Source organism: Xenopus tropicalis, chromosome 2 (assembly GCF_000004195.4).
Source record: "Xenopus tropicalis strain Nigerian chromosome 2, UCB_Xtro_10.0, whole genome shotgun sequence".
Taxonomy (NCBI): domain Eukaryota; kingdom Metazoa; phylum Chordata; class Amphibia; order Anura; family Pipidae; genus Xenopus; species Xenopus tropicalis.
In genome coordinates this window covers 157,404,597-157,548,775 of record NC_030678.2, presented here as the reverse complement: position 1 = coordinate 157,548,775, position 144,179 = coordinate 157,404,597, and the positions used below count along the sequence as shown (strand labels likewise).

The following is a 144,179-nucleotide window of genomic DNA, read 5'->3' as shown; positions in this document are numbered from 1 at the left end:
TACTGCAAGTTATAGCTTCAACTTTCACAGGCAGGATAGACCTTAAAAGAGAACAAAAGCATCCCCTCAGAATTATTTATTATTATAAATAAGTCATAGGAGAAAGAGCTGCCTGGCTAAAACCCCAGGCGCAAGAGATAGAAGGGACATTCACCCACAGAAGTAATGATTGGTTTCAAGAGATATGTGCTGCAGGGCATCCCTAATTTGACATAATATAGACTTAGATAGGTTTAATTTATCGTACCCCTATTTTGTTTGAATAGAACATGTATTATTAAAGGAGAATACTAAACCCCTAGCCCCCCTCCAGAGGCCTCCCATCCCCTCTTGAACTGTACCACTGTGAACTCAAATAAAATATCCATTTTGCCATACCTGTTACGGGGTTGGTGGACTTCATCTCCTTCTCTACAGGTTTTCTTCTGTCTAACAATCACATAGGCATTCACTTTTGAAAACAGATCTGGGTCCCTATGCTCCTGGTGCGAGGGCATCAAGCAATGTGAGATGGCGTTCATCAACTCTGTTGTGCCACTCTGCTTTTTATGAATAGGTACAGTAAACAGTGCAGTATTGGGTGTCTGCAGTGGCGCAGTCCCAGAAGGGGGATGGATGCCTCTATAGAGGGCCTAGAGGTTTAAAAAGTGTTTCATTTTCCCATATGTAATAAAAGGCACTTTGTTTGCCCAGGAGCAGTAACCCATAACAACCTTTAAGATGTGGGCAAATTGGGCAAACTTAGTGCCTTTTATTACATAACCCCAATTATTTTCTTTTAATAATCCCTTTCCCTAAGTAAAATAAAATAGGGATAAAATATAACTAAGGGTTAGATTTTTGTTGTTGTTGAATTGTGGGACCATGGGAAGAATCCCCTTCGGATTTTTAAATTTTTTTTTAATGTTTAACTATGGGGTAATATTGCTTTGGTTGCAACCATTAATTTATGTAAAACTTCCAAACATGGTAAATCGCATAGCTCTTCTCTAATTCTCATGACCCTGTGTAGTGCAGTGCTGTTGTGTGATGCCTGTGCCATTAAGGCTATATGTGCTTTTGTGTATGGCTGCTTTAAGAACATTTGCTTAGTTAAACATACTGTGGGTGCATGGGTGTTTGCAGAAAATATTTGTTGCCTGTGGCTATTTTTAAGTGGGGAGAAAATATATTTGGAACTTAGTCAAGTTGTTGTGTTGATAAGTTGGTTCTGGATGTTTCTATTTTATACTTTTGAGAATTTTTTCTTCTAATAGTCCAGGTTTTTATTGCAGCATGGTTGCTATTAGTTCTGCTGTGTTCAGCCATGATTTATCTGTTGTCAAAACAAACCTCTACCTTGGTTTATTGCATTCAAAAGCACTTTATATAATATATATTCAGGAACTCAAACATCAAATAATAAACAAAAAAATTCTAAAAATTGGGCCACATTCGAAAGTGTGAGGTGTTGACCTCACTGATTACTGTCATATACAAAGTCAGATGAATTGGTGTGTATGAATGTGATAGGGACCTCAGACTGTAAGCTCCACTGGGGGCAGGGACTGAAGTGAATGGGGTATAATCTCTGTAAAACCCATAAAATAAAAATGACCCGAATGTGTGTGAATGTGATAGGGATCTTAGATTGTAAGCTCCACTGGGACAGGGACTGATGGGAAAGTGATAGGACCTTAGATTGTAAGCTCCACTGGGGCAGGGACTGATAGGAAAGTGATAGGACCTTAGATTGTAAGCTCCACTGGGGCAGGGACTGATGGGAATGTGATAGGGACCTTAGATTGTAAGCCCCTCTGGGGCAGAGACTGATGGGAATATGATAGGGACCTTAGATTGTAAGCACCACTGGGGCAGGGACTGATGGGAATGTGATAGGGACCTTAGATTGTAAGCTCCACTGGGGCAGGGACTGATGAGAATGTGATAGGGACCTTAGATTGTAAGCTCCACTGGGGCAGGGACTGATGAGAATGTGATAGGGACCTTAGATAGTAAGCTCCACTGGGGCAGGGACTGATGTAAATGATTCCAATAATTCTTCATTAAAAAATGCCCCTCTGACGTTTTTTTGTGTGTGTGGGGGGCAGCCTAGAGTAGTAACGTTGCTGCACTTCAAAAAGAAGTAAAACTTTTTTTTTTCTATCTTTCAAATTACTCTAAATAACCCCGAGAATAATATACGTTAGTCCCTGCATTCAGTCTTATCTGTTTTCTGATTTATAAGTTGAAATCCTCAGCTCCTTTTCTCTTCTACCTGGTACAGCATGAAGCCCCACCCCTCTTCCTGTTCAGCTCTCCTCATCCCTTCAACTACAGGGTAGCGGAAGAAGAGAGCCTTCTGTGCATGCCTGACAGAGAAGAAGCTTTCTGTGAATGCACAGTCAGCCAGGCGTTGGCTCCTGTTTCTGTACCCTGTAGTTGAAGAGATGAGGAGAGCTGAACAGGAAGAGGGGCGGGGCTTCACACTGTACCAGGAAGAAGAGGAAAAGTGCTGAAGATTTCAACTTATAAATCAGAAACCAGATAAGACTGAATGCAGGGACTAAGGTATATTATTCTCGGGGTTGTTTAGAATAATTTTAAAGATAGAAAAAAAAGTTTTACTTCTACTTGAAGTGCAGCAATGTTATCACTCTGGGCTGGGGCCCCCTCCCACAAAAAATCTTCAGAGGGGCCCAGCACAGAATAGCAAACCCTACCAGCCCCTGGCATCCTTCGCTCCACCCGCTCTCTCCAGCTTCTCGCGTATAGTTCCCTCCCAGCCCTCCTATCTAAGAGTGGGAGGGGAGCAGGGATTTATATGTGAGCAGGCTGGGGGACGCAAGAGAGCAAATACAGAGTTATTATGCTCACTCAAAATTAAATACTAGTCTCAATTTAAGGACCAGACTCTAATCCAGGTAACTGGCTCAAACAAACAGAATTGTAAGTCCGTACCAAACATTAAGTAGAGACCCGGGTGTTCATACCCCAGGTCTATCACTTGAGTACAACAGAAAAGTCTGAAAGGCGATATAAAGGAGCTCACCGTAGTCCCGTAGTGGTCCAGGTGCTCAGGGCCCCGAACCCGTAGCCAAGGCAGAAATCCAGAAATTATAAGGGTGAATCCAAGCGCACCGGACAACAGGATATTCTCTTAAAATTTAATCTTTATTCATCCATTAAAAACATGCCACGCCTAACGCGTTTCGTGCACAGATGCACTTAATCATAGGCAGGATTATGATTAAGTGCATCTGTGCACAAAACGCGTTAGGCGTGGCATGTTTTTAATGGATGAATAAAGATTAAATTTTAAGAGAATATCCTGTTGTCCGGTGCGCTTGGATTCACCCTTATAATTTCTGGACGCAAGAGAGCAGGTGCAAGGAAGGGGGCAGTGCAACAATAGAGGTAGCAGACTTTGCAGTCTGGGCCCCCCCGCGACTGCGGAGTCTGCTTTCTCTATTGTTACGCCACTGATTAAGTGCTACAAAATATGTGCATTACTAGTACCACCCCATTACTGATCACCAATAGACTTCATTATATTTTATGACCCCATGGGCATTTCCCTTTCCCTTATTTAGTGTACAGTGGCACTAATCAGAACTGGGGTTTTTTTTTTTGGCAGTGCAGGGAGATGGAACACACACTTCCATATTCTGAAATCGGAAAATAAGTCTGCATTTATACCCACCCACCCACTGGCTGGTATGTACTTCTGTACATGAAAATGTGCTGTCGCGCCACACCCTAATTCTTGTTTAAAATAAGGTAGAAACAATGTGACCCCTTGCACATGCCATCCTTTCATGTTGTGGGATCTAAGGTTTCCTCATGCTAAATAGAATTGCCTGCGGGAGTCGTTGGGCGGTATTAAAAGTTTAGCTTATAATTAGTTCCATGTACCGCTACATTAATGTTTATTTGTGCATGGAGATCTGGCATATGTTCTACCAGCCTTGTTTGCAGAGCCCTTTATTATTATTATAACGGCAAAGCACAAGTGCAAAGTCTGAATCCAAACATATCGATGTCTGTTCCCAGTAAGCAAACAGATCATTATGTCTATTCACCGGACTCCGTTGAGCTATCACTTGAGACCCATGTTGTTCTGCATAGGATTTTTTAAGTATAAGCTTCCTCTCACTTATTGCAATCAGTGTTGCGTTTAATGGAAGTGCCTGATGAGCTCCTGTAAGAGAAATAAAATTAAATCATTGCTTCCTCTAGTGCAATTGAAAATACTTGCAAGTTTGGGGATAACTGAATCTCTTTCCAATGGGGTAACTAACAGGGTAGCTTTGCACAGAGGGAATATATACATTTTTTTTAAACCTGCAAACCACTAGTTAGTTGTTAACCTAACACTACCAGCATTTCTCCCAGATAAGGGTTGCTTTTGGAATTCAGGACAATTTTATTTCAAAAGAGATTTCCCAAAAAACCCTAAACATACGCAAAATCAAACATAGCAAGTGCCATATTTACCATACAGGGGATGAAAACTGAAAAATACATTTTTCGCTAATGAAAATAATATAATTCTCAGCAATTGTTCAATATACATTCACAAAAAAATCTTCAGTGAGTTTAAGGTTATTTGTAAATGTAATTTCAACTGAAAGCATAATTTGCCTGACCCTTTCAAAAGTTAAAAACACCAGGGCAGAAGATAAGAGATATATATATTTATTATACAGGTATGGGACTTGTTATCCAGAATGCTCGGGACCTGGAGTTTTCCAGATAAGGGATCTTTCTGTACTTTTGATCTTCATAACTTAAGTCTGCTAAAAATCATATAAATATTGAATAAACCCAATAGGATTGTTTTGCCTCCAACAAGGATTAATTGTATCTTAGTTGGGATCAAGTACAAGGTACCTTTTTATTATTACAGAGAAAAGGGAATCATTTAAACATTAAATAAACCCAATAGGGCTGTTCTACCCCCAATAATGGGTAATTATATCTTAGTTGGGATCAAGTACAGGTACTGTTTTATTATTACAGAGAAAAGGTAATCATTTAACCATTAAAGTGGACCTGTCACCCAGACATGAAAATCTGTATAATAAAAGTCCTGTTCAAATTAAACATGAAACCCAAATTCATTTTTATATTAACACATCCAAACCCATTATAAAGGCATTTAAAAATCACAGCTGTCAATCATATATTGCTTGCCCCGCCTCTATGCCTTAGGCATAGAGGCGGGGCAGACAGTAACTTTAGCTTTCCATTCAGCACTTCCTAGATGTCACTGCACATCTCACTTCTCCCCTCCCTCCTCCTTATCTAACTGTGTAGCCAGTGCATGGGCATGGGCATCAGGTCCCCCATTGTGGCACATAATTAAGATTTTGGCATGATACAAAGCTTGCCTTAATAACAGTGTCCACAAAATGGTGCCTGCCTGCTTGCTTTGATTGAGTAATTCCAAGACGGAAGGAAACAAGATTTATATTATTTATATAGCGTAAGTAAAGTTTATTTTGCTCAACTAACAATATAGAAAATAATTTGGACTTATTTCTTAGGGTGACAGGTCCGCTTTAAATAAACCCAATAGGCTGTTCTGCCCCCAATAAGGGGTAATTATATCTTAGTTGGGATCAAGTACAGGTACTGTTTTATTATTACAGAGAAAAGGGAATCATATAACCATGAAATAAACCCAATAGGATTGTTCTGCCCCCAATAAGGGGTAATTATATCTTAGTTGGGATCAAGTACAGGTACTGTTTTATTATTACAGAGAAAAGGGAATCATTTAACCATGAAATAAACCCAATAGGGCTGTTCTGCCCCCAATAAGGGGTAATTATATCTTAGTTGGGATCAAGTACAGGTACTGTTTTATTATTACAGAGAAAATTACATTTTCTTTCATCAGCAGCTCCAAAAAAATACTAATTTTTTATTCTTTATATACAGGTATGGAATCCAGAATGCAGGCTTGATAAAGGGCTGGAGTGAAGCCCGAAACGTTGCCTTTGGCACTTAGTAAAGATTCACATTTTTCAAAACAACCGGAGTGCTGCTGTTTTCTTCATTCTTGAATCCAGAATGCTCAGGACCTGGGTTTTTCTGAATAAGGGATCTTTCCTTAATAACGATCTCCATACTTTGTCTACTAAAAGGTTATTTGAACATTAAATAAACCCAATAGGATTGTTTCGTCCCAGAAGGATTAATAATATCTTAGTTGGGCTTACATATTGCTTTATCATGACAGAGAAAAAGGAATTCAGTTTGAAAAATTTGAATTATTTCAAGAAAATGGAGTGTATGGGAGATGGCTGTCCTGTAATTCAGAGCCTTATCGATAAAGGGTTAACGGATCTAATGGGCTTACTTATTCGTTTTTGAGAAAATTAATTGGAGAGCAATTTTCTAATTCAAATAAATTCGCATTTAAAAAAAAACTTAAATGCTTGCTTATTTATTAATATGAAAAACTCATTCAAATTAAAAAACTCAAATACCCCAAATCTGCAGAGTTACAAACTCAAAAAAGTTGAACTGAAAATATGACTGCATAGGACAACTCCCATTGACTTCTATATAAACTCGCAAGCTTTTAGATGCTGAAGCTTTACATTTGAGATTTTGTTTTTTTTGCCCTTAATAAATATTGGGCATTCGAGTTTTGGACCATAATTGAAATTTTGGGAGTTTTAGTGCAAGAAAACTGCATAACAAAAATGTAATTTGAATGCTGATAAATCAATCCCTAAGCATTGGTTGCTGTTTAATCTAACTATTGTATTACAGTATTAAATGTTCTTAATCATTTTGATTAATCTGACTCACCATGGAAATTAATATTAATATTCAGTAAGGTTGTCAGATAAGTAATGATTAATAAAGCACAGCCAATTTAAAGGGTAGCCACAATAAGCAAATTAACCTTGTGTGTGTGTGTCTGAGAACAAGGTGGTAAACAGAACAGTTAAAATATGTTATTGTGTAATTAAGGTTCCTTTGTTTTTCTAACAAAGCAGCAGTTTTGTCAAGCTTTATGGCTGTGATCCTAACCATCTATTCTTTCTCACTGCTTACAAATCCTGTCTGAACACTGCAGGATTTTGAGCCCTTTACAGGATTAAAGGGCAATTTACAGTTAAAAATTCACCAAACATTACTAGATTTTTACAAGAAGACTTTATTTTTTCAAGTACTTGATATTGTTTGTTTAGTGAGCTACTCTACCTCACAGGTTTTATGCAGCACAATTAATCATACTAATGAGTCTCACACTAATAGTGTAGGGAACTACTTGTACCAGGGAGACATTAGTTTGAGGAATCAGTGTTGATTATTGATTTATCCAAGTCTAATAAATAGATTTCAGCATGATTCAGTGTTTTGGAATGGCCAGCTGATACACAGCAAGAATGAGGTTGAGGGCACACTAATAAACTATTTAATATCTCAAGAACTTCGCTGAGCATTTTTGTGTTCTTTGGACAGATGAGTGACTTATGTAGTAATTGGGATTCTGTTGTTAGCATTTTAATTAAATATGTTCAATAGCTGTATTCTTTAAACTCTATCTAACAAGTGCTTGTGGCCCCATATTTGGATTTTTTTCCAAAGGCAAATATAAAGTAATCATAAACACCTTTTAGTTATGAAAATGCAAGTCGCAATTCAACTTTTTGAGATCCAAAAATAACCAAATTTTGTCATGTATAAACAGTGAACTTGAAACAATTCGAAGTTTCCTATGTTCCTTAGGTTTCAAACAAACCTATTACCGTATAAATGAGTTCTAAATAATAAGGGGCCCATTCATTAAAGAACAATCCAAATGAGAGAAATTCGTATTTTTTCTAATTGGTAGAACTTTTCGTATTGACCACGATAATATTGTTAAAATAGTACGGCTTTTTCATGGTTTTCGTTAAATTCCACAAAAAAGTATTTTTCCATGACCATTTCGGAATTTATTCAAGCTTTGGTATTGTGACTATCTTTTGGCCGGGTTGGAGCTGCAGAGTGCCATTGAGTCCTATGGAAGGCTTTCCTTGGGCCGGGTTGGAGCTGCAGAGTGCCATTGAGCCCTATGGGAGACTTTCCTTGGGCCAGGTTGGAGCTGCAGAGTGCCATTGAGTCCTATGGGAGACTTTCCTTGGGCCAGGTTGGAGCTGCAGAGTGCCATTGAGCCCTATGGGAGACTTTCCTTGGGCCGGGTTGGAGCTGCAGAGTGCCACTGAGCCCTATGGGAGACTTTCCTTGGGCCGGGTTGGAGCTGCAGAGTGCCATTGAGCCCTATGGGAGACTTCCTTGGGCCGGGTTGGAGCTGCAGAGTGCCATTGAGCCCTATGGGAGACTTGCCTTGGGCCGGGTTGGAGCTGCAGAGTGCCATTGAGTCCTATGGGAGACTTTCCTTGGGCCGGGTTGGAGCTGCAGAGTGCCATTGAGCCCTATGGGAGACTTTCCTTGGGACGGGTTGGAGCTGCAGAGTGCCATTGAGCCCTATGGGAGACTTTCCTTGGGACGGGTTGGAGCTGCAGAGTGCCATTGAGCCCTATGGGAGACTTTCCTTGGGCCGGGTTGGAGCTGCAGAGTGCCACTGAGCCCTATGGGAGACTTTCCTTGGGCCGGGTTGGAGCTGCAGAGTGCCATTGAGCCCTATGGGAGGCTTACCTTGGGCCGGGTTGGAGCTGCAGAGTGCCATTGAGCCCTATGGGAGACTTTCCTTGGGCCAGGTTGGAGCTGCAGAGTGCCATTGAGCCCTATGGGAGACTTTCCTTGGGCCGGGTTGGAGCTGCAGAGTGCCATTGAGTCCTATGGGAGACTTTCCTTGGGCCGGGTCGCGGTTACTCTCAATTTTTTTCAATCATGCTTTTAACCATCCGAAATTCGTGCTTTCATGAATGGACCCTCTAAGTCTTTAAATACCCCTGGTACATTTTAAGATATGTCCTCCATACATACAAGGCTCATACAAAGTTACAAATACACACAATTAAACATTGCTATTACAAAGAGCAAATAAGCATTCGGCCAAGAACTTATCCTGGCATTTAGGCTGCTGACCACCCACCAACAGTCCGGCTCAACAGTTCTGGAAACCTCTTCCATAAACCTTACATCTTACCCTGTCAGTCATTGAAGTATAATTGCAATTGGTTTTGAATTTTGAAACTTGACTTTATCATTTCACTCGTAGTTTCTTTCTGTATAGATCATATCTGGCAAGTAGACTGACAAGGCTTCTGTTCTAGAGATGCTTATTCACACAGGAGATTTGCAAGATATGCCACAACACGGTGACATGCTTTAATATACAAACATAGGCACGCTCACCAGAAATCTTCAGGCAAAGTGAAACCATATTTGTCATTTTAATACATATGTATTCCAGCTATACCACAGCTGAACAGTCAGAGACGGCCTTTGCTGGATTCTAAATTTTCCAAGTAATCACAGATCTACTGCCAACAAGAGATGGGGCAGATCAGATGTGGTTTATATAATCAAAAGCTCAGCAAACAGACTTTATAATAAAAAACAACAACATTTTGCTCACAATTTACATATAGAAGTAACTATGCAACAACACGCACTTGAACTTGCAAAAGAGAGACGTAAAATCATTTCCACTGGCATGTTTGCTTTCTAAAGGAATATAAGCAGTGAAGCATATTGCCTGCAAGTTGTAAACTCTGGTCTATATGTTGAGGTGCCTCTAAAGGGCAACTAAAACCTAGGAACAATGAAGTGCTTATAGAGTTAAAGCAACGGCAAAATTTTTTTTGTTTTTTTCCTGCAGTTTATTGAGTTGACTACCCCTATTGCATTCAGCACTGGTGTAGCAGTATTTCTCTGCAGGTATTTGGCTGAGGTTGAGACATGACCTGAACATCATCTTGTACCTGGCTTTTGCATTCAGCCCTGGGAATGAATCTGAGCAGAGGAGGTAGTGGATGTTCATGAATGTTCTGAATTTACAGTATATGCTGAACTCATTGATTCCTGGCATCTGAATTTTATACACCTGAACTTTAACTCCACCCAGATGGTATCATGTCACCTTGACATGGAATATGTGGGATAAAGTAACTGAGTAGAAGTAGGGTATCAGGACAGGGGTGCACAAAAATATTAAAATATTGCTCATATGCAAGGCTTGTTTTTTTACTTTCACTACTCTTAACAGGGTCATATTGGGTGTGCTACCCCAGGGGCCCCCAACTGCCCACTCACCTACCGCCATCCCCTTCCCCACATGTGTGTACCTTATACTTTGCCATGATTGGGGGTGTAAGGGCAGCAGGGAGTGGCAGGTAGGGATCGGGTCTGGGTTGGCAGGGCCCAGTCCGACCCTGACTCTTGACTCCCTAATCAGATCTAGCGGAACATATACAATCTGTAATGTGGGTATTTTCATCCTGGCATGAAAATGTTAACATGTGCAGAGCGATATCTGACAAGACAGAAACAAAGATAGAAAGTCTAAAAGCTGAGTTACAGAGAGACTTATCACTGCAAAAAATATACATTTTAACAATGATTTAATTATCTGGAGCAAATATTCTCTTAAATGCGAGTGGACTTGCATACATATTGAGAACAGGCATTGCTGGTATTATACCAGGTACTTTTAGTGCAAGACAAACGCAGACAATGCTAAACAAGTTATTAATAGCGCCTTCAGACTTTTGTGGTTATTTTCATCCCTGCCCCACATTGAGTTTCATTCCGTGTTGATTATGGACATTAATGAGAGACAGCAGCACAGCTGGAATGTTCCTGGATCACACATGGCTTGCTGGATACTGACAGTCGCAGAAATAAGCTATTTTTCCATACGCAATACACATAGTAAGTGCCTCTGTTGTGGGACACCTGCAGTTCTCAGTTATGCATATATATATATATGTGTATGTGTATATATAGATATAAACTGGCACACTTTCAGGATTTTGTCATTGGAGAGTTGCTGATTCTTGGCTTGCTTCTGGATTTCCCTACTTGATTACTCCAATGACTGCCTTTCGTTTTGACCTTGGTCTATTTTATACTGCATCTATGACTTTTGGTTCTGATACTACTCTCCTGGTTCCAGAGGTTTCATCCAGAGACTCAGTCTAATCCTCTGTCTGAGTACTTGGCACTTTTGCCACCCCTTCACTGACCCAGTTCTAGATTTCACTTCAGGCACTGCTGCTAGTGGGAGGTGCAGTGGAGGCTGATTTCTTCAACTCCTGGTTCCATACTAAGGTTCTGTATATCCTGAAAGTGACATCTAATGACACTCCTTATAGAGGATAATACAGATCCAACCTGTGTATAAATAAAGAAGTGGATCATTTACTAATGGATTTTTTTTTAATTACAATTGTCATCCTATTTATAAAGAACTTCACCAAAAATATCAGTGAAATGACTTTGCCAACTTAGACCAAGTAAAATCCTCTGGAAGGATGAAGAGCTTCTTTTGGGAAAAAAGAGAGAATAATTCACTACCCTCTGATAATGTTTATAAATATAAATAAAATATTAAATAATATTGCCATTTCAATTAAATATTACAGTTTCCACTATGACACCAACAAAATTTTTCTCATTGCTCTGATTTTCCTGACACTTCATAAAAGTTTAAAAAATTGGCGGTTTCAAAAAATTTACTTCTATATCATCAGGAACTCATGATAAAAAAATTTGGGAACCTTGGGCCCCACGAGCAATAATAACTGGACTTGACCTGTCCTATCTATCAGAATAGTTTTATCATAACAATGTATTTACTTTATATACAATAATATCTATTATTTCTTTTTGTTTTAATATTTATGGAAACTTCACCATGATTTCAAAATGTTATACTGTATTGCAGCAATTCTCATCTAGGTTGCTACTTATTGTTTAATAAAAATAAACAGGCATTGTGTTTGGTTAAAATAGTTTATTACCTACTGGCAACAAACTTTATATTTAATACTTTTGTCATTTGAAATCCTTTTTCTGCTTTTATATGAAGAAATTGGCAATGTGCAAAGTACAAAAGTACCAAACACTACAGATCTGCCTTTGAGACCAGGAGCATTTCCCAAAGCAGCTGTTTTGAGAGAGAGAGAGAGAGAGAGAAAAATCTGACACTGGTGGTTTCATAGATTCTGACCCTGCCCATTTAAATGTGCCATGAAGCTTGTATATTGGCTGTGGGTAGTACCAGGACACAACCCACAGCCATATAGCATAATGAACCATACATGTTCATAACAGACACATCCCTAGTGACCTTCATTATATTGTTCTTTTAACCACTCCACTGACTCTTTCTCTTTCTATACATTTGCTCAACTTTTACTTCATCTTCCCCTTATCCTTTCCCTTTATCTGCTCAAACATATGTGCCAAATTGCTATGTGCTAAAGTGCAACCAATTGGAAACAATTAATTAATATTGAACCATCTACCATAAGTTGAGTATGGAAGCAAAGACCTGATTGGCTGCTATTGGAAACTGCACCTCTGCACTTTAACACCTATGTTTGTAAATCAGCCCTTACGTGTACACATTACAGGCCAGATGTTGCCTGACTTTCTGGTTCAAGTCCCTCTTGGAGGTCCCACCTTTTTTCAGGCCATCCTTAGCTCATAACAAGGTTACATACATAGGAAAAAATCCTACTGGTACAAGTCTAGAGGTACCCCATCAGCAAATAAGCCTCACTCCAAATATTTCAGGCTGGCTCCTTAGCTTATCTTTCTGGCTTCCAGACTGGTTTCTTAGCTTATCTTTCTGGCTTCCAGGCTGGGTCTCCATAGCTCAGGGGTCCCCAACCTTTCTTACTCGAGAGCCACAGTCAAATGTAAAACAACTTGGAGAGCAACACAAGCACAATAAAAGTTCATGGAGGTTGAAAATAAGGGCTAATTTTGGCTATTAGGCAGCCTCTATGCACACTATTAGCTTACAGGGGGCTTTATTTCGTAGTAAATATTGTTTATATTCAACCTAAACTTGCCATCAAGTCAGGAATTCAATAGACCTCAGGCTGAGCCCCCCACAACTGCTCCAGGCCAGTTTAGGAACCACTGACAGGGATGTCAGTGGGTTTTCCTTCTCTTAGACACCACACCCAGTGCTAGTGTAGGTTGGGCTACTTTGGGCAATCTATTCATTCTTTTCGCCCAAGTATAACTGCAAATAATGACACATTTACCAGCCTAGTAACCTGTTCAGGGAGTATTCTATCACAAGTCTTTACAGCAAGGATGCTCAGTAGAAAGCACTTATCCAGCTGTGACATCTTTTATAGAACTGACATAATTCTTTCCAGAACCAGCGGTCAGGGAATTCTCAAAACTTCACAGGTCCCCATGTCAGATTTTTGTTGTAAGTGCCATTATGGTTCTCCACAAAAGCATTCTTCCGGGAGAATTAAACTCCTCATGCATGGTGTTAAAATATAAAAAAAAAAAGAAATGATGGAACTCTTGACAAAAGTGCAGTCAACATAAGGCAAACACATCATGTGTATATAAACTGTTTTTATTTCAGTCTCGTTAGATCTGTTACAAAATAAACAAATAATGAGTAAATAAAGAGAACAAAATCTGTTTGGAATTATGCATTTTAAGAATCTGGCGTGCTCGATGCATTTTTTTTCTTTGTCATCATGTTCAGATGTGACAGAATAATTCAGCCAGTTTGCTGCCAAGGTATTTTGTAAGTTGCGGACCACGCCAGATCGCAGATTTTATGATAAATGCTTTATATTTATCAGATTCCTCATAGAAAACATTTTTGTATCAAGCTCACGTTTTCATTTGAAGGAAATTCATGCTTTTTCTAATATGGGGGTGTAATCAGTGATAAACTATGGATTTAAATAGGTTGTTTTACCTTAACTTTTAGCCTGATGTAGAAAATAATATTCTGAGACAATTTACAACTGGTCTTTATTTTTTATTATTTGTAGTTTTTTTTAATTACTTCAAAGTTTTTAGCAGCTCTCCAGTTTGGAGTTTCAGCAGTAATCTGGTTGCTAGGGTCCAAATTATCTTAGCAACCTGAGGGTTGGTTTGAATGACAGAAAAGTATATGAATAGGAGGGGCCTGAATATAAAATTTGTTATAAAAAGTAACAATAACAAAACTGTAGACTCACAGAAAGCAATAGTATGAATTTATTAAAAAATGTTAGTGCTTTAAAAGTTATTTGTAAATGTTATTGCTATTGAAAGCAGCATTTGCTGAACTCCTGGTTGTTACTTTTTAAACAATTTTGCAAAGATCAGTCTCCTCCAGCAATACAGGTCTGTCTGTCGGCTGCCTTGTGTTAAGGTGGCCACACACGTGGCGATCTGACGATGTTTCGTGCGACCATCGGTCGCACGAAACATCGTCAGATCCGCCACACACTGTTCAGGGCTGAAACAGCAGATAAGGAGCTAGAAACAATAGGATTTCTACCTCCTTCTGCTGATTCAGCCCTAACGGCAGATTTTGGTCAGGCGCCATAGAAGGAAACATCGTCAGATCCGCCACACACCATTCAAGGCTGAAACAGCAGATAAGGAGGTAGAAACAATAGGATTTCTACCTCCTTCTGCCGATTCAGCCCTGACGGCAGATTTTGGTCAGGCGCCTTCTATGGCGCCCGATCAAAATTTTCTAACCTGGCCGATCGGCGAGTCGTCTGATATCAGCAGCTTCCTGCGATATTGGTCGACTCGCCGACTTGCCATACAAGCACCGAATATCGTACGAAACGAGGTTTTGTACGATATTATCGGTGCGTGTATGGCCAGCTTTACATTGTTTCAAATGCCAGAGAACTGAGGGCAGAGAATAGAAAGGACAGACAAACACTGCTTTTAACACCAATTATATATACAAATAACCCAAAAACCAATGCAAATTTGTAATAAATGCATATTGCAAAGCTGCTTAGAATTATGTTTTATTTTAGTAGGCAAAAAATTATATTCTGGGTTGACTTGTCCTTTAAAGGTGACCCACCCTTTTAAACATTTTAATAAGAGAAGGGACTAACCTTAGCCTGCAGGGCTTTAGCTGTGCATAAACATTTTGGTGTTGGGTCCCTACCTTCTTAAAGGAAAACTACGCCCCAAACAATGTAGGTCTATATTAAAATATATTGCATAAAACAACTCATGTAAAAACCTGCTTCATTGAAACAAACCATATTTATTAAAATATACTTTTTAGTAGTATCTGACATTGGGTCACCCTAAATAGAAAAATTTAAATCCTAAGGGCTGTCTCCTAGGATTATATGATTCACGATGCACACAAACAAACCAAGGACATACATATATGTTAGGGCACATCAGCCAATGAGTGAGCCAATATTCTGTCTGTTGGTTAAGTATTGATTTTAGGGGGTATAGTTTTTTTTTAAATACACCTCTATGCCTGAGCTCCACATCCGTCCTTCATGCTGGAGGGGGAAGTGTTGTGCTGTGCCCTGTGTCCTGTGCTGTGATAGGACTAAGTACTGTTTACTTCCCCTGCCTATCAAAGCATTGTGCCTCCTCCAACCTACAGTAGGGGGCTGATTTACTAATCCACGAATCCGAATGAGAAAAATTTGGATTGGAAAACGAACATTTTGCGACTTTTTCGTGTTTTTTGCGTTTTTTTCGTCGCCGTTACGACTTTTCCGTAACCATTACGACTTGCGCGAATTGTCGTGACTTTTTCATAGCCATTACGACTTTCGCGAATTGTCGCGACAATTTTCGAAAAAGTCGCAAAATACCAATCATTATGAAAAAAACGCATTCGGATGCTTTTCGGACGTTCGTGTAGTAAATGTGCCCCTAGGTGTTAAGTACTGTCCTAAACCATGGAATGCTGTCAGACTGGGTTACCCAGGTCCCACCAGGTACTCGATTTAAGGGCTCATTGACATTCCCTGCTCCACCCCAAGCCACCACCACTCCATGCTCCAAGCATATGATGTTTTATTCCATAACTGAGGGTTATCTTTCACCAAACAAACAATAAACTATTACCTAAATCACAGAAGTGGAAATAGATAATGAGAGTTGGGGAATCAGTTGTCCACTGGGGAAAAATACTACCTAATAAGGTGGCATAAATAACCAGAAAACCTTCTCACACTTATTGACTGAATACAGTAGGTTTTACTAGTTAGGCCTGCTAATGGGGAAATGTGCTGCTACTGTTGTTGTTGTTATATATCTGATGTACTTTGTACTCTCTCACCGTCACGTGGATCTAGCTGGGCACCCATCCATGGAGTTCCTGAATCCAAGGGCTGCTGGCTGCAGGGTGAACTCATATCAAGGTGCAACAGAAATGACAAGAGCATAATCTGCTGACTGTAATATATTCCGCTTATACACATCCAGTACAAATATACAGATGGCAGAACAAAGACAGAAGATAGGGCACATATTAGTTTCGCAGCAGTAAGTGAGCCTCACCATGAGCTTATTTTAACTCTATAGGGCAATTTCCTTGTAACTGGGGGATATAGTAACATTTCCATTAAATGTGTATAAATGTGCATAGTGCATAGATTCACAGTTTCTGAAAAAAATGTTTCTTTGGGGTTAAGAACTTTGTTGCAAAATAAATTATATTTTCAAATTCATGGTGCCCTTAGGAGAGTCCCCTTTTCATTAGCCACCTGTAACTTGGACACTGGCAACATTTAAGGTTGGATTGAATAGATACTGTAGTGCCCCAGAAGCAAATTAAGGCAGCTCAGCCCCACTAGATTAGCACTATGTTTGTAATAACAGTGTATTTCAGTGTTGACTGGCATTTGATAAAACATTATTTATGTTATTATTGCCTGTTGCTTGGCCACATTAACTGTTCATGCAGGCGTAGGCCATTTTTTTGTAAAGCCCGCCTACTCAAAAGGTGGGCCCCTATAAGCCCAATCAATTATCCTGTCACTAATATTCCTGAATGGAATACGCTCGGGTGCAGGCACATGTAGCCGATATACGCATGAAAACGCGTGAGAATGCAAAGTCTCACGTTTTCATGCGTATATTGGCTACATGTGGCTGCACCTGAGCGTATCCCATTCATTCGGGTGCAGGCACAAGTAGCAGGCGTAGGGCTGAATTTTCGGCAAGCAGTTTTCCGCTTGCCGAAAAAAATCAGCCCTACGCCGCGTGTGGCATCAGCCTAATGACTTTCCTAATTAACTTAATTTCCTTTTATTATTCATTAAAGGCTATTATCAAATATGCCAGTACTGCTGCTGCATGTGGAATTCAGAAGAGCAAGATGGGTCAAATGTTTTATGTAAATAATAAATATTTGAATTAAATAGCATGCAAGAAGCAGGAATTTTAGAATAACAGATTTTTCTTCTTCACTTAGGGGGTTTTTGATGGCAAAACCTGATTTAGTCACCAAAGAAAGATTTTGTCGTGATGTTTTATGTGGCAAAACTGTGACCAATCTGAAAGGAAAAATACGGCCAGCGAAAACCTGTCAAGATCAACTAGAAGTCAATGGCAGATGTCCCTTTTACAGCTGGAAGATCTTCCTTTGCTTCGTGGCTTTAGAAGTTCTCAGGTTGTTTTGATGCAGGCTTTTGTGCAACAACACGAAAAAGTTGTGGTTGTTGTGCAACAAACAGAACAAAGTTGTGTTTTTTTTGTTTTTTACACATTTTTGTGCTTTTTCAGGTTGGATCTTTTACATAAATTATTGATAGTCATTGGAAATGAGTTTAGTAGTGGTTTAAAAAAACTATAAAACCACGCAAATCCGAATATTGATACATTGGCCTCTTACAATTGACTAACTTTAGTAGGGTAAAAATTTGACTAGTAACTTGTGGGAAAGTTCAGCCTGCTTATACAGAATCTACCATTCCTGCCGGTATTTTAGACACTGCAAAAGACACATAACTTTCTTAATCTCTCACTGAGATTCTAGCAGCCTATAAACAGTCTAGGTAAAATACAGTCAAGTGGAGAAACCAAAGAAAAGCAGAAAAATAATTATACAAATTGGGGTACAATCTAAATACAGTTGCTCAGTCACATGCCTACAATTTGCATTCTGTAGTGACATATAAAGCATGCAAGCCTTATAAACCATATGGAGAATCATACTGAGGGAACAAAATGTTCCTTGCATTCTCTACATCCAGATCCAGGAGTGTCTGGTTTGAGCATCACCATCTGCTGCAACTGGCAGAGGATGATGGGAATTCAAGTTTTGTAACAGATGATGTAAGCAGAATTATATATATATATATATATATATATATATATATATATATATATATATATATATACATATAGAATATATAGGTATAGGATCCATTATCTGGAAAGCCATTATCCAGAAATCTCTAATATATAGGACAACTTTTTAATCCAATAATTCAAACTTTTTTTTTTTATAACTTTGTTTTTATTTTCTTGTCATCAAACATTCTTGTTACAATATTTCCTGTCATACAATTCTATTACATCTTTTGTAACAGTATATTGACATTATAATTTGTTTCTTGTTAGTAATAGGTCAGTAAGAGAGAAGTGAAACATTTGAATTCAACTTATTTTACCAAAAAAAAAAAAAGAAAAATCTTTGAACTTTTAGCTCATATCTATTTTGTCCTAGGTTTTGTGGGATTGGTTCTTACTGTGGATATGTTGCCAACATTTTATTTATTTGTTGGCTCCTGGGGGGTTCTTTGTTTTGCCGGTTGGTTTCTTGAGTTTGCAGGTTTTGGAGGTACTGGGATGCTTCAATCAGAAGTGGATGTTCTTTAAGTGTTTCTGTGTCATACCATGTGGTTTGCCTGAATGTATAGACTGTGAGGTTTCTAGTTGTTAGAGGTAGGGAGGATATATATGTAAGCCATGTATCGAAGAATTTTGCTGTTTTTTGTTCTTTCTTGGTTGTTGCCTCCAGCCAGTCCATATAAAAGATGTGGTGCAATTTTTGTTTTACCAGTGTTACGGATGGAGTTTCTGGAGTCAACCATTGACGTAATATTGTTTTCTGAGCTGCCGCCGACAGTCTCCCCGCCAATAGTTTTTCGGGTTTGGTTAAAAGTGTGTAAGATTTGGTTGTGCTAAACAATGCCCATTCCTGCTTTATTGAAAATCTTGCATTTTGGGACATGACCATAGGTTGTGTATTAAGTTGGCTTTTGGAGAGTGACATCTGAGGCATTTGTCCGATTGAAGATTACCTATTTTGTGTCTCCTTTCTGGGGTTAAGTAGGAGTTGTGCAGGATTTGTACTATGCAGGATTTTGTATATTTACTAACTGGGATTAGTTTAATTCAAACTTTTAACAATTCTTTCCATTTTATCTGACCCCTTTGCCTTTTTCACTTTTGTATTACGGTGATCCTGTGCCTTATTTTACCTTGAAATCTGTCTACTGGCAGTTTTATAAGCAGATTGTGTAATTATTGATCTTCTTACTTTGTTCCCCTTGCTTCTTTTAATGCGTTCCTGTCCTAGCCTGTATGGTCGTGCTTCAGTTTCTGTCCAAAACCTCCATTTTGACATCCCATAGCCCTTCTGTAGTCCCATAAAGGCATGTCAAATTGTGCAAGAGTTAAAGGTAGCTGAAAAGAGACGGTAGTTCATTCCATAGGGTTAGCTACAGCAGAAAACCTTTTTTTCCCCAAAGCCACTACAGAGAGACACAGTAGACAAAGCCTGTACTACAAATGTGCATGACAATTACACTGGTCACTTTCCTGTATCAATTACTCTGAAGAAATGATCCATTCAATACCCAATAGAGACTAGACAAATGATTATGCATCCAGTTTGTCACCTGGCTGCCACCAACCTCATGAAGTCTCTTAACAGCCACTGAGAAGATTACAGGTATCTTCAGATGAGCACTTGGCTTCTTTCATACAAACTGACAGCCAGTTACAGTTGACCTTCTTCAGATTCCATTAATAATGTCCCAGGGTGCTTATTTGCTTCCCACAAAGGCTAAACATATAGTAAAATTGTGCAGTTGCCCACGTGACACTAGCCTTAGTCTAATGTCAGGTTTGTTGTGTTAGACTCAGGTCAGGCCTATTGCACTTGTTTATCCCAGCTTTCTGGAAGGCAGCACTATAGCGTAAGCTTTACTAAGAGAGGGAAAATGTGACATATGCAGCTGTGAATGGCACAACATGCTTGATCATGTAATGGAAAGTTTCATTTCAGCATTCCTGACCCTTTAATAATCATTAAGATATAGCAAATAAATCCCAACTCTTTGCCCGGCAGATAAATATATCATCCAATAAATATATCCTCAGGGGAACACAAGTTCTGATGTAAAGCTGGAGTAAAAAAGAGATAAATAACAATCAAAGGAAATAAAGAGAAAGCTAAGCTTAGAAGCGTAGCATGGCTCACTGAAGAATGTAACTATGTCGCCAGGCTCGGTAATGTGATCAGCATAGCTGATAGACTTGGTATGAGCCAACTGGCTTAGTGAAGAAAGCTCCAGAGGCAACAGTTTGGCGGTGAGAGCTGCACGGCCTTCAGGCTTAGTAAGTGCATTACACAAACAGAAAGCTTAGCAAGGAGAGCGTCAGCGTTGACAGGGGTATAAAAGATCACAGTAGCTCAATGGAGAGCTTTGGATCATAACTTTATAGCCACAGTGAGGAACAGCTGCAAAGGAGTAAAGAGCTAAGGGTGTTCTAGAGTCAGACCAGGTTAGGGAGCAATGAAGAGCAGACAATCTGGGAGTGTAACACTAGTGAAAACAGGTAGTCACTAGATGGATAGTGCAGGTAGGGTGGGTGAGGAACCATGAAAAAATAATAAGCAAATACCAAAAAGTAAAGTTGTGCTCACCACTAAACATTTTTTTTTTCAATTTTGGTTTTTATTGAAATTTGTAAAATAACAATTCGGTTCAGCATATGTATGATACATTAACATTAACAGTTATGCATGGTCTGTGGAAGCATTAATCATAATGGAATGACAATGCATATTAACGGTAGCAACTTTTCCAATGTGTGGGATTTCCATCATTGAGGGCCAGCCCTGTTACCCTCAATGCTGGAAGTGTTTCTTAGGTCCACTTTACCATTTTATCAAAGCAGATAAGTAAATGCGGTGTGCTGACCGGTACAGAAGGGTAATAGAGAGGAGGATAACAAGTCATATTAACTTAAAAAAAAAGAACTGAAAGGAAAGTAGGAGAAACTGTGAAAGTGCACTGCTCATTCATTTAGTTGATTGCTCTAGTGTGGTTCCATGGTCCTATTACATTTATACAGATGAGAGCATTCATGCTAATGTCTGTGCCGATTGTCTGGTCCATTTACACATATGAGACCGAGGGAAGTCGGCGGAGGGGAGAATAATGATGTGTTCTTATGTCTGAGGTGCCGCACCACTACAGTATATATAACCAACTTGATCACCAAATACACCCCTAGATGTAACCTTTGCTCTACACATGGCCTCCTCCTCACTCTGGAATGCTCTAGAGAGTTGAGAGACAGAGCAGGGATAGTAGACAGCCTAGTGGAGTTCACTAGGCCTCATTCCTAAAAAAATGCTGCAGCAGATTTAACACCTTGCCTCTAGGTGCCTAGCTCCCTCAGGCTCTTTGGGCTTGGAAGGAACACTCTTCCTCCAAGATTGCCCTCTGTGCTCGCTCTGCCATAATTAGGCCAGGTTCTGTCTGGAAAAAAACTAGAGCATTTGATAGCCAAGGCTTCGGGAAGAAAAGGCTAGTTCCTACCTCAGAAAGGAAATGGAGGTTTCAAGTCAACAGCTAACCTCAACAAGACATATTTCTAAAGGTGGTGGTCCCCAGAGGCCCAGAGTTGAAGGGGAGACTAAACTAATTCAGGGGCATCTGGGAAAGGTCTATGGAGAAGACCATGGCTCTAGATATCATACAAGGGTGTTACAGACTGGATTCCATGTTGTTTCAGAAGGTAGTAAAGCAAGTTCCTTTTCACGAGTGAGGAGAACATAGTTCTTCCTGATCAAGCAACAATCAGGGGTCTGGTGCCCAATTCTGGATCTAAGATGCCTAAGGGTAAATAATTAAGTGGTATAAAAATACCTTTTAATACTTCATAAAATAAATACACAATATACATTTATTATATCTACAAATATACGATATATATATAATATTTCTACACAATTTATCAGTGACTGGCCAGTCTACCAATTCATATAAATAACAGTCAATTACACTGATTACAAATTAATTCTCAATTGCAACAGACCTTAAAATGTAATATTTCAGTACAGAGCTAATCAATAAAGTCTTCTAAATTCATTAGTATTTGCAGATTTCCACAGTTCACTTGCTACAAGGCAGATGCACTAATGCAAAAAGGAAAAGTTCACTTCTAGTAATTACCGAATGTGATAGTACAACAGACTCTTAGAATCTCCTCCAGAGGCTTTGCTGCAATTTGGGCACAATTGCACAAAATATTTTTTAAATTTGCTTGGCGTCATTTCTGTTTGCCGACATCGCTGCAAGTGACATGTGTGCCCTGTTCTTTTGGCTTTACTGTAGTGAATCCAGAAGCGGTGGTAGCTCAAGGGTTCCCCTGCATCAATACGTGCTGCAGTGGTCAGTTTGGAACTGAGTGCGAGAATGACTGAGTGGAGCCTAGTGCAACTATACTGATGTAAATATCTTTAATGAAAGTGATATCATGCACAACTGCCTGCAGGGAAATTGTGGGGACTTCATCTGCACTTGCAGATGTACATGAGCCCTATAGTTAGAAACAAAGTTAAATCGCATGGTCATTAAATACTCATAAACCAGTTCTTAAAACATAGAATTACAATATATTATTAACATATATATCCATAATACTCCCTGCCCATGGTGACCTTACACTGTGATTTACCTATGTACAGATTGCAGTCAGTATCATCAAAAGCCAATAACCCTTCTAGCATGTTTCTGAACTTTGGGAAGGGCTGTATAGAGGATAATAATAAAGTGTCTGGAGGACACCCACGCAAACACAGGGAAAGCAAACATGCTCTTTACACGTGGTGAAATGGACACATGATGCATGGGAATTTAGGGCCTTGCCAGACGGGGTGTTTCTTTGCTGGTCTTTCTTCTTTCATGGACAATGAAGTGCCCAACAATATCTGCCCCTTTACTTTAGTTGAAATCAACGCATGTAAAACACATTGCATGCTGTGATCCTAGGTAATCACCTAAAAAAGCAGAAAGAGGCATTCTTGAGTGATTACCCAGGATTCCTGCATGTATTGTGTTTTACAAGCAGTTATTTCATCTAAAGTAAAGGGGCAGGTTTGTTTGTGGGTGATGAAGCACCCCGTGTCAGCACCCTTAGGTGTAAACTCTAAATAATCAATTACTCTTAAATATAGTATCTCAAGTTCTTAATGTATCACGGAGGTTAGCAATTGTTAGGCCCAGTTCTACTGGATTTCATAGAGAATAACAGGATTTAGTTTTGAGTTCAAATAATGCTGTTTAAAAGACAAATTAACCAATAGATGAGATGAAAGTTTCCTAACTGTCTTCTCCACAACCACAATGCCAGACCTATGTGTTCCCCTGTACAAGTTCCAAAAAGGTAGAGCTGTGACGCAGGGTTGGTTCCACAGTGGCGTGAGGCAGAGAAAAGGCACAGGAGAACATCTATTGGCTGACTTCCAGTGTACATACTCCTGGTTGTCATCCACCAGAAGCCATGTTTGCCAACACCACTGTGTCGCTTTATGCTTGACAAACCAGTACAGAGGAAAATATAAGCTTGGTCTGTGTTCTGTGGGGGTATTGTGGTGGGGCAGTAGGCAGAGTTTGAACAATTAAATATACCTGGGGTGGTTTTGTCCTCCTTTAATACGTGTTGTAAGACTGTTTGCCTCACACTACACCCTGCAGCTAAGAGCTTTAAGTTTATTGCTTTGCTCTATTTTGCTGGGTTTGGGCACTCTGTAAATATAAGATTCCATCACTATTATTGAAGTCATTTTTATTGAGATGATTGGAGTTACAGTCCAAAAACCACTTGAGGGCCATAGGTTGGACAATCCTGCCAGAACCAGTTTTTACACAACAGAATAACAATCCATTTTATTTTCACTGATGGCACTTACAGCTCAAGTGGGGTGCTTTAGTTTAGGTGCCACAGAAAATACCCTCTTTGCTCCCTAACCAAAAACTAACCCATTTCCTATTTCCAGGTGAGCGAATTGGTATTATAATACATTTTTGGGAGCAACCCACTGCAACCAGATGTGTGTTTTCACAGGTTACAAGTCACAAGCAGCTGTAGGTTGCAACACCCGGTGCAATTATTGTCAGTTCTATTACACAGGCAGCCAGTCTGGGTGTCCAACAGCAGTAAGTACTGTACTTTTACAACTCAGCAGGCCAGAAATGCCAAAAAGTCAACGTGTGGATGAAATAAACCACATCTCCTTTTTATCTCACCTAATTCAGTCAAGCCTCATGATGTTTATAGCTTTTCACCTTTCAGTAGTGTTATCAAAGGCATTTGTTTGTGAGTGGACTTAGCACTTTGCTTTACTAATGAACAAACCCAGTAAAGGAATGATGGATTGGAGATCTCAGGGTTACAAGCATCTGCCCAGAAGTTTAAGGTTGTTGACTCTAGGCTTCTGTGTGCCCATAAATCAGTAAAGACGCTGATTCAGACATGCCACCGATCAGAGCAGAAACCTTTGCTTTTGGTTAAATCTCTGGTGGAAGATGAGGTATTTTATTGTGGCTGGCTTCAGCTGAAATATAGGAACTAATAAAAGTCATGTATAAAAATATGAACAAATAAAATCCATATATTTACCATTCCCTTTAGAGTAAGGAAATGACTGCAGTTAAAGTATTTATTTTGTAATTTCCCCCTTTTGCTACAACCCTTTTTTATGCTTCCACCACCATACTGTTGATTATATACGGGAAATCAGACATCTGTCTCTCCAACTGCTGTGAACTATAACTTGGTGCTGCCCCCACCCCCCTCCGGCTGACAACCACTTTTGGTTAAAATAGAAAATATCTAAATTCTATATATTTTTGTTTTTAAACAAAATAAAAGTTGGAAGATTTCTACTTCCAAGAGGAAATGGCTTTGGCTGGAGCAATGTCAGTGGGGGCTCAAAGTAAATTTGATAAGATATACACTAAACACCAGCCTGAAGGTCATTTTGGGTGAGATTTGGGGTGAAAATGTATTTGCTGTTTAAGATAATATAGGAGCTTTGACTGAATGACTGATTCCCCTGTATTTATAAGGGAGTCCTAAACGAAGGTTGGACTAAAGGGAAGCTTGAACTGAAAAGGCCTGGCAACTATTGAGCAAAGGGCTCACAAGGCTCACAAAAAGCATAATTTCTCTGTGCAAATTAGAGAGGTACTGCTGCGCCTGTTAACACAGGGGAACTATGGAGATATGACCACCTACTGACGAGGTCAAACCGGGGTGGCCAGCCCCCCGCCAACCCAGACCCAATCCCTGCCTGCCCTCCCCCATCGCCCTTCCTCCCTTGATCGTGGCAAAAGTTTAGGTGGCCATACACATTCTCCCGATATCCCCACCTACGGGTGGGCGATATCAGGGAAATGTAGGCTAATTCGATCATTTGGCCCTATTCGAATTATAACGGGGGCAACGGGCATAGTCGGTTCAGGGACCGCATCTTTTAACCTGCCCGATCGATATCTGCCCAATTTCAGGCCAGATATTGGTCGGGCATGCACGCAGCTATAATCGGCCCATGTATGGCCACCTTAAGTGTATGGGGGGGAAGGGGCTGGCAGTGGATAACTGGGTAGGTGGCGGAAGGGCCCTGTGGTAGCAGCACCGCTGGGCCTTGCACACCCCATTCTGAGCCTTACTCCTGACCAGAAGGCAGCTCCACAGTTCCCTTTGCTCCCAGTGTTAGTAGGCCCAGCACACTTGCATCTAAAGCATCTGGTGCAGACACTCACACTCAGACATCTGTGCAATTGGGTCCAATTTTGGATGAAAAACAGGTGCAGATATGTTCATTTTGACAAATCAGATTCAATTGTGGTAGTTGCAGCACAATTGCTCAAATGCATAGCCCCCTTGTGACCTCAATGCAGCTGAAATTCTGCAAAAAAAATGCTGAATTGTGATATAGAGATCCAAATTACGGAAAGATCCCTTATCCGGGAACCCTGGGTCCCGAGCATTCTGGATAACAGGTTCCATACCTGTAAATGATCCCAGGAGACCGCCCTTATTTCTTAATACGTCAATTTTCTATTTAGGATTACTCAATGGCACATCCTACAAAAAAAGTATATTTTTATGAAAATGGTGTGGCCAGACTTTTTTTTCAGTCGCGATCGACGGATGACTGGGGAAGTGTGACGTGAATGCGGAAGTACGCGACGCAGTGTACGTACGCATTCACGCAGCACTTCTGCATCCCCGGCTTCATCGTGGTCCACCAGAAATCCACATGGGAACGACTGGTGGACCGTGATCGACGTATTGGCCACCCCTGGTTTAGATGAAGCAGGATTTTACATATGAGCTGTTTTATGCTGTATATTTTTATAGAGACCTACATTGTTGGGGGGTATAGTTTTCCTTTAACACAAGCAGGAGGGCCACAGACTAGACATACCTGAAGGGTATACTGCAAACAACTCACAATGCAATATGTCCTTTGAACTTTTATCCACCTTTTATCCCTCAAGGGGTCCCTTTAGTTTTATACACTCAGGGCAAATGCCCTTTATGCCCTCCCCTAAAAATGGCCCTGAGATGTAGACAATAAGCAGCATTCAGTAGCCTTGCTGCAGGAAGGATTGTGTATGTATGTTTATTTTTAATAGACTTCAGGCCAGTGTGGGCAGTTGTGTATGACAGCACCTCTTGGGCAGTGGCTATCAATCAGCTCCATGACGCGGAACAGGGATTAACACGTGTGCATGGGGCATGGTTCCACAGCGGCCAAAGGATTTCCTGTAATGGTCCCTCTGGCTGACAATTGACCTTCCATGTTGGTTACAATGAGTGGAGTCAGAGCAGCCCCTGGGCAATCCTGCCGCTGCACAGATGAGCAGTATTAGATGGATAGTATTTGCACTACCCTTAGGGGCCCTTTTCATTTGCTCTCTAAGATTAGGTTTCTCAGCTCTAAGTGTTCACAAGAGAGGTTTAGTGAAGCGGGGGCTAATCTATTGTGACAGGGGTTTTAGGAAAACAAACACGAGAACCACCTTTGCAGCTCCTGTGTTCTTCTTGGGTTTGTAGAACTGAGGTGTGACAGTTTATCTAACGACATGTACAAGTTATCAGGGTCACACTAACTGCCAGCCCTTGGGAGCATTCAGACACTTGGCAATCATTATAGTACAGGAACCAGAGTACAGGGAAATTAAGGTTTGGGTGATGTGGGTAAAAAATAGAACCCACTACAGTAAATGAAGGTAGTAAAAGGCTTTCCAGCACAGAATGTATTCACCTGACTCCAGTTATACATAGAATTTCAACACAAAGCCACAAATAAAGAGAATAATGCTGACTTTAGGAATTATGGGTTGGAATATACAAATCAAATCTTACATGTCAGCCAAATCTTCAGCATGGATACCGTCATAAAGTTAGACCCATATAACTTAATGTGGCGATAAACTAGTTCGATTTTGGTAAACCTCATCTACTGTTACCGTCAAAATCAGAAATGTATTAAATTTATATCAGGGCTCAGTAGCTTTAAAGGGGTTGTTGAACTTAAAATTAACTTCTAGCATCATGTAGAGAGTGAAAGTCAAAGACAGTGTGCAGTTAGTTTTTATCATTTGTAGCTTTTCAGTTTTTTAGCTTTTTGATCAGTAGCTCTCCAGTATAGAATTTTAGCACCTCTCTGGTTGCTAGGGTCTAAATTATAGTGATGTGGGAATCTGTGCTGTTTCGGTGCGCAGAAAAATTCCTGAAACCGTAAAAAATTTGTGAAATGGCGAAAAATTTGTGAAATGCAAAAAATGATGCATGTGACAGTTATATGTGCATATTTTTTTTGACGTGCAACTAATATTTCCTGCTGCAAATTTTTGCAGCGTTTTCACAAAAAAATCCACCAATGCTCAAATGAAATAGGCCGCAAATCCATGCCTGGCGAAAAATTTCACTCATCACTAATAAATTACCCCAGCAACCAGGCAATAGTATGAATAAGACACTGGAAGGTGAATCGAAGAGGCCCAAATAGAAAGATAAGTAATGAAAAATAACAATAAAATTGTAACCTGGGTCAGTGACCCCCAATTTAAAAGCTGGAAAGAAGACTAATTGAAAAGTTGCTAAGAAGTGGCCTTTGTATCACATACTAAAAATTAAATTAAAGGTGAACTATACTTTTATTTACTTTCAGTATGTACTGCTGTTTTGATAATTAGCCGTTCAGCTGTAGATTTTAGTATTAAATGTAAATAAACACGTGGAATTCCGGGAAGTAATCCCAAAGAACTTATAGGAAATCCCCTTTACATGGGTTTATCCTATTGGCTAAAGCTCACCCACTGGGTTTTTAAAGCAGAAGGCAGGATAATAGCTGATCAGATGCCCTACTACGAACCCGTTTCGCCTTTTTGGGGCTCATCAGTGTAAGGCTTGGAGTTTCCAGAATTCCTTGTGTATAAAATGTAGATTTTATAGGTGTTTTGCAAGGATAGGGTCCTGCCATAAGATGCACACCTTACCTTAGGTGGTTCTTTTGTAAGGATGGTCAGCTCTTACGGCGTAGGAGAAACAGCAGTGCCCCATACAGAATCGTCCAGGTAGAAGAAAAGGTATTGGGGAGGATAGAAAAGGTAAGTCATCCCCCTGCCTCATACAGTTTACCTTTCCACATTCCCTTTACCACAACTGGTGTGAAAACCCTAATACAGGCAGAGGTCTACTGAGATGCAGGACTAAATATACAACAAGCAAAACCAGTACAGGTATAAGACCTGTTATCCAGAATGCTCGGGACCAAGGGTATTCCGGATAAGGGGTCTTTCTGTAATTTAGATCTCCATACCTTAAGTCTACTAAAAAAACAATAAAGCATTAATTAAACCCAATAGGAGTTTTGCCTCCAATAAGGATTATTTATATCTTGGTTGGGATCAAGTACAGGTACTGTTTTATTACTACAGAAAAAAAGGAAATCAGTTTTAAAATTCTGAATTATTTGATTAAAATGGAGTCTATGGGAGACGGTCTTTCCGTAATTCGGAGCTTTCTGGATAGCGGGTTTTCGGATAAGGGATCCCATACCTGTACCAGTTTAAAGGCAGCGCAGACCTGCAATGTATTTTTTATATGTGTAACGCTGTCGAGGTGTCTGTGATTTGTAGTTGAACAACAGCTGCAGGGTGGCAGAATTTGCCTGCCTGTTTTCTGCCTTTTTCCCTCTCATTTTCAGCATCCCTGGGTTCCTACACAGCTTGGGGCCAGAGTAGCCTTATGTTTGCTGTTTGTATTCGTTCTCCTACCAGTTGTAGTTCACCCCCAGCCTGGGAAGGTTGCTGCTGACAGCAGACAGATTAGTTGTGTACATCCCTGCTTGGGCTGTGGGCTGCCTGACCCCTGATGCCTGACACTGCTCTGCCCTCTATAGTCAGCCACCGGACAGCTAAATAAACACTGGGACAAATCATTTCTGCCGCAGATCTAAAACAGGTTGCAGGTTAACCCTGCTGGCTCCATAAAAAGCCCCTGTGTCTCCATTTCGCTGGCCTTTCATGTGGATTTTATGTACACTTCACCTCAAGCGACTCCTCCTCAGCATCTGCTAATCTTACACATTTCGCAACACTGTCTTCCCAGAGCCGTCACCGCCTCATCCCACTGCTATGTTTATATTGGACTATAAATTATTCCACCTATTTCATATAAGGCCCAAGCACAATTAAAATACAACATTTAGGCCTTCCCTTTAAAAATATGAGGTATGGTTTTTTTAGGAATTAAAATGAAAACTATACCTCCTATATAGGTCTTTATATGGTGAATAAAGTACCCCTGTTGTAAAATATAGCGATATTATACACGTAAGGCTGCCACCTGGCTGGTATATTACCGGCCTGGCTGGTAAAAATGATGCTTAGTGCAAATGTTATTGATATGAAAGAAAATAAAAATATAGGAAGGCCAATATTTTTGTTCAGAAAAGGTGGCAACGCTCATATTTTACAACAGGGGGTTCATTCTTTATTATAATATACAAGTTTCAGTGAGTTACTGTATGTGACAGAAATGACATCTCTAATGACATTGTTCATCTACTACCCTGAAATTAACACCTGCCTTGCATTTATTCCAGGGACCCTTGTTCTTTCATATAGACTCACAACAGACTTGCGTCAGGTTAAGCCTGCTCTGATTAACTGCACAAGCACAAAATACAGGGTGTCATGGACACAAGGGAACCCTGATATTAACACTTGCCTTGAGCTGTCCATAGGGATACCCTTACTGTAGTGGTTGTCAGGGCTGAAACTAGGGGTAGGCAAAAATGTACGAGCCTATGGTACGACGGTGGGGGGGGGGCGCTGGGCATGTACTTCTTTTGCCTGCCATTCCCTAGTTCGGCCCGTCTGTAAGTCCAGGGAATTCAGTGTGTGAGTTACGCACGGAGGTGTCTCCAGCCAACGGGTGGGGGTTGGTATTAGGGTGGGGGCTTGCCTTGGGTGCCTGCAACCTGGCACTGGTGGTTGCTGCCCTGTTTTTTAGTTCAAGGCCCACCTCGAAGTTTCAACCTTTGGCAGCTGATTTTGTCCACCTAATCACCCCAGGCTCATTCTCCTTTTCACTAAAGAAAAAAAAAATCATCAGCCTGGGCTACTTCTTGAATTAAAGGGATAATAATATCACACAATTACACATTTTTTAAAACACTATTTAATATTTCCTGTAAACTTTCTCTTTCACCTTATTATCTAGTGATTATAAAATGCTAACGTATTCGGCCTCACCTTTCCTACATTACCAGTCGCCAATCACCTTGTCGTAGCCCCGCCTCTGTGACCTCACTGTCCCACCCCCTGACATCAATGTCTCTGCCCCCTGATGTATTGTATTATCAATGTCAGTATCCTATTACCTTACTTAGAATTTGGGTCCTGCCAGCCCTAACCTTGGCCTGTCTTGGCCTGCCCTTGACACCATCCTTTTAAAGGGATATCTCCCTGCCTAGCCCTGCCCTGTTATACTGACCTGATCCTCATTCATCTGACATAGACCAAATCCCGCCACAGCAATCTAGTCCCTCCTTCTTGGCTACATCTTTTACAAATCATTGAGGTACCGCAATGCACACTGGATCTCGGAAGGGATTAAAGGTTTGTTGATTGGTTTATGTAATATAATATATGGTTATATGGGATATTCAGAAGTAAGAGAATAGTGACAGTTTGGCACAACTTATAGCAACTTATAACTCTGAACAGGGTCGGACTGGGGGTGCAGGGCCCGCTGGGGTTACTGCCCCATGGCCTTCACTCCCTCCCACCACCCATCTGACCCTCTCCCCCGAGTGCGGATAAATTAAACTTACCTTTAGCGCATTGGGGGAGGAAGACTGGCGGCTTGGAGGAGTGCCCTGCGGGGGATCGGTTCCAGTCCAACCCTGGTTCCAAACCCCAGTAAGAAACAATAGAGCACACTGGATTTTTTGCTCATTAAAGAAAAACTATACCCTGATGGATACTTTTGTCTCCCAAGAAGTAGGTATCCCACATAATATATAAGGAATAATGGACCACCTGTAGCATTACCAAGTAGTGCCCTGATTATATTAAAGCACAGCTAAGTGCTTATATTCAGGTCATGGGACTACAAGGGGACCACTAATGGCTTCTTATTGTTTTTCTGTCATTCTCAAGTATCGGTGAGGCATGTAACACATTATTAAGCACCATTTATAAGAATACATTTTTACCAGTTATTCATGGTTCTTGTGCATAATAGTTAAGGGGTGGTTCACCTTCAGGTTAAGCTTTAGTATATTATAGAACGGCCTGTTGTTAGACACTTTTTAATGGGTCTTCATATTTTATTTTTGATAGTATTTGAATTATTTGCCTTATCTGCTTCTTTCTCGCTTTCAAATTGGGGTCACTGACCCCAGCAGCCAAAAAACTATTTTGGCTGCTTTTGTTACCTTTTATTATTTATCATTCTATTAAAGACTTCGTCTACAAATATTTCTGTCTTTCTTTCATACCACTGCCTGGTTGCTTGGTTAAATTGCACCCTAGCAACCAGGTAGCTGCTGAAATTCCTAACTGTAAATCTTCTAAAAAAAGCATAATAATTAAAAAACCATAAAGAATGAAAAATGAAACAACATTATCTACATCATACTAAAAGCTAATTTCAAGGTGAACAACCCCTTTAAAGCTGTACAGTTATGTTTACTACTAAACATTTTGCTGGTTTCCATTGATGTTGAAATTGCCTATTTATGAATGTTATATTGGATTCAGCTATGGTAACTTAAGTTGAAATGGTAAATTGTTACTAAATTACTATAATTGCAATTGCCTTTCCGTGGCCTGAGTGGGCCATTGAGTGTTAGCTGGTGTAAAATATTAAAGGAGAAGGAAAGGCTAATAAAGAGTTAATCTCAAGCTGCAGGCATACCTTCAGTTCTCTCAATAGTGCCCTTAAGTCTCCCCATATTTCTCCCGTTCAGATGATCAGAAACCTCATAGGAAAAAAAAAACCGCTGAGCTCTGTAAAGAAAATTCCCATAATGCCTCGCTCCTGCACCAAGACCAGTGTACATGCTCAGTTTGTACGATTTTGAGTCAGCTTCCTGCTGATTGGCTCAGATACACATTCCTAAGGGGGGGAGTAAGTTTTTAGCACTCTTGTGGGAGGGGGGAGCAGGAGAGAGGAGAGAGCTGCGTGTCTCTGGCATAGGAAAACAGACACAACAAATCTTTTTTCAGAGAAGTCAGTGCAGCATTTCTGTGAATGCTTATGGCTGTATTTACATAGACCTTTCTGATAAAGCTTACTTAGTTTTTACCTTTCTTTCTCCTTTAATGATTATGTCTCTGATTTTGCTCAGAAGATGTTCTTCATTAGTGATGGGCGAAATATTTTGCCAGGCATGGATTCGTGGCGAATTTCCGCGTTTTGCCATTGGCGGATTGTTTTGCGAAACGGATGAAAAAATTTGCCGCGGAAAAATTCGCCGCACGTCAAAAAATTGTCGCGGCCGCCAAAAAAGAATAGTTGCAGGCGTCAAAATAATAGCCGCAGGCGACGAAACAATAGCCGCGTGACAAAACAATAGCCGCGGGCGACGAAACAATAGCCGCGCGACAAAACAATAGCCGCGGGCGACGAAACAATAGCCGCGGGCGACGAAACAATAGCCGCGCGACAAAACAATAGCCGCGGGCGACGAAACAATAGCCGCGCGACAAAACAATAGCCGTGGGTGATGAAACAATAGCCACGCGACAAAACAATAGCCACGCGACAAAACAATAGCCGCGGGCGCCAAAACAATAGCCGCGAGACAAAACAATAGCTGCGGGCGACGAAACAATAGCCGCGCAACAAAACAATAGCCGCGGGCGACGAAACAATAGCCGCGCGCGACAAAATAATAGCCGCAGGCGACAAATTTTTTTGTTGCACGACATTTTCGCCGTTTCGCGAATTTTTTGCCGTTTCGGGGATCTTTTGAAAGATTCGCGAATTTTTCGGCGAAGCGAAACGGAACAGATTCGCTCATCACTATTCTTCATCCTTCCATAGCAAATAATAGGGTTTTGCCAGGTCTGAGCTGGAGTAGTACTTTCAGTGTTGGGACAGATATTCTAAATAAAGAGGTCAAAGTGTCAAAAAAACAGTTTTATCAAAATTGTACAAAAACATTTTTTCCAAAGTTGAAGAGTTGAATATGTGAACTCTTTGACCATTTTCGATTCTAACGTAAGGCCCTAAAGCCCTTAAAGAAATATTATACCAGTAAATCGCCTTGGAACATTTTCTTGCAATCAGTAACTGGCCTTCCTAGCTCTTTCCGAACGCTGTTTATGACAAAGTATGCCACCTAAAAGCAAACTATTTATAGTTTCTACTTAACAACATGTGCAATTACGTTAAGTGTATGTAAAGCCCAACGACAAACATGTTGTAAACAGAACCAGGGTAGCATGTGAAGTGCAAAACACAATAATCTATGTCACTAACCCCATTCAGCGTGGCATTTTCTATTAATCATGTACTGCAGTGCTGTCCAACTGGCGGCCCGCGACCCCCCTCTGTGTGGCCCCCCACCTGTCTGGCTGCTTTGATGGCTTACTCTTGTGTAAGCCTTAAATGGTATCAGTACTGTGATTAACTGCCCCCCCTGCATGGTTCTCACCTCAGATTCAGGCTGTAATCCCCCTGTATTGTTTAAATATGTGTTGTTCACACCTTTTAATCTATGCATTGTTCTACCCCTGCAGTGTTCACACCTCAGGCTCAGGCTCAGGCTGTAATCATTCACATTGTTCCCCTGTTCACACCTCAGGAGCAATAGAAACCCACAAATAATCCCTGCATACTACAAAAAGAACATATACTGAGGTGGTACTGCAATTAAAAAGTTTTTTAATATATAGTTATTGTGCAGACTGTAGGAGCAGTGCCAGCATTGTGTCACTGTATGCTGCCTGTGTGTGCCATACACACACAGGCAGGGTAGGGCAGGCAGAGTATGGCACACACAGGCCAAGTATGGCACAAACCAGCCAAGAATGGCAAACACAGTGAAAGTATGGCACACGCAGGCAGGGTAGGGAAGGCAGAGTATGGCACACAGGCAGGGTAGGGAAGGCAGAGTATGGCACACACAGGCAGGGTAGGGAAGGCAGAGTATGGTACACACAGGCAGGGTAGGGCAGGCAGAGTATGGCAGGTTTTTGCTGTACTACAACTATTAATATGGGTATGGTCATGTGATAACATGGGTGTGGTTTCAAGTGGGTGCGGTTTCAAAAAGGGGAGTGGTCAAAACTGGCTTCCATTATCGGCCCTCCACCGCGTAGGTTGGAAAAATTCCGGCCCTCGGTACAACAGAAGTTGGACAGCACTGATCTACTGAATCGAACAGTTAAAATGGGAATAATATTTAGATGTAGGATGTATCCTCCAGTTCTTTTCTCTTAGAGGAACATTATAGGGTGAGGGCATTGCTTATTGACATATATTACAGTTATGGACTGTGGGGCTTTATACAGCACAAAGCAGCTGCTAAGGATCCTTCTCCTGCGCCCAGGGCAGGGAATTATGTGCAGTTGCACTCTCCTATTAGAATTTCCAGCTGTTATATTTTCAAGAGAGGCCTTCACTAGTAAAGTAGTGCAGTCTGAGACAACTTTGAGCCTGCTATTGACCAGAATGGCTAGTGACATCCTAGAACTTGGCTGTTAGAAGACTATTAGCACAAGGTAAACTATGGGGCTGATTTACTAATCCACGAATCCGAATCCGAAAAATTCGGATTGGAAAACGTACATTTTGCGACTTTTTCGTAGCCGTTACGACTTGCATGAGTTGTCGTGACTTTTTCATAGCCATTATGACTTTCGTGAATTGTCGCGACTTTTTCATAGCCATTACAAATTTCGTGAATTGTCGCGACTTTTTCATAGCCATTTTGACTTTCGTGAATTGTCGCGACTTTTTCATAGCCATTATGACTTTCGTGAATTGTCGCGACTTTTTCATAGCCATTATGACATTCGTGAATTGTCGCGACTTTTTCGTATTGAGCGCTCGAAAAAGTCGCAAAATACCGATCATTACGAAAAAAACGCATTGTGACGCTTTTTGGGCATTCGTGGATTAGTAAATGTGCCCCTATATATTTCTGCAATGGAAGCCTAAGATCCAGTTACCTTATGCACAGTGCAAGAAGACTTGGAATCCAGCCTCTTACCAGTCATTGGTCTACAGTGCTAGGAATTCCTAAGGCAGTGGGAAACAATTCACACCTGATATAAAAGGACTGTCCTGCAGATTAAAGGGGTGGTTCACCTTTAAAGAAGAAGAAAAGTCATTTTGGCATTTTACTGCCAATAGATTCACCACATTAGTGCCACCTAGAACACTATATTTATTCTGCAGAAAGCTTTAGGAGAGAGCTGTGTAGACTCTGGCCCCGGGAATGAAGGATTTTTCTGAGAAAGGAAGTCAGATTCCAAAGAACATGTTACAAAAAAGGAGACAAAAAATCTTCTGTTTCTTTTGATAGAGTACTCAGTGCTTATGGCTGTATATACATAGACCTTTCTAATAAAGCTTACTTAGTTTTTACCTTTCCTTCTCCTTAAGTGAATTTTTAGAATGTTCTACTCCTACTAACTTTGCAATTGGTCTTCATTATTTATTTCTTATAGTTTTTAAATTATTTACCCTCTTCTCCATTGACCCCAGCAGCTAAATAACAATTGCTCTGTGAAGCTACAATTTTATTTCTATTGTTTCTTTTTATTACTTACTATCTTTCTATTAAAGGAGAAGGAAAGGAAAAAACTAAGTAAGCTTTATCAGAAAGGTCTATGTAAATACAGCCATATGCACTCACAGAAATGCTGCACTGACTTCTCTGTCAAAAGATTTGCTGTGTCTGTTTTCCTCTGCCAGAGACACGCAGCTCTCTCCTCTCTCCAGCTCCCCCCTCCCTCAAGAATGCTAAGAACTCACTCCCCCCCCTTAGGAATGTGGATCTGAGCCAATTAGCAGAAAGCTTCCTAATAGTCTTACAAACTGAGCATGTACACGGGTCTTGGTCCTGGTGCAGGAGTGAGGCATTATGGGAACTGTCTTTACACAGCTCAGCGTTTTTTCCTCCTGTTTGGCTTCTGATCATCTGAACAGGTGGAATATAGGGAGACTTAAGGGCACTATTGAGAGAACTGAAGGTATGCCTGCAGCTTGAGATTAACTCTTTACTAGCCTTTCCTTCTCCTTTAAATCTTTCTCCTATTAATGTCCCAGTCTCTTGTTTACACTACTTACTGGTTGAAGGGGTAAATAGGGCCCTAGCAACCAGACAGCCTCTAAAATTCTAGACTGAAGAGCTGCTAAACAAAAAGCTAAATAACTGAAAAACTCTGAAAATTAAAATGAAAAATTGTCTCAAAATATCAATGTCTACATGACACTAAAAGTTAAGGTGACCAACCCTTTAGGAACCCCTGACATAGAGGGACAGTGGGAAATTATGGAAAATTAAGCTTGTTTCTGGTGCCCATATAAAATGTAAAGAGTCTGAATAGCTCCTTGTTCAACATGAGGACAGCGAATAGGGCTTGTGTTGAACATACTTTTAGCTCAACAAATAACATAAAACACAGATTTTTCATGATTTAAACAACAGACAAAAAGTATATTCGGCACAAGCCCTATTCATTGAATGCATGTCCCTTTAAAAGTAATACTTTGTACAGGGGATGGGAATGTGACTTTCCAACCAACCTAATGCTAAGGGTACAAATGAATGTCCTTCTAGCGCTATTAGCAGAGTTGGCTCTGTACCAGCCTGATGGTGAGTGTTCCTACAACAATCTGCACTTACTGTACAACAGACAATACCATAATAAATGTTTTGGTTCACTTGTCACCCGATGATCTATACCTTCCAACTTGATATTTGAGCCTTCTGGTAAGATGTCAGTCTGAAATTCTGGTCTACGGCTGCCACAAGACCATCATGCTTTCTCAACTTTAAATTTCTGTGCAAGTCCATGGGACCGAGGCAGCAGTGAATGTTTGAAAATTGGACAAATGACATCCAAAAAGCACAACAAATGTGTCAATGGATTATTAATGTTATTAATCAAGTCTATAGCTTGGTGGCACTGTATAACTGTACATGTTACTTTGTTTATGTGATACTATAACACAAGTTGTTTGGATTATGAGCTGTTGTATATATATGGATGCACATGTACAATGAATGCGAGCAATGAAATAACAATGATCAGAGCCCCTGCCATTCTTACCCAACCATCTTAGAAATATTTCCCAGAGGAGTCACTGCCTTTCATGCCCTCAGAACAGCACAGCTGACAGCAGGTAGCAGCAGACTTCTATTCTGCTAATGGGGTTTACATGTACAGACAGGCACTGCTAGGGAAATAAAGAAATGTAGTGTATGTGTACAGCCCAATTTAGATAGCCCTGTAAGTGCTGTAAATAGGAGAATGAGCAGCTGAAAGTAACCTCTAGGCTGGCTTTCTCAAATGGAGGCCCATTGGAATTCTGATAAGGCTCAAGTTGATTCCATGCTCCATGTATTTCTAAATAATATTCTATATACAGTGCTGAAAATCCCTTTATAGCCAAGATTTTGAGCTCCCTTCTCGCTCCTTATGAATCACTGGAAACGCAGGCAGCAAAGTATTTATGGAGGAGGTGCAGGTCCTTGACTTCATTCTGATGCTTAAGGACCTGTGGCTAGAGGTGCTGACAGCAGGGCAGGTTGTAAAGTGCAAACAGTGCCTGTTTTTTTGCATTTTCCACCCTGAGCACCAATGTTTGGGGTACACTGAAATTACTGCTATTCCAGAGAAATGGGAATAATGCAATGAGCTATGGTTTCAATTGACTTGCCATTTATGAAAAGTTCACCTGGCTGTATATGTCGGCAGTTTTTAGTTTCATGTGTGGCTGAGGTCCTCAACCCTTTTTACCCAAATGCAACATACAGATGAGCCACATTCAGGTAAAAAAAAAAGGGTAGCAACACAAGCATACAAAAAAGTTCCTGGGGTGCCAAACAAGGGCTGTGATTGGTTATTTGGTAACCTATATGAGAACTGGCAGCCTACAGGAGGTTCTGTTTGGAACTACACCTGGTTTTTATGCAACCAAAACGTGTCTCCAAGCCAGGAATTTAAAAATAAGCACCTACTTTCAGACCACTCAAAGTAGGGCAACATCCAAGGGGCTGTTTGCTCACGAGCCAATGGTTAGGGATCATTGATCAAAACGAACTTCCCTGACACCAGGCTTGTAAAAAGTGTATTCAGTAAAACACATAAACCATTCTGGCTGACACATTCAAAAGGCATACAGAGCAACAATAAAATACAATTTATTTATACTTTTGTGCAAAGCCTTACATTTAGCTAATAATATAAAATGATTAATAATAGTATACATTAAATTTACTATTCAGGCCACTCAGTATTCTAGTAAATAAAAAATTCATGACTCATTGAATCACCCCTTGGGTAACCTCAGGTCAGTGCCCGTAACGCCAAACCCTGATTGCATCCTTGGAAATGCCTAAACACATTAGTCTCAATTTTAGTTCTAACAGTAGAAATGTGTGTACGTATGTATTCTTAAAAAGACCTACTTATCTGACCTACATTTTCTCCTTGAATTGGTCTAAAGATCTAATTGTTAGCCCAGGGCCTAACAGATCAGGCTAATTTGCCCCACCGCTTGGTTAGCCAAACCATAGAAAAATCTGCTTTTTTGGAGACCTTGCCCAAAACGTGTCCAGTTCTAGTGTTTAGATGATCAGAGATTGGTGTATGAATCTGTGTAGTAATGGTAGCTGTAGATCAGGGATCCCCAACCTTTCTTACTTGTGAGCCACAGTCAAATGTAAAAAGACTTGGAGAGCAACACAAGCATCATAAACGCTTATGGGGGTGCCAAATAAGGGCTCTGGTTGGCTATTAGGTAGTCTCCATACAAACTATCAGCTTACAGGAGGCTTTGTTTGGTAGTACATCATATTTTTATTTTACCAAATCTTGCCACCAAGCCAGCAATTCATAAATAACTATCTGCTTCGGGAACACCGAGAGCAACATCCAAGAGTCTGGTGAGCAACATGTTGCTCACGAGCCACTGGTTGGGGATCACTGCTGTAGATAAACAGATAAAGCTTTAATCTGCATGTAGATAAGGAAAGCTCCTTTGTAAGAAATAGAGTTCAGACCGAAAACTGCACTGTAATAGTGCAACAGGCAGAGAAACCAATGTACAGCAGGTAGAGACCCAAGGAATACAAAAAACGGGGTAACAGGAAGGAATAAATCCTGCACTAGGGTTTGGTACTAGGGTAGGAGAGCAGGCCGGGGAGGAGGATTTTCTTTTCTATAGAGGAAGCAGACCCCACGGTCCAGTCACCCCCTGGCCCCTGGGCCGCCCTATAGTTTTGCCTCTACAGTGGATTGCATTATAATACAGGTATGGGATCTGTTATCTGAAAGTTATTTCCTTTTTTTTTAATAAAACAGAACCTTGTACTTGATCCCAACTAAGATATAATTACCCCTTATTGGGGGCAGAACAGCCCTATTGGGTTTATTTCATGGTTAAATGATTCCCTTTTCTCTGTAATAATAAAACAGAACCTTGTACTTGATATACTGAATCCTTATTACAGGCAAAACAATTCTATCGCGTTTATTTAGTGTTTAAATATTTTTTATCACACTAAAGTACGGTGATCCATATTACAGAAAGACTGCCCCCCTGGAAAACCCTAGGTCCCAGGCATTCTGGTTAACAGATCACACACCTATATTGATTCTGGTTCATGGGGAAGCATTCAGCCAATACATATTTACACACACACATGTATGTCATAGGGCAACAACTACTACAGGATCTTCCATGGAAGGAAATTCCAATCCTGAATGTTTGGAGCTCCACAGACTGGATATTGCAGTTATAAACATTCAATTACTCCCATACAGTTTAACATATAGTTTAACAACCAAGGACTTTAACAAGGGTGACTTTAGGTGATTCCCTAGAAAAATATTTCTTTTTTGGAAATTTATAGAATTTTCACTGAGATTCATATACCTACATTTCGGATTTTCTTTTCTTTATCTGTTAAGCGAGAAGGGAGATGAAAGGGGTTAAAACCATTTGAGAACTTCCCTGTCACCTTGAGTTATCAGTGTTACATCTTCTCATTTGATAAGGAGCAATTTACCTTGAAAGCTGAGATTTTCAATGGATAATAAATCATGGTTTCTCTTTGTGGACAGCACTAACGAGCTGCAGAAATTGCAATCAATGTCAACAAAAATGCCAGAAATCTTTGAAAACAAACGGTATTAAATTTGCTATTTACATGGCTAGAGACTAAATAAAAGCTGGGGGGGTTATATATCAGGGTGAGGCTTGGCTAAGGCTGGATATGGAGTACATACACCTAGCTTTGTCCTGGTAGAGTCTGTGCAGGCAGAGTTATAGAATATTGTGGCAGTTAGGCTCCTATCAGTTATGGCACAAAAGGTGTCAAAGGTATTCATTCTTAAGGTTAACATGCCCTGTATTAACCCCTTTATTACCCAAAGAATACTTTAACAAGCAAGCCATTGCTGCAAAGAACACCTACCTGCATACAGGAGAGAGTGTATTTATTTTCTACTATTGTGACCCCGTTCCATAAATCCCTAGTGTTTATCGCACAGAATAACCATGTAGCTAGTGTAACACAGACTAAAGTAGATACCTCCGCAGCAACGATCAGTAACTGTATCATTGCAAAACCCACTTTGCTGGACGCTGGATATGACCTTTTTTTTCAATGAAACAAGTTATATTAAATGATCAGATCTCCCCTTAAGGCTATTGTTAAGCAAGTGCTAAATTAACTTTTAGTATGGTGTAGAGGGTAATATTTGCTATTGGTCTTTATTTTTTTGTTATTATTATTTATTATTTGTGGTTTTTGAATGCTTTAGCTTTTTGTTCAGCTGCTCTTCAGTTTGGAATTGCGTCAGCTATCTTCATGCTAGGGTCCAAATAAACCTAGCTACGAGGCAGTGGTTTGAGTTTGAGACTAGAATGTGAATAGGTGAGGGTTTGAATAAAAAGATAGGCAATAAAAATGACAATAACAATAAAATTGTAGCCTTGCAGAGCAATTGTTTTTGGGCTGCCGGGGTCAGTGACCCCCATTATTAAAGTTGGAAGAAGGCAAATAATGCACAAATTGTAACAATTATAACAAATGAAGACCAGTTGAAAAGTGGCTAAAATTGGCCATTCTAGAACACACAAAATGATTTGCAAAATATTCTTTGTTACAATGCCCCGCGTCCACCTTTTGATGTCAGTATTTATAGATTTGTGCCCACATGTCCTGCCCCATTTGTGAGAGGAGCAGGGTGGACGCGGGTCTATAAATACCTAATCTCGGTGGGTTAGGGCGACGTCTTGCCAACCCACACATCTCTACTAGCCAGTCCAGGTCTTAAGGACAGCCGGCCAAATTCACGCACAAACTTTTTTAGCTGATAGGAAGAAATGTGACAATAGCCTAATACCCTAATACCCCATAAAATCCTGATTGTTCAAATGTGGAATCACTTTAGTTAATGGAGTGAGGCTGTGTCTGCCACTGTGGCATCTATGTCCATATTATTCCATTTTAGACATTTTGCAACCATTCCTGCGCAAAGTGCAGTCACATCATTCCACCTTGGCCATTAGGCCACACACCCTGATCCCTAAAATGAATAAACCAGCCCTTTAGAGTTAATTAGTCCCTCTCACTGATTTGCATACTATGATTGAGCTAAACTTCAAATTACAGTGCAGTAACCGTAAAACAATGACTGTGAGATAAGCAGCGAGTAGTGACGTACGCTCACGGCGTCTCCTTGTTACTCTAAGGGCAGGGCTACACAGGGAGATTAGTTGCCCCACGACAAATCTTCATTGTCGCGGGCGACTAATCTCCCCGCAATGCCATCCCACCGGCTATAATGTAAATCGCCTGTGAGATGGCATACGTGTCGCTGCCTCTCAAGTCAACTTCGGGACAACTGCAGGACATCGCAGCGATGCGTATGCCATTCAACCGATTTACATTCTAGGGGTGAAGACACCCTGTTGTCAGCATTGTCTTTTTTAGTAGCCACGACAAGTAGCTGCTACTAGTAGCTCCATGGCTACTAGTAGCAGCTACTTGTCATGGCTACTAAAAAAGACAATGCTGATCATTTACTGATAATTGTCTCTACGTGTGTTTTAGCAGAGGCAATTCTCCGTATTGTCTATGGCAGGGGATTTTCTGGTGTTTAGTAACCTTGAAAAAGTAGCTGCTACTAGTAGCCCAGTGTGTCTTCACCCTAAATGACACAAGCACCTTAGCTGCATTCCCCCAGCAGTCTGACTCTCCTCCCTGAACTTTCATTGGCACAGAGCTCGAACACACATCCATACGCACTGCCCTAAAGGAAGGCAGAAGTTGTACAACAGCTAAAATTGATTGCAATTCATTTTCGCTACAATCCCTACCTGCACTAAATAACAATCGGGGTTGGGGGAGGAGTGGGAGCAATGACAAGTTACAGAAGGGCAGGAACTGGTGCCCCCCCCTACTGTTGCACCCTAGCCACGTGCTTCTACTGCCTACTGCCTTGTGTGGCAGAGCCAAAACATTCACATGCATTCAATGGTCATTTTAGATGAATTGCTTTTAAAAGCAGTGACAGGAGGACAGGGGCATCTTGATCTCATTCAAAGGGGAAATTCACCCCCACATTTATTTTGTGCACAGAGAAAGAAAATATCATTCTTAGCAACTTTTAAATTGACATCAGTTACAATGCTGCAATCATTTTAAAGTTATTTTTAATGTACAGGTATGGGATCTGTTATGCGGAAACCTGTTATCCAGAAAGTTCTGAATTGCGGGAAGGCCATCTCCCATAGACTTTATTATAAACAAATAATTCTAATTTTTAAAAGTGATTCCTTTTTTTTCTCTGGAATAATGAAGCATCAGCTCGTACTCGATCCTACCTAAGCTGAATGAATCCACATTGGTGGCAAATCAATCATATTGGGTTTATTGAATGTTTAAATGCATTTTAGCGCGCTTAAGGTATGGAGATCCAAATTACAGAAAGATCCCTTATCCAAAAAAACACAGGTCCCAAGCATTCTGGATAACAGATCCTAAACTTGTAATTTTTAAAAATTTTAATAGAAGGGGCACGAGTTTTTATGTACTGACCACTAAACTCCACTTAAACTTTTGATAAATCTGCCCCTAAGTGTCCCAACTTTGAGGGATGGGGGAAAAATAGGTCAGGGTACCCAGTCTGCAGCCCTCAGGCTATTACTGAACTACAAATACAGCTTCTCCTGGGAACTGTAGTTTAACAACAGGTAAAGGGCTCACAAAATGCCCTCTCTACCCCAGGGGCAAAACTAAAGCTGGCCATACACACACCGATGAAATCGTAGGAAACCTCGTTTTGTCTGATTTTCAGACTGTGTGTGAATTATTGTCCTGATCATTTCCGTACCTTGGCAATCGGTTGTTTAGGTGATCAGCCAGCTTATAAAATTTTGGTGGGATAATGATAAAATCTGTGAATGTATTGTATATCGACGATATCCTTGGGGGGCCTACAATGGAATTCACTTTCGTACGATGGGTGTCTGCCAACTATTTCATGTTAAGAACATCCTCTGATTTGTAGTTTAAGGGCTTTATACTACAATATCAGTTTAAATGATAGTTTCAGATTGTTGCATTTAAACGTACAACCAATATCTGAACATTTGTCGGATAAAGACTAGAATCAGAGCTTGTATGGCCACCTTAAGGAGAGGCGGCTACCTAGGGCAAAGCTTGAGAGGAAGGAGAAAAATGTCAGAATTCCTGCAGTTTCCTCTGCACCCTCTCTTCACAGAGCACTGGGATGGGGGACTGGCACAAGCGGCGGCTGTGGGGACCATTTAGGAGGGGTTGCTAAGTCTGGGGGTAGGTGAGTAGAAGGGTAGGGGCAGAAATTTACTTTGGGCAAGATTGGGCACCCATATGTTTCAGCCTGGCACTGCTGTACCCTAACCTAGAACTGTCCCCTTAGTGGTGTAACTAGAAATTCCTGAACCCCACAGCAAATTCACTTTATACACCGCTCAATTAAAGAGTGGGTTTTCCTTGACATATATAGAAGGGGCCCCTCATATCTCCTGTAGCCATGCCCTTGTATCTTCTTGTTCAGTGGCCCATTAATAAACCTGGGGCACTTATCTGGATAACAAAGCAGCCATGCAGCTTGTCTCTTCGGTAAGTGCCCGGTTAAAAGAAGAAGTCATTAGGCAGCTCCTCAATATTATTCATATCCAGGAAAAAAAAAAACAAGAAACCACACTAATCTTGCAAGGACTTTAGACTGCACCTCCGTACGAGCCACAGACAGGGATGAGAAGCAGAGGCAGCAGTCGCTTGTGGCGTTCAGCGAGTTCTCCCAGCGCCGCAGCCGGCGGGCAGTAGGACCCAGAGGCAGAGAGCGCCTAACTTAAACCCAGCCCAATGCCTGGCTGCTGCGCCACTCTGCGAGCTGGATGGAGAGGCTCAGTCAGGAGCCGCAGCCTGAGAGCTGGAGACTTCCCAGGGAGCCCGCCTGCACAGCAGCAGCAGCAGCAGCACTAACACCTGTTCCCAGGCAGCAGCAGCCCATGCTCCTTCCTGATCCCCCCTGCAGCAGCAGCAGCACCACTGCAAGCCAGACCCCTGCAGCAGCAGCACCTGAAAAGTTTCCTTTCTATTTATTGTGCTGCTTCCTCTCGCTGTTATTATTCCATGCCCTCTCTAGCTGGGGCTTCATGCTGATCTATGCAGTCTGGGATAGACTAATAACAGCGCATGCCTTCCTCTTGTGTCAGGAGCCACAAATCTGACGTAGCCTATGGTTGTGCATCTTCCACCAAAAAAAAGAGAGAGAGAGAGAAATCTCCACTGATCGCCTGGCTAATTAAGTTGCTATGAGCATTGTGATCCTAGAGCAAATGGAGCAACTAGGGATTTTACCCCTGCCTGCCATTGGATGGACTGCAGAGCTGCCAGACTGCTGAGGGGATAATCATGTGGAAGGGGAGAGATGTCAGTGTGTGAGCTCCTCAGACTAGCACAGGCTTGACCTTGAACCTGCCAGCAGAACCTTTACTTTTATTGATGCACTGAATGGATTGATCTCCCTCCTCTCTGCTTCCCCAGGAAGAGTGGATACAGTATATATATTTTATACATATATATATATATATATATATACACACACACCTGAGCTGGGCTATTCCAAGCTCATTATCTGCTTATTCATCATCAGGGCGAGAGAGGAGAGAGCTGCTTCTGATGGCTCCCCTGGGTGAAGTTGGCAACTATTTTGGTGTGCAGGATGCAGTGTCTTTTGGGAATGTACCCGTCTTGCAAGTGGATACCCCTGTGTTGTTAAGTGACCACATGAGCCATTCTGAAGCAGGGGGGCTCCCCAGGGGCTCTGCGGTCACTGACCTGGAACATTTAAAAGGGATTCTCCGAAGGAGGCAGCTCTATTGCAGAACTGGGTTTCATTTGGAAATCTTCCCTAATGGGACTATCCAAGGGACCAGGCAGGATCACAACCGATTTGGTAGGTATTGTCTTCTGCCGCCCCCTTCCCGGGGATAGCAATTCCATAGGCTGCAGCTCTCCCAATGCAGGTACTCGCTCAGCAGCTGAGATGCAGCAGCCGGCTAAAAAGGCAGCATTTGGCCATGCAGCAGCGGCGGCTGTGAGAGCTACTTAATAAGAGCATGCTGTAAAGTTTCATTTATTGCACTGTATGTGGGCATGGACCAAAGCAGCGTTATATGGACTTTATAGAATTCTGCCAGTTGTTTCAGCAGATACTGGGGCAGGGCAATATCCCATCCCATTCATTTAGAGATGTCTGCAGTCTTACAGTTGTTATTTTACTATAATTCCCAGCATCCTCTGATAGTGAAACAGATGAAAATCCCTACCTTATTGCCTGTCTGCAATGCTGTATTTAGGAATAAACACCAGGGGTTGTTGGCACCCAAGTGTCAGCTCACCTTTGCTTCTAACTGCCAGCTGATATATGATTTTATTATATTTAAGTGGTGCAATTTATTGATTTGGGTCAACACTATATTATTACGATTCCCCAAGTTTATCAGATTTAAACTCTGGATTTTATTTGCCCTTAGGAATACTCTGGTTGCTTGGCGTGATATTTATAGTCTGGGATTTTCTTGTTCGGTGTACCTTAGCGCTTGGGGGCTATCGAACACAACAGTCCAATTTTAGAAAGGTGTGGCCCCTGGGGGGTTATAGCATGAGCAGCACAAATGGTTTGCCATTTGCTTTTCCCAAATTCCTGTGTGATTGCAGTTATACCATCAAGGACCCATCTGCTGTATGGATGGATAAAGACACAGGACTAATTTTAAAGAGCATGCCTTGGATTTCATTCTATAGGGTGCTATTTGTGACTCAGCATTAGGAGCTGGAGACTGGAGGGCGCAACCCCCCCACCCATATGCTTTTAACTCCTTCCCAAGCTGAAGAAGAGAGAGAGAAATTTTGTTCTGCATTGCTGCATTCAGGCAGGGGCCAGACCCAAATGAGATCCCTGCAAAGCAGTGCTGGGGAAAATGTATTTAATATTCCCCTGCAGAGGGGTGGGGGCATCAATATCTAACTGTGCCAGGGTCAAAACCCACCTGAAAACTGTATTTTCATTTTTAACACTTTCCAAGCTGTATAGAGTAAAGTGCAGATAAGATTCATGTTCCATGTCAGGGGGCTGGGGGGGCATAATGATTACACACAGTGAGTGGCCCCCAGGATTCAGGAATTAGTTTGCTAAATGTGGACCCCAGTCCTACTGTATGGTGTTTCTTATAGAGATGATGATGATGAGGGACCAAGGGCACAGGAATGAGCAGGCATCTCTCCATCATTCAGGGAAGTTGGACTTTTTCCATTCAAGCAGGTCCAACCTTTGGTCAGAGCCCCCTTTAATTTATAAGAAGATTAGAGAGTCAGGGTTTTAGCCATAGTTCCAAGAATATGTAGAACAAAAAAATTAGTTTTTACTCCAAATTACTAACAGACATTGAAGCTGGACTTTAAGGTATATGTATAAACAACCCCCCCCCCCCAAGTTTTCACCCTAACTGGCCTTAAGGCTGAGACCCCCCTGCCGCTGCTGCAGGGCCAACCCCACAGTGTAGGGAAGCTCTGCCTTAGGGAAAGCCACAGGGGCAGGGGAGCTGACTTCCAGCTAACGGGGGGCTATAAGTCTGGGATAGGTGGGGTCCTCAGCTTTGCGACTGAACCAGTTTCCCGCACTTTGAATGAACTGCAGCTGTTCATGCAGTGCGACAAAGTATCAGGGAGTTTTCATAAGATCAGTAAGGTGAGTTTGCCGGAAAGCGCAGCCGGGGTTTTAGGGAGAGAAGCTGTGAGTGATTGGGGTTACGGGCGCAGGACAGACACATTACCGGCTGCGACGCTGCCCACTGGGCAAGGAGCAGGGATCCGGCGTGTGTGTGTATATATCGGCCGGCTACACGCCCCCAGCAGGTGTCTCGGCCTCTCCGCCCTTCTCCCTCCCTCCGCCGGCACAGCGGCACTCAATCCCGCAGGTCCTAAAGCGCTCCGGATTGGCCTCCCTGCCTGCCGGCCGGATGGGACAGCTCCAGGCAGCGATCGGCGATTGTTAGAGAGGGCATCCCCAGGGAGGGCCCCGGGTGGGGGCAACGCTAGATACGGGACACAGCGGATATCATGGAGCTTGGCAGCTGTTCTGTGTGTTTAAGTTAAAGCCAGACTTGTCCAACCTGCAGCCTTCCAGGTGGTCTAGAACTGGAAATCCCCTGCACCTTAGTGGCATGTGTCTGCCGGCAGGGGAACAGTTAATTCAGAGATTAAAGGTCGCATGTTCATTGTATGGTAGAAGGTGGCATGTGTCTGCTGGCAGGGGAAGGCTTAATTAATAGAAGGTGGCATGGATCCGCTGGCAGCGGAACTGTTCATTTTATGGGAGAAGGTGGCATGTGAATGCTGGCAGGGGAAGAAAGTGGCATAGTATTGCTGGCATTGGAACAGTTCATGTAATAGGAGAAAGTGGCATGCTATTGCTGGCAGGGAAACAGTTAATTGAATAGGGGAAAGTGGCATATGTCAGATGGCAGGCAACATTTAATTAATGTTGAAAGGTGGCATATGCTGGCGGGCAGAAGAAGAGTTAAAACTGTTGGTGGCATGTGCCTCTGAGAGTTGATGGAACAATAAATTCAATAGTGAAAGCTGGCACTAGTCAAATTGGTATAACTGGCTCTGGCAAGTGAGTAGTTAATCTGGTGGAAACTGGCACGGGCCAGATTGTTATCCGTGTCTCTGGCAAGTGAGAGGTTAAGTTGGTGGTGAAAGCTGGTATTTATTAAAAAAATCAGTTTATCTCATGGAGGGAAATGGTTGGTGCGCAAAGCTAGGAGATGCTGAATGCTGGGGGGTGGCACTTGGGCAAAGTGGCAGTGCTGGCAGATTGTTGCAGGCTCTTTGGTAGGAAAGCTGTTAATCTGGTGGTGCAAGAGTGTATGCCTCCTGGCAATAAGCTCTCCTAGCAGGGAAGAGGTTAAACTGGCATGTCCTTGGTAACAGAGTGTGATGTGAGCAAGGAACTGGTTAATGGCAGTGTTAATAAAATGGAATGTGTCCCTAAGGAAAGCAGCACGGCTGGCACGGTTATCCTTACTGTGTGCCCTCCAGCGCAGTGTTTAGGTGCCCAGCCCTTTCCCTCCCTCTGCATTCTGTCTGCATACCTCCCCTCCAGCACCTGCACCCTCCCATGTTGGGCAACTGGAGAAAATAACGTTTTCCTCTCTGCCTAAGCCAGCAGTGAATGTGTTAAATGTGCTGAACGCAAGACCATAAAATTCTAAAGGCCGCCTCCGTAATATTGGAATGTCACAGTATTATGACCGGCGCTGCTGATTTCCTTGTTCTGCTGGCATGCTTTTTATACCAGGAAACCTTTAACCTGTGTCTCCCAAGCTTTTACTGAACTACATCACTCTGCACCAGCGTTGCATACTGGGAGCTGTAGTTCAAGTCCAGATGTAGAGCCAGGAGTTTGTGACATGTATCCTGTACAGGCAGACCAGGCTGTGCCAGAGGCAGCGATTTATTGGAGGGGTTTCTCTTACCTGCAGCCCTGCAGCACTGGGGGGAGAAAATAAAAAAATAAAAATTCTGTGCTTCAGGCTATAATGGCTCCTCTCTGCATTTTACATCTGTATTTTTGGTAATTGGTTTAAGTAATTGCCACTGTGAAAATATCCTTAATCCTACATGTCACAAATAATTAATAACCCAGATAACATCAGTGGCTGGGGGGTGCATAATGGTAGCTACAAACTTGTCTTTGATAAATGACAAATTGCCTGTGTTTACACTGCATGGGGGGATTGGGGGCCAAAAGACCATCAGGCAACTGGGAAACTGGAATAAATATTTAGTTATTTTGTATAACATTTACCCCGAGGCGCATTGCCCCCTCCCCCCATATAGGAAATTACAAATCCTTTTACACTGCTTTGATCTGTTTCATCTTATCCCCGCAGGGTATATAGTGTATGTGTGTGCCAGGAAGGCAAGCTGGCAGCGGAATAGCTGTGCCAACCACATGTGCCGAATTTGCTTGGTTATTTAATACACTTCAGTCTAATCTTCAGGACTAGAACTAAAAGCTGCACCAACAAATGACTGTTGGCTGTGAGTATCAGGGTAGCCTGGCTATTTGTGTGTATGGGTAGATTAGAGTGTAAGCTCATCTGAGCAGGGCCCGTTCTGTTCCTACCCTTGTTTTTTAAATTGTTGTAAGTGATTTTGCTCATATCTGATGCACTGACCTTGATCATGAAGTTTAACTCCATGAAATGTAATTACACATAGATAAGTCCTGCAAACTCTTGATTCAGATGGAATTCAGTACCTGCCCTGAAGAGTTAACAGTCTATAATAGCAATAAGACACTAGAGGAGCCCTCTACAATACTGAGCTAATGGCTGAGCAGTGGTGCAGTATGGCAGTGGCCCTAGTTTATGAAATGCTCACATTGCCCCCTTGGCACACTGCAGTGCTAAAATATTGCAAATATTGCACCAAAGTTAGTGTCTCCTTGATAAACAGTCATGGGTGGGCCTTCCAGGTGCCATGTAGAGCTCTGTAGCATGATCCCTGCAATAATATAAATATAGTGACTATCATAATGGCATTTATTGTAAGGCATAGGTGGCAGCCAGTATCTCCTGGCTGCCTTTTGGGACAGTCTCCTTGAAAGAAGAGTCATTCTCTCTCTGCCAGAGGCGGGCCCCTTGCATCAGCAAAACTACTGCATGCACAGCATTAAAAAAAGGCAGGTCCCTGCAGAAAGACACAGCCAAATGGAGAGGTGACCTCGGCTGCCTGGTGTGTGGCATGGGCGCTGGTTTGATGCAGCATTTCTTGCCCAGGGGATTAAATAAGGCTTGGCGTGCCGCGCTGATTTTTGGTACTCGCTCTGCTTTTCATAGCTCCCTCTCTCTGCTGCAGTGTATTGCAGTATAGCTTGGAGCGTCTCAGCACACAGAAACCTGGGACAGTTTCCGTTTTATTGCCCCTGCCCTATAGCACGCACGTGTTCTGAGCTGTCGTATTACCACCAAGGGTGAGGGCACAGGGTCCAATAACTGTTTATTCTTTCTTCATTTAAAGCGATACTGTAAATTTTAAATAGTTTTTTTTATATTGGAGCTGTATGTACAGATTCCCTAGTACATTATTGTAACATGAAGATTTGAATGGCCAGACCTCTAGGAAATGCTGTTCAACTTCTCGCAGATGGTGCCCTAATTGGAATCAAACCCAGGACCCCAGCTAGAGGTTCCCAGGTTTGATCCCAGCCAGGACTCGATCTGTAACTATCTGTATCAGTAACTAAAAGTGGGCTTCTCATTTATTGGGATATAAAAGAGTCAAATTTGTCTCTCTGTTGGCAGATCCGCCCAGATGTGATGTCACTTCCCTTATATATTGATGTAACTTCCTGGGATCTCTAGAGTTTGGTGCATGCTGGGGGGGGGGGGGGTGAAGTTGCATACTTTTGTATTGGGATTTGGGACGATCAGGTAGAAGGCAAAGATACCGAAGTGTGAGTTAATGGGTTCAGGTTGAAATGCTGCTTGCCAGGTCCAGTTTAGAATCCTGCATGGGTCCAACTAGGCCTGTGCAGAACTCTAACTGGGCCACACACCTTTTAGGACCCAACTAAACCTTGTGAAAGAGAAACCCCCTATAACTTTCTATACCTTGGGGGGCCCTCCAGCAGTCACAGAGCTTGTTTCCTCTATAGCTACCCTGCTGCTGTAGCAATTCTATTTAATCACAAAAGAAATTTAAATTTCAGCAGGTTCAGTTTCAACAGCAACACCATGAGTGAAATTCCTACATTTGCTTGTTCCATTAAGTTCTATACTCTGTAGAAATGCGCAAGCTGGGGCGTAATTCATTTTTTTTTTTTTGTCCAAGGGGGATATAAAATAGCATTTAATGTTAATTTGCGCTTTTAGTTCCCCACTCAGAAACTTGGTCCAAAACACACAATGTCCCCACCTGCAATATGTTGTTGTGTTGTTGGAATGCCGAGCGCTACTTACTTTTCCTGTTTGTTGCTGGAGATTGGCAGCTTCTTTCTTTAGAACTGAATGCTGGATTAGCGGCACTTTTATTAGCGAGGCGAAATACTGACACTTCAGAGGTGTAAATATGTTCTGCCTATCACCTGCCTGGCACCTCGGATTAATCACGCAGCCTCGGGTTCTTCATGATTATTGCTGTGCCCCTTAATACGCTGTATGTGCCGCACTCAACACAGTAACCAGTGTTAGCCAAAGGCTTGAAGGGCAGAGCTAGGAGGATGACAAGCTGGACGGTTGCTATAGGCACCCCACATCAGGCCCAGACTGGCAATCTGTGGATTCTGGCAAATGCCAGAGGGGCTGCTGTAAGATGCCATAGACACTTGCTATGTATTTGGCCTATGGGGGGCTGTTTGGGCCTCTGTGTACTTGAAATGCCAGGGCCTATTTTGAATCTCTAGGACTGACCCACATTGTAGGGAATACCTGAAAGAAATTTTTACCATGTGTAAGTTTGAATGCCTGACGCGCTTCATGCAGGTCATGTCAGGTGATGTGTCAAAAGAAAAAAAAAGTGGGGCCAGGGTGACTGTGCCCCCCTATAAAATTTTAGGGTAAGGGTAGATGGGGTAGTTCCCAAACTGTGGGTCTGGCCCCTGGCGGAGGGCTTAGAGCAGTGGCAAGGTGGCCTGAATGTCAAGATTAGCTTTGTTAGCCACATATTTTCTGGTTGATTTACTAAACTTTTATCTGTGGCCCAAGGTCTGTGAGATTTTCTAGTGGCTGTCCCTAGTTGCACAGCAAACCCAAAATTGTCCTTATGTCACATTACATGCATTTATCCCTCTTAACTGGAGAATCGGAAGTATGGGTTTGTGGCATTATCTTCTGTGTAGCAGCGTATAGTGCAGCTCTGTCCCCTGTGGCCGATTCGACCAGCTTACTGCTGCGTGTAGTACAAGTGACTCACAGGATGCTGCGGCGGCAATATTTGCTTAATATTATTTCCCATGCAGGTATGCTGAGATTGCAGTAATACTGTATGTAACACACACTCTTAAGGGGACAATGATTACATTTTTACATTTCCTTAGCCACAAACTCTTTTGAAACAAGGAAGATTTACTGCAAAGTGTACATAATTGCCACAGTTTAATTCACAGCACATTGTGTTGTATGTAGAAAGAGTGCTGAAAAGTTCAATATGCACCACGTATTCAGGTGTGCCTATAGTTACAATGGTGTTAAAAGCCTCTGAGAAGGGACTGTGGCTGTGGGATAGCAGGTATAGTAGGGAGAGATGGTGCCTATAGTAGCAGTGGGGGGATAATAGCCTCTGGGAAGGGACTGTGGCTGTGGGATAGCAGGTATAGTAGGGAGAGATGGTGCCTATAGTAGCAGTGGGGGGATAATAGCCTCTGGGAATGGACTGGGGCTGTGGGATAGCAGGTATAGTAGGGAGAGATGGTGCCTATAGTAGCAGTGGGGGGATAATAGCCTCTGGGAAGGGACTGGGGCTGTGGGATAGCAGGTATAGTAGGGAGAGATGGTGCCTGTAGTAGCAGTGGGGGGATAATAGCCTCTGGGAAGGGACTGTTGGATAGCAGGTATAGTAGGGAGAGATGGTGCCTGTAGTAGCAGTGGGGGGATAATAGCCTCTGGGAAGGGACTGTTGGATAGCAGGTATAGTAGGGAGAGATGGTGCCTATAGTAGCAGTGGGGGGATAATAGCCTCTGGGAATGGACTGGGGCTGTGGGATAGCAGGTATAGTAGGGAGAGATGGTGCCTATAGTAGCAGTGGGGGGATAATAGCCTCTGGGAAGGGACTGTGGCTGTGGGATAGCAGGTATAGTAGGGAGAGATGGTGCCTATAGTAGCAGTGGGGGGATAATAGCCTCTGGGAAGGGACTGGGGCTGTGGGATAGCAGGTATAGTAGGGAGAGATGGTGCCTATATTAGCAGTGGGGGGATAATAGCCTCTGGGAAGGGACTGTGGGATAGCAGGTATAGTAGGGAGAGATGGTGCCTATAGTAGCAGTGGGGGGATAATAGCCTCTGGGAAGGGACTGGGGCTGTGGGATAGCAGGTATAGTAGGGAGAGATGGTGCCTATAGTAGCAGTGGGGGGATAATAGCCTCTGGGAAGGGACTGTGGGATAGCAGGTATAGTAGGGAGAGATGGTGCCTATAGTAGCAGTGGGGGATAATAGCCTCTGGGAAGGGACTGGGGCTGTGGGATAGCAGGTATAGTAGGGAGAGATGGTGCCTATAGTAGCAGTGGGGGGATAATAGCCTCTGGGAAGGGACTGTGGGATAGCAGGTATAGTAGGGAGAGATGGTGCCTATAGTAGCAGTGGGGGGATAATAGCCTCTGGGAAGGGACTGGGGCTGTGGGATAGCAGGTATAGTAGGGAGAGATGGTGCCTATAGTAGCAGTGGGGGTTAATAGCCTCTGGGAAGGGACTGGCTGTGGGATAGCAGGTATAGTAGGGAGAGATGGTGCCTATAGTAGCAGTGGGGGGATAATAGCCTCTGGGAAGAGACTGTGGCTGTGGGATAGCAGGTATAGTAGGGAGAGATGGTGCCTATAGTAGCAGTGGGGGATAATAGCCTCTGGGAAGAGACTGTGGCTGTGGGATAGCAGGTATAGTAGGGAGAGATGGTGCCTATAGTAGCAGTGGGGGGATAATAGCCTCTGGGAAGGGACTGTGGCTGTGGGATAGCAGGTATAGTAGGGAGAGATGGTGCCTATAGTAGCAGTGGGGGGGATAATAGCCTCTGGGAAGGGACTGTGGCTGTGGGATAGCAGGTATAGTAGGGAGAGATGGTGCCTATAGTAGCAGTGGGGGGATAATATCCTCTGGGAAGAGACTGTGGCTGTGGGATAGCAGGTATAGTAGGGAGAGATGGTGCCTATAGTAGCAGTGGGGGGGATAATAGCCTCTGGGAAGGGACTGTGGCTGTGGGATAGCAGGTATAGTATGGAGAGATGGTGCCTATAGTAGCAGTGGGATAATAGCCTCTGGGAAGGGACTGGGGCTGTGGGATAGCAGGGTTTAGTAAGAAGAGATGGTGCCTATAGTAGCAGTGGGATAATAGGTCTTATCTAGAGTTGATCCATGAACTGATCTAATTGCCATGTTGGAATCAGGAAGGATTTTTTCCCACCCAGGTTATATTCTATACACATGTCTTTTTTCAAGCAAAGTTACTAGTAATGTGGCATGAGGGACAACTGGCGACCATTCAGATTAAAGTCTCAGCAATGTGTAGATACTCAAATATGGGAATATCTGACTGTTCTGCTTATAGGGAGCTTCAGCTTTAGTCTTCCATCTTGTTTTGTAACCATAGCTGGAAAATAAGATCCCGAAGGACAGCTTAAGCTCACTATCCAAGAGATATTGTAAATGCTTAGTATATTTTTTTTAAAGCTTAAATAAAGGGCATAGTCAATGGCAACGATCACATAATGGAAGGAATAGGATTGTAATATATATCATGAGTTTGAAACAGACATTTTTGCCAGATTATTGGCTTTATTGCGCTGATCGCGCATTTGTCCTGTATGCGCGATATCTTTGTGCCCATCAGATGGGGCTTTGGTTAGGCACAGGGGGATCTTGAGAGATTCACAGAGACTTGTATGGACCTGCTTTTGTTTTTAAGTGTCTCTTTTTGGCTCAGCATTCCTAACTTTGTTGATCTCAGACTGTCTTAGCAATTGTGCGCCATTAAAAGAAAAACAAAAAACTGTGTTTTCAGAAGAAAGAAAAGAGAAGAGACAACGTATGAATGTCAAACTATAATGGAAAAGTAGACTGGATTACCTCAATATAATCTTTACCCAGAGGGCTGACATTCCATTCTCATTAGGCCCATAGGGTACGAATTATTTGATAGTCTATTCCCTGTACCTTAGATGAGCTATATGTAAAACATAAATCAAGCCTTGCATTGTTCCTGTCTGACACCTAATTAAAATGACAACATTGTTATTCTTTCATCTTTGGCTGTAGTATAAGAAGCAAAACCGTTTCCTAATTCTTCCCTGGTGCTGGGATTTATGATATCAACTATGAAATGGAGATTGACTTTTGTTATTGGTAAAGTTCATTGTTACACTTTCGGGAACCCTCCCCTCTCCTTAAAGTAAGTTTCGGCCTGTTTATACAACAAATGGGTTAATGTAGATCTGACTGCAGATTACTCCCTGTGTCTGTATGAGGTCAATACTGCAGTGTCCATTTTTTTTTTCCAACTCTGATCAAAAAACCCTGACCTAGGAGATAGCAATCTCCGCTCCCCTGGCAGAATGTGTTTTTTGGCTCTGAGGAATAGTGAACTGCATTGCAGTGCAGCCAGAAAGGTAGGGCTCTGTAGCCAGGCTTTGGGCTTTTTGATGTTTAATTTTTTCCACGTGAATACGTTGAGTAGAGACATTGATGTATGAAACATGGCTGAAAGTGCACTCAGGTCACAAAAGACTTTTCTGTCTCGGCACTGATGGAACCTTGCGACTTTGCTTAGTATTTAATTAAAGAGACCGCTATTCGATATATAGGTAATATAGTGTATATAGGTAACATAGGAAAGGGTGAACTGCCTGAACCTGTCATAATTACTCTGCTGAGAATGTCTATGTGTCCTCCAACTGTCAATCAAATAAGGGGGGGTGCTTCCATTATACCAGCAATTAAACATCATGGACACAGTCCATACATTGACCTGGCTGCTGTTAGCATGTGTATTCTCAGCTGAATGTCTGGCCATGCCTCGGAGCAGCCCAAAATCCACTTTGATCCACTCCCATTATTTCGGGCCAATTTTGAATCAGTGCCCTCCAAACTATACCATGCAGCCACCCAGCTCAGGCCTATGCCCTTAATTGTTTGCAGCAATTTAAACCAGGCTATGAGTGGATAGGCTATATAAGTCTCTATTATATAAAATATATATATAGAATACATACAATCCTTTCTTCCCAGTAGCCCAGCAGTGGCAGTATAACATTATCTGTGCAGATCCCAGGGGTACTTTTATGAATACCATATCATATAGGCATATAGTGACTCTATTAAAATGGGTCCAGAGCAGTCAAAACATTTATTAATGCTCTCCCTCAAATGTATAGGCGACAGAGGTATCCTCCATAACTGTGTTGCTAATACAAATGAAAAGAAGATTGCTACCTCTGAACTGATGTAGTCTATTTCTAGACTCAGGCTGAATACTGTATTTGTGGCTATTTCCTTAAATCCGCAAAGGGGATACCTGGTAAGCTTAAGGACTGGCGCTGCCACCAAGCAAGCCCAGATTGGTTTAACAAAGGAAATTCCTAACAAGGTGTGACAAGCAAATGAAATTACAAATCTTTAGCAAGTCAAATTTAAGAAAAAAAATTATTTTTTTTAATGTCTTCTTCTGTAGGGCAACCAATTGATAGTTCTTATTGGTCAAAATCTGTTGAAATTATTTAAATGGGAAAAGCACAGATGACCCACAGTGGTATATCTAGGCCTCTTGGAGGTTGGTCAGCAATTAGATGAATTTGAAGCCAAGCAGAATGACAGGATTGCTTCAATTGCCCTATTTACGGGGGTCGCAAAATTACATCTGTGCCTAAGCTTTGTGTGTTGACAACAAAAGACTCACAAAGAGATGAACGTAACAGTGCTGCAGTTAAAATGTACGTGCTAAGACTATATATGGCGCTCCTGTTACTTGATCTGATTTCTTATATGATTATGTGTGATCTAGCGATGGAGCACTCCACATGGCACACAAGATACACCATTGACTTTACAGGAGATAGTGTAGTGTATTCTTCAATAAAGTCTTCCCCATTTGTGCATTTGTCATCCATGCATGTTTGTGGACATGTAGAACTGTATAGGAAGAGAAAGAATAGGGTGCTGACGCCTCTGCTTTATGAATGGATGGGGCATTTAGATTTGCAGAAATAAGAGGAGCCTAACGAATCTTCTCTTCCTCTCTGATCCTCTTGCTTGGGGCCCGACACGTGCTACAGCGCTGACTGACCATTTGTGTGAATGGCCGCTTTACACAAAATGTCATTATTTGGGCCCCAGACTGATCAGTTTAATAAATGCCCATGACTTTATAGTATGCATCTTTATAGTAGATGGAATCGCTGGAATGGATCATAATCACATTTATTGGGTTATAGATAAGAATTAATAGTAGCACTTTTTATCACTATGAGGCCGTTCCTTTATGTTCCACTCATCTTTCAAATAGCTTTCTTATGAGCCTATCTTTACTGGAAATGTAGAATCCTATAGTAGACTATGGATATGCCAGAGCCATTAAATCCCATTTCTACTGACTTAGCTCAACCTCTTAATGCAAAGCTCTGACGCCACTGAAATTCAGACTTGAGTGCAGTCAGTTTAACTCCTAGGATTCAATTATTCTATGAAACAAGCACAATGGGGGGAATAGGACTCACAAGTGTGTATGTGAATGTGATCATATTTCTCCCCCCCAACGCAACTTAAGCTTTATGAAAAGAAAACATAATTTTAAATATTATAATTATTATTATTTTATAATATTAAATTGCAGTATATATCAGTTATAGATATGCTATTTTTAATGTAATTAAACAATTGTACCTATAGCCTGCCCCCTGTTCCCCTGCTGATCTGGCTGGCTACTTTGAGACAGTAGTCACCTGTCCTCAGCCTGCATCCTCCCAATCCCACAATTCCCTGCACACGTGATGTCAATAAGGAAAGAAACATCACACTGCAGTGCATTGTGGGTGATGTAGTTCCTGCATTCTGTTTGTAAGCTGTGGAGACGTTGTTACAATTTGTAACATCAGTGTTTTAGTCCCTCCTCCCCTGCCAGGATTTCATATGATGCAGAAAGAGAACAACTGTTTTAATGCTGGATTTCAGCATTTAAAAATATTTATTCATCCTTTTTGAAGGAACAGATTGTAGCGATAGGTATATTAGGAGTTTCTTTAACAATTTTTTGGTTTGGAAGCCAGAATTCCCTTTTAAATATCCTTTTATTCTAATTGATATTTTATGCTATATAATAATGCAGGGTATTAAAGCAGAGAATTTGAAGTGTGTACAGCACCATGTTAAAGGTCTAAACAGTGTACTGCTTGGGAATATTACCTTTGATAAGCCTTATGTGGTCTTCTGTGTAATACTTTCTATCAGCTGAGCATTAATAAAGCCAGGGTGAAGGCAAACTGCACGGTAATTTACACCTGATGCAAATTCATCCTGAAATTGCACGGTTCTGCTTTGCTGCCATCAAGTGCAGGTTCTAAGCTCATAGCACCCATCCAATAAGCTACCTGCAGATACTGATATCTGCCACGGAAACTTCCATGCTGAACCAGGGCCTGCAATTGGACGGCAGCGGGGTGACTGGAGGAGGACACTTGCGCTTTGGATCATGTAGATGGGAATGTTGCTGAATCATGTTAGGTAGCTGTGTCGGACAGAAGTAACCTCTGTCAGTGCAGAAGAAGGCATGGTTCATATATTCTATACATAAATGATTCTGAGAGTGACAAGCACAAGAGAAAGTGAAAGAGGCTATGGGTGAGCACAGTGTATAGACATATTTTCTATCGAGGTCAGAGGATACTGTAGTTATTAGTGTGTTATAGGAGCTTGCGTCTTTAATGGAAAGATTAATCAAAAGATAAAAGAAAAATTCTATTCATTGCTATGGGTGCCTTGGACAATGTGCCGTGGTCACCGAAATGACATTAAAAACCTCTTTGTGGTATGTAATAAAATTATTATATTATTATAGAATAAAGTATATCTGGACTACCCTTGGCATTTGAAGGTCTGGAACAATAGACAGTTTACAACAGGTTTGTGAGCAGCCAATGGCGTGCATCTCTTTAAAGCCTTGTCAACACCTACTTTTATCTAGTCCCGCCTTCCTCAAAGATGCTTCTGAGGAAGGCGGGACTGTAGCTTTAAACAAAACAAGTAACATAGAGAGAAGAAAAACCTCTCTATTGAAGACAACTGATGGCCCTTGTAGCCATTTTTTTATTACCCATTAATGCTGGGGTTTCATTTTAAGATTACAATTTATAGAATTGGGTAAAACATATATTTTGCTGTTAATCAGAATCCAACTTTTATAGGATCTGATTATATATTTCCTTTTTATTTCTCTGTGGATTTGGATGCTTGAATCTTATTTGGCCTCTCGCTTTGATCCAGGCTTTGCCATTATAAAACAAATTCCCTCAAAATCACTTTATTTTATGTATGTTGGAAATGCTATGAAACAGAACTAATAAAACCACTGAGCTCTTAATATGCTGGCTTTGGTATGCGGGCATGGCTTTGGTTTGTTGGAGCTCTGATCTTGCAGAATTAAATATTCATGTAAGTTTAACCAATCAGGAATTGATGTGTACCTTCTCTGATCTATCCAGGCATAAAAGGTGCTTGGCACAATGTATTGGAAAGGCCTTATGTCAACTGTGCAACCTGGAGGAAAGAATGGAGCTATCAATGTTATTGCCCTTCCGCAGTTTATGAGAACTACCATTCATTAGCACGAGGCACAGACAGTTGCTGTGTACCTTTAGGTTACTAGATAATTTAAAAACATTCAGGGGCACATCTATTTAAAGCAAGTTGTTGGGGTGCACTGTTTCAGTGGCATAAAATTCAGGATATATGTCCTAGGGCAGTGATCCCCAACCAGTGGCTCCGGGGCAACATGTTGCTCCCCAACCCCTTGAATGTTGCTCTCAGTGCCCCCAAACCAGGGAGTTATTTTTGAATTCCTGACTTGGGGGCAAGTTTTGGTTGAATAAAAACAAGATTTCCTACCAAATAAAGCCCCTGTAAGCTGATAGGGTGCATAGAGGCTACCTAATAGCCAATCACAGCCCTTATTTGGCACCTCCATGAACTTTTATGGTGCTTGTGTTGCTCCCCAAGTCTTTTTACTTTTGACTGTGGCTCACAAGTAAGAAAGGTTGGGGACTCCTGTCCTAGGGACACCCTTAAACATGCAGAACGTCTTGATAACAATAGCCAAAAAACCCTGTCAAGCTCTCAGATCTGTTGCTGTTGTACAACTGCATATCTCAGATTAGCTGACACTTGGCTTTTGGCTATGGGATGCAGGGATTTGTCTTTAGCAAAAGCAGAAAACCCACAGGTTCTCTGCCGCTTAGGTCATTAATTAGGGAGACACACAATGCATCATTGTTTGCCAGTTAATGGGAATCATTCTCCGCACTGTAGCACTAGGCAGTTGTTTGATATAATAAATGTGCAGGTCCTTGGATGGCTTTTGTTTGTGAAACTGGCATCCCATCAAAAGCTGAATAAATGAAACCAGCAACCCATAAAAGCTAAGGAAAATGTTTGCTGCTCATCATTTAACTTGCATCTTCTGATACTGAATAAATTGATAGTAATAAAAAAATGGAATGACGCCATATTGAAAGGGAAAGTATACCCATTTTACTTTTTCTTGTATAGACCGTAACATAGAGGATACAGTCACTTTGTGCGCACTTTGTTGCCTCATTCCATGACCTGGCTGCGGTACGGGTTCAGGATTTAGCTAAACCCCACCAATTTTTGCAGGATCTGGTTTCAGTTGAACCTTTAGGGTTTGGATTTGGTTTGGCTGAACATTTGACGATGTGACTTTATAACTCTGGAAGACTGAATGTGATTTTTGTTTGCAGTTTTTTAAAGCTGAGTTTTCAAATTAGGGTTTGGACACAGTTTGGTAGTTGGCTGAACCCAAACTGGATTTGGTGCATCAGTACACGAGAGCCAGTGATGTTGGACAGCTTTGTAATATTTAACCAACCAGACTGACAGTAGTTTCATGCAGGCCCAGACTAGCAATTGGTGATCCTCTTAATCCTGGGAAATGCCAGAGGGGCTGCTATAAGATGCCATATAGTCATTATTGGGCTGGTGGGGACTGTTTGGGCCTCTGTCTGCTTGAAATGCCAGGGCCTATTTTGAATCCCAGTCTGGGCCTGGTTTCATGTGTGATACCTCCATTCAAAATGTATCTGATCCTTAATTGATCTGATTTCTAAAACTGGACATTTGGTCAGCTGACAAGACAGGCATGCATAGGTCAATACTGGTAGTTCAGTGATTTGTTGGCTGGCCCAGTTTACCAGTGGATTTTGGCTGAAGCCCTTGCATCTAGATAGGACTTGGATCAAGTGCGGGCTTTTATGGGCTCTGGATCCTCTTCCAAACCCACCCACATCTGACATAAGCAGGAGCAGATCCATGGAAGGTGGGGCATCTTAGAAAAGTCCCTTCTCAACCTCAGGGCTGGTTGGGTAGTAATAAGAGCTTTTTGTAGTTCATTTATATTTGGGCCAACAGAGCTCTCAGTGGGGATAATCTGAGCAGTACACACTTACCAAATCTGTGAAACTTCGCACATACGTGTGCTCACCTGCATGCTAAATGTTCATATCGGGGATTCAGCTAGCTACACGTGTAGGGGCAGATCTCATGCAATCCAACCAATCAAGTACAGGGGGTTAGTATGGGAAAGTCTTGTGTGTTCAGTTGTTTACATTACTCCTGCACGATAAGATTGCACTTGGCGGTTTAGCGGAGTGGAATTGATAACCACAGTCAACAAAGGCAAATCAGCCAAACAAGAATGAAATCCATAAAAATGTAATAAATATTGACAAGTTATGAAATGGAGGGCATGCCACATGACTGGCGGCAGAAAGAAATATTGCCAAATCACGGTTACCCTTTGGCAGCTTTTCACAGGGTGAAATAGTGGAGGGAATGCAGACCAAACAGCTGACATTGCACCAGAGCAGATAACAGAGGTATGTAGATGCACTTTTACTGCTCACAAACAATCACTATTTACTTATAGGAATGTAACAAAGGGAAAAGCCTATTATCTGCTGTAATGAATATCTTTCTGTGTAATCAGTTATCCAGAGTAGTTTATTGTAAAGCTTGTGCTCCTATGATCTGGGAGGGGCCCTAGAATGAGAATGCTAAAGGTGGCCATACACGCACCGATAATATCGTACGAAACCTCGCAGGAAGCTGCTGATATCGGCCGACTCGCCGATCGGACCAGTTGGACAATTTTGATCGGGCGCCATAGAAGGCGCCTGATCAAAATCTCCCTTCAGTGCTGAATCGGCAGAAGGAGGTAGAAATCCTATTGTTTCTACCTCCTTACCTGCCAATTCAGCCCTGAATGGTGTGTGGCACATCTGACGATCACCACGTGTATGGCCAGCTTAAGGGTAGGAATGATTGGATGACAGATTGTTCCATGCAGTGTTTACGTCACTTATACAGGGAATAATGCACCTAATTACTTTTATACAGACCATGGAACTCTTATAATATAATTTTTCAGTGACCTTGATGCTTGGGAACATTTATCACAATCTTGTCCCTTTTGTCCGTATGATATTCTGTTGTCATTTTTTTGTTGGTGGCTTGCAGGGGTGGTTTACCTTACGGGTGTGGTTCACTTTTAATTTAACTTTTACTATGTTATAGAATGTCCTATTACTGCCAAGTTTTTTAATTATTTGCCATCGTCATCGTAAGTTGGTGTTTCTGCCAATTTTATCCTCTTTGTCTGCCCCTAAAGGTGGCTATACACATTAAGAGCCACTTGCTTGGTGAGGTCGCCAAGCGAGCGGATCTTCTCCCGTTATCCCCACCTACGGGTGGGCGATATCAGGTGAATTTAGGCTAATTTGGTCCTTTGGCCCCAGGACGCCCGGTAATAGGTGCAGTTGGTTCGGGCACTGCATCATTGAGCCGATGCGGTCCCCAATCTAACTAAATTTTTTAACATGCCCGATCAATATCTGCCCGATTTCAGGCCAGATATCGGTCGAGCAGGCCCGTCATTTGTGCCCCTACACGGGCCAATAAGCTGCCGAATTGGTCTAAGGGACCGATATCGGCAGCTACAATCAGCCCGTGTATGGCCACCTTTACTCCGGCTATGATGTTCTTCATGTGACCCCCTCCTGTCAGTGGCAGATCACATCCCACTCCATGATGTCCCCTGTGTGTTTTGTTTAGGAAAAGTGGAGGTAAATGGGCTTAGTGGGTGTCCTAAGCACATTTCTTAAGGAAGGGTTAGTGTCTAATCAAATAAGTATAGGTACAGATATGCAACCTGTCCTCTTGAACGATCAAGCCCAGCTTTAAATCTCGGCACCCTTTGGACGCTCAAATCCTATACCTGTATAGCTTGTGCCTGTGCTATTTCTATGGCCTTACTTGCCAGAAAGAGAGCATAATCCTATGCCAATTCCATAGTAATTTCTTCTAGCATCAATGAAATTGAGGAAGGGGCTCTCATTGCTTCAAAAGTCACAATATGCCAGCAGCATTACAAAGGCAGGTTGGATATCATTAATTGTCATGATGATGCCATATAATAACGTTTCTCTGGTTCAGGTTTGTGTGAGAATCACAGCCCAGGGCAAATGCTCAGCCCTGTCCCAATAGAAAACCACAGTTCTCTTATAGGAAAAACAATCCCTGTGGTTGTTAAGTGAGCAGCACCCAGAGGGAATTAACATGTATGCCCTGGAATGGCATGCTGCAGTGATCAATGTAAATAATCCATTTCATCTCGGGCCTGCGTGAGCTACGCATGCTTGTCTCTTGGGATACAGCCCATCGTTTATTAGATTTATGCACTTCATGGCTGTTATTGGTGAGAGCATGGAGTATTTTGTAAGAGATTCAAAATTAATTGTGTAAAAATCCATGTAAGTGCTTTTTTATGAGGCTCGAGAGAGGCCGCACCATGTAATATTAGAGTGAGTTGTTTTACTGTAATATGCACATACATTCTCCACCAATTACTGGACACATATTTTGCTTCTACAAACAAAGGAATAAAAATTGATAAATCCTCCGAAATCTGTTTTCACCTCCCCCCCCCAAATAGGGAATCTCTCATTTTCCTGCAGAACAAAGCTTTGCATTAAAGGCGTCTATGGAGTGAATAACAGAGCTCTTTGGAAACATAAAGGGCTCAGCAGATATTTGGTCTACTAATTACTGTTGTTATTTCCTCTGATAATAACTCTGCGTGCATATGGAAGTCATAGCATGTGCTACTCATGGGAGGGAGGGGTGCTTTAAAGAGAAAGTAAATCATTCTCTATATTGTGTTATAGGAACACTGAGTATCCAAAGAGATGAAGCCACCCCAAAATGAAATGCCCACTCTATATAGATACAGAGCATGCGAGTGCTATTTGTGGCCCCATTATGCTGGCACCATACCTCAGTGATATCCCAACATGCTCCCATACTGCTTGCCCCAACCATCAATCTGATTTATTGCAATAAGTCACAATGGGAGGTGATAAAGACATTTGAGACCAACCACCCTGAAAGACTGAACCAATTAAAAAAACCATTCAGCTACTGAATTTATCATGACTGAATTTTATCTTAAAAAGTTCATGTGTACTAACCCTGTAACAACCAGGATTGTCGTTGAGCAAATGGGTCCTGATTATTATGGTGACCTGGGGCCCATAATTTGAAGTGGTGTGGACAGGCTGAGAAGGTTTAGGGAAAGCTATACCAGATAAGTATCTTAAAGTAATATGGTTTGCTTATCTCCAAATGATTCCGATTTAGCCATAAATCACAGATCCAAATTGAAGTTCATGGGGTTTGGAGGCCATCAGGGTCATGTATAGGCATAGCTGGGTGTGGTCTTGGGGGATCTGGGACATGTTTGGATGTAGGTATTTTTGGATAACTCTGGAAATCTGTAATTCTGATTTCTGAATGCTGTAGTCAGTTTCAAAACCCAGAGGATTTGTGAGGCATAACCTAAAACATACTTTGTAATCGGTGACACCAGCACGAGATACCATTTCCTTACAATCACCCCCCCCCATATGCTAAGAGTCTGTTTGAATAGATTAATGTGGGTCAGTTAACTTATGTGGCGCTTGTCACTCACTGCAACCATGTAAGTTAAGTATCTAAGAAGAGAGGGAACTTGTAGAGCACTTTTAAAAACTGCACATTGATGTTTCTCTTCATTGGTTTTCAGTTAAATCACCCTGAAAGTTTAAGGTCAGGGCTTACTGTGCTGGTTAACGTTGGATCTTAGTCTTCCTCTGCCAAAAGTCTAGGGAGATGCCTATACAGAGGAACTATGAGAAAACCGATTTTGAATCTTAGAAAATGTGAAATTATGGCATTGCATATGTATGTATATGTCTGTATGTATAGAAATGGGAATCATCCTGCGGGGATCTACAGTGCACTTGCCAGTTCAGATGATGTTGATCCTTAGGCTGTTGCTTGGATGCTGCTGTAGTCTGACAACATCTGCAACTGTAAATCTAAAGGGTGGGCTCCTTTCTTACTATTGTAATAAGAAGGGAAGGGCATTGTAATTACTACATTACCAAAAGAGGTTGAATGAAAAAAATCAGCACCAATTCCCCCAGCATTAAAGGGGGAACTCTGGGTTCCGAACCAAAAGAATCCCACACAGAAACCCCTAATATACCTATCTCTGTAATCTGTTCCTTCAAAATGTATGAATAAATACCATTTTTATATGCTGAAATCCAGCTGCAAAACAGTTCTTCTCTTTCTGCATCATTTGGAATCCTGGCAGGGGAGGAGGGACTAAAACACTGATGTTACAAGTTGTAACAACTTCTCCCCAGCTTACAGACAGCATGCAGGAACTACATAACCCACAATGCATTGCACTATGATGTTCCTTTCCTTATTGACATCACGTGTGCAGGGAATTGTGGGATTGGGAGGAGGCAGGCTGAAGGCAGGTTGAGGACAGTTGACTACTGTTACATTAAAGTAGCCAGCCAGATCAGCAGGGGAACAGGGGGTGGGGCTTAGGGAAATGTTCCAAACCATATTATTACATTACAAATCATGAAAAGGCTGCTTATTTTTTAATTGATATATATTGCAAAGTTGCTTGAAATTATGTTTACTTTTCAAAATGCTTCAAAAAGTTGTGCTTGGGTGGAGTTCCCCTTTAAGCATAATTATGCCTGCTTAATATTGCACAAAATGTGGTATCAAACAATATGGCTTGGTTTATCTCCCGCAAAAAATGTTAATGCTCGAGGTACAGCTCTGTGGAGGGCTGCAAGGGGTCCATTTCTGATCCTCGCCATCAGACCTTCTCGCCGTAGAACGCCACGTTGCTACTGTATGCGATAGAGACGTTCTTGGAAGTTATCTGAAGTGGTACTGAGGTTCAGGCACACTGTTTCTTTTCTCATTTCTTGGATCCGGATCACATCTTGCTCTGATCAAAGTCGTGACACATATATTATCATCACAAGCGTGATAAAGTCTTGCTCTCTGTAGTGCCAGGAAACCTTTAAACCCATAGCTTTTATTCAATGACTAATGTACAGGCCGCGCGCTCCCAGCGTTCCTCGGGTGAAATCACAGAGTAGGTGCACAGATGTGTCTCAGGCGCTTAGATAAAACGTGCAAAGTGCATGAATCATTTATGAGAAGACAGAAAGGCAAGAAGAAGTGGTGACAGTGAGGAATTATAAAGTGTTTCCCAGCAGGATATCAAAGTGTTGTTTAAAGGGCGCATTATTTGTCTAGTCAACAGCCAAAAAATCTGATGTCATACCGAGGGCTATAGGAGTGTTTTTTCCAAGGGAGCGATCACTGGTTTTCAGGTAAAACAGAAACTTCTTTCTTCATTTTACAAGTTATTGTGCATTCTTTGTTGTTGTGTTTTTATCCCACAATTCCTGCTATGCCAAAGGCAAGGTTTAATAAAGGCTTTGCCACTGCAAGCTGCCTTGCACGGAAACTGGGATTTGCTGTGATGGAGGTGGGGGGGTTAGAGCATAGATAGAGCATAGATAGAAGACCCTGTGGCTGCTGGGTATAATGGGGCTGATGTGCAGACTTAGTGTATGAGTGAGAAACAAATGATCTATCTCAGGGGTTGAGGGATGTGGGGCCAACGATATCTGGTTACACCTCTGCTTACAGCCAAAACGTTAGATATTACCGATTATCAGTGCAAGGTACTAGCTATATAAGACATGATTCACACTGCTGATCCCCTTAAAAATCATAGTCACAGATTCTGAGAGATATAATAACCTGAGAAAATCAAAACTTTCAGCTCGTTGATGCGGTCTCCGGACCAACTTTGCCTATACCCGCCATAATAATTCGATCATTTGGCCCCAGGGTCAAACGATCAAATTATGCTGGATTCTCCCGATATCGCCCACCCGTAGGTGGGGATATTGGGAGAAGATCCGCTCGCTTGGCAACATCGCCAAGCGAGTGGATCTTAAGGTGTATGGGGACCTTTAGTGATGAATAGAACCTATTGCTTAGCCAAGTTTATATCTGAAGCTAATCACACACAAGAACAACTGAGCATTCTATTTGGTCGTCTGTTTACTTTGTGATCTGGTTATCTGTGGTCAGCCAGTTTGGTCAACTTTGCAGTTTGCGATGTGGTCAGCCAGTTGAGTAACCTTCGCACTGTGATATGGTCAGCCAGGTGGGTGATCTTTACCTGATCTGGTCAGCCAGGTGGGTGATCTTTACCTGATCTGGTCAGCCAGTAAGGTCATCTTTACATTGTGAGCTGGTCAGTCAATTGAGTGGTCATCACATGGTCATCTGGCCAGACAGTTTTGGTTATCTTCATTGGGTTTCTGGATATTTTTTTTGATTTAGATTCACCTGGGTTCGATATTTTAATTGGCTACAGTGTTCTCCCCAGGCCCTTTTTTGCTGGATGTATTGCCGGTATTTTCTCCACACCACCTAGCTCCCCTCTGGCCCCGCCATTGGCTCCATGTTGGAATTTTTCAGAAGCTGTTGGGCCCGCTGACTTTGTTTGCAGATGCTCCTTGCCCATCGGCTTCTGCAAAAACTGCTCTTAATAGGACAGGAGAGGAGGGGGAGGCACATTATTTATTAATGCCCGCCCCCCTCCACTTTTCAGAACACTGAACTTGGAAAGCCTTTCAATAGTCATTCAAAGCCATTCGGTAACTGACACATGATGTTGTCTACTTGTGGTCAATTATGCACGTTCAGGGTTTTACTGATCATGTTCTGTGGGTCAGTATTAGTCTAGGGTTTATATTGGTAACTATTAGGAATGCACTGAATCCAGGAATTGGTTGGGGATTGGGCCAAGATTCTGCCTTTTTCAGCATGATTCGGATTTGCCCAAATTCACGTGCCTTGCCACCCCAAATCCTTAAAATCACGTTACAAAAACTGAAACTTTTTAACCACATGTACAGTGTGCAGTTCTGTTTAGGCCCCTCGCCTAATCTTTCATGAATGATTTGGGGTTTGGCCAAATCCCAAATAGTGGATTTCTAGTAGCTGTATCCATGTGTCAAGACATATATGAATGTGTGACCAGGAGCCCTCTAATTGTTGTGGGATTTTGGGGTACAGTGGCCCTTTAAAGAGTAGAACTCATTAACATCTCCATCCTGTGAAGGCAGAGACACTGTGCAACGTGGCGCATTGTGCCTTGAGCGCTACCGCTAAGCTCATTAACACAGAGAATTGTCACACCTCTTTGCAGATCTATTCTGCTTCCATTTGTTCCCTTCTCATTGCACGATGGATATATAGGACATTGCACTGTATTAATGTATTACGTGCTAATTCAGCTGGAACGGGAATTAAAAATAGAACACATTTTACTGCACAGTCACACCACTATATTAGGCAGGAAAGGCAATGTGGGATTTTCTTCCCTTTGCTGTGACACTTTTCTCTTATCTGCAATGCATCATTTCTACCATGAGGAAATTTAACCACTCACTGGATTGGGAACATGTGGCTGGTAATAAATAATAACTTATAGAATTGCTACCTATTAAATTCCAGTTATTCTTATCCAGGACTTGCTAAACACTTTAGTTGCTTTTATTTTTATTTGATTTCTAGGTTCTGATTCTAATTTCTAGGTTCTGATTTCTAGGTTCTGGTTCTATGGATTCTGTTTGACGTCTTGATGAAAATAACTTTTCACTGGGTGTTCTCCGGTATTTTTCATTGGCTGAGCTAGAACGCCACATATAAATTGTTTTATGTATGGCCAACTGTCAATTTACCCTTTTACCTGTTACATTTTTGAATTTGGGGACCACGAAATGGGGAAAGGTTACCCGTAAAGATTTGTTGTTTGGGTAAATAGAGACTTTACTAGGTAGATAGGGAGAGATAAGTAAAATGGTTAATGATGCAAAGGAAGAACGACCCATGACTAAAGGCTACTATACGTGGACCAATAAAAGCTGACAGTTTGGTCCTGCTACACCAGGGAGCTTGTTGGGCCATATATGGGGCCCTTTATACGGGACTGTCTGACCTGCATCTGTACAAAATAATTGCCCTGATAGTGATTGGGTTTGTTTAGAAATCCCACTGGGGCAAGGACTTTGTTGATGAGGTCCTCGCCCCGATGGCCTTCATTTTGATCCAACTGTTTTGTGACATCAAGTTGGCATATTAGAGAAAGATCTGACCGGATTTGGTTGCCATTTAACTATACCATTTAACTTTTAATGGTTAAGTACTGTGTCCCATTGGGTCCTAACTACACTTCTCATGATTAGGTTCTATACTAATTAGCCTCTTTGTTTGCTGAGTTTGAGAGGCATTGATTGGTTCCCAGTCCAATATATGCTAACCTATTGCTTTTTGTTTTGTTTTTAGGGATTCTAGAATTTATCAGTATAGCTGTGGGCCTGGTCAGCATCCGAGGTGTGGACAGTGGACTGTACCTTGGGATGAATGAAAAGGGGGAGCTGTATGGGTCGGTAAGTTCTTACATTTATAACTTGTTAAACATAAAACTATTGTTAGGCTACTTTGTAGGTGATGCTAGCTACATGTTGCTCACCAACCCTTTGGATGTTGCTCCAAGTATCCCCAAAGCAGGTGCTTAATTTGGAATTTCTGGCTTGGAGGCCAGTTTTGGTTGCATAAAATCCAGGTGTTTGCCAAACAGAGCCTCCTGTAAACTGTCAGTCTACATAGGGACTACCAGTAGTCAATCACAGACCATAATTGGAGCCCTCAGGAACTTTTTGCATGTTTGTGTTGCTCCTCCCTCGACATCTTTTACCTTAGAAAGAAAGCTCATGGGTAAAAAGGTTGTGGACCCCTGGTCTAGTCTATGGGCCATCAGCCTACTACCTGCACACATCTACAACTTCATCAACAACTACAGGCCTGGGCAACCATCTATATGTTGTTATTACCATCTTACCTATTATCCCCTACTCCTTCTACACTCCGCTACTGTTCTATTGGTCCCTGCTGCTGCTAAAGGATAGTAGTTGACTTGTGAGTCTATAGAGGTCTACAAGCTGACATTTGAATGTATATTTATAGCACAGAAAAGTTGTTGCTCAGAAAGTCAGTGTGTACTACCCCATTTGATATTATAAACATAATCTTTTTGTTAATTAGAAAATGAGCTAAATAATATTTACAGAGTAATCTCTCAAGCACAGAGCTCATTAAAGGGAAGAGTGAGATGTGTGGCCTGTTGGTGCTGTATTGTCCATTGTCCATATCCAGTCGACTGCCCGTGAAAACTGATTACATTGTGAAATATTGATGGGCTAGGAAAGGTTGGTGAGTTAATGGCTGATAGATGCACAAAAGTGAGATGAGTGTAGAGAACATATTTTAACACACAAGAATACACAGCATTGTAAGGGTCCAACCATAAATCAAAGCTGTCAGTCCCCTGCTGGTATCTTCCCCCTATACAAATTCTCATTCATATGTCCTAAGGGTTAGAGCCATTAAGGCCTGGTCAGAAAGGGATGTGGCACTTGCATAATAACGTAACCTGAGGGCTTTGGCGACAAAGGAAAGAAGGGCATCTCCAAAAGACACAGCACTGGCCACATAAGGCACAAAAATCTGTTTGTCACTGCCCACACCAAGAGACCACGTGAGAAAGAGATTGCAAACATAGCAATTGTCTCTGATGAGTCGGCTGAATGGAGGTCAGATAGAGTCAATACCTTCTAGAGATGATGCTTAGATCCAACTCTACAAGAAATAAAGGGCTGTGTTGGAACCTGGGCTTGGGAGTGTCCATATTAGTTAGAGCGTGTTCTACCCCCCATATGTAATAAAAGGCACTAAGTTTGCCCAGGAGTAGTAACCCATAGCAACCAATAAGATGTTTACTTTTAAACAGTTGACCTGTAAATTCTACCTGTTGATTGGTTTCTCTGAGTTACTGTTCTGGCAAACGTAGTGCCTTTTTTTACATAGCCCCATAAGTCTGGCAGAAAATAGGCCGCATATCAATAGGGCAGGTTTGATTTTCCTATCTGACGAGGACCAAAATAGGCCTAGATCCACTCGTTTGGTGACCTTGCCAAATTTGTGGATCTGGTAGATCAAGACTATTGACTAAAAGCCATAAATAAGCCTATTTCCCTCTAGGCTTCTGTCACATGTAGTGAGCGGAGACAGGCCCAGACTGGCTAGATTTATGTGTATGCTGCAGACTATACTGATTTCAGAGTAGTTATACAGATTTCTAAACTGCAGATCTAAACTGATCACTAAATAGCCGTTTGCCATGTAGAATGCGTCCAGTCAATAAAAGGTCAGGTGGCAGTTTGGGTCCCAATGTAGACCCGTATGGGTTCTGATCCTGTATTAAGGGTGTGGCCAAAGCCAGTTTTAAACTGTCCCAGCATTTTTTCCTATTTTTATTAAATAATAACAGTCGTCAAATTATACAAGGAAACAATAACAATGAGAGTCATTTCTCTTCTCTGGTGTGAATAATTTGAGCGAAGTGTTGAGCCTAACAATTTCAAGCATCTCCTCGATGTTCCAAAATATTAACAATGGTCATATTGTGCCGTAGCCATTGCAATTCAAAGTTCCATTGTGTTAGCCAGCAACGTTTTAACTTGTCAAGAAAGAATGACAAAAAGAAAAAAATATATCCACTCTTGATTTTCTGTTATTTGTGAACCCTTAAAGAGAAAATGGACGAAAAACTTGCTGTTATCAATGCCACGTCCCAACATACTCAGCCAGCAAGAACAGGAAGGGTTAACTCTGTGGTAAAACTTCACAACATCTGCCTTGTCCCAGTAGAAGCAATTTGGGCAACTACAACATGCAATGAAATATTATCTTTTATTTATGCAGCAAAAAACATATTTTGTAGCACGTTACAGAGATTACACATCATTCCCATCAGTCCCTGCCCCCAGTGAAACTTACAATCTAAGGTCCCTATCACATTCCCATCAGTCCCTGCCGCAGTGGAGCTTACAATCTAAGGTCCCTATCACATTCCCATCAGTCCCTGCCCCCAGTGGAGCTTACAATCTAAGGCCCCTATCACATTCCCATCAGCCCCTGCCCCAGTGAGCTTACAATCTAAGGTCCCTATCACTTTCCCATCAGTCCCTGCCCCAGTGGAGCTTACAATCTAAGGTCCCTATCACATTCCCATCAGCCCCTGCCCCAGTGGAGCTTACAATCTAAAGTCCCTATCACATTCCCATCAGTCCCTGGGAGCTTACAATCTAAGGTCCCTATCCCATTCCCATCAGTCCCTGCCCCAGTGAGCTTACAATCTAAGGTCCCTATCACATTCCCATCAGTCCCGGCCCCAGTGGAGCTTACAATCTAAGGTCCCTATCACATTCCCATCAGTCCCTGCCCCAGTGGAGCTTACAATCTAAGGTCCCTATCACATTCCCATCAGTCCCTGCCCCAGTGGAGCTTACAATCTAAGGTCCCTATCACATTCCCATCAGTCCCTGCCCCAGTGGAGCTTACAATCTAAGGTCCCTATCACATTCCCATCAGTCCCTGCCCCAGTGGAGCTTACAATCTAAGGTCCCTATCACATTCCCATCAGTCCCTGCCCCAGTGGAGCTTACAATCTAAGGTCCCTATCACATTCCCATCAGTCCCTGCCCCAGTGGAGCTTACAATCTAAGGTCCCTATCCCATTCCCATCAGTCCCTGCCCCAGTGGAGCTTACAATCTAAGGTCCCTATCCCATTCCCATCAGTCCCTGCCCCAGTGGAGCTTACAATCTAAGGCCCCTATCACATTCCCATCAGTCCCTGCCCCAGTGGAGCTTACAATCTAAGGTCCCTATCACATTCCCATCAGTCCCTGCCCCAGTGGAGCTTACAATCTAAGGCCCCTATCACATTCCCATCAGTCCCTGCCCCAGTGGAGCTTACAATCTAAGGTCCCTATCACATTCCCATCAGTCCCTGCCCCAGTGGAGCTTACAATCTAAGGTCCCTGTCACATTCCCATCAGTCCCTGCCCCAGTGGAGCTTACAATCTAAGGTCCCTATTACATTCCCATCAGTCCCTGCAGATAATGCTCTGGCTGGAATAAAATGATTATATAAAGATTATAGAGGTACAAGGTAGCAATGTTTGTAAAAATATAAAAAAAACAGGGTTTTTTAGCCCCTAAGTTTTTAGTACACCTATTCATTCATTCATTCCTATGAGTTCACCAGTTGATTAATACGCTTCTTAAAGCCCATAGGAATGATTAGAACGTGGGTGAGTTTTTATGTATGAAGCTCTAAACTAACGTTTAGACAAATCTGCCCCTAAAGAGATACTGACACTAGAAATTAAACCTTTTTTTACATCTATCATAACATTGTCTTTGCATGGTGTCTTCAGAGCGGGTACTAAAGCCCCATCTCAGCCTTGGGCTTGGTTGGACACAGGCTGAGCAGGATTAGGTTAGCGGTAGGTTACAAGACATCACTAGTTAAAACAATCGGTTGAACCATGAGAAAATTGTTGGAAGTTCCAACTAGCAGTTTAGCTGGTTGTACTAATTCCTGAGCAACTACTATTTAAAGCTTCAAAACGTTGGTGAAAAATAATGGCTTTTTGTGGAATTCTTTGTTAAACAATTAAATAATAGAATACAGGTTTGACACGGGTCCCTGGTAACATGGCTGTAGTCACGCTGCAGTATAAACTCTTCCATCCAAAGAACAAATCTTCATGCTGTCAATGTAAATGCATTTTATATAATGAACATGAATCTGTAAGAAAAGGAAACATCTTTGCCTCCCTTTATAGCGGCGTGCAAGCTATTGTAAGGCTAAGGGATTCCTCTGGCGATGGTAAATAATTCATTTTACCATAATGCAGATAAATTATTGACATTGTCAAATATCCCGGCGATCACTATGGATAAAAAAAAAATAAAAATAAAAAAGTAAACCCGTGAGGAGGCAGCATTGTATGTAACCTGGCGGAATGTGTCAGCTCTGGGTGATCATTTATATTCATTATTTATTTATTGCAGAAGACAGCGCGTGCATGATTTTCATAATTGCAGTGTCAGCTGGGGATGCCTGGCACATTCCACTTGATAGGAAAATTGCAGTCTTAAATAAATGCTCGCTGTCAGGGGCGGTTAAATCAAACGCTATTTCTGGCCCTGTATATTTAATATTCTGATGAATAAAAAAATGCCACCGATGATAATATTTAAGGTTTTGACATGTGCTGGGGGTTGAATTGAAATGTGGGATTAAACATGCTAATGCAGCCAATGGTTTCCTTTGAGGGAGGTAAAATAGGTTCAATAAGGAAACACTAGATTTCTGTGCCATGCCAGGGGTGGGTATAGGCCACACAGGGCTGGAACTAGGAGTAGGCAGGAGAGATATGTGCCTAAGGCACAACCATGGGGGAGCTTAAGGCATATACCTCTGCTGCCTAACTATCTCTAGATCTTGCCTCTCTGTATCTCTAGCTTAGGGGGAACTGTAGGCTTTGGTCACTACCTCCCACACTTGCTCAACCCGTCACAGTGGGGGTCAAATGGAGACAGGGGCTTACCATTTAGCCGGCACTGACTGACCCTGATACAACAATAGTGAAACTACAAACAAACATGGGTGCAAGGGATGCTGGCCATTCCCATGGTGGGAGGCTCCAGTGAACTACCTGGGAGTAAATTATATATTTTTTAAAAAAAAAGTAATAATAATAAGGGACTGTCTAAATGGGTTCCTGGGTTCTATACATACTATCCAACTGGAGGTCTATGGGCCAGTTGTACCTCCCCCACGAGATTTTATGGCACCCAGACATGCATTGACCTATTTTTAAATGATTACATTTAAATCTTCAGGTGCCTATGTATAAAATGATCCCCCCACTGACCCAATACTGGACACTTGCTGCTAAATCCAGAGGCAGAACTGAGAGGGAGGGGGTACCGCTCTCTTCATTGAAAACTTATTGCATATAGTTCCCAGGTCAGAATCAAGCCCACGATAGGGTGGTAAAGAGCCCTGGTGAAAATTACACTTTCAACCGCAGTGACTTGAGGCAGCAGCACTGGCAACAATTGTGCTACTGTATATACACTGTATTATACACTGTATTAACTGGACTCAATGGCTGATATTCAAGGAGGGGAGGCAATAAATTCTAGTTAATAGGGCTCATTAATGCAGTGCAGCATGATTCCTTTGGGTAGAAGATATGATAGCAGTTTGATATACTGTTGGTAACAAGAAAAACTCAAGGCTTGTTCTGGCCCCATTTCCTAAGTTATAGGGAGCACCCCCCCCCCCCCCCCCCCCCCGTGCAAACTCAATAAATACAGATTGGTAAGATGCTGCCTAGTATTCCCTGGAACAGGTTGCTAGAAATAAAAGCATTTGTGTACTTAACCCACCCCCTTGTAGGTTAAGTACACAGATGACTGTATGTTGTGCATTTAGCCCCATAAAGAAGTGTGGATCATCTTACCAAGTTACTGCAACTAATATGTACTTGTGTAGTGTCACCCTCTTAATAAAAAGGTCAGACGTATTCCATAACAGTTGTTGCCACCTCCAGTCTTTAATCACAGTGCAGGATATTCCCAGAGATGACAACTAACCCCATGTTATTAGGGTAAAAATGATCCACTCTGGGCATTTTTCGAGATTTTATTTCACAGAGGTGAGAAACACGACTGGATCATGATATAGAGTTGACTGACATCTCTCTATTACCAAACAGATTTATTTACAACATTGAACTTAAATTAACCATAATGGCACATCTACTGCTACTAATGAGCTATGGCTTTTTGTGGTGCAGAGATATCCTACACTGGGGGAGGCTCCTAGATGACTCTGTGCTTAGAAAGATAATTCCTTTACAATAAGACGTGCACCTGGGATAGTTATTAGACTTGACTCAAGGCAGTGTCAAAGGGTAAGTTAATATAACCTTGCGTGGAATGTCAAAATAACCATTTTTGTGCAAAAGCCTCCTTTCATTTTTCTCCCTGGTAGACAACGTCTAATTTACTGGAGGGATGGAAAATTGATTATCTGACGACTTAAAAGGGCTTGCAGAAAGCCATGACCCACCTTAAACACTTTCTCTGATTTCATTGCAGGGTGGGAATGGTTCACTTATCAGTTGGAGAATACAAAATGCATCATCAGTGCACTGTGGTCAGATTTAGCAACCACAATCTGGGGGCATATTCCCTTCACTTAAGTAAAGTGTGTTGTAGGCCAAGATGATATGGGTCAGTTGTGAATCGGTTATAAAGGCTTTTTTCTTATCTTTAACTTTCTTCTTCATATTCCTATTGGGAGCCCCGTAATGCAAAGCCTTATGTAATAACCATAATGTATTAGTGTTAAATGACCAGACAAGGAGTGGGGCTAACTGGAAAGTGGATAGGCCAGGATCATAGGCCCATCTAGGCATGGTCAGCCATGTTTGGGCCGTGGCCTTAATTGTCCCCCTTTTTATATACGTTAAATGTTAGTTGATATGGTAATGTTGGCAGTCCCCAGGAACCCCAACTCCAGTCTTGTATGGGGTGTTTCACATAGTTGAGGCCTGCCTTGATAAGCAGGTGAAACATGTGAAAAAGAGAATTCTGCCATTAAAGCAGGTGTGGGATCTGTTATCTATAGTGATTGGAACCTGGGTTTTTCAGATAAGAGGTCTTTGTAATATTGAACCCTAAAGCTGGCCATACACGGGCAGATCCGCTCGCTTGGCGATGTCGCCAAGCGAGCGGATCTTCACCCGATATCCCCACCTACGGGTGGGGATATCGGGGAGGCATGTAGGCGAATTCGATCGTTTGGCCCTGGGGCCAAACGATCGAATTCTGCACGCTGCAATGGGGCAGTCGGTTCGGGGACCGCATCAACGAGCCGATGCGGTCCCCGATCCGACTGGATTTTCTAACCTGGCTGATCGATATCTGCCCAATTTCAGGCCAGATATCGGTCGGCCAGGCCCCTCGTTCCTGCCCCTACACGGGCCGATAAGCTGCCGAGTCGGCCCAAGGGACCCATATCGGCAGCTTCTATCGGCCCGTGTATTGGGACCTTAAGCCTTGGGGGCTATGAAGAACTATGTAAATGACTCCTGTTTTACAGAATAGAAAAAAAATTCAAAAATGAACATTTCCATATAAAAATGGCATCGACATATAGTCATAAATGAGAGCTTTGTGGATAATAAGTTTCCAGACAATAGATCCCATACCTCTAATAAATTTGCTGCAATATATATATATATATAGAAAGAGCTAAAGCGCCAGTGCGTAATCCTTACATTTAATGTGTTGCTCTTCCTGTTGCAATATGTCTCCTGACTCTGTATAAATAAAACATTTGCAGACGAGCACATTTTGAGCAACTGGTCACCATGGCAAGCGGCCATACAAATAAACAATGTACTTAGTGGTTGGATGATTCGCCTGGAATTGCAGTTTTTTTTTTTGTCTTTTACAGTGTCGATAAAACAGTAAATCTTTTTTTTTTTCTTCATTTTTCTGAAATTTGAGGCGTAAGCTATAACTTGGCAAATTCCTTCAAAATTCACGCAGAGAACATTTATCATTCGTAAGTCCCCATGTGATTAATTAAATGAACATTATGCACGGGGAATGATAGAATTGCATAAGAGTCACAGAACAACACCAAGATGGATCAGCTTCTGTTAAAGCACAAGTGAGGCGGAGAAAGAAATCTGGCACGGACCCATCCATATCTATCTAACTCTTCCCTTTACATGTTCTTAAAGTCACGCCATATTGAAGCAGACGAAGTGGCAGGTTTATCACTGGTCATGACTTAAAAAAGCATTTTTCCCCATAGATAAGGATTTTTTTGTGATTTATCTATTATCTTGCAGCAAGAAAAGGGGGGCAACAAGGCACTCAGGGACTCCAAATAAAGTGTTTATTGAAAATGACTTTAAAAGGTCCACAATTCCAAAAGCCCTATGAGTTTCATACCCTCAATGGGCCCTTGATTTAGAGCCCTTGGGGGGCATGAAACACATAGGGCCATTGGATATGTAGACCTTTTCATGTCATTTTTAAAAAAAGTAATAGTATGCAGTAGGGATGCACCAAATCCACTATTCTGGATTCGGCCGAACCCCCAAATCCTTCATAAAGGATTTGGCCAAATACTGAACCCGAATCCTAATATTTTCATATTTAAAAAGGCTAATGTCAGAAAATTTGGGAAAAGTTTTCAACTTCTGTGTTTACGTGACAAAAAGTCACGTGATTTTTAGAATTAGGATTCAATTCGTCCGCATCCGAATCCTGCCAAAAAATGGCCAAATCTTGGCTGAATCCCGAACCGAATCCTGGATTGGTGCATCCCTGGGATGCAGAAAGTGTATTTAGGAAACTCACAAAAAATCCCTATGCGTTTCGTGCCTAAATGTGGGCACCTAATCATAGGTTGTTATAGTGGTTCCTAAGCTGTAGGGTCTGGGACAAGTGCACCTGGACCTGTACGTCTGTTTTGCTGAGTTCTACCCTAATTCCTGTATTAAATGGTGCAAATGAAGAATAATTGTCCACTGTGGACTTTTCAGACCCTCTGTGGGTGGGAATAAAGAAAAGTATTTACCTTGTGATGCACCAGCACATCTGAAGTTCCCAGACTACATTACTATGTGTTGGGGGGGCAGGGGGGCGGAGGGGCACTGACAACAAACTCGTCTAGATATTAGGCTAAAATAGTAGTGGTATGTCACGAGTCCACACTCGCACGAAAAGCATGGGGCAGACAAGAGTTTAGCTGACAGATCTAAAGCAGAGGGTGATAGAATTAGAAGCAGCAAATTCTACGCATGGTTGTCCTCTCATTGCAATGCTGGCAAATTCAGAGATCAATCAAAAGATGAAAATATAGAAATTGTATATGGCTGGTCTGTGTTGCACAAAGGATTCTTCGTAAGCTTCACTGAAGAGCCCCAAGGACAGTCCAACGCTGCTCCATGAGAAACACTATAGGCTTTGTGTGGAAACAAGTCTAAACTGTTCTTCTATTGAAAATAGCTTCTTCCTAGAAATTATTTTAAAGGAGAATGCAAGTTAAAATGTAAAAAGCATACTGCCCAATAGTCCTCCTATTGTTTAGTAAAAACGCCACACTTTTGGCTCACCTAATCAAATATTTACTCAGTCACACTTACTTCACATTTTCTAGAACAGGCAGCCATCTCTAAAAAGGTATTCTCCCTTCCTTTCCCTCCTTGCTTCATACTGCACATGTGTGTCATTCCCTCCCCACCTCCCCTCTGCCAGATCCGCTTCTGATTGGCTGGTGGGCATGTGTAGCTCAGAACAGGAGACAGGATCAAGTTACACACATGCTCAGAGAATAGGAAGGCTGCCGCTGGCACCTACAGGAAGGGGAGAGAGATTTCAGTGATGTCACTGTAGGCTTCACACTGCTGTAGGCTGCCAGCACCATATCTCAGAGAAGCAAGCAGGGATCTGGGAATTTAGATATGCAGTAAGTACTTAAAAAGAATGCCTTTAGACTTACTTTTAATTTATATTAACCTTTCATTGTCCTTTAAAAAGTTCATTAAGAAAAAATAAATGATAGCGTCAGAAGTGTCTGTAAAGCATTTTTCTTTCTAAAACAATTAAGGTCTGAGGCACAATTAGGAGTTTTGGACATTTTGCCCAGTACAAAAAACAGCTTAGGAACGTACCATTGCAGGCAGCAGAACTGCGGGCCAAGATCTGGAGGGGAATGGTGGGAGACCTTGTGAAAGTGGATTCACTGGCCAAAACTTTAGGCACCCCTCGCTCATTCCAGTCGTTACCTTTTTCCCTGGGCCACAGCTTCTTTTAGAGGAGAAACTACCGCCCTGGGATAAAACAAATGCATCACTGCCATCTTTCCAAGGTGTCCCTAGCAAAGCATTACCTTGTGCTTGGGGAAATCTGGAAATTTTACTCTACTGGGCATAGGCTAACCCAAACCAAGATGGCTGCAGTCTAGTGTTGTTTTTTTTACCCAGGCTGGTGCAGTATTTTCTACCCCTAAAACAAACTCACTGGCCAAAGGAAAAACTAAGTGAGAATATTTACTGGTGGTACATATCCTAACATCAGGATTTCATTGTCCTTTAATGCTGTGTTTCCCATAAAATTGCCATATGCCTAAGGGTTTTTAACACTTTTATTGTCACTTGTACCAAGTTTTCTTGTTCAATAAAGCCATGAATAATAGACGTCCCTGTACTCTGGGCAGCATTGAGACCCAGTGGTAAATATTTCTTACTTTCCTTATGGGGGTCCTGGGTTCGATTCTCCCTCTATGGTTGGAATTACCCACATAAACCTAGCGGTAGATTACAGGACTTATGATAAAATTGGCAGTAGTGTGTGTATATGAGGATGATATAGGGAAACTATTCCCCCAAACAATGTGGGTCTCTATAAAAATATATTGCATAAACAAGCGCATATGTAAAACCCTGCTTCATCTAAATAAACCATTTTCATAGAAATATACTTTTATAGTAGTATGTGCCATTGGGTAATCCTAAATAGAAAATTGCCATTTTAGTACTAAGGGCCGCCCCCTGGGATCATAAGATTCACAGTGCACACAAACAAGCCAAGGGCACACATACATGCTAGGCCCCATCAGCCAATTAATGGGCAGAGTTCTCTTTTTTGCTCCCACCCTACTTCCTGTTACAGTCAGAGCTGCATTATTTCCTGTCAGCTGATCTCTGAGGGAACACCCAGCCCATTACTAAATGGCGGCTCAAGGGAAAGAATGTAAAAGGGCAATAGTTACTGATATATATATTCCAGTTTGGCAAGATTCTTTAATAGACCACTTACTATGATATAAACTATCTGTTGGTTAAATATTCATCCTTTTGGTATAGTTTCCCTTCATGCAACCTCTGTGCAATGTGTTTGAGCTGTAGAAATAAAAGATATCGGATATTAGTGTTAGAAATCTAATTTTTTTCCCCTTTATTTTCTCTGCAGGAAAAGCTAACGCAAGAGTGCGTGTTCCGAGAGCAGTTCGAAGAAAACTGGTACAACACCTACTCCTCTAACCTTTACAAACACGCGGACACTGGACGGAGATATTACGTAGCGTTGAATAAAGATGGGACTCCACGTGACGGGACTAGGACTAAACGGCACCAGAAATTTACCCATTTTTTACCAAGACCCGTGGACCCTGAAAAAGTCCCCGAACTTTATAAAGATATTTTAAGCCAAAGTTGACAAAGACAATTCCTTCACTCGAGCCCTTAAAAAAAAACAAAGGTTACCACTATAAAAGGTTTCACGCGGTGGGTTCTTATTGATTAGCCGCTCATCACATCAGCTACACTGTTGCCAAACTTTTGTCGCATGCATAATGTATGGAGGCTTGGATGGAACACGCTGATTCCGTTCTGCACTTAAAGGTTTGTCCTCCTGGAAGGAAGGCTGTGCCCACTCGCTTGACTTATTACAAGGCTGAGAGATATATAAATCACCCTGCCAAGCAAGGAGGAATGAGGCCTGATGCATGCTGGGAAATAGACATGCTTATACATTTTTGATCAGTTTTACTTCATCCCGTATCAGCGTAGCTGCCATACTTCAATCCATCGGGATTTCTGGCTGAAGGCCTGCCCAAGTGTACGCGCATTTACAAAGGCATGGATGGGTGCAGTCTTAACAAAATAGACTTTTCAGTTAATTGCTCGTCGGGCTGTTATCCCTAACGAGCATCAATCAAAGACCTCTTAGTAAAGAAAATAGAGAGAGAGAAAAAAAAAAAGCAAAAAAAAAAACAAAAACAAAAACAAAAAAGTTAAATTTATTTATAGAAATTCCAAAGGCAACATTATATTTATTTTATATATTTATTTATTATATAGAGTTTATTTTTAATGAAATATGTACAGGCCATATAGGCATTTTCGAAGCTTTAGGCTCTGTAAACATTAAATGTTAAAGGCCATTATAAACCTGTGGTAATAAATTCATGCAAGTCTATTATTATGGTGCATGGATTAATGTAATAAAAATAGGAAAATGACCTCTGTGACCCTGAAGGTGACAATCTACTTTGTGCCCATTACTTTGTAAACGTAGGAACACCATTCATGAGATTTAGCGGTTTATTCTTAAAGCTCCAAAGTGCCTGGCTGTCCTGTGAGAATCTGGGGCCGCCAAATCCGTTTCAGCCGACCTGGAGGGCAATGTGGCCTTTGGTGCTTACAGAATATACTGAAGTTCCGCCATTAGATAGCAGCTTGTTTCCATCAAAGAACAGATCTGGGTTGTTTACAAACCCCACACCTTGCAATCCACCGCTGTTCTGCAATAATCTGCCAGCTCCCAGCTTATGAGAACTGTCTTTAGGAAGGTTCAAGCAGGATTGCACCGAGGCTGTACTTACTGTGGCCCCCCCAGCAAAGAAAGAATTGAAGATAGAAAGCGTGTAGAGAACCTTAACAATGTTCCACATATTTAACTATTAACTGTGCACATAGCACTTATAATAACAGTCAGTAGATAATATCCACTGGGAACAGACTATGGGATAGTAGGTATAGGTAGGGAGAGATGGTGCCTATAGTAGCAGTGGGATAATAGCCTCTGGGAAGGGACTGGGGCTGTGGGATAGCAGGTATAGTAGGGAGAGATGGTGCCTATAGTAGCAGTGGGATAATAGCCTCTGGGAAGGGACTGTGGCTGTGGGATAGCAGGTATAGTAGGGAGAGATGGTGCCTATAGTAGCAGTGGGATAATAGCCTCTGGGAAGGGACTGGGGCTGTGGGATAGCAGGTATAGTAGGGAGAGATGGTGCCTATAGTAGCAGTGGGGGGATAATAGCCTCTGGGAAGGGACTGTGGCTGTGGGATAGCAGGTATAGTAGGGAGAGATGGTGCCTATAGTAGCAGTGGGGGGATAATAGCCTCTTGGAAAGGGACTGTGGCTGTGGGATAGCAGGTATAGTAGGGAGAGATGGTGCCTATAGTAGCAGTGGGGGGATAATAGCCTCTGGGAAGGGACTGGGGCTGTGGGATAGCAGGTATAGTAGGGAGAGATGGTGCCTATAGTAACAGTGGGATAATAGCCTCTGGGAAGGGACTGTGGCTGTGGGATAGCAGGTATAGTAGGTAGAGATGGTACCTATAGTAGCAGTGGGGGGATAATAGCCTCTGGGAAGGGACTGTGGCTGTGGGATAGTAGGGAGAGATGGTGCCTATAGTAGCAGTGGGATAATAGCCTCTGGGAAGGGACTGGGCCTGTGGGATAGCAGGTATAGTAGGGAGAGATGGTGCCTATAGTAGCAGTGGGGGGGATAATAGCCTCTGGGAAGGGACTGGGGCTGTGGGATAGCAGGTATAGTAGGGAGAGATGGTGCCTATAGTAGCAGTGGGGGGATAATAGCCTCTGGGAAGGGACTGTGGCTGTGGGATAGCAGGTATAGTAGGGAGAGATGGTGCCTATAGTAGCAGTGGGGATAAAAACCCTGTGTCCCAGTCAAGCATTTTTAATTTCCTAAGCAACAACTGAAGAGCTATTGGCTCGGCAGTCCTAAGTTCCTGCCCCATATCCCGCCACCACTAAATACAGCCCTGTCGCTTCCCAAACTTCTACTCTGCTTTGAGTCAGCCATGAGCTGGGGGTTGTTAGTGAAAACCTTCATATGTTCACATTTTATTTTATTCTGCTCCGGACCATCTTGACCTCATACTATAGCTCAACCCACAAAAGTCTGTCAACATCTGTGCTGTGGTCTTCAAAATGTCCTCTCCAGCGAGGGGCTTGTGGAACACTAAACACCCTACTATCTCCCTGGCTGTTCAGGTACCTAAGGTTTGCTATATACGCTTATATATCCTACCAGTTACACATATAACAGACAAGACGGTTACTTATTCTCTTTAGTGGTGAACCTCAAATGAGCACCATATCCTACTCACTATTGTCATAGTTAAAGGCTCTGTGCAGTAACATTGTAGGTGCCTTTCCCACAATGCAGAAGATATTAATGGGGCTGGCTGATATAAATTCCCGCTAAAGCTCATCGGATACGGAAAGGCTGGCCCCGCGTTTACAGGTTAATTCTTGTACGTACATTTGTGCGCTATCTCACACCGGCACATACAGTTCTTCCTAGGGGGTCGCTGTAACATCTGTTATTGAAATTGCTTTCAGCGTGAACTGTCATAATACATTAGCATCCTTTTCTAAATGAACCTAATAAATCTTTATGAATAACTACGAGGGGAAATAGTATTATATTTTATTTTTTCTGTTTTTTTTTTTTTTTATTTCTTTTGCATTAACAGAATAACATGCACCTCACGGACTCTGGGTCATTAGGCAAAAAGGCTGAAATGTATGGGACATTTACAAAACGAAATGTAATATTTTTACAGCTAAAAAATATATATATATATAAATAAATATTTATTTAAAAGAGTTCTGAAATGTGTAATTGGGCATGAGCTGAATAGTACAAATGTCGCGGTGCGATTTCATCTTTTGCAAATATTAAGGCATTGTGTGCAAGTTTAAAAGAAAGAATGTAATTATATTAAAGGGGAACTCCGGCTAAAATTTGTTACACAACACAGAAACCCCTAATATACCTTCACTGGCAGATACATCCATGTCAGAAACAGCAGGTTGAGTATAACTGGGTTGATGCCCTTATATTGGGTAACATTGGTAAATGCTATCTTAAACAGCCTGCTGAAGCAGCAAGTAATAGTATTCACATAGAGTTGCCACTGAGTTGGTGTTTGACTGACATAGCCAGCAAATCGCCAGCTATAGGGCTGGTGCCAACAATATAAATGTTGGTAAATTTGTAAGGGTGGCAACCTTACCTATAATGCCTCCTTTCCCTGACTCTTTCTGCAGCAGATCACCCCCTTTTATAAGGAAGGCAGCCTCTGCCACACCCATTATCCCCCCCTGCCCATCCCATGCCAATTCACCCATTTCTATGTGTAGCCCGCCCATTTCCCCGCCTCCAAGTGACAGCACTAAAGGCCAACAAACCTAAAGGCTGGTATAAATAGCAAAAAAAGGTGGCAACCCTATATCCACAGGCCCAGAAGTCAGGGCAAGTGGCAGGCAGAAACAAAGTACAATATAGAGGTGGGGGTCAGGGCAGGCGGAAGGCAAATGAAAGGTCCAATATACAAGTCAGGGCAAGTGGCAGGCAGAAACAAAGTACAATAAAGAGGTGGGGGGTCAGGGCAGGCGGAAGGCAAATGAAGGGTCCAATATACAAGTCAGGGCAAGTGGCAGGCAAATACAATTAGGTCAGAGATAAGAACAAGGAAATCCACAGGAACTGGGCATGGAAGAGAGGAGAGCACAGACAGGAAGAAGGCAGGGACACAGAAGCCAAGCAGGAAGTCAGGGACAAGGCAGGAGCCAGCCAGGGACTCAGGAACAAGGCAGGATCTCAGGAACCAGATGGGATCTCTGCAGGCCTTGAACTATCGGTAGGCAGATGATGCATGTGCCTAGGGTTCAATGCTTGGCTGTACTAGGCATGTACCGTTGTCTGCCTACCCCTTGTCCAAGCGCAACAGTCCTTCATGATCCCCCTCATGACTGCATCCCTCGCTCCCCCAATCCCTGCTTGTCCTACACCCCCACCCTGATGTCTTCATGGTGTGAGCACATGCAAGCTTGGCCAGCCGGATGTCTAGGGTGCCCGGCCAGCCTGGCCTGGGACTGGGACTCGATGGGGACTCAGGATCCAGGCAGGGAATCGGGAAAAATGGACAAGTTCCTGAAACATGTGGTGATATGCACCAATAAAAGGTGAATTGCAGACTGAAATACTGCGGTTTCTGCGTTGTTTCTAAACCTCATTGTGCAATCAGGAAAGGCGGAGTCTCATAAACATGGCAGAGAAACCCAGTAGCATCAGATAAAACCACTGGTTGGATCAAGCAGGGGAGCTTAATCATCAAGCAACTAGGTGTTGCAGGGGGAAGGGTTATATATATATATATATATATATATATATATACAGTAGCCCTTGTTAGATAACACCTTGGCTTTATTGAGGAAGGAGGAGAAGAGTGCAAACATAATGAAGATGGAAAGAATCCCTGTAAGGCTCCATAAGTCTCCAGAGCCTCAGCAGGACAATGCACCTCCACATTGTCACTCAGACCAACAGCTGAATCCAGACAGATGGTGACATTTGCGTTGTATTAAAAAAAGGGTTGGATGGATGTTGTGACATTTAATCAGATAATATTTGTAAGAGCTAATAAACTTTCTCTCTGTTCATGGACATGTAATCCCCACAGAAAAACTGCAATCAGTAAACAGCCTCTGAAATCTTTCAATACCTGCCACTACTGTTGTTCAAATGGTAATAATAAGGCTGCAGCATCCCCTTAATCACTTGGGATTCCTTCTTCTCTAATCCACTAAACCCCCTCCCCTAGCTATCAACTTTGGCTCTTGGCTACTGAGCATGCTCAGTTCTTCTCAACTCAGGTTACCAAACACACCCACCAGTCTAGCAGCCAATGAAGAGATGGCACTGCTGGTTCCTATACAAACTCTGCTCTAGCTGTGCACTCTGCTGGAGAAAGTTTTTTTCTTCTAACCTTCTCTCCTGAACTCAGTTTAACAATTACACAATCCAAGCAGGACTTTTTATCAAAGTAAGTTCTGCCTGTGTAAGCCTGCATTCTTGGGTGCATGAATTGTACAGCACACATGTGCTGTTTGCAGATATAAATGACACTGAAGATATGTGAATGGCTGCCGGATGAAAGCTGCTATTTGTTTTAAGAAATGGGATGGTGCTGGCAAACAGAGGGGATATATGCAGTACAAATGGTGTGGTTTGGATGAGGGAAATGTGCCCAACTTACTGTATATACATGGTAGGAAAATGTAGTTTTTACATGTCCTTTAAGGTAATCTTGGGACCCCAATGAAAAAGTATTTTCACTGGTCAAGTCGTAGACCTGACATCTCAAGTAGCTTTTACAGCCTCTGAATTCCTATGGATGCTGTTTAGTCTTCAATGGATGCTGTTTAGTCTGATTGTATTGTAATGGAGGTGAGCACATTATAGTGCCCCATAATTCTTTTTACAGAAGGAATGGCTACATGGATTATAGCTCTCTCTACATTTAATAGTGGAGAGAATTGACCCAAGCCTTCTTGAGTGTCTTGCTTAGTCATTTGGTAGTTATATCCACAAGCCATTACGGAGCTTGGTTTATCTGGTTGTGGAATACACTTTCCCTGCAAAGCAAGTTCAGGGGACTTTGCACCATGGTCACACCAGTGATATCTAATACATACATGACATCATATTTTCAAGATTTCAGCAATATCTCACTAGAGATCTGCAATAAGCAGAGCCTTCCTTGCAGACTTTTCCCCCAAACACCCAGGCCTCGCCCATTTAAAACTACTCTATCGAAGGTCATTACCATTACAGATGGCTGCAGATTTAGTGTTATATAAACCCTTTAATGCCTCATCTGCAGAATGAAAGTCTTCACTTTTGGAATGCAATTTTTATTAAACAATGTTTTGGACTCATTACAGAACTGTATGTGGAACAAGGAGACCACTTGGACCCCAACAGAGTTGCAAGTAGTGAATGCACTGATAGGTGGATGCAGTTGTAGTCAATGGCGTTGGTGGTCACAGGCGGTAGTGGTGCTTTCTTCACTGGCACAAAAACTATGTGCGACATTATCCTTAGCGCTGTGCTTTGCTACATAGTACTGGGAACATACAATAGATAACCATGTGTACTACCAGGGTTTCCCCTGTGGGCTAGGTCAATAGGTGCTACAGACTTGCACCCAAAGAACCACACGCTAATGCTGTTTAAACCTCTGCCAAATGGCAGAGGTGACATCTTCACCACTACGGAAAAGTTTAGCCACAATTATGTGCCCAAATAACTTGTGCCATAGAGGTTTTGTTTTTTTTTTTGATTCAGACAAAATTGCTGTGAACACAATACTGTACTTGGTCTCAATGACACTGGATGATTGGGGAAAATGTTGCATTGTGGGTAAAAATTGCACTTTGCACACTGAGCTTGTGTAAGTAAATGACACATAAAGAATTAGACAGTTTGGCCAAATTGTATCTGATTCTAATATTTAAATATGTAACTTTCTAGAATCATGTGGAGCAAACAATTATTGACAGTGATACTGTATATATTATTACATCCAATCTCATTAGGTTGATGGCTATTGCTATGGGTTACTACGCCTGGGCAAATTTAGTGCCTTTTATTACATATGGGGGTTAGAGAAAGCCAGGGTGGAGTCTACTACACCATCATTGTTCTGTGCCCTGGGCAACTGTCTATTCTTTCTACCCCTAGTTCCAGCCCTGGTGATGGCAGACACCTTGCCCTGTCGCCCACTGGAAATCAGCCCTTTGTGGGTGCAAAGCAGCCAGAAATAGCCAGTAATTACATGAAAATGCCTTCTTTGCCACTTTTGCACAATTACCCTGGATCACTGCATGTTAAGTGTTTTACGTGTAGGGATTTCAGTTCAAGTGGAAGCCAATGCCTATATGATTGAGATTTGCTATGGGTGACAAAGCACCCTATCTGTAATTACCCTTACTCTGTTCTATTCTTAGTAGACTACAATAGTTCAGGAGAACAAAAAATATCATTAATAATAATTATTTTATTATTCTGTTAAATTACAAGCACTTGAATTATATATTTTTAGATTGGTTTAGAATCTGGCTATGAAGAAACAAACACTATTTGGTCGACCTAGTTAGACTTTTAGATTATGTCACTCGGGTTCAATGAAACAAAAGACCAATGTCACCCTACAAAGATCGTCCAACTTCTCAGCAGTGTATGAACCAGAGCATGATGAGATGTAGAGCCTGGAAGAGTTAGTATAACCAACTGGAAGAGAACACAAAATAATTGTCCTCGCTTGGCTGCTGTTCCTTTCTCATTATGCTCAATCACTTCCATGCTCACTAATAATGGACTGACTGCCAACTGAGACATATGTTATTCACAAAGGACAAGGACAAACTGTGCTGCAATAACAATGTTGGGGCCAATATAAAAGGGACCTTTTGTGTATGTATACAGTCTTTTTCTAGTTTATTCAGCCCATCTATGAACTTGATGAGCTCTAGTAAATAGATTTAATTTGATGAGTGACAAAAACTGAAAAGGGGCACTAGAGAGGACGGTAGATAGGAATTAGGGTCTTGTTAAATGTAATGGAGTTAGGGTTGCCGTACGAGCGGATCTTACTCCCAATATGCACACCTAAGGTAACGGATATCGGGCTAATTTGATTGTTTGGCTTCCTGGTGGAGGCACAACTATCACATTTTTAAAGCGTTCGGGCTGATTCTCAGCACTTATCAGCAGGCCAAGAATCTGCCCCATGTACCTTAGAAAGGGGAATCCGAGGTAAAGGGAATTACCATTCATTGTCTCTCAGACATGAAAATAGAGGAGAATTTTCAATCACAAAGAGAGAGTGAAATTTCAAGTTCTGAAGATTGGGCCATGAATTAATATGTCCTTTTACAACTCTTGATGAAAACTGCACAGGGGTACCTTCTTTCCTACATTAAACAATAGTTGTGAATTTATGATTCCATAGCATTTATGAATACAGGTGCTAAAGTGTCTCCATTGTGGAGTTACCCATAGTAACCATCAGGTTTAATATTTACTTTTCTAACTTGAATTAGACTAAAGGCATGCTTTGTAATATTTCTATATAATTAGCCATTAATAGGCATTACATGTATGGAATTATTATCCTAAAACCCTAATAACTAATTATAAATCCAAGTTGAGTGTGGCTGCTACAAACTTTTAGTGCACTCTACTGCTTTGCCTTGGACAACCAATTGAGGTCACTATTAGGTACACGATGAACACAAATTAGGGAAGCACTGAATCTGTAATTTTTAATTTGACCAATTGCAGACATAAAAAGTTTAGATGAATACCTAGACTAAACCCTAATTTGTATTTTGTTGGCCAGCAGCTTCTGTAGGAAGAAATACCTAATCATGGAAGGTGGGTAGAGGTTACAACAGAACGTATATTTCCACTATAAATGTATTCTGACAGTATAGCTAGCAGTCTGAATCTATATCCCATCTGACAAATCTTTGACGATCACTTGAAAAAACTATTGTAAGCTCCACCAATTCTGATTGGCTTTGCGCATATGTGTGATGAGTCTGATAGGATAAGGTCCCCATACACGCTGAGATCCGCACGCTTGGAAAGATCACCAAGCAAGCGGATCTGCACCTGATATCCCCACCTACGGGTGGCCGATATCGGGGAGCGTTAAGGTAAAAAAAAAAAATTCGATCGTTTGGCCCTGGGGCCAAACGATCGGATTATGTGGGTGGCAATGGGGCAGTCGGTTCGGGGACTGTGTCAACGAGCCGATGCGGTCCCTGATCTGACTGGATTTTCTAACCTGGCTGATTGATATCTGGCCAATTTCAGGCCAGATATCGGTAGGCCAGGCCCCTCGTTCCTGCCCCTACACGGGCCGATAAGCTGCCGAATCGGTCCCAGGGACCAATATCGGCAGCTATAAATGGCCCGTGTATGGGGACCTTTACTTCTGCCTCTACAGCCTGGTGCTCTTGAGAGCAGGAGGCATCCTGGGTGGGTTGATTGGTATCTTCTTTGTAAGAGATTTATCTATATGGAGGATGAGTTTTTCAGGCAAGGACAGATAAATGTGACCAACAGACTAGACAGGTGAGAAAAGGAGAGGCCAAAGGTCAGGAGTAAGTTGGATAAGCGGGAGTGGGGTGGAGTGGGTGACGAGTCTGGGACAGGCAGGAAAGGGACACAGAGGCCAAAGAGTCAGGAACAGAATGAGCTGGAGCAGGCATAGAACCAGGGACAGAAGGAGTGAGAGTTGGGTGTAGAGTGCGGAACAGGACTGGAATAGTACTAGAACAGACAAAGCTTGTGAGGGGAGCTGGGCTTATATAGGGAAGAGCCAGCCCTGATTAACTGACCCAATGAGACCAATAAGACTGCTGGGACAGAATGAAAAAATCAGATGAAAGCAAGAGTGATAGTGAAAGAAAAAGAGATTGTCACTAAGCTTGAGAGTAGGAGGCAGCAACCAGTGGGATACCTGCAGCTGAAGAAGACCTCCTTCCTCCTCCCTCCTTCTACGCCCCCCGCTGGCCCATTTGCACTGCCCCTCCCAGCCTTTCCTTTCAAACTTTAGAGGTTTTTCGATTTTGAATTGCAACAATTCAAAAAAGTAGAGGTTTCAGAACATTAAAAAAATGTTTTGCAACTTTTCTGCGACTTTCCTATAGATACTTTTTCAGTTCAGACTTTTTAAGAAATGTCAGACATTCATGGAAATCAGTTTATTCGAATTTTTAAAAAAAAAAAATGAGAAAAATGAGAGTTTTAGTAAATCTGCACCTATGTATCTGAAATAAAGCTGCTTGAGGCTGTTTTGGTTGTGTTATATCTCATGTTCCATCTGGGCTACTAATGTGGCTGTACCACAAGGGGAGCACCATGAGCACTGATATCACTGCAAAAGAACTTCTTCAATTAGTGTGATGGCAGCAGTAACTCTAGAATCACGGGAAAATGCTGCATTATGGGTAAAAACATGGACAAACGGTAATTTCTTTTTTAACCCATAATGCAGAATATCTTTGCATTTCAAATTTTACTTTGCACGCTGCGCTTTTGTTTGCAAATACAGGCGAAACAGAGTATAAATCATACCTACAACTTCCCCTTTAAATGAATACGTGACCAGTAAATGCAGCCTGAATGGTGATGTTGATGGATTACTCTGTGCAACTCAATATTTTTCTCATTTATCAACACTTTTCTGACTGTCGGGAACATTTCTTGACAGTTTGGAAAGCTTTTAACTAATTGACTCATTTATTAAAGAAGATACCTGTGCTGGTTCATCAGATGTGTCTGACTGTATTGGTGCTGGCCTAGGCAACAGATCTCCCCAATAGGTACATGGGCAGGGCAGATTTTGGGAATGCGCCAGTAGTGGAAGAAGGTACCTACCTTTAGCTCCTCCACCGGATTTTGGCTAAAGTAGCCATCATTGCTACTAGGTAACTCAGCCCCTTGGAAGCTGGAGCTTCTATGATTTTATCAGGCTGTTGCTTTCTCCTCATAGATCTCAAACAAACATCATCCTCACCAACTCTAACAAAAATCACCCATAATTCAAACAGCACACGTTACCATCTAGATTGTTCCATGGGCTGTGTCACGGATCCTGTGGTAAGTGTTGCTGGAAGAATACATAGAGGAAGGACCTCTCCTACACCTCCCACTGGGGTACGCAGCCACTGGAGATGGGACAGGACCAGGCCCGGATTTGTGGCGAGGCCACAAAGGCCCGGGCCTAGGACGGCACATACACAGGGGCGGCATGCTGCCCCGCCGCAAGCAAATTTTAACACTTTGCTCCCATACGGAGCAATGGGGACATCTCCCCACTGCTCCATATGGGAGATCTAAGTTAGGCGCTTGCGCATGCGCATTAGCGGTCACGGGGGGGGGCTTGTTCGCGCAAGGGCAAGTTAGGCGCTTGCGCATGCGCATTCGCGTTTTCGTGGCGGGGGTGGGCGCCGAATGGGGGCGGCCTTGGGGCGCGCGCGGATGTCCAGAGGTGCGTGGGCGACAAGACTTGCGCCGGCGTCTGGGCGCACGCTTACCTTGGGCCCTGGTGGACGGCCACGCCGCAGGCGACCCGGGACCTTACAGGCAGTTACTATGTTCACCCATGTACTGCAGCCAAAGCGATTGGTTTGTTAACCTGCCAATGAAGTTTTTAGTGTAAAAGTCCAATCAAAGAGCTTGTCCATTACCAGATAGCAGCATACAGTAAAAATAGCTTACATTGGCAGACAAAAACAAGGGCAGTGGCACAACATGCAAACAAGTAACCTGCAGTTCTTGGCTTGTGTGGAATGGTATTTGTTAGGAGCATCCTCAGGACATCAACCATAGCACTCATTAGCCACAGATGTAGTGCCTCTTTGCATCTCCAATTGTGCTGACTTATCTGATGGTTGATGTCAGCTAGGGAAGGGGGTTGGTCCCATTTGGCTCCAAGAATAAGCTATCAGCAGCCTCTAGGTCAGTGATCCCCAACCAGTGGCTCAGGGGCAACATGTTGCTCCCCAACCCCTTGGATGTTGCTCTCAGTGCCCCCAAACCAGGGAGTTATTTTTGAATTCCTGACTTGGGGGCAAGTTTTGGGGGAGTTTTGGTTGAATAAAAACAAGATTTCCTACCAAATAAAGCCCCCTGTAAGCTGATAGTGTGCATAGAGGCTGCCTAATAGCCAATCACAGCCCTTATTTGGCTCCTCCATGAACTTTTATGGTGATTGTGTTGCTCTCCAAGTCTTTTTACATTTGACTGTGGCTCACGAGAAAGAAAGGTTGGGGATCCCTGGTCTAGGTAGATCTAGAGTAAGCTAGGAATATGTGGGCATACAGATCTTTTACCAAGGTTGCTGCAAGTGGATTTTTGGCTCATTACCCACTTGTGTTCCTGCAGGCCTATACAGCATTGTTGGCTGCATGAATAAAACAGATCAGTCCTTGCCCAACAGAATTTTCTAACCTGTCTGATAAACATCTGGTTTATGAGCAGGTCCCATACAAAGGCCACTAAGCTGCTAAATGAGTCTGTAATGACCAAGCTGACAGCTTATATTGGCTCTTGCACCAACCAGCTTATGCTCCAAGCCTTACCTGACTGTTCACTGTATCTACTGATTCTGAGCCTTGGGGCTGCTCTCATTTACCTGTGTTTAAGTAGCAATTTTGATGACTTCTGACAACTCCTAACCTTAGCTTCTCAGCAGCAACCCTGAACACACTGAGCATGTGCAATGCCATTGACTTGGCTTATGAAGATTAGAAGACGAGGAGCTGCTGAGGATACATTTTAAGGCATTGATCATTACTGTTTCTGAACATTGGGGCTGGTAAAAAGTACATTCACTATATAAATTACAGCCATGTTCTTTTTTATTCTAATTTATTTCTCCTTTAAAACACTGTTTGACCTGGTCACTGGGGTTATGTTTGTGCTCTGGCAGTTCTAGTCTGGCATTGCTTTGGCATGAAACAATCTTATCAATTTTTATGTAGTGCTGTATTATTTCACCTACTTGAAAAGCGGCTTGACCTTATGCCTGAACTTGGAGAGATTGTTTCCTCCACAACCTTTGGACTCAGCTTTTATTTCATTTACCCAACAAAATACTTGCAAAAATGTCCTATAACAAAGTGCAGATAGGGCGGTATTGTATAAATCATGTGAATATCGACAAATCCCTTGAGACTTTATATATCGCAATCACAGTGGATTACAAAATGGCCACAAGGTTAAAGCCTGTGTTTATTTTTCTTTTTTCTCTTTGTGCTGTTATATATTGCCATACTGTACATTGGAATTTACGTTCTTGTGAAGAATGTGATTGCGTTTGGGCAAGATGCACATACATATCTAAATACAAAGTGCGTGCTTGATAAGCGGATTACTTACAAAGTGCAACGAATGATACTGGCGTTTTTCTCACACATTGTTAGTAAAGCCAATACTGCAAGTTATAATGATAGGAAAAGCAACAAGAAAAATAGAAAGGTCATTTAAAAAGGAAAATATTTTTTTTCTTCCATACGCATCCTGGTAGGAAAAATAGGACATATTCAATCTGGGTCACAAGCGCAGTGTCTGCAGAAGAGCATTGTTGGCAAAGAGCTTATTCAGCAGAAGCTTAATAAGGCCAAGGCCCATTCACATGGCTGTTCCATGGTAGAGCGCATTAAAATGAGTGGAATTCTCATATTGTTGCTGAAAATAAACATCGCATTGAGGCCCCATGTACAACTGACCGGCCAATCTACTTCTAGTGGATAATAAACTGGTGAGAAATGACATTGAGGCTGATGTGAGATTGTGGAATTTACAAAGAGAAGGTTATCCAACTCATCCTCTCCATATTTGCTCATTTAAATTCCACTACACTCAGTGATTCCATCATAATGGGAGCTTGATGGCCATACTTTTGTCTTCTATGATCTTGAACAGCAGTTCTTTCTCATAATTAACATGCAGGCCACCCCTGTTTGAGCAATGTTGCGTGTAGTTATATTGCCTTGATGATAGAGTCACTTAATTGCAAGTTTCCAATATCCAGTGTAATAGACAACCACGCATTTTGGGGAATACGGTGCAGGGTAGTTGCATCCAAACATGCCCCTGCACTTCTACATGGTTGTGTCCATCCCACATCTTCTGATGAATGTTGCACATCTGCGCCTATTGATGTTGCAGATCCCTGGAGCTACTACCACCCTGGAACTGGCAGTAGCTCCCGGGTTCCTACAGCATGGTGCATCAGTAGGTGCACACATGTGCCCAGGGAATTGGATTTAAATGCAATTTTGAATGTGTGATCCAAAAGTGATGCAACATAACACAATGGTGGGGTTATCTATCAAAAATGAAGTTCGAGTTTTTTCTTGATTCAAGAAAAAATGTGATGAAAAATGTTTTCTGAAACATTGAATAGTCGGCAAGTTTCTATTGAAATCATCAGGAACATTTTCTAACACCTTTAGGTCTCACATATAAATGTAAGCAATGTACAACAAGTGCGTTTTTTATGCATTGTACAAATAGCCGCCACCCTCTGCACTCCGTTTTGGAGTTCAGAAACCTTTGGAATACACCTTGAATCGAGCACTGCCTGCGTTATCTCCATTCAAGAGAGGTGGGCAACACTAGATTTAAGAGAAGTGGGCAGGGGTAGGCACCTAGGCACCCCCTGCCTCCTAACTGCCCCCTTACCTGGATTTTTATTCCAGGTCTCCTTGAAAAAAGCATTACCCTAGGGGCACAAGTGCTGTGTAAATAAGCACTATGGGTCACACTCTTGCACTTGTACCCCTGGAGGTTGTATATTACCTCTTTTATTTATTTTTCCACCTTATTAAAAGATTTAAGATTTTCAGCTTCATCTGCATATATTCTGCAATTATTCTACCTAAATCCACACTCAATTATTGCACCCAGCACTGTGTGACTATGTGCCAGCCTATGGACTAGAACTGTCCAATAAAGACTTGCTCTAAATATAAATACTACGTAATTAAGAAGACAAAAGCCTTTGAAAATATGGGTTCCCCACTGGCAGCATCACATTTTTATTCATTTGATTTTGTCTGACCCCACACTGGTGATTGATTGTGGCTTTCCTTGTAACTATCTCAATTTATTGTACAGGTATCGGACCCCTTATCCGGAAACCCGGTATCCAGAAAGCTCCGAATTACGGAAAGCCCGTCTCCCATAGACTCTGTTTTAATCAAATAATTCTGAATTTTAAAACTGATTTCCGGGTCCTATACCGGTAGTAGATTCCAATGAACTATTTTTCTATACAGGTATACAGGACCCATTATCCAGAATGCTCGGGACCAAGGGTATTCCGGATAAGGGGTCTTTCCATAATTTGGATCTCAATACCTTGAGTCTACTAAAAAATCTACTGTATAAAATGTTAATTAAACCCAACAGGATTGTTTTGTTTCCAATAATGACCATTTATATCTTAGTTGGGATCAAGTACAGGTACTGTTTTATTATTACAGAGAAAAGGGAATCATTTAACCATTAAATAAACCCAATAGGATTGTTCTGCCCCTAATAAGGGGTAATTATATCTTAGTTGGGATCAAGTACAGGTACTGTTTTATTATTACAGAGAAAAGGGAATCATTTAACCATTAAATAAACCCAATAGGGCTGTTCTGCCCCCAATAAGGGGTAATTATATCTTAGTTGGGATCAAGTACAGGTACTGTTTTATTATTACAGAGAAAAGGGAATCATTTAACCATTAAATAAACCCAATAGGATTGTTCTGCCCCTAATAAGGGGTAATTATATCTTAGTTGGGATCAAGTACAGGTACTGTTTTATTATTACAGAGAAAAGGGAATCATTTAACCATTAAATAAACCCAATAGGGCTGTTCTGCCCCCAATAAGGGGTAATTATATCTTAGTTGGGATCAAGTACAGGTACTGTTTTATTATTACAGAGAAAAGGGAATCATTTAACCATTAAATAAACCCAATAGGGCTGTTCTTCCCCCAATAAGGGGTAATTATATCTTAGTTGGGATCAAATACAGGTACTGTTTTATTATTACAGAGAAAAGGGAATCATTTAACCATTAAATAAACCCAATAGGGCTGTTCTTCCCCCAATAAGGGGTAATTATATCTTAGTTGGGATCAAGTACTGGTACTGTTTTATTATTACAGAGAAAAGGGAATCATTTAACCATTAAATAAACCCAATAGGGCTGTTCTGCCCCAATAAGGGGTAATTATATCTTAGTTGGGATCAAGTACAGGTACTGTTTTATTATTACAGAGAAAAGGGAATCATTTAACCATTAAATAAACCCAATAGGGCTGTTCTGCCCCCAATAAGGGGTAATTATATCTTAGTTGGGATCAATTACAAGGTTCTGTTTTATTATTACAGAGAAAAAGGAAATCAGTTTTAACATTTTGAATTATTTGATTAAAATGGAGTCTATGGGAGACAGGCTTTTCGTAATTAGGAGCTTTTTGGATAACGGGTTTCTGGATAAGGGATCCCACACCTGTACTAGGTATCTTTCTTTATTGCAGATTATAATGCTGCTCTTGTTTCTAAATAAACTGGTTACAATTATGCAGTGTGATGTGTGATATATCTGCTCTCCCCACCTCTCACAACTGCTAACAAGCTGTTGCCTATCCTGCACTTACTATGTGAAAGTCCACATTAAGCAGCATAAGAATATCTTTCAAATTACAAAGCTGTTCATTGCTTGTGGCATTTAATTTAACACACCACAACGTCATCTTTTACGTCTAACATCCTTATATTACCCTTTCAAGGGTCAAAGTGATCTAAGTAAAGTTTGCTTTTCCTTAATCCTGATGTAAATGGCTTTTGAAGAATAATGGAAACACAGAATAATACATGAGTCAGCCAATAAAGAATTAGACTGCCATTTGAGCTTAGATCAGCTTCAGTCCTTTTCATTATATATTTATATATTAGACCATCCTGCGAGAATTAAGACCTCCAATGTGTAGATCTGTAAGCAATTGAAGGTTTTGTCTTCATTATAGTGTTTTATAAACTACCATTACATTTGTTTAGCAGTGTGTATAGAGGTATTATCATCCTGGCATCTCCCTGAGGGCCCAAAGGCTGTATTTCAATGGGCACCTTGATGGCTTTGTGTTTGGGAGCAATTCAAACTTGCAGATAAATGAATATACAGTAGAACGCTTTTTCAGGGGACCATGGAAAAAAAATGTAAAATCAGGGAAATGTGTTAAAGACACATAAATATAAGCTGTTTAAATGAAATAACTACAGGAACCATTTTTTATTTGCAACTGACACCCCATTGCTACATGACACTGACATAGAGGCACCCCTTCCCCCCTTCTACCCAAAGAGCATTCAGCACTGACTCCCCATTGCTACATAACACTGACACAGAGACACCCCATAACATTGACTTCAAATGTACATCCATAACTCAGCACTGTATTGTTCCTAAAACAAAAATCTGTACCATTTTAAAGAAAATCCGCACCTTGTAACTTGTACCTTTAATGAAGGACTGCTGTTTCTGTTTCCCCCATGCTTTTGCAAATCTCGCGATATTTTGTAAGCTCCCGGATAGGTGCGCATGCGCAGTGTGTATTATGAGGCGATAGTAGTGACGCTGACCTTCCCAAGATGGCGCCTGCGATCGCAAGACATGGGGGAAACTTTGCTTCCTAAAGTAAGCACCTTTTTCAGATAAAAAAGAAGCGATTTTCTAGGGAGAGTCATGTTAAAAACAGTGTAAAATGCGGGAAATACAAATGTAAAATCCGGGAAGAGAGCCCATAGGAATGCATACAAATTGGTGGGACCACAACAAAATGGTGTAAATGGCAGGAAAACGTTAAATCCAGGGACGTAAATTCGGGGTTCTATGTACATAATGTTGGGATATTACACACCTGACCAGTAAATCTCCTCCGACACTTGATGCCCATGTTTCGTTTTTGCTATGGATTATTTGGGCCAGTTTGGAGCTACTGGTGGCAAATACTGTCATTCTCATATACCTCTAATTGGGGCTATAAATGAGCACAACCATGTGTGCATTTTGTTTGCACATGTGCATCTTTTGGTTCTTTGCTGTTTTTCAATATCATTATGTGTGCTTTTGGTTTGCTGGCAGATATGCCTTGAAAAATGAATGATTGTGGCTACATTACTGTTGCAATCACATAAATATCTGATGTCCTGCCTGATTATTTGCTTGATTATAAGTCTTGCATTCTGAGGATTCAAGTTTCTTGTGTTTTCTGACCCAGTCAGTTTAACTACATCTCTGGATTCCTCTCTTCTGTTACTGATCTTTGTAGGCCTGGACTGGGATTCAAAATAGGCCCTGGGATTTCAACTACACAGAGACCCAAACAGTCCCCCCACCAGCCCAATAAAGAGTGACTGTATATGGCATCTTACAGCAGCCCCTCTGGCATTTGCCTGAATCCACAGATTACCAGTACCTTTGCTTGTTATTGATTACCCCTGTATGCCCCCTGCCCAGACCTTTGCCTGTTGTTAACTATCCTTTGCCAGCTGACTGCCCAGATCTATTCCTATTATTGACTATCCTTTGCCAGCTGACTGCCCAGACCTATTCCTATTATTGACTATCCTTTGCCAGCTGATTGCCCAGACCTATTCCTGTTATTGACTATCCTTTGCCAGCTGATTGCCCAAACCTATTCCTATTATTGACTATCCTTTGCCAGCTGTCTGCCCAGACCTCTGTTGTTGCTTGGCCTCATCACCTTTGCTGCCTATACTAACTATGAACCATCTGCTGACTTCTGCATTAGATTTTCTACCTCGCTCACATCAATTTTGGCTTTATGTCCAACTTCATTTTCTTGTACTGAAAGATGGGTGTAGAAAGGGCTGTGCCTCTTTAGCAGTTCTGGGTGTGTCATTTCTGTTCTAGGTAACTGTCAGTAAGCAAGAAGGTGCTTAAGGCTGAGGCAAATTATGCCCTGCGGGGTATCTGTATCACAACCCCCTGGAACACTTTGACATTGTTTCTATTGCCTTTGTTAAATGTCTTCAATTCAACATCCTCCAATCTGCAATGGAGAGCACCCATTATTATCTGCCTCTCTTTGGGTGGCTTTTGGGGTACTTTTTTGACCATCCTACATTTTTGTTGATTACTCTTGGTCAAGATATACACTGTTTGTAGGCTCTAATCCTTATTTATTTATTTATCTCCAATAATTCACCCAGGGCATGCCAATAATGTGACACTTGGGAGACTTTGGGCCCATTTATCAACATTCTCTTTTTTTGTGGTTTTAGAGGTTTTTAAAACCACCACTAAACTAATTTTCTCTAAAACCATGAATGTCTGAAGGACTTCTCTGGGACACATGCAAGTGTAAAACCCCCCAAAACCTCTAAAATCACAAATTAAAGAAAGATCTTTAAGTTGTAAAAAGGACACCTGCCATTGGCTTCTACATGATCTCGACAGCTTTTAGATTATGTATTTTTTGTTGCAAAATAAATGCTGAAAAAATACTTTTTCCCATGACAAAATTGAAAAAAAAATAGAACCTTACAATTAAAAAGGAATGGAGTAAGTGTAGAAACCCCTGTCATTGACTGATTTCTCAACATAACCAGTTTTTCCCCCTCCGTCCAATCCGCCATTGTGAAGAATAAGCATCTGTTCTTGCCACATAGTAGTGTAAAAGCTTACAGGCACCTAGGCAAATGCTGATGTCAATAACAAATGATTATTTTGCTTTCATGTACATCAGGAACATTCTTGAATGTGCACATTACGGCAAGACCCCAGAGACAGTAGTTAATCAATACATTTAATCATGGTGTCTATCAAAGTCTAAACTCGAGTCCAATCAGACAGACTGCAAAAAAAAAGAATTCCCAAGGGAATAAACTGTTGCAGGCAGATGTTATACCTGATATTCTGTTGTACCAACTTTATTGAACAGGCTTTAGCCTCAGATCAGAATCTCCTATGTATTGGGGCTACATAACTCTCTATCATCAACCAATAATAGAGCTTTTCCAAGCAATATGATCCAAGGTAACCTAGAACTTTTCCCACGAGTAATTCAGCATCTCCAGCTATGGTTGAGCCTTCCCTTTCTGCAAGTGGATCTCCCAGCTGTTCCTACATGGAGCCATAGAGAGCCTTCATTCTAGATGTTCTTCTTTTAAAGCCTGGAGGAGGGTTTTGATTTGCTCCTTTGGCATTAGAAACAAAGTAGTTTTTCTGTGAGACGAGTAAAGAAGCGTTTTGGATTTGATTTTGTAGCCTACAATATTTGTTTTTTGCAAATTGTTTGACATCCGTCCACATAAGGCCAAATGATATCTTTTGGTGGTGTTTGTCAGGGGTCAGGGGATGAGCGGTGACATTTTTGAAGGGGTGGTTCACTTTCAGATTAACTTTATATGTTATAAAATGGCCTATTCTAACTTTTCAGTTGGTCTGCCTTTTTTAAATTTTTTTTTTTATAGTTGTTAAATCATTTGCCTTCCTTTTCTGACTCCTTCCAGCTTTCAAATGGGGGTCACTGAGCCCAGCAGCCGAAAAAATACTTTGTGAAGATACAATTTTATTGTTATTATTTATTATTTGTATCACTTATCTATTTATTTAGGCCCTCCTCTTTTCATATTCCAGTCTCTCTTTCAAACCATTGCCTGGTTGCTAGGTTAAATTGGGCCCTAGCAACCAGATAACTGCTGAAATTCCAACCTGGAGAGCTGCTTAACAAAAAGCTAAATAATTAAAAAAACCACAATAAAATAAAGACCAATTGCAAATTGTCTCGGAGTAGCACTCTCTACATCATGCTGAAAGTTAACTTAAAGCTGAACAACCCCCTTAATTTATTACACATTTTTAACAGACCAGTTGCACTTCTGTTGCCCATAATAATGTGACATACAGGCTTTATAGGGTTATTCAAAGGTATTCAAGGAGTTTTTTTATAAATTGTAAGAATGGACGGTGTATACACTGCTCAAAAATAAACAAAAATAGGAGATGCAGTTAAAAAAGTAAATAAAGAGTGGTAAAGTTTGTATGAAACCCTCAGTCAGGGTTAATAAATGCAATTTTAAATAATTGATATGAATAGATGACCATCAATAATTAAGATAGTAGTGTAAAGTAAAATTCAAAAAGTAATTTATTAGGACAGCAAAAAAGCAGCCTAATGCATTTCGTGCCTTGTAGGGCACTTACTCATAGGATAATAGGCACTGCCTGTTACACGCTGTTTAAGCAGGAAGTGTCCAATCAGAATAAGTTAAACAGAGACCAATCAAAATAATGCATACAAAAACCAAGGAAAAAAATGGTGCAAGTAAGGAGAGAAAATAATGCATATAAACAGATATGCATATGAACAGATCCTGTGAATAAGTGAATCATTCAGAAAAGTAATTACGATACAGTATATACCTATATACATGTGTGTGTGTACAATACAAATATATATATATGTATGTACACCTTTGAACATTAAGTCAAGGACACTTGACCTTTATGTAAAAGATAAATAAAATAAAAAATGAAAAACGATAAGAAAGTAAAATTATTGCAGCCCCACAAAAAATCTAGTGGTGGATAAATACCAATCACATGGACCAGCACTCAAACAAGGTGCAGGTCTAATTTTAAGATTAATTACAGAGATACTAGTAAATAATACCTAGTATGTATGTATGTATAACTTAATTTATAAAGCGCCACAAGGGTACGCAGCGCTGTACAATCTTACAATATACACAATTACACACAGGGAGGACAAGTGATATAATAAATAAATACAATAAATACATATATGTAAACATATATATATATAAGTGCCATGTGGTATGAGACACAGTAGGAAGGAGGTCCCTGCCCCGTAGAGCTTACAATCTAGTATTAGGTCTTATAATTATAGGTGTAATTCAGTTACCGAAAAAAGCAGGTCCCATCATATTCACTATTAAGACTGATATTCGGGTGTATAGATAGAATATCCATTTAGTTTCAAGTTGTAATGATCTAGGAATGGGATCTCCACCTCTCCTACTATTTGTTTCTTGTTTTTCATAACAATTGTGTATTCTTCACAAAAAGCAGTCCTGATAATTATGTTATTATCTGAAAGAAAGCAGCAGTTTGTGTGGCACTGCAGGCAGAAGAGCTTGATCTGGTGGGAAGGGAGCATTGCTCAGTGAAATATGGCAAAGACCATTCATGAACTGTTCAAACATGAACTGGCCATACATGAACTGTTCAAATCCCTCATTTTAGCTATAGGCCTATTTCACACCACAAACACTTAAGCGTATCTAATTGTTGTGAAAGTTGGCCTTGGATGTCAGCTTCTCTCTTGCCGGTCCGGGCCTGTCCACAATCTGTGCAAGCTGCACAGAACCATTTAATCTACATTACCCCTCAAACTCTTCTCATGAGCTCAATAAAGGGGTTCGAGGGGCTCAGTAGCTACTAAAGAATGACAAAAGAAATTAACATCAAGGGAAAGTGCTACTCAGTGCAGACATAATCTGAATTCTGAACCATCTGCTGGGCGTAGATGAATTTAGTTCATGGGTCCAGGTCTCACAGACAACGTTTCAGTAGATGAGCAGCATAGTAGTGCAAATGCTTACAAACAGATATCAGTGCAAATACAAATCAATAACAAGTCATTATTCTGCTTTCATGGACATCAGGAACATTCCTGAACACACACATTTCCACAAGACCACAGAGGCAGTAAATAATCCATACATTTAATGATGATGTCAATCAAACTCTAAATTGGTGTCCAGTCCAAAAGTCCCCAAGGGAAACAAATCTCTAAAGGGCAGATGAGCAGATTGTTGCCAATGTGATACTTGATATTCTGTTGTATCAGCTTTTCTGCACAGGTTTTATCAACGGATCTAAAATTTCCTAAGCAATTTAACACAAGGTGACGTTGCACCTTTTTTTCCTGATGCTACAGGTAAGTAGTGATGAGCAAATTTTTTCGCCAGGCATGGATTCGCAGTGAATTTCCGCATTTCACCATTGGCGAATTGTTTTGCGAAACATCCCTGAAAATTCGCACTGAATTTTTTCTGTCATGTGTCTAATTGGACATGGGCACGTCAACATTTGGGCGCGATCGCCGTTTTGCAAATCTTCTTGCCGTTTTGAGAATTTTATGGCGAAGTGAAACAGCACAGATTCGCTCATCACTGATGCAAAGGCATCTTCCAGTATTAGTCCCACTCCAATTCAGCACTGTATATAGGTCCAACTTAAACTGTGCCCTTCAGTCTGTGGAAATGACCCCTCACCCCCCCCCCAGCTCTGCCACTGGATTTACGCAGGAGTGTCTGGAGGCGGTTCAGGAGGGGTTTTAAATTTTTCTTGAAAAAAAAAAAAAATAGCTATTATATAGGCACCCAAGGACTGCCCCCCTAAGACTTCCTGGGCCAGTGCCGGGTTGAGATCCATGTGTGCCCAAGGCAAGGTGTCTGCAATTGGAGCCACTGACCACCCCTCACCGAACCCAGCCACCCCCGGGGGGCGTCCACCCACGAGCGAGATTACATCATGAGCAGAGGGTGCACAGCTATGTTGGCCCTGCTACTGACACTTCCGCTCCCCAAAGGCCAGAAAAGGGCATGTAACCTAGGCACAGGCCCTTGGGTACCTATATATCAATAAAGCCCAGCTTTCACTGCTAGTTCATGAAGCACTAGACAGTGGACGTACTGGAATAAGAGTATGTATGTTGTTCAGAATACGTATTAATCATGTAAGTGTGTATAGATTTGTGGATAGCCCACAAGGTCACCAAGTGTACGGCTGTCTCAAGGGAGGTCACAAATGGTACCAAGCCTTCTAGGCGTGCTTATATCCAGTACAGAGCGATACCGTAAAATCATGGTTGATGATTGAATTTAATTCATAGCTGATTTGCTTATCCCTTGGCATCAGAAACCAGTGATATCCCAGCTGAATAATGGAAGCCGGCTTTAACAAGATTAAAATAGGAACAGTAAGTACCATACGAAATTGCATTGGGAAGCAAAGTGAAAATAAGCATTTTAACTGCAGGAGAACTTCAAACATTATTTTTAGTTAACTTCAGCTGCAGTCAATAACTGCAATGCGGAGGAAGAAATAACAGCATCATCCATGCGTGATCCCACAAATGAGAAGCAATAAAGTCACAATAAAGTCCCACATATCTTTTTTAAATTGAAGCTGCCTATGAGTTTTGTGGTCATTAGAATATGGAAGGGTCCATGGTACCACACATGTTAACAAGGGCACAAAACATTGTAACACTGGTTAAGGATCCGGGTACGAGGCATGTTATGATAATGTACTGACATTCAGGTATCTATGTGATTGGTGCCATACATTGAGGAGATATGAATTAGAAGAAAAAAACATGAAATGGAAATTTGGAATTTCTCTTGTCCAATACTGATTATAACTATAACATGTTTTGAATCCAAAATGAAAACAAAACATATACCAGCAGAATAAAGCTGTTTTTATTTAATTTTTAGGTTGAGGCCCCACTACAAGGTCCAAAATGTGGTTGGGACTCCCTATCTCAGGGGTCCCATAACCTTTCTTACTCGCGAGCAACAGTCAATGTAAAAAGACTTGGGGAGCAACACAAGCACCATAAAAGTTCATGGAGGAGCCAAATAAGGGCTAAGGGGCCCAGACCTGTTCTTGGAAACCTCAAGCTACAAATATTATTTTATTATATAAATATTAAAGATATCATAAAATGACTGTGTGTTTGATTTTTTGTTTTTTAAATTTTGAAAACTGTGGTTTCACTTTCTGGGTTTCTTCAACCCAAGGGACTTTGCCTGGAGGGCTCTGAGACACTTCTTTAAGGAGAGTGGTACCAAAATGTACAGCCTGTCACTGGCCTTACCTCTGTGCTATAGATGCTGGCTATATGCACCAGGATTTTCCATTCAATACCTACCACTTCATTACATTATCCACCAGGTGCAACTCAGTGCCAGAGACCTCTCTGTACCTTCCCTTTAAACCCCCCAGTCCTGCTCCCTACCCTCACCTGCAATATGTCTCAGTTCCCAGCCTCACCCTTCTACTTGTTTATTGGTCCCAGGCCCTTGAAGGTGCTCTGGGAACCTTGTGCAGTAAGACATGGCAATCAAGTAACCATCCGCCCCCCTTGGTCAAAGGAAGCCACTATAAACTAAAGAGTACTCTGTGCCTTTATGAGTTTGAAGAGTTAAAAGTTCTTGAAGGAGAACTAAACCCTAAAAATGAATACGGCTAAAAATGCCATAGTTTATATTCTGTACCTACTGCACCAGCCTACAGTTTCAGCATCTCAATAGCAGCAATGATCCAGGACTACAAAGCTCCCCATCTTGGAAAGTGTCTGTGACACTGCACATGCTCAGTGCGCTCTGGGCAGCTGTTGAGAAGCTAAACTTAGGGGTTGTTGCAAATCATCAATCAGAAAATGAGGCTGAACTGTCATAGAAGCTGATGCTACAGGTCTGATTATTGAATTCAGAATGCACTGGTTTCAGAGCTGCCATGTACTAATAATCTAAATTAATTACTAATCAGCCTCAGCCATGTATATTCTATATATACAGTATAGTGTGCCATTTATACTCTCTATATATATACAGTATAGTGTGCCATTTATATTCTATATATACAGTATAGTGTGCCATTTATATTCTATATATACAGTATAGTGTGCCATTTATATTCTATATATACAGTATAGTGTGCCATTTATATTCTATATATACAGTATAGTGTGCCATTTATATTCTATATATACAGTATAGTGTGCCATTTATACTCTATATATACAGTATAGTGTGCCATTTATATTCTATATATACAGTATAGTGTGCCATTTATATTCTATATATACAGTATAGTGTGCCATTTATACTCTATATATACAGTATAGTGTGCCATTTATATTCTATATATACAGTATAGTGTGACATTTATACTCTATATATACAGTATAGTGGGACATTTATATTCTATATATACAGTATAGTGTGACATTTATATTCTATATATACAGTATAGTGTGCCATTTATATTCTATATATACAGTATATTGTGACATTTATATTCCATATATACAGTATATTGTGTGTCGGTCCCTAAGCTCAGGCACAGAGCATGGGCAGTTTGCCAGACAGTAACAACCTCTGTAAATGTCATTATGTGCTGTTTTGCTTTTATATGTCTGTATCAGGCCATGACTTTGTCACTATCTGCCAGCCTAAATAAATAATCTTATAATAAATTCTGACTGAAATGTCATTTTTATAAACACATGAAGGAAGTGAAAAACAGATTGGCAATAAAAAACTGTTTATACAGGGACAAGCAAACGCAGATGTACAGGGTAGTTTTTAAAGCAAAATGCATAACTTACCTGCCAATGCCAAATACTTGGCTTTTATCTAAGTGCATGTCTCCTGTAAAGTGTCAGAAGAGCAAGCATTTTATAGGTCTTATTTACTATTGCTCTGATTCCTTTGGGTCATTTGCAAAACAAGTACAAAATAGCGCCCATTGGGACTCATGCGCAGAACCACATGTATCTGGGGCTCAGTTGGGTTTGACACGTGCCCAGTAATTCACCAGCAGCTGGTAAAATACCAGCCAGGACCAGTGCCAGTATTACAAATTTACCAGCAATGTAACTGCTGCTAAATTTTGAATCCCCATTGTTTCTGCCCCCAGTCTGCCCCAAGTCCCTCCCAGTCTAAAGGTGGCCATACACGTTAAGTCGAGAGGTTGCCAAGCGAGTGGATCTTCTCCCGATATCCCCACCTACGGGTGGGCGATATCGGGTGAATTTAGGCTAATTAGAACGTAGGCAAAGTCGGTTCGGAGACCGCATTCAGGAGCCGATGCGGCCCCCGATTCCAACTAAATTTTTTTAACCTGCCTGATCAATATCTGTCCGATTTCAGACCAGATGTCAGTCAGGCAGGCACGTTATTTGTGCCTCTACACGGGCCGATAAGCTGCCGAACTGATCTAAGGGACTGATATTGGCAGCTACAATCGGCCCATGTATGGGGACCTTAACTCTCCCTGCTCTTCTTGAAACCCCCAACAGCTTTATAAGCCTTCCTACTCATCTAATCTCCACCTGAACAACCCCACCCCTTATAGACCCGCCCTTCCTCATTTGTCGACTCCCAGATCCTTTACTGTAAAGATCATTATTGCTACCGGCAAAATCCTACCAGCCCTGCACCTTGCAATCTCTTGTGCTCACAAGCCTGATGGCCCATAAAGCTGATAATAAAATTTTTTTTTTGACAAATTCATATTGGCAGTATTGAAATTCTAGTGGACACTTGGATTCGGGAAATTTATTTCTAATGGCTTTGAATTTCTGTTCTGTAAGTTAAGTTATCATAATTTTAAGGTATTTCCTTTTGTGGCAGACATTTTTTTATTTTTTATGATGGCTCTGTTGTCCATTTGGTCCATTGTCTCCAGAATGCCGGAGGCGCTTATCTTTTCCAGCTTCTTTGTGTTGTAGTCACTGGGGAAATGGTAAAATTGAATCCTCTCATGGCGGAAATTATGTTGGCATCAGGGGAAAAAATGCTGCATTGTGGGTAAAAACCATGGCAAATTGGTTCCAGAATTGTACTGTGCACTTGCAGTTGCAGTCGTAAAGGACCCTTAATGTGACCAAGTTAGGAAATGCACAAGAAACATCTTTTGCTATGGTTCGTAGCTATGTTTGGAAGTATTATTCATAGATAAAGTGCGTCTCCCCTCCTTTTAAAATGGAATTCAACTTTATAGACCCCCAGAAGTGACTGAAAGATATTTACATACATTTTACAATTTTTTATTTTGAACCAGGAGATATGAGAGTCTGATAATTCCTTAACAATTACTGTATATTGTGTTCAAAGAGTCCTAGTTTTTGCCCTATTGTAGTTTCCATGCTTGTCACAGTGTTGTTACAGATTTTGGGATTCTACCATTAAGACACAAAAAAAGGCAAAAGGGTTTTAAAGCAGAGGCCAGGATAATAGCTGATCAGATTCCCAACTACAGACTGGTTTTGCCCTTCTTGGGGCTCATCAGTGTAGTGAAGGGTTTTCTGATCAGCTTAGGTAGAAACCCTGCACTACACTGATGAGCCCCAAGAAGGGCAAAACCAGTCTGTAGTTGGGAATCTGATCAGCTATTATCCTGGCTTCTGCTTTAAAACCCAGTGGGTGAGCTTAAGCCTATAGGATAAACCCATGTAAATGGGATTTTTCTAAGAGCCTTAAGGAATTAGTTCCCAGAATCCCTTTTTACCATTAAGACAAAAGTCATGCTCCATGTAGCTCCAGTTAACCCAGTCTGCCGGATACAGTGCCCAACTTGGTCGTTGTTTAATAAAGTTGAGAGTGCTTCACTGAATGTCATTGCTAGTAGAGTACACATCTGTACTGAATCCTTTCCTGTACATTATATTATGAATATAAATTGAGGAAATAAGGAAATAAGATTGGTTAGAACATTTTATAGCAGTTATTCAAGGAAGTCATCAGGTTGCGGGGATTCCCTTGCTTTTATGTTGTGACTTGCCGCTTCTATTTCCTTTAGGGAAATTGGCTTATTATATAAGTTCCAGTTGTGGAGGGGAAGGTTGTGTGAGTTTTTATCTTTTCTGCATATTTAACAATCAGTTTTCTCACATTCGGTTCTTTTGGATTCTCTTTTAGGCTATAGTTGTAGTAATATGTTGTAAATGATATTTTTCTATTTTCCTAGGATCTATAGGAGTAGATAAATGGCATATCCTGCTTTGGGCATGTTTATGTTTGAATATTGCAGCTAATAAAAGTAATAGTTATCCATGGTCTTAACTCTGCAGGTCTGGGCTGGGCTAGTGATAGGCGAAAAAAATCAGCAGGCATGGATTCGTGGCGGAAATTTGCCACCTGTGTTAAGAGAATTATTGCACGCATCAAATTTGTTTTGACATGCAACATTTTCGCCGTTTCGGTGAAGCGAAATGGGACAGATTCGCTCATCACTAGCCCTGGGCATTCCAAGTACACAGAGGCCCAAACAGCCCCCCCACCAGCCCAATAAATAGTGACTGTCTATGGCATCTTACAGCAGCACCTCTGGCATTTGCCAGTCTGGGCCTCTATGTCTGTGATTTTTAATTGCGTATGTAGTTCTGTGCCTATAGTTAGTGATGAGTGAATTTTTTCGCCAGGCATAGATTTGTAGCAAATTTCCGCATTTCGCCATTGCTAAATTGTTTCACGAAACTTCAGTGAAAATTCGCTGCGGAAAAATTCGTCACGCGGAATTTTTTTATGTCGCGTGGCAAAAGGGGCGTGTCAAATTGTGAGGTCTGAGGTGGTATATTTGTCTCCTGCCACTATGCAGGTAAATTAATTAAATTAATTACCATTATTTATACAAAGGGCGCTTATTGGTATTATGCAGAATTAAAAATACATAAATGACTAAATATGCCAAATAGTTTGATGGTTCCAATGAATATTTAGTTTGAGGTGCTGCCTCTTTAATCTGCTGCTCCCAAGCAGGCAAAGATCTACAAACAAATTGTACCTGCATCTTTATTCAAATAATAGTCTTGCACTTACAATGTAGCAGGAAATCAATCAGAAAAATGTGTTCCCAACACATTTTGTTGGGGTTCCGACTTTCTTAAGGGTTTTATTAACAACATTTTATATCTTCCATGTCATCCACAGCCACTATTTGTATCAGATTAAGAGGCCCATCTATCAATATTCTCATTTTGTGGTTTTTGAGGTTATTGAAGTGGAAAATTCTTGAATGGCCAAGGCAGTCACCTGATCTTAACCCAACTGAGCATGCATTTCACTTGTTGAAGACTAAACTTCGGACAGAAAGGCCCATAAACAAACAGCACCTGAAAGCCGCTGCAGTATAGGCCCGGCAGAACACTAAAAAGGAGGAAACCCAGTATCTAATGATGTCCATGAGTTCCAGACTTCAGGCTGTCATTGCCAGTAAAGGATTTTCAACCAAGTATTAGAAACGAACATTTTATTTCCAGTTATTTAATTCGTCCAATTACTTTTGAGCTCCTGAAATGAAGGCATTGTGTTAAAAAAACAATGCTTTAGTTGCCATTTTTATGCAATCGTTTTGTCCACCCCACTGAATTAAAGCTGAAAGTCTGCACTTCAACTGCATCTGAGTTGTTTCATTTAAAATTCATTGTGGTAATGTACAGAACCAAAATTAGAAAAAAAGTTGACTCTGTCCAAATATTAATGGACCTAACTGTAGATGACGTATTTCCGCTTTCATATTGCCCCACCAAAAATGTTGATATTATGAAGATTGAAACCCCCCTATTGTTTTGTTGTTTGAAAGCTGTGTGGGAAATTCTTGTTAAGAAATGTATTTTTTTGATAACAAAATACATCAGCCTTAGCTTGGCTACTTCATTTAAACTTTGCTTTCTTTTATAGAGGGAATTTATCCCCTTTGCTTTTATGTAATAGAATCTACCAACTTAGTGGTTGTTTTATATAAACCCCCCCCCCCCCCATTGGTCACATTGACCAACCACATTTAGACTTGTGGTTCTCGCTGTTGGATATATTTTGGGGGTCAGCTGCAGTGACTGGGGGATGAGGATAACGTCGTTGAATAAAGTCTGATGGGACTGACAATTCAACTGTAACATAAAGAGAAAGCGACATCTGTAATCTGGGATCATAAATCAGACTGCAGGGAGTAGGTAGAGAGGGCAGCAGAACATGGGGTGCTGGTTAATACTGTTGCTCCAAGACCAAGAGAGGATACACCAATGTTCCTTTCTAATTTGCCATGTACACTAAGGGGCTGATTTACTAATCCACGAATCCGAATCCCGAATGGGAAAAAATCGGATTGGAAACGAACATTTTGTGACTTTTTCGTATTTTTTGCGATTTTTTCGTCACCGTCGCGACTTTTTCGTAGCCGTTACGACTTGCGCGAATTGTCGCGACTTTTTCATAGCCATTATGACTTTCGTGAATTGTCGTGACTTTTGCATAGCCATTATGACTTTCGTGAATTGTCGTGACTTTTGCATAGCCATTATGACTTTTGTGAATTGTCGTGACTTTTGCATAGCCATTATGACTTTTGTGAATTGTCGTGACTTTTGCATAGCCATTATGACTTTCGTGAATTGTCATGACTTTTGCATAGCCATTATGACTTTTGTGAATTGTCGTGACTTTTGCATAGCCATTATGACTTTCGTGAATTGTCACGATTTTTGCATAGCCATTACGACTTTTGTGAATTGTCGTGACTTTTGCATAGCCATTATGACTTTTGTGAATTGTCACGACTTTTGCATAGCCATTACGACAATTCGCGAAAAAGTCGCAAAATACCGACCATTATGAAAAAACGCATTCGGATGCTTTTCGGATGTTCGTGGATTAGTAAATGTGCCCCTAATTGTATCTTTCCTGTGCATTTTTACAAAGCTGTGTGGGTAGAGATGTGGGTCGGACCCAATAACTATTAATTTCTTATGTGTTTTCACATAAATGCAGTTCTTTGCCCTACCTTCTGTGTTACTCTGTGATTACAATTCATCACTGCCCTTTGGTTCTTCATCTCCCTCTTGTTGTGTCACAATCATCCAGCTTTGATCTTTGTTAATCAACTGCCCGCTGCCTGCACTGGGGTAACAAAGCCGGTAATAAGGATGACGTTTAGGATAAATGACCTGACTTTGATCAGGGTTTTGTTGCCCTTGACAGTACAAACCCATAGTCTCCTGACTCATTGCAATTGTTTGGAAAGTGCAAGGTAATCAAGGTTTTTCAGTATAATAAACATTCCCTGGATGTTCTTGTCAAAGGTGATTAAAATCAATAATCAAGTGTTTCTGTATCACAAATAATCATTTATGGCACAGGTAGCCTTGAAGAATGTGTTTACGTCACCTTTGGCACAAATCATGTGAAAAAATAGTTGTAAGCTGACTAGTTGGGTTGGTAGGCCCATGTTATTTTCAAGAGGTATCAAGATTGTAAAACATATTTTTTAAGAAAAACATTTGCACTTTTATATATACAGTACATATATATATATATATATATATATTGTCAGTGCTTAGATCTCATTAGAGAGATGACAGATGATTTCTGTGCGGAATGTGCTTTCTGCTCTGTAGTGTGCCAGGCATTGGCCTTCCTCTGTTGCACAGCTATAGTCTATCCTCAACTCTTACTCACAGGGGCATCCTCCTGTCTGTCAAATTGCCTGGGCACCAATGGATGTCCAATCCCTGGCAAGAAACAGATGGGAGAGCAAAGTATGTAAGAAGAAGTCTAAGGTGTCTAGGGGTGTATTATAAAGGGAAACTCCACCCAAACAGTTCTGAAGGCAGGCAAACACAACTTTAGCTTTTGAAAAGTAAATATAACTTCAAGCAACTTTGCAATATACATCAATTCAAAAATATGCAGCCTTTTCCTGACTTTTAATGTAATAATATGGTTTGGAACAGTTCCCTAAGGATATTCATGAGTATTTGTATTGCTACTTTTTACATGGTATAGTCATTTTATATAATATTTTCCTTTGAAGAAGACTTTAGAATGTTTAACCAAGGCAGGTGTAGGCAACAGTAATATCATGCGTGAGTGGCCAATGAAATTAATCTTCCCATTGCAAAGTATCACTAGGGGAGTCATTTGGATCAACAATTAAGTACAATAATATCACATTTTATGGTTGCCCATTATAGATTACAGTTATTGTATTTTGTATGATTTATGTGAAATCTTTATTTGAGAGTAATTAAAATATACCTCAGACAGTTATGGGCCCCTGTGATTATGAGCCACTGGGGACGCACATAGATTTGTAATGGTATTCAGTTTTCTTTCCTGTTTCACCCCTTGTAGCCTTCACATGTAGAACATCTTTTATGTATTAGTCTAGGGCATTCACACTGGGCATAGCCTTTGGGTTGAAGTGTGCTCTTTTGGGCATTCCGCTACAGAGTTTCTGTCATGATTTTTATGGGGTACTTTTTATTTCTAAATGACACTGTTTACATAGCAAAGAATTCACACTACCATTTACAATTTTATTCTTGAACCAACAAATGTATTGTTTTTAGCTGTAATATTGGTGTGTAGGCGCCATCTGTGCATTGCGCCTGAGTCTGAGCTTTCAGACAGAGCCAGCGCTACACATTAGAACTGCTTTCAGGTAACCTATTGTTTCTCCTACTCCCATGTAACTGGAGGAGTCCCAAGCCGGACTTGGATTTCTTACTATTGAGTGCTATTCTGATACCTACTGGGAGCTGCTATCTTGCTCCCTTCCCATTGTTCTGCTGATCGGCTGCTGGGAGGGAAGGGTGGGGGGAATAGCACTCCAACTTGCAGCTCAGCAGTAAAGTGAGACTGAAGTTTAGCAGAGTCACATGATTGAGGGCACCTGGGAAATGAAGAATATGGCTAGCCCCATGTGAAATTTCCAAATTAAATATGAAAAACGTGTTTGTGCCTTTTAAAACAGATTACAATGCAGGATTCTGCTGGAGAAGCTCTATTGACTGATGGGTTTTGAAAAAAACATGTTTTCCCATGACAGTATTACTTTAATGGCTGCGTTGGAATATTAACTCTGTCTTTGCTATGGCCCATGGGAAGGGCTATGTGCTGCAGGCACATACCAAGGCCAAATGCCTGATTCATTTTAGTATATGATTTAGGGCACAAGCCCCTGATGCGCAGCAGCCTTGCTGTTTGTGGTTGATGTTAATGATATACTCAAATACAATTTTTGTTTAATGGAAGATCTCTGGAGATGCAGCATTTCTTCCCTGTATTGTGTTGCTGAACTGTAGTGGAAACAACAACGAGCTCACACCTTAAGTGGGAGAATTGTGGGAAAGTGGGAGAATTGTGGGGGTAAGTGACACTTGGTGTGACTATTTCCCTAACTCCCAGCAGATAACCAGTGACTTGCTGATTGCTTGTTATGGGTTACTAAACCTGGTGCAAACATTGTTTCTTTAAGAACATCACCACCTTTGTTTGTTGAGGGATGGAAAACTTGTTGAAGGATGGAAAAGACCCAATCAATATTCTACTGACCGTCAATAATGTGGTCAAAGGCATTGATATGCTGTGGAAATAATGGAATTTCAATGAAACTGTTCTACTTTGATCACATTTCCATCACTACGTCATCAACTGCTTCACCCCTCATACTCACAGAATTTCTAACTGCCTGCTCTATAGCTAAAGCCCAGTATTACTCTGCTGAATTTACTAATGTCAGTATGAACAATAATTAACACCATTATTTGGCTAAACCTACCCTCTTAAGCTGGCCATACACGGAGCAATTACGATCTTTCCTGTGACCACTGGTCGCAGGAAAGATCGTTTGTTTCCCCCATTGACGCTCAGGGCAGAATTGTCAAATATGGTGGTAGAAACGATAGGGATTCTGCCTCCACCTGGCGATTCAGCCCTAAAGGCAGATTTTGCTTAACTCGCCCGATCGATGAGGCGACCAATATCCACAGCCTTTGCGATAGCGGTCTTCTTGTTGATCCGCCATACACGCACCGAATATCCTACGGAACGAGGTTTTGTACAATAATATCGGTGCGTGTATGGCCGGCTTTACACTCGGAGAATCACTCCCAAGGGTGTCAGCTGTCTCCCTAAGTGAATAAATATTAAAAATACATTTCACATGTTAATTGAAAGAAGCCCAAGCACCTCTAAAATACACCATGGCGCTGTGTTCCAATCAGTAATCTTTATACACTAGAGATATTCAAAGTCATTTTTAAGTTTTATGAACCAATACAACACTTAATCAATTTGCATCTATAAATCAATGAACATGGAGGTAACTAATATCTTTATAATGCACAAGAGCCATGAATAACCTGTAACATATATACTTATGAACCACGCTCAGTGTGGGATCAGTTATATTATTCGTGCTTAGTGATATTGCTAGTGTCACAGTGCATTGAAGCGTGGAATAATGCGCCCTTCAAATGAAGGGAATACAGGTATGAGATCTCTTATCTAAAAACCTGTTATCCAGAAAATACCAAATTAAGGAAAGGCCATCTCCCATAGAGTCCATTTTAAGCAAATAATTTTATCTTTATAATTTCTCTTTAAAAATAAAACAGTAGTTTGTATTTGATGGTAACTAAACTGCATGAATCCATATTGGTGGCAAAACAACGCCAGGTCCCAAGCTTTCCGGATAATAGATTCTATACCTGTATTAAAAGTCCCTTGGAGTTCTATGAACTGTGTAAAAGACTTCTAATATCCATCTGATTTTACAACAGGGGGCACATTTTCCCTATAATAAACTGAAAGAACATATCAACCCAGTGTTGGGGCCCACCAGAAAACATGAGACCTTAGGCCCACTCTCCCCTTCTCTGTTTAATCACTTTCTTAATTACTTCTTTTTACATACTATTATCTATCCTTTCCTCCATTTCTTCAGTTTCTTCTCATATAGAACTGAGTAATGGCCATGATATAGGCATACAAGGCAAATGGCTGGGTGAGCAGGAGGGCCCACTGACACCTGGGCCCAGCGGGAGTTTTCCTGGTATCCTGATTGGCCAGTCCGACACTGTATCAACCAATCAGATGCTTTGCTTTTCTAATGAGATTGCCGTTCAATTTGTACTTGCCATTGTTATTTTGTAATCCAGTTTCAGCAGAGGGACATAGACATTTTTCTCATTCTAGCCACTCATCTTAGACAGAGAAAATGTTGTTTCACTTGGTGTTACTTTACGACTAGTGATGGGCGAAATGTTTCGCCAGGCATGGATTCGTGGCGAATTTCTGCTTTTCGCCATTGGCAGATTGTTTCGCGAAACAGATGACAAAAATTTGCCGCAGAAAAATTCGCCGCACGTCCAAACATTGTCGCTGGTGTCAAAAGAATAGCCGCGCAATGAAATAATAGCCGCGGACGACAAAAGAATAGCTGTGCAACAAAATAATAGCTGCGGGCGACGAAATAATAGCCGCGGGTGACAAAATAATAGCCGCGGGTGACAAAATAATAGCCGCGGGCGACAAAATAATAGCCGTGGCTGACAAAAGAATAGTCACGGGTGACATTTTTTTTTGCCGCACGACATTTTCGCCGTTTGGCAAATTTTTCGCTGTTTTGCGGATCTTTTGAAAGATCCGCAAATTTTTCGGCGGAGCGAAACAGAACAGATTCGCTCATCACTATTTACGACTTTAACCCCTAATAGTGCAAAGCTACAGCTCCCAGCTTAACCCTTGATAATATTTTAGAAGAATCCTGGGGCAAAACTCCAGGTTGGCTCCCTAAATTTCCATTTTCATGGAACAACCTATAAAGCTCACCCATACCTCTTCCTGTTACTGCATTATTTCCTGTCAGGTGATCAGTGAGTGAACATAACAAAATGGCAGCTCAAAGCAAATGATGTGAAATATTTCAATATGTTTAGGACAATTTGATAAATCACATATTTGTAAATAAATGAGTTGTTCGAGTCTATCAGAATGTATCGATGCCTTTTAAATAATTTTAAAAAAAATCTTTCCTAAAATGGAGTGAATAAGAAGATCTGAAAGTTTCATGGATACTGCTGTGCCCTAAATGAACATTGCGGAATGAACCTTTTTCCTGGCAGTAAATGTGCTGTAATTCAGCCGCTGATAGTACAGCCTGAAATCATTTTCTGTTCCTTCGGCTCCATGGAGAGAACCCAGTGTGTCGAACGCTTCTGTTACATTGTGCCGCCCCGACCGCGGACAACAGTATATTTTTAAAAATGAACTAATAGGCAGGATTTATGCAATACTCATTTAAATGAAATATATCTATACTCTGACACAGCAGTGGGGAATATTTAGCCTGTTACTCAGGTGCTATCCCAGCAGGCTAAGAATAGAGGCAGCGTCGAATGGCTATTTGTGCCAAAGGTCATTTCAGGACTCTTGTTTGCCAGCCTGGACTCTCACATTTATCAATCTATATTATAAAAGGCATAGGGTATAACATAATAAAAATTGGAAAGTATGTGCCAGATCTAGTAACCCTTAACCCAATGTTTGCTTTCTAACAATGCTAGCTTTCTAAATGCTACCTGGTGATTGGTTGCTATGGGTTGCTATGGGTTACAAAGACCTGCTGCAGGTTTTGCACCTTCAGTTATAAAGTATTACCACCAAGTCTTAGGCTGATGCCACACGTGGCGTTTTTACGCTGCGTATTTTCTAATTCTCTCAGTGGCTGAAAAACGCCCGATATCATCATCCATAGAAATAACTTGAAAAGACTCGAAGCAAACCACACAATGCGGAAATACGCTAGAAAACGCCTTAGCATGGATTTTTCAGGCGTAGTCCGAAATACACCAGTATTTGCACAGCAAGCTATTCCTATGTATACACAAAGGCAGATGCCAGACCTAGCGGAAATACGCAGCGTTTTTAACTATTTCGCACTATTAGCTCCATGGAAATGGGATTTGCTTATGTCAACAGTACTAGGCTGAAATACGCCATAGTCGGGCTGTGTGGCTTGTGCGGCGTTTTTAGGCTGAGAAAAAGCACAGCGTAAAAACGCCACGTGTGGCATCAGCCTAAGGGGACTACCAACACAAGTAATTAAAAGCACTAAGTTTGTCCAGGTGCAGTAATCCATAGCAACCAATAAATGCTGCATGCTGATTGGTTGCTATGAGTTACTGGGCAAACTTATCAGAGGTAATTTTTGTCTGAACGTTCAGTGAACAAAGTGCAATTTTGTGCACAATCCCACATCTTTTTCCCATAATGCAGCTTTTTTCCCAGAATTCCAGCATCATCGTGGCATTTGTGTCCAATGCGTCAAAATGAATGCAAATGTGCTTTACCATAAATTGGGCACAATAACGTAGAAAGTTTTCCAAGTACGGTTGGCATAATTTGCAGTGCTTGGCTCGAGAGCATACGCCCGATTCTATAGACACAAGTACTCTGTGGTGGAAGCTCCAGGGCTCCTCTGTGCTGATAGGTGCAACTACACTTGATTTGGAATGGAAGGCAGGAAGGACTGGGCTGAGCTCAGTGCAACTATACAGAATTGCAAAGAGTACATTTTGAGGCAAATACCTGTAATACATAAATACATAACCCCATTATCCTTAGAAATGTACATGTTGTACTATTTTGTTCAAATGGCAGAGGTGGCAATACGTTTCTGAAGGAAAAGACAGCAACTCCCAGGTTATTTCAAGCAGGTATTTGCCTGTGTTTTATTCACAGCAGCCCCCACCCCCCAATTACACATAACATAACAGGAATCCTGCTCTTTTATGGTGCCTCAGCAGCTCACCCTTTTTTACATAGATGATCACTCATTAATCCCAGCACCTGTCCTTACTTTTCCACTCTCAGGGAACAGAGCTCCTGTAATTCTGCACAATTGCTCTGCATGTTGCTCTTCCCAGCTACTGTGCCACAATATAAACTATAAATATATGAACGAATGCTCCTCTAAAGAAAGCAGGCCGTTATCATGATTCTCCCTTTCTTAAGAAGCAGATCCTGAGAATATTAGCCCACATACAGATATTGGAACCGAGGAGAAAACACACTGATGTCGTCTTTGTCTCATTTATAAAACCGCCAAATATTTGTCAGCCGGGCAGGCAATCTTAATTTTTTCCCAGCAGATTAAGTTCAGTCATTTTGTTTTTAAATTATACTTTCAACTAGGAATCTATTTTCAGCAGAAGCCTATTGTGTATAGAATCTATGATGCAGAAAAAGTTATAGTAGTTGTGCGGCGTAACTTCATGAGCTTATTTATGTACTTCCCTCTCTGTTAATAAATAAAAAACCCCGCAATCCTCAAATAAACAGTTGAAAGTGCACAGCTCATTTTATATCACCCGTGTCTGAAGCATGCACGCCAGGTTTACAGAAGGCAGATTAATATGTAATAGCGACAAGATACCCACGTGGGAACTGGAGTAAAACCCAGCTGTTTTATTGGACATAATAATATCCCACATTGCACAGAGGGTATTTATCAACTAGGTTTCTGCCCCAAAGAACAGCCTCATGTTTTTCCTGAGAGAGCAATTCTCAGTAGTTAAATACAATTAGTTTCGTGGCCAGTATTTATTTATATGTTTGGTGAGCATAGCAAGCCGTACCTATTTTGCGGTGCTTTGAACCAGCAGCAAGGTGTGCCAGGAATGTGTTCCCCAGAAACCTTGGCACCTGTGTGCATAGAATTTTACAATCAGTATGTGCTTTAAGTGTGCAGTGCTCAGGGCTGCCATCAGAAATCACGGGGCCCATCACAAGAAAATTTTCTGGGCCCCCCTCCACCCATGTCCTGCCCCCCAATGGCCCCTCCCATCAGTAAAAAGGACACACAGACATTGGTAGCCAGGGCCCCCTAAAACAGTGGTAGCCCGGGGCCCCCTAAAACATTAGTAGCCAGCATCTCCCCAGCATCCTCCAGTTAACCCCCCTCCCTTGTCCTCCAGCTCCTCCCCCTCAGCATCCTCCAGCTCCCCCCCCAGCGTGCTTCCCACTATCCTCCAGCTCCCATCTGCCCAAGCATCCTCCGGCTCCCCCCCTGCTCCCACCAGCATCCTCCAGCTCCCCCCCAGTGACTTCCTGCGGTTCCCCCCTCTTGATATGTGCCCCAACATCTGCACAGCTCCCCCAGCATCCTCAAGCCCCCCCACCAGCGACTTCCTTCAGCTCCCTCCCCACCAGCGACTGCCTCCAGCCCCCCCAGCAACTTCCTTGAGCTTCCCCCCCAACAGCGGCTTCCTCCAGCCCCCTCCAGAAACTTCCTCGAGCTCCCCCCCAGCAACTTCCTCGAGCTCCCCCCCAACAGCGGCTTCCTCCAGCCCCCCCAGCTACTTCCTCCAGCTCCCCCCCAACAGCGGCTTCCTCGAGCCCCCCCCAGCAACTTCCTCGAGCCCCCCCCAACAGCTACTTCCTCCAGCTCCCCCCCAACAGCGGCTTCCTCCAGCCCCCCCAGCAAATTCCTCGAGCCCCCCCCAACAGCTACTTCCTCCAGCTCCCCCCCCCAACAGCGGCTTCCTCCAGCCCCCCCCCAGCAACTTCCTCGAGCTCCCCCCCAACAGCGACTTCCTCCAGCCCCACCCCCAACACCCAGTGACTCTCTCCAGCTCCCTCCCAGCGGCTTCCTCCAGCTCCCCCACAGCGACTTCGTCCAGCCCCCCCACACCCAGGGACTCCCTCCAGCTCCCATACGGCTTCCTTCAGCTCACCGTCCTCTTCCGCGTCTTCACGATCTGTGCCGGCTCCCTGCTGATCTGCACCTTTCATATGGTTGCGCCCCGTGCGTACGGACGCACGGGGCGCAACCAATCAAATTTCCCACTGGCCACCAATGACAGGGCCGGGAGTTCTTTAAAGGGGGCCCGAGCTAAAAAAAAACTGTATCACGGCCGGGCCCCCTTTAAAGCGAGGATATTGTCCGGGCCCGGCACAACAGTACCCCCTGTGCCCCCCTGATGGCGGCCCTGGCAGTGCTCAAACGGGACATTGAATTAGAGAGGGTACAGAGAAGGGCAACTAAGCTGGTAAAGGGTATGGAAAGTCTCAGTTATGAAGAAAGACTGGCCAAGTTGGGTCTATTTATTTACCAGTAGGTCCTTCCAACGGACACGAAGGCACCCACTCCGATTAGAAGAAAGGAGGTTCTGTCTGAATATTCGGAAAGGATTTTTTACAGTGAGAGCTGTGAGGTTGTGGGATTCCCTCCCCGAATCAGTCATACTGGCTGATACATTAGATAGCAAGTGGTTGGATGACTTTTTAGCAAGTGAGGAAAATGGGAGATATCTCTTAGTACAAGTTGATACAGGGACTGGTCCGATTGCCATCTTGGAGTCAGGAAGGAATTTTTTCCCCTCTGCGGCAAATTAGAGAGGCTTCAGATGGGGTTTTTGCCTTCCTCTGGATCAACTGGCAGTTAGGCAGGTTTCACACACACTTAAGGTTGAAAATGATGGACATTTTTTAACCTAACTTAATATGCTACTATCTTACTAAATAATACGATAAATTACCACAGTATTGGGCTGGGATGCCTGGGGTCCACCATAAAACCTTAGACCAAAGGCCCATTCTTTACATTATTTTCCCTCTTCTCCTCGTTCAGCTTCATACAGAACAAAGAGATACAACTTGAAATTGATGGATAAGCTGGAGGGTCCACTAACACCTGGGCCCACTGGGATTTTCCCATGTATCCTGGTGGGCCAGTCTGACGTGAATTACCAAGGTGTAGAACAATAGACAACAGCAAATGTTACTACATATTATCATATGTTATATGAAATATAATGTAGTACGCCACATCAGCAAACAATGTAACGGGTAGTTTTACTTCATAAAACACAAAAGAAGTAATATAAGCAAATATATCATCAATTTCTCAAAAATGTTCTCATTTTAAATGCATTGCTGTCAATAGGCATTTTTTCAAATTTTTTTCTCACTTCTAATGCATTGAAGTCAATGGATATTTTTTCTCAAGAATTTTCTTACTCCAAATTAATTGGACATGTCAATAGATATTCTTTATTAAGAATTTTTGAAGTCAATGGGAGTTTTTTCTTACTCCAAGTGCATTAAAGTCTATGGGCATTTATTCTTAAGAAATTACTCACTGTGTATTGGGTACACTGAGTTTGCTAAAGAGTGGCCCTGATGTAGGTACAGTTTTCACTTTAAGCATCCAATCTAGAATAATCAGTTACAGCATGGATGACCAATACAAATATGGCAGTTGTGATAAATATGGGAATTAATGTCAGTGAACCAGATAAACTGGGCCATTGGCTTACAGAGAGCCGTGAGTTACTGAACAATAAAGAACTCATGAAACGTGAGTGGTGAACACTATACATTGACTGAGACACACAAGCTGCACATTAACAGGGAGCACTTCTGCCAAATAGCATGATGTAGGTTAGATGGGATGGGAGTTTAAGAGGTGTCTGCATCTACTAAAGGTGTCAATCCTTCCAAACTAGAGCAAGAACAGCAAGTACAGATGTGCCAAAACTTATCATCCAAACAGTAGATGGAGCAATCCTAATGGAAGCATCTGGAATAGCCTCACTGTTTTTGCCATTGAAGGTACATTTGTACATGTGCATCATCTTCGCCAAATACATCAATGACAGTTTGCTCTATATAGAAATACTTGGAGCTAATCTGTTGCTGTTGTGGCTTTGCACATAAATAAGAACTTTACTGTCCAGTTAATAATGAATATTTGTCAGTTACAGATTATTTTCTTTGAATTGCGAACACAATTCTGTTATAAAGCATAATTAGGAGAACATTGGACAATATGAAAAATGTTGTTGCCTGATCATCAGAGTGAAGATTTGCCAGCACAACAGATGGTGCCTGTGGAAACATATCAGCAACTAGTGAAAAGCACATTCTCATCAAAATAGATCTTTAGCAAATATAGAAAGAGAAATAAGGTTAAATTACCGTGTAACACATAATAGAGGTGTCTGACACCTGGCCGTACAGCGCTTGTGCTCTCAGCCAGTCATCGGGGTAACCTTTCCTGTAGCTGCATTGGCAGCAAGTATTGATAATATTTTTCTTTTATAGCCTAGTGTTCAAAAAGCTCAGAGTAATGCCTGATTTTGTTCTCTAGTAGCATGATAACATTCCATTAATAAGGATTTGTGTTTAACATCAAGCAAGAATGATGCTTTCCTAAGAACTAGAAAATTAGGAAAAAACACAAAAGGTCCTATTTTTAAACCAACATACGTTGACTACTTTGGTACCGTTTGCCAGTGTTGGCTTGACCTATTTATGAAGTTTCTGTCAAAGGTGAATGGCATTTTAACAACTTATTTTTTTTTAATTGGTGATCAGTTTATATACTGTACTTTTATATATATTTTTAATACTTTCCAAAAAATCTTAATGGTGATGCTCTTGCTAGATAAATAACGTATCTTTTCTATTAGGGCTAACACGGAGTGGATGTATTTTTGTTCATTTGTAACATTTTTCTTTGCTAAGATCAATACATGCCCATTCCCACACCTTGGGGCACATTTACTAATCCTCGAATCCGAATCCCGAATGGGAAAAAATTGGATCAGAAACGAAAATTTAGCGATTTTTGTCGGCGCCGTCGCAATTGTTTCATATTGAGCAATTGTAAACGGCGGAAAAACCAATCTAAATTTTTCAAGGGCGGCGATGATAAAGTCGCGGAAAATATACGATAAAGTCGTAACGGCGAGGAAAAAGTTGCGCAAAATACGAAACATCGCGACAGCGACGAAAAAAAATGCAAAAATACAGATCATTACGAAAAAAATGTATTTGGACGCTTTCGGCCATTCGTGGATTAGTAAATGTGCCCCCTTGTGTCTCAACCCTTTCTCCTTGTAGATTGTAAGCTCTTTTGGGCAGGGCTCTCTTCACCTCTTGTATTGGTTATTGATTGGTTTATATGTTACTCTGTATGTCCAATGTATGAAACCCACTTATTGTACAGCGCTGCGGAATATGTTGGCGCTTTATAAATAAATGTTAATAATACAGTTAGTAGGGTACATCTTAGGGACTTCCTGCCTAATAAGTCCATAATCACAAGGAAGGCAATATATTACTCCAGGCAACCTGCCCATAGATACTAATGGGTGGCAAGTCCCAAAGTAAGTGCATGAAATTTGCTCTATTTGTCCCAGACCTTCTACGCTTGTTGGAGGAGGTCCATATCCATTCTCTGTAATTTACCTGAAGTTACATATAACTGATGAGTAAGCTTGAATTGTATGAGATGAACATTCATATCTGTGGCTTCCTCCCAGTCATCATCATTAGTGATGAGCGAATCTGTCCTGTTTCGCTCCATCATAAAATTCGCAAAACAGCAAGAAAATTCGCGAAGTGGTGAAAAATTTGCGAAACGCATTTGTCGCGCAAATAAAAATTCCGCGCAACAAATTTTTCCGCTGCAAATTTTTTCGGAAGTTTCTCAAAACAATTCGTCAATGGCAAAATGTGGAAATTTGCTGCGAATCCATGCCTGGCGAAAAAATTCCCTCATCGCTAATCATCATCTAAGTTTGGGAAGCAGATGGAGCTTGCTAATATTTCTTAATCATTCTATAAAGTTTAGGTATTACTTTATAAGATCTTTGTTGATGTAGGATGTCAAATTGGGTGGGAAAAGCACCAATCAACATAGATAAGGAATAAAATGAGCCTTTGTATTTGTTTTGTAAATAGAATGGGGGTGGGATATCATTATCTTGGAGAATGTGTCCTAATGCCCTTAAACCTCCACTAGCCTGTATTTTAACAACTTTGCCAAAATTTTAGCGCTTAATAATTAAAAACTCACCCATGTTCTCTTCATTCCTATGGGATTTTTAGAAGCTTATTTATCAAATGGTGAGTTCTAATATTCACCCATTGATAAATATGCTTATGGAGATCCCATAGGAATGAATAGAACGTGAGTGAGCTTTTATGTATTAAGATCTAAACACACATTTTGATAAATCTGCCCGAAATGTATTGTTTTGTTCTCCTTTGTGTATTTTCTTTTTTAGTTTCCCTCTTATTATGTTTTTATGGCAAAAACGTATCGCCATCAAGCTGCAAAAAATATTGCAGCTAAAAGAGTTAATGGCAGAAAGAGAGCAGAGTAATGAATTCCTGGTAAATCCCTGAGTTCAAAATCTCAAAATAAATTTCTAACTCATTAATTTATTGATATAAATCTTTATTTGTGTCTTCAAGGCTCTTCGCGATCACCTGACTTGAGGATAGCCTCACCTCCCTCTGTCTCTGGTATTTTCAATAAATTCTACAGATTCATTACCGCTGAGGCTCGGCGAGGGAATAGAATTTGTGAAGGTCTTTGAGGCTGTTACATTGCAATATTCTTGCCAAAAGCGATTATTTAGTACTAATACAGTGATTATACATATTTCTTATTATTTAATGTCTGTTAGGATGATAGCACATCCAATCATCTCAGGGAGAGCAGCAACTCAACTAAAAGCAGCTGTTAATGGATCTCCATGTGAGGCACAAAACAAGGAACAAAGGTGTTTTAGCTTCACCTTCTAATGCCACATTTCCACAGTTCTAGGCAAAGCCAGCTGGGCATCCTAGGCAATCTGATTGGACACCTCACCCCAAACGCTCCTCCCCCCATGCACGCACAAGCAAACAGAACAAACGTGCGCTGGCGACACAACTGGGCAGGGGATGTAAGATTATCAGCAAGCGGTGGGGGGCAAGGGCCAGACTAGGGGCAGTTGATTGAAGAGGTTTGTGCCTAGCGCCCCCCAACTGTTGCACTCTGCATAGTAACATAGTAAGTTAGGTTGAAAAAAGATATAGATATTTAGAAGAGAGAACCTGAATAGAAAAATAAATAATACAAAGTAACAATAACAATAAAATTGTAGCCTCACACTTACGGAGCAATAGTTTTTGGGCTGCTGGGGTCAGTGACCCCCATTTGAAAGTGAAAAGAAGAAGGCAGATAACTCAAAAACTGAAAAAATAGATCCTGGGTGCATCAATGGGCACAGCACACTCGTGTCAGAGGAATAGAGTGATGTTACTCGCATAAACCAATTTGACGGACTGCAAGTGCAATTGCGTTAATTCTGCCACAACACCAGCAATTGCACCAGGAACAGCTCCCCTTGCAACACTGGAATTCTAGGGCAAAACACTGCATTATGGGAAAAAAGGTGATTGTGCTCAATATTGCACATTGCTCACTGCGCTTGCAGACGTAAATGAGCCCTCATATCTGCTTGGAAACAATAAGCTTTTTAATTTTAATGTTATTTCTGTACTTGATTATTCCTTGAGAATATTGTAATGACAGGTTTAGAGAACAAGTTGTTCTACTCAGTAAATTAGCTCTAAAATGTTAGGCTTATTCTAATTCATGATCACTTTTAAGAATAATTTTCCTTCTCTTATGCTAATTAATACATGTCTCACTGGTTCATTAGACATAAATGGCCCCTCTAGTACCCATGTGGCATAATGTTCATGACCTTTCAACATTATTTTTCTTTGCTGTAACCCCAATACGTTTAATGTATGGGCAGTGTTGCACAAGTGCATTGATAGTGCTGGAAGCACAACCTCTGCAGCAATTAATAATTAGAGATGTAGCGAACTGTTTGCCGGCGAACTAATTCGCACGAAAATCGGGTGTTCGCAAGTTCGCGAACTTTTAGCGATGTTCGCAATTTTGGGTTCGCCTTGGCTGGAGCCAAATTTTGACCTCTCACCCCAGAGCCAGCAGATACATGGCAGCCAATCAGGCAGCTCTCCCTCCTGGACCACCCCCGGACCACTCCCTTCCATATATAAACCGAAGCCCAGCAGCCATTTTACATTCTGCCTGTGTGTGCTTGTTGAGTTAGCGTAGGGAGAGAGCTGTGCAGGGGTTTGAGGGACAGTTTAGGTAGCTTTGCTGACTACTTTCTACTGCTCTGTATGTAGCTGCTGGGGACAGCTGTCCTGCTGATCTCATCTGCTGTAACCCAATAGTCCTTGTAAAAGCAGTTTATTACACAAGTTTAGAAATGTAGTGTGATTTCTGCCCTTTACAGCACAAAACGCAACGCTGTGTCAACAACGTATTTTTCAGAGAAATTTTTGCCCTTGATCCCCCTCCTGCATGCCCCTGTCCAGGTCGTGGCACCCTTTAAACAACTTTAAAATCAGTTTTCTGGCCAGAAATGGCTTTTCTAGGTTTTAAAGTTCGCCTTCTCATTGAAGTCTATGGGGTTCGCAAAAGTTCGCACTTTTTGGCAGAAGTTCGCGAACGGGTTCACAAACTTTTTTTGTGAGGTTCGCTACATCTCTATTAATAATATACATGGTGTGTGAGGGAACTAGAATCCATAGTGAAAATGATAGGAAAGGAGTATATTTCAATATATATTAATGTTGTTAGAATTAATTTAATGGAACCTGGGTAGAAAATCTGCTTTTATGGAAAATATGGAAAAAAAACATATTATGAAGGCATAATCCCAGAACAAAATGGCATTGGTAAAAAAGAAAAGTAAAAAAAAAGACCAATTTGTTCTATTTAGAGAAAAAGGCATATTTATAAGGGGAATAGGAAATTTACCCCAATTTGCCAGCTCTATTTAATCCAATGTTCCACCATTCTTTGCCTTCATTATGAATTTTAAGCAGAAACAATAGTAAAGCTCAATGCCAGATTGGTATTTGTGGTGCCCCTAGGCCAGCCCATATCTCCCCATTCCGCCCCCCCCCCCAAGTGGAGGAGCCCAACCGGGAAGTGGCAGCCCTGTGATGCAGTGGGGCTCTGTGGTGCAGTGGGGCTCTGCGGTGCAGGGGGGCTCTGCGGTCCAGTGGGGCTCTGAGATTCAGTTGGGCTCTGCGGTGCAGTGGGGCTCTGAGATTCAGTTGGGCTCTGCGGTGCAGGGGGGCTCTGAGATTCAGTTGGGCTCTGCGGTGCAGTGGGGCTCTGAGATTCAGTTGGGCTCTGCGGTGCAGGGGGGCTCTGCGGTGCAGTGGGGCTCTGAGATTCAGTTGGGCTCTGCGGTGCAGGGGGGCTCTGCGGTGCAGTGGGGCTCTGAGATTCAGTTGGGCTCTGCGCGGTGCAGTGGGGCTCTGCGATTCAGTGGGGCTCTGCGGTGCATTGGGGCTCTGTGGTGCCTGGGCTGCTGGTTCTCTGACTCAAGCTGCACACTCTGCTGGGACTTATCCAGCCTGGGATGGCTCCTGTAGTAGTACTGGGAGTCAATGCTGTGTTTTGTCCTGTGAGCCGGAGATGAGCCTAGTCCTCAGGGTATGTAGAAATTAGGCAGCAGATGCAGCTGGGCGGCACACTGCCCATGAAATTTTGGATTCCCAAAAAAATTACCTGCACAATGTGGCGATTCTGTGCAGGGTATCCACCCTTGCAGATTTATTGCAGAAAAGATGTAACGTTTCAGGGATTGTCCCCTTTGTCAGGATATACAATTGTACTATAAATATAAGCACCAGTAGCCCTGTAATGTCTCATTTGATGAAAAAGGCACCCTTCCCGCTCTTAAATTCTGTTGCATAAACCTGGCAGTAGAACTGCTCCTGTGTGAGAATTCCCAAGCTTTACAGTTCTTGATGCAACCTCCTAAATTCTAATCTCTGCCTGAGCCTTAGGAAGGCCCCATACACTAATATAGACAACACCTTCCCCTTAAGGGACTATTTTTCAGTATAAACAGTGCCAGCTTAGCAATTCTATCTTTATAACTAAGATTATCCATACTCTTTTTTCAGCTGGTCAGCCCTCTCTGACACATCCTTACTAGTTCTTTATAATGAGGCTGTATTGGTTTGGTATTCCTTTTGATACAGGGCATTATCTTGCAGGCATCTAGCCATTAAAGTAACTGTCCTCTTACTACCATTACTTGCCCTCATGTTTATAAATATATATAAAGTTCTCAAGTAGCGCCACCTCAGGGGTCCTTGCCTACCTGAGGCAGCCAAGTTGATGCCAACCCCTCTCTTCTAGCGCTCTCTGCATTAGAAGAACCAAAATTCAGATCTAAAAATGTAAGTTACCAAAAGCAGCTTTTTGCCTCCCCTAGTAACTTGCATGGCAGCTTCCATAAGGCGAGTTGAGTTTCAGCTTTCTCAACTCAACAGCGCCTCTGTTCTCCAGTTATCTGCACTCTGTTGCATTTATATCATTAGGGTGCCAGGTCAAAAATGATATATAATTTCAAAAAAGGACCAGCACTTCCACTGATTCCAATTCAGTTGTGATTAGATATTTGTGTGCGTGCATCCAACATTTTGGTCCCCCTATGGGAGCTTGATAAAGGTCCCAAGGGGAACTGAAACTTTGCATGCATATACACAAACAAATAATCACAATTGGAAACTATATATATATATTATACACAAGAGCCATTAATATCCTGTAAATTATATCCTTATAAAGTGTGCTTAGTTATGTCATCAGTTATAATCAGTGCTATTATATTATGTCTATTATAATTATGTACCCTTGGAGTTCCATGGCCTTTGGTCTTGTGCTTCTATATGGCCATGGAACTGCTTGGTGACTTATAATAACTTCATATTTTACAACAGGAGACACGTTATTCACTATATCATTTTAGGAACACTTAAAAAATATACACACTTATAGATTGTAAGCTCTACGGGGCAGGGACCTCCATCCTCTTGTGTCTTTGACTCTTAACTTATTGTGACTGTATCTTGTATTTATTTGTATTTATTGTTATACTGTGTATTTATCTATTATCTTAATAACCCCCTGTTTGTATTAATGTATTCTACTGTACAACGCTGCGTACATAAGTAGCGCTTTATAAATAAAGATATACATACATACATACATGTACAATGACTTCAGTATTCAATGTTCCATATATTGAAGTTAATGTGGTTCTCATGAAGATCAGGAAGCAGCTTTAGAGCTTGTAGTATGATTTGTTTTGTGTGAAAAAAGATGAGCTAATGTAACCTGAATAAGATCACATAGAGATTATACATGAATTAAACTCGTTTCTGCTGCTTTTATAGATGATTCCTGTGTGTTTTGCACCGCATTCTTTTCATGTAACTGGAAAGTCCTGACTTTTATTGTGATATTAAACGCTCACACCTGCTTCACGCACTTAGAAACGCTTTGTACGGAGCAAGGAAAACTGGAAATTCAATAAAAACTCTCAAAATATATTTAATTAGATCTTCACATTGGATGTTTTTCTAACTCCCCAAATCTTCAGAATCAAAGACGACAAAACATGCCTCAGCACTTTCCAGGTAATTTGGGATTGTATAATACTGACTCCATGGGAGGTACTGAGGTGGAGCAGACAATGACCTAGGATATCTCACATTTCCACATGCTGTTGAAGTTAAAAGGCAATTGCGTTCTCACTTCAGCCTTCAGATATCAGCGCTGAAAGGATGAATATGACTTAACATAATGGCAAAGATTTTAGGAGTGTTTTGTCGGCACTCCCGGGGGTCACAGCAAGCACAAACATGCCGAAAATCTTCCCGGATTACACTTGATTAGTTTTACAGTTAAAGTTTCTATGTTGACAGTACGGTGGGCAGTAGAAGAAGAGTGTAAATGCTTTGTGTGCCTGACAAATCTCCTCAGAACATTTCAGGATTGAGTAGATGCCAAAGATCATGTTTCTGTTTAAGAATATTCTTAACATGCCAACCTATCTTATAGTTTATCAATGTAGAGATATGTAATGCCTATAAAATACATGCATACTGGATTAAGTCAATACTAGGCATTACTACTTACTATAAGAAAAAAGTCACTATATTTAAAGTGTCCATCGTTATTAAAGAACAAGTCAACCCAAGATATATTTTTTGCCTAATAAAACATTTCACATTCAGACATTCAGCCTGCTTTTCTTTCAGTGGTAAGTAGTGATGGGCGAAATGGATTGTTTCGCGAAACGGATGAAAAAATTTGACGCGTGTCCAAAAATTGTCGCAAGAATAGTTGTGGGTGTCAAAAGAATAGTCGCACGTCCAAATTGTCGCAAGAATAGTTGTGGGTGTCAAAAGAATAGTCGCACGTCCAAATTGTCGCAAGAATAGTCGCAGGTGTCAAAAGAATAGTCGCACGTCCATATTGTATCAAGAATAGTCGCAGGTGTCAAAAGAATAGTCGCACGTCCAAATTGTCGCAAGAATAGTTGTGGGTGTCAAAAGAATAGTCGCACGTCCAAATTGTCGCAAGAATAGTTGTGGGTGTCAAAAGAATAGTCGCACGTCCATATTGTCGCAAGAATAGTTGTGGGTGTCAAAAGAATAGTCGCACGTCCAAATTGTCGCAAGAATAGTTGTGGGTGTCAAAAGAATAGTCGCACGTCCAAATTGTCGCAAGAATAGTTGTGGGTGTCAAAAGAATAGTCGCACGTCCAAATTGTCGCAAGAATAGTTGTGGGTGTCAAAAGAATAGTCGCACGTCCAAATTGTCGCAAGAATAGTTGTGGGTGTCAAAAGAATAGTCGCACGTCCAAATTGTCGCAAGAATAGTTGTGGGTGTCAAAAGAATAGTCGCACGTCCATATTGTTGCAAGAATAGTCGCAGGTGTCAAAAGAATAGTCGCACGTCCATATTGTATCAAGAATAGTCGCAGGCATCAAAAGAATAGTCGCACGTCCAAATTGTCGCAAGAATAGTCGCAGGTGTCAAAAGAATAGTCGCACGTCCATATTGTTGCAAGAATAGTCGCACGTCCATATTGTCACAAAAATAGTCGCAGGTGTCAAAAGAATAGTCGCACGTCCATATTGTTGCAAGAATAGTCGCAGGTGTCAAAAGAATAGTCGCACGTCCATATTGTCACAAAAATAGTCGCAGGTGTCAAAAGAATAGTCGCACGTCCAAATTGTCGCAAGAATAGTCGCAGGCATCAAAAAAATAGTTGCACGTCCAAATTGTCGCAAGAATAGTCACAAGAATAGTCGCAGGCGTCAAAAGAATAGTCGCAGGTGTCAAAAGAATAGTCTCACGTCCATATTGTCGCAAGAATAGTTGCAGGCATCAAAAGAATAGTCGCACGTCCAAATTGTCACAAAAATAGTCGCAGGTGTCAAAAGAATAGTCGCATGTCCATATTGTTGCAAGAATAGTCGCACGTCCATATTGTCACAAAAATAGTCGCAGGTGTCAAAAGAATAGTCGCACGTCCATATTGTCACAAAAATAGTCGCAGGTGTCAAAAGAATAGTCGCACGTCCAAATTGTCACAAAAATAGTCGCAGGTGTCAAAAGAATAGTCGCATGTCCATATTGTTGCAAGAATAGTCGCACGTCCATATTGTCACAAAAATAGTCGCAGGTGTCAAAAGAATAGTCTCACGTCCATATTGTCACAAAAATAGTCGCAGGTGTCAAAAGAATAGTCTCACGTCCAAATTGTCACAAAAATAGTCGCAGGTGTCAAAAGAATAGTCGCACGTCCATATTGTCACAAAAATAGTCGCAGGTGTCAAAAGAATAGTCGCACGTCCAAATTGTCACAAAAATAGTCGCAGGTGTCAAAAGAATAGTCGCACGTCCAAATTGTCACAAAAATAGTCGCAGGTGTCAAAAGAATAGTCGCAAGTCCAAATTGTCGCAAGAATAGTCGCAGGCATCAAAAGAATAGTCGCACGTCCAAATTGTCGCAAGAATAGTCGCAGGCATCAAAAGAATAGTTGCACGTCCAAATTGTCGCAAGAATAGTCGCAGGCATCAAAAGAATAGTTGCACGTCCAAATTGTCGCAAGAATAGTCACAAGAATAGTCGCAGGCGTCAAAAGAATAGTCGCGGGTGACAATTTTTTTTCTACGCGACATTTTCGTTGTTTCACAAATTTTTCGCTGTTTCGTGAATCTTTTGAAAGATTTTAAGCGAAATGGGACAGATTCGCTCATCACTTGTGGTAAGCGGTCACACCATCAATTAGTTATACATATTTAAAGGAGTGTATACTCTGGCTTGGCTCTTTTACTTCTGTTTGCATATAGAGGCAAAACCTGATACCTATGGCAAGTTGCATGACATGGAAGTTACAATATGAGATTTTAGAGGTGTACTAGTGGATAGGTGAGACAACTATATAAATGTACACTCTTTCAATTGTTATTTAGGTAGAGATAAAGATATGGGATTTAGAAGCCGTCTGTAGGTGTGTATTTTTTAACCTAACATGTTATGTTACTCTCTATTAATTGGCCTTACCCTCCAGCCCATAATGAATCCTGCTGCCAGGCTCATACACCTCTCCAACCGCTCCTCCCCTGCCATGCCACTCTGCCAATCCCTGCACTGGCTTCCCCTACCATCCAGGATAAAATTCAAACTAATGACTCTCACATACAAAGCAGTCCATAACTCTGCCCCACCCTACATCTCTGAACTTATCTCTAGGTACCATCCAACCCGCTTGTTACGCTCCCTACTGACCTGCTCCTCAACTCCTCTCTCATTCCCTCCTCACACACTCGCATTCAAGACTTTGCAAGGGCTGCCCCCCTTCTCTGGAATTCGCTCCCACAAACTATCAGACTTTCTCCCAATCTCTCTGCCTTCAAAAGATCTCTAAAAACACATTTATTTAGAGAAGCTTACCCTAATCCAGTTTAACATAACCTCAGTGTGCTGCTAAAAGCAATACCCTGTGCCCCACCTCTCACAACTCTGTCATGCCCATTCCCACACCTTGTGTTTCAAACCTTTCTCCTTGTAGATTGTAAGCTCTTTTGGACAGGGCTCTCTTCACCTCTTGTATCGGCTATTGATTGCTTTATATGTTACTCTGTATGTCCAATGTATGAAACCCACTTATTATACAGCGCTGCGGGATATGTTGGCGCTTTATAAATAAATGTTAATAATAAATAATAATATGTTACTATGTTAAATATGTTAAAAGAAGTCATAATATCTATCTAGATTATTCTAAAATTATTCACATCTTTCAGGTTTCAGGTTTCTATATGTTGATAGCTGATGAAGATGTCAAAGTGGAATTAAGTGCTACTGCTAAGATCTACCTCCTAGAAGAGGGTTGGTCTGATATCTGAACCAAAGGTAAGTAGATTAAGAGGACTCTGAATGATTTATTTGTTATTTATTTTCTGTTCCTCATTGCTTTGTTGAAGATATTACATTTGTGATTATGGACAAAATCTTTGCATCCTTTTCATTCTTAATTTCTTGGATCACCAGGAGATGTTGTGCCTGCCTAGGCTTTAACTACCTGAGCATTGGTAGACTGGTTGAACATAAGATATGAACCAATACACAAACAGAACCCATGCAGCTAGGCTGACAAACAGATATCCTGGACAGGAAAAAATGAATGCACTTCCTGGGTTTCCATGTAGTTTAGTCTTGAACTCATAGCAAGAACAAACTCTTGGTTTAGATGGAGTTATCACTTTTTAATTTGATCCTGAGACTTACTATGGAGTAACCCCAAACCATAGGTTGTTTTAAGGAACCTGGCCTTCTTTAAAATGTCTTAAACTCTCCAGATTCAAATCATTTTGACTCTGTGGTCCAGAACCTTGCTTGTGCCAGTGAAAAGACAAAATATTTGACAGTAGAGCAATGCACAGAGATGTATGGTGCCAATGACTGGGATAGGGTAACTAGATTATGCCTAGGAAAATGAACATATATAAAAATACACATTATTCATTTAGACTGGGAATACAGTAGCTCAAAAGAGCGAGACCAGAAGTAGTTACTGGTGCCCCAGTGTTTAATTTTTTTTTTCACTTGCTGAAATCTATAACTTTTATACCGTTTTAATGTCCTCTGGAAAACGTGAACAATTTTTTCACTCATTTTGCCAAAACAAACTTTTTGGTCTCCCATAGGAAATAAAGGGCTTTCTCCAGGTCTAGAGCAGAGGGGAAATCTGCAATTAATAGGATGAAAAGAGAGAAAAATTGTCAAAAAAGAAAGGTGTTAAAAATGTGTTGGAAAGGAAACATTTTCGCTAAAACAGGATTTGTAAAAATAGTCAGAAAAGTAAGAAAAACAGGCGCATTTGATCAAACTCTACGGAGTTTCCCATCCCAGAGGCTGTTACGTTGGGCTCAAGGAGAACCGACTGCTGCTCAGTTATGGCGTGGTAACTGCTAACTTGTATGCCAACAAAATCTCCTTCATGTTTCATTAGTTCTTTTATGTTTAATCGCCATTTCTTTTTGTTTAACCCTTTCAGTGCAGTGGAATCTATACGGCATCTGCTCAAAAGTGCCGGCGCCTTCGATTGAACTGATCTACGCCATGCCACTGTTTCTGGGGGTTATTTATGTTTGTATTTTAATTTCTTCTGTGATTCAAATTTTTTTTTACCCAAAAATCATGAATTTGGATTATGGTTTAAAAAACTTGACTTTGTGGTATTTATTGTGAAAGGTGTTCCAGTTTTTTTTCAGTTTTATTCAATAATGTTTTTTTAATTTAGCTTTTTAAATAAAAAAGGTTTTTGTTTTTTTAAAAAAAAGGGTTTATTTGAAAGAGAAAAAAGTCCGAAAAATTTATAAACATGAATTTTGATTAATAGGCCCCTATGTTTCAATATCACGTACTGCAGAGAAAAGAGCCGCGGGCACTAGTGATGAGGGAATTTTTTCACCAGGCATGGATTCGCAGCGAATCACCATTGGCCAATTGTTTTGCAAAACTTCAGGGAAAAATTTGTTGGGTGTCAAAAAAGTTGCGGTCGCGTCAAATTGGGTGCGGTATTATCAAAATGGGCACGGTCGCACAAAAAAATGTGCGGGCAACAAAAGTTGCGCGACAAACAAGTTTTGCAGATTTTTTGATGTTTCACAAATTTTCAGATAGTTTCGCAACATTTTCGGCAAAGCGAAACGGGACAGATTCGCTCATCAGTAGCTGGCACTCAAAGGGCCAGATTTATCAATATTCAAAATCAAATTTTTACCGTATTTTGAGTTTTTTTTGCACCAAAACTCGTAACTCGAATTAGGCTTCCCAAATCCTGAAATGCAAAATGACAGTTTTCCCAGGCAAAATTTAAACCATTTTTTTCATTGATAATAATAATTGAATGCAATTCTGCTTTGTTCGTGTTTTTAATCGATCCAGTTTTTGAGACTGGAGTTTTTTAATACTTAAGCACACATTCGAGTTTGGTATTTAATAAACAAGAACACATTAAAGTTTGGTGAGATTTCGACTATTGATAAATATGGCTTTACGGGTTAAAGGCACCAGCGTTTCTAAATAATGTATATCTTTATTTATAGAGCGCTTCTTATGTACGCAGCGCTGTACAGTAGAATACATTGATACAAACTGGGGGTTATTAAGATAATAATAGATAAATGCACAGTACAACAATAAATACAAATAAATACAAGGTACAGTTGCAATAAGAGTCAAGAACACAAGATGATGGAGGTCCCTGCCCCGTAGAGCTTACAATCTATAAATACATTTAAACTACATTTTGTTGTGGGTTAACTTTGCCATCAGAAATCTGTAAGGCCCTGTGCTGTGAGTGTTGTGTCCTCAATAACAACCAGATTTACAGCCCCTATTCACCTGTATCCTTTTTTAAACCTGTTCGTATGAGGCTTTTCAGGTCACAGTGCCTGGCAGCATTCACAACCTCTGCCCCCCACTCGTGGTTATTCCCTTGCTGACTAATTTCTCTTATGTCACAATAAAAGAAAACCAAAATTGCACAATCTTATATTATTGATGTAGAAGTGAGATTATGATCTGCTTCTTATCTAAAAAAGCAGGTATTCTGTTTAATATACTTGCAGTTCAAAGCAATATGTAATTTAAAGCAATATGAGTCATTAAATGACAGATGGTTTAGGGATAGGACTGACAATAATTGGTATTGTGACCCTGCCCTTTCCCCTTAAAGGAAAACTATACCCCCAGAATGAATACAGATAGTTTATATCATATTAAGTGGCCTATTAAAGAATCTCACCAAACTGTAATATATATATATCAGTAATTATTGCCCTTTTACATAGTTTGCATTGGGTCACCAACTGTCCCGCTTTAAGGGGAGGCACTGTGTTTGGGGGGCCTCTGTGTATGGGGGGGCACTGTGTATGGGGGGGCTCTGTGTATAAAGGGTACTGTATATAAAGGGTACTGTGTATGGGGGGTACTGTACATGGGGGGGCTTTGTGTATGAAGGGCACTGTGTATGGGGGGGCTCTGTGGGCTTCCTTAGGTAGTACAGTATGAGGGTATAGCACATTTGCATCTGATCCCGCCATTTCAACTATATAAAAGGAGAATTTTTAGAAAAAAATGGGGTGTGTTAATTGGGGCGTGGTCACAAAAGTGGGCGTGGCCAAAAAAAATTGCCGCGCTGCGTGCACCAAATCTTTTTGTCCCTCTTTTTATTTTTCAAATGTTGGGAGGTATGCCTTAAGGTGGCCATACACGTAGCGCTAACGTTCCTTCCTGCGACCATTGTTCATTTCCCCCATTGGCATTCAGGGCTGAATCATCAGATATGGAGGTAGAAACAATAGGGATTCTAGCTCCACCTGCCAATTCAGCCCTAAACGTAGATTTTGCTTGGGTGCCATTGTCTTTTGACCCGCCCAGTCGACGAGACGGACAATATCTGCAGCCTGGATCCACCATACACGCACCGAATATTGTTACGAAACAAGGTTTCATGCGATAATATTGGTGCATGTATGGCTGGCTTTAGAGATCACCTGACAGGAAATAATGCAGTTCTAACTGTAACAGGAAGTAGTGTGGGAGTAAAAAACAGAGCTTCATCCATTAATTGGCTGATGGGGCCTAGCATGTATGTGTGCCCTTGGTTTGTTAGTGTGCACTGTGAATCCTATGATCCCAGGGGGGGCCCGTAGTACTAAAATGGCAATTTTCTATTTAGGATTACCCAATGGCACATACTACTAAATACTGAAATTGGTTTATTTAGATGAAGCAGGGTTTTTGTATGAGCCGTTTTTAATGCAAAATATTTTTTTAGTGACCTACATTGTTTAGCGGTACAGTGTTTTTTAGCAAACACAAAGAGGTAGCACTAGAAGCTATGGAAAAGCACTGATTCTATATAAGTATTTATGTTATCTATAGCTTTAACAAGTAACACTGGGCAAGTAGCATCCTACTAGACACATAAAAGAGATTGCTTTTTGAACTTTGAAGGAGTAACAGTCTGTCAAGGGAAACCAGTTCATAAACTGTGTTATGCTGGGGAGCTTAGGCTTTATTGTATAGGGTGTAATAAAACATATCCAGTAAAACAACATAAACAACACAAAGGAATACACACTGTTGTAAGTGCATTAAGCATCACTGTACATTTGTTTGGCTTGGAAAAGAAACCACATACGGATACATGCTCTTTCATACAGTCTCCTTTCTTTCCCATAGCTTCCTTCCTCATGTGAATGCCTTCATCATGTTATGATTGACAGTTTTCCTAAAAATCACAAAAACTCACACACTTTTGTTTAATTGGAAAGGAACTTGTGGACAATGAAACTGGAGATCTTTGTTAACGTTTAGACTCTTTAGTCATGTTAAATAATTGCCTTTAGGTAAGACAACTGACTGTGTAAAGATCCTGATGTATAAATATATGCAACACTTTACCCCCAGGACACTGTGCCTTTCACTTTTACTCAGGGTTGGACTGGGCCGCCGGGACCTCCAGTGGACCTCGGCCCAGTGGCCCAGACCCAACCTTTGCCGACGCTCCCCCTGCCCGACTGTTCCTCCCCTGATGCGTTAAATTTATGCATGCTCGGGTAGGACATTGGGTGGGGGACTCTGCGGGGGGGGGGAGTTGGGGGACGCGGCCGGCGGGGGCACCTGCATGGCCCCTGGGGCAGGAGACCTGGTGGGCCCTGCACCCCCAGTCCGACCCTGCTTTTACTGTTGCCTCTGGTGGCTTGCAGGCTTGCGTGCCTGGCTACTTTTGGGCAGAACCTCTGAACCTGGATGTGTAGGACTAATAATATAAATACTGTAACTATTCCAACCAGTGTCAATTATATGGACCAAAGCTAAGCAAATGATGTTTAATGTAGTGAGATTATGCTTCTTATCTGGGAAGCACATAGTCTGGGCAATGTACTTGGAGTCAAACAGGAGAATTGATCCGTATTGCAACTGCACCCTTTCTTCTGAACTGTACAGACTCACAGCCGGTGACCGGCCAGAGTAATTAACATTCTCATTTTTCAAACCACTAAAACCACAAATGTTTAGTCATTTATTAAAAGATCCAAATTGACAAAGCACAAATGAAAAAAGCGAAAAAACCCCACAAATTTTTCATATTGTTGCACAAATAAAAGTGTCAAAAAACCCCTGAAAACTTCTAAAACCACAAAGCAAAGAAAGATCTTCCAGTTCTAAAAAGGAATATATTGGCTTTTATATGATCTCAACAGCTTTTAGATGGTGTAGTTTTTCTTTTGGATTTGTTGCAGTTTTGTTGCATAATAAATGGAAAAAAAAACCTAATGTTTTTTTCCTCAACAAAATCGTATCTTTGGGAAAAAATAACAGGTTTTCGGATAAGGGATCCCATATCGGTACTACTTTTGCTATTGCACTGAATTCCCTAAAGAACATAGAAACCCATTCTCTATTTCAAAGGTTCACATTAGACCTGCTTCTACACGGCCATCATTCAAATGTGAAAGTACAGATTCACCACCCAGTGGTACATACCAAGTAACAAGTACTGTGCTTAAATTCCATATTAAGCAGAAGGAATTCTGGGAGGAAAGTTTAGAATCCATATTAAGCACTGTAATTGTCAATTGTAAATTTCTCACACTCGGCAAAAGTAAGTACACAATCTAAATGGCCACACTGGGGTATTGAAAACATCATACATGTAACAGAAGTTTATACATAGGGTGCACACGCTGAACCCAACTCACTATTGTCTTCAGTGGAACAAAACAGGTGTTGCTATGTGTTGAATGCTTCTCCCTCCCATGATATAATAAATAGTATTGTTCGTAGCGTTACTTTCTTTTAAAGGGGAACTTTGGCTTCTGAATCAAAATTTGTTAAAAAGCCTCACACAACACAGAAACCCCTAATATACCTATTGCTGTAATCTGTTCCTTCAAAAGGTATAAATAAATACCATTTTTATATGCTGAAATCCAGCTGAAAAACAGTTCTTCTCTTTCTGCATCATTTGAAATCCTGGCAGGGGAGGAGGGACAAAAACATTGATGTTACAAATTGTAACAACTTCTCCAAAGCTTTGATTTACCTTTCCTTATTGACAGCTTTGATTTACCTTTCCTTATTGACAGCTTTGATTTACCTTTCCTTATTGACAGCTTTGATTTACCTTTCCTTATTGACAGCTTTGATTTACCTTTCCTTATTGACAGCTTTGATTTACCTTTCCTTATTGACAGCTTTGATTTACCTTTCCTTATTGACAGCTTTGATGTACCTTTCCTTATTGACAGCTTTGATTTACCTTTCCTTATTGACAGCTTTGATTTACCTTTCCTTATTGACAGCTTTGATTTACCTTTCCTTATTGACAGCTTTGATTTACCTTTCCTTATTGACAGCTTTGATTTACCTTTCCTTATTGACATCACATGTACAGAGAATTGTGGGATTGGGAGGATGCAGTCTGAAGGCAGGCTAAGGACAAGTGACTACTGTTACATTTTTTTGAGTGTCAAAGTAGTCAGCCAGATCAGCAGGGGAACAGGGGGCCATACTTTTAAAAAAACTCAAGTTGTGTTTGGGTGGGGTTCCCTTTTAAAAAAAGGCTCTTTGGCTCATTCAACTACAAACTTGTTTGATGTTAATTGTACCTGAGGAGGGTATGTACAATTAAAGCATAATGTGCAATCTGCCACTCATAAATGCAGTGTAGTACTTTGAACTGTGTACATGGAGTGTGCCTGTCCTCTTTGATTACACATAATATATTAAATGATTCACCTTCCCTAATAGCTGGAAATGCCCAGAATTGCAACCTTTTTACAGAGTTTTATGAGGATGTTCCCTGAATCCTTATTACTTTGTTGGAGTCATTTAATATAATGAGCCAAGATGGACTTGAAAACTATATAACTTTAACCTACCTGAATTTTGTGCATAACCTGCCTGCCATCAGTCATCCTGAGGTTCCCTGTCAGGGGCACTGCTTTATTTTCTGGATGATGATAATATATGAGTTGAATAGTTACTGCTTGGGAATTTATATGGCACAACATACTTATTCTATTGGTTTCAGCGTCTGTTTATGGGACCTTTAATCATTCCCATTATCTGCATTATACACAGAAGCCGCCACAGGCATCTTAAACTTTACTATTTCTTATCTGTCCAGGCTTTAAAGCAATGAATATTCATTTTGGAAAGAAATTTTCCTAAAGGTATAGGCCTAAATACACCTGCAG

General features: G+C 41.4%; 1 protein-coding gene across 1 annotated transcript; it reads left to right on the top strand.

Annotated features, from left to right (window-relative positions):
* Positions 1 to 45,307: 45,307 nt before the first annotated feature.
* Positions 45,308 to 83,900, top strand: fgf9 (fibroblast growth factor 9). The gene is made up of 3 exons (XM_002938575.5): positions 45,308 to 46,400; positions 71,229 to 71,332; positions 82,861 to 83,900. The coding sequence occupies exons 1-3, from the start codon at positions 46,124 to 46,126 to the stop codon at positions 83,104 to 83,106; spliced, it is 627 nt and encodes a 208-aa protein (XP_002938621.1). The 5' UTR covers positions 45,308 to 46,123; the 3' UTR covers positions 83,107 to 83,900.
* The last annotated feature ends 60,279 nt before the right edge of the window (positions 83,901 to 144,179 follow it).

Excerpts from the sequence above, each read along its gene's own strand:
- fgf9 (XM_002938575.5), top strand. The coding sequence starts at position 46,124 with ATGGCTCCCCTGGGTGAAGTTGGCAACTATTTTGGTGTGCAGGATGCA. Across the intron at positions 46,401-71,228 it reads GCAGGATCACAACCGATTTG|GGATTCTAGAATTTATCAGT; the intron begins GTAGGTATTGTC and ends TTTTGTTTTTAG. Across the intron at positions 71,333-82,860 it reads AGGGGGAGCTGTATGGGTCG|GAAAAGCTAACGCAAGAGTG; the intron begins GTAAGTTCTTAC and ends TTTTCTCTGCAG.